A 144,179-nucleotide genomic window follows, 5' to 3' on the forward strand; every position below is an offset into this window, starting at 1 on the left:
TGGAAAAAGGTTGGAAAAGAGGGAAAGTAGTTTTTCTTTTCTTGTCTTTGTTGGGTTTTATACTAGTAAGATGCTGATCAACAGCTTTAGTTACTGATGTTGTTAACCTGTAATTGTTGATGTGTTGTTCTTCATTTGTTTTGCATATTCCTACAAAACATTTTATGGTCTAAACTAGTTTGGGATCAACATAATAAAAAATTTAAAATACAATTATTTTATTTTTTGGTCTTTCAAATTTGTGTCAAACACTTTTCTCAGTGTGGTCCATCATGTTCATGCATCATGCATGCTTATGATTAGGCAATTTGGAATATGATAGGTGTTAATTGATCTGAATTCTCAATGAGTTGATGATGCTGTTTCTCATTCTATCTTCTAAACCTTCTTACTTCAATCTCTTTGGGATCTGTGATGTGGATATTGGACCGTTATTAAATGCAGTTAAATGGCATATCTTTGATTTGTTTTATGTTCAGTCAGTCTTCAGAACTCTCACTGTCACAGTGTCTCTCTCTATCAGGGTAACTAAGCACCTCTCAGTTTCTGAACACTCTATGAAACATAAACAGTTGCTGGGTCATCGCTATGCCTAGGCCTTTCAGACTTAACCCTAGACTGCTCCTCTCTCTCTCTCTCATTGCATAATTTGGTCCAGGGAGGTGTGGTTTGGTGGTGTCTGAAAAAGTGGTGGTTTGAAAGTGTATTGAATGAAAGACTGTCTAAACATTTGAATGACTGAGAGGAGAGAGAGAAAGAGAGAGAGAAAAGGAGAGCGCATTGGCATCTATTGCTTAGCTTTCGTTCATTTGTATCACAAACATGTTCAGCTTAGCTTTTTTGGGTCTTGGATAGTGAGCCCTAATTGCCACTGGAGACTTTCATTGTGCTTTTGTTTGTGAGTTATGTTGGGTCAAATTTTTTTTAGCTTTCCTAGATACTTTTTACCATTTTCATTCTTTCCTATCACTTTTTAATTCAATGAAAAGAAAGAAAAATTCTATCATGCATATCCTTTTCTGTTTTTTTTTTTTTTTCTTTTTTTAATTTAAATTATGTTATGTGCACAATTACTTTTAATCATTGAGTTTAAGGAAATAAATTTAAATTATTAATTATAGTTACATTAGTCATAATTAAAACTTCCTTGTCATAATCAATCACCATTTTTATTGTAACCAAATTTATTACAATCATATCGTAACCAGTTTCACTTTCATTTTTTTTTTTTTTTTTAATCCGGGTAAAAAGAAAAGTTCACCTTCAAACATAACTTAATATTACAATGAGTTTTAATTAATTTTCATCTAACAATGAATTAGCCCCGGCAATCGCAATGATTAATAATCAAGCATCACCATTATCCGTTCCCCCCTCCCCCAGGCAAAAAAAAAGTATAAATAAAAATCTCTTCATAAAATCAAATTTTAGTTTTAATTATTGAATTCCTTTCTTCTTCATTTGCTACGGGTGGGCAGCAAACACTTCTTTGGATGGAAAACTTTAAATTAAAAAGATAAGATTCTCTATTTGAATTTTTCTTGTTTCTTAACTTGAACTTTTCTTTACTACATGATCACGTTAAAAATATCAATTATGGGATTAAGAAGTGACTTGAAGCAAAATAAAAGACAGAATTCCAATAAACAATCTGACCTTAATTAAATATCAAATATAAAGGAATGCAATGAATTTTGTCATCAATCAAGCAAAGTTTTTCTTATTATCCATTACCTCTGGTTCGACACGACAGACGAACCAGTAACCCCTCTAACTGATTCCTTTTTCCGATTTACTCACTATTCCAGTTTTTAAAACATTGGTGAGTATTGAAACACCAGCTAACAAATTTAGTGGCCAAAAGCATTAGTTGTTTTTCCAGACCAATCATTTGGTCTCGGATTTGTGAAATTTCAGAATAGTTTGAATTTTTTTCCCTACTACAAGTTTTGATCGCCACATAATACAATAGATTTGCTGACCATCAAAGTGATGCTGTTTTGATATCTGCGATCAAAATTCATTAGTCGTTAAAAGTTTTTTTGCTCCCGCTTTTTTTTTTTTCACAAGCCTTTAGTTTTCACGATCAACATTTCAAATTAGTCCTAGAACACAACATTTTTGTGATTAAATCACATTAGTTGTGGAAAATAAAAAATAAAAAAAATTGACTATTAATTTTTTTTAGTCAGTCAATATATGTTTTTCGCGACAAAAAAATTTGTAGTCAATAAAAGTGTAATTTCCTATAATGACCTTTACTGTCGGATAAGGCAAAGACTTTTGAAGTGACACAAATCAATTCAGTTAGAAGAAATTTGAGATGAGGCATTCTTTATAAACAATTATATTCTTAGTTTGAAAAAAGAAACTTAAGAAAGTGACAGGGTACTCCTAGCCTCGGTTTGTTTGATAAATTAGATTAGATGGAATTATGAGTACTGTAAAAATTGAGTGATAGATTATTAGTATGGTAGTATTAGATTACAGATATAAGATAAAATGTATTTATTTGTGTACTGGTGTGATGATATTAGTTAGTTGAGATTAAATCTATAAATTAGGGAAAAGTCATTATCACATTCAAGATAACTTTGTTGCTTTTCAAATGAAGGGCAAAATGATCTTTTAGCTATTAATCTATCACTACAACAGATTATATTTTTTGCGACTAAATTTTTAGTCGCCAAAACATTTTTGCGACTAAACTTTTTGATCGCCAGCTTTGTCGCTAGATGATTGTCAGGAAAGGTATTAGCAACTATTTTTTTTTAGTCACCGAAAGTCATCAATTGGCGACTAAAAATTTAGTCGCCCAAAGTTTTCAATAAATGTGCTTTTTGTTTTAGCGACTAAAATATTTAGTCGCTAATTTTTGGCTATCAATTATTTAGTTGCTAAAAACGTGGCACTCTTTTTTAGTTACCAATTTTTTAGTCACTAAAATCATGTGTTTCTTTTTAGCTATTAATTTTCTAGTCGCCAAAACTTTAATTTTTTTTGGCTACTAACTGTTTAGTCGCCAATAAGTTCTCTTTTTATTTTTTGGCTACTAAATGTTTAATCGCCAAAAGCTCTGTTTATTAATTTTTTAAAAATAGACAAATAGAATATTTTTCATTAATTTCTAAATTATATACATTTCATTATCAATGCAACCTGAATCTGTACAAATACAGAATAATACATCTATCAATTATAATCTAAATCCATGTCCTTCTTTTGTCTCTTTTTTCTTGTCATATTTGGGCTGCTATGTCAAAATGGTGGGGTTTTTTTGGGGCTTTGCTGGATTCAGTGGAAAGGTTGCTGCTCTGGTGGAAAGGTTGCTGCTCTGGTGGAATGGAGCCAAAGTCAGGAAATCAAATAAAGTGTTATGGAGAAGTATACCTCTAGCAACATTGAGGTCTATTTGGAAGCTTAGAAATGAGTGCAAATTCAATAACTCAAATCCTTGCCTTGATGAAGTCATTGGGTTGGTCAAGACTAGAGTTGCTTTATGGGCGAAGACATCTTCTAAACTAGCTAAGTTTTCAGTTGATGACTTCATATTTAACATGAAGCAAATCAGAGTTTGCATTGGTGGCAATGTGTAAGTGTGATTCCTACTGAGCATTGGTGACTTGGCTACTTCAGGGCTGTTGGAGTATTGGGTTGCTGATGTTGTTCTGTTTTGCTACTGGTATTTTGTTTTGTTGCTGCTGGTGTTTGCTTGCTGGTTGTTACTGGTTTTTCAGTTGCTGGTATCTTATTTATTTGCTTGTTTTAGTGTTTTTTTGTGCTTTGGGCTTGGTTTCTCACCAACCTTTTGGCTTGAGCTAGCATATGGTTGGGTGTTTCTCTTGGTACCAACCTAGTTGGGATGAAGGAAAGCTCTGTGATGCTTTCTGCTCTTTGCCTTTGCTTTATTAATGTTATCCATATGTATATGTTTGATGCTATCAATAAAGTTTTTTGTTGATCAAAAAAAAAAAAATACTCATTTCATTATCAACTATCTAAAAACTTTAACATGTAAAACTCTAAATCTAGAACAAAAATCAAAACCCATTTACTCAAAACACAAAAATCAAAACCCTACAACATAAAAAATAAAAATAAATAAAAAATTAAAAATCCTAGAGCTAGAGTGAAATGGGAAAATAAAGGAAGACAGCGAGAGAAACAGAGAAGGACAGAGAATAACCTGAATGTCAATGGAACGCGAGACAATGGTGAGCTGTGGTGGCGACGTTCGGCTTTGGAAAATTGACGAACACTGTGGTTATGTACGACGGTGAGATAAGGGCGATGGTGATTGATTCTCTAAGAGAGAGAGAGAGAGAGAGAGAACCGTGTGAAGACTAAGAGATTTGGGCAAAAACTTAGGCACCAATATGAAATATTTCCCACTAAAATTTTATATAGATTCGGCGACTAAATTTTACTAGGAAAATATTAACATATGACAACTAAAATTATTTTAGTAGCGAAAACATGAACTATCACTGACAAAATAAAAAAATTGGTCGCCAATAGTGTAATACCATTGCTGACTAAATGTTTTTGGTCACTAAAAATACATATTTAGTGACTAATTTTTTTGGTCGCAGAAGACTAAATTAAACTTGCACGAAATTATATTAATTATTTGGTCACTAAATTATTATTTGGTCGGAAAAAATTAATATATCTCAATTAAAAAAAATATTTAGTAGCCTAAACCCTAAACTAATGACAGCCAATAGTTTTTTTTGTCGCCTATTGTTCCACTTTTGGCTACTAAAGTTTTTTTAGTCGCTAAAAATTAATATACCACGACTAAAAAAATTTAGTAGCCTAAAACCTATGATAAAGCCGACCAATCATTTTTTTAGTCGCCTATTGTTACACTTTTGGCAACTAAATTTGTTTCAGTCACCAAATTTGGTCGCCAAAAGTGTAAATTGTTGTAATGTATGGGAGTGGACTACTAATTCCAACCCTCTCATAGAAATGTTAATCCCACTATGAGAGAGAATTAATAGTCCTATGAAATTAGCAATTCCAAACCATCTACAAACAAGTATGTATAATAGAGCCCACAGATTACTAATCCAATCCCCCATTTCCAATACCCCAATCAAACATGCCTTATATAAGGGTCACACCCTTAAAGGTTGAGGTATATATATATTTTAATATTCAAAAATTATAGCTTGAAGGATATGTTTAAGTATGGATTTAAGTAAAGATCTGGAGAGAAAATAAATAACTTATATATGAATGTATATGAAATGTAATAATATTTTATCTATATTTTTTCCTTTCCCTTTTCAACTCCCTATCTAAATTTATCATCTAAACACTAAGGCCTCGTTTGGGAACAGGCTAATTTAGTAACTTTTTGGCTAATTGGCTAAAAAGGTAGGTAAAAAAACTTGTATGTTTGGGATGGCTTTTTGAATAATTACGAAAAGCTGTGCAAAAAGTAGAGAGAAGCCGTAATTGTTGACTTTTTGGTATGACTAATTGGCTAATTTAGTAACTTTTTGACTAATTGGCTAATTTAGTAACATCCCAAACGAGGCCTAAGTAGTAATGTTATAGTGAGTTCCCGGACAAATTGTTAGGCTATGTTTGAAGTATAAATTTGAATAAGAATTTTGAAATGAAAAATGAATATGTATATGAAATGTAGGTACAATATTGAAAGTTTGCGCCGGGGGGAGGGGGAATTATTTGAAAACAAATTTTCAAAGAAACATAACATCACTTGATTACACAATTTAAAAAAACTTAATCCAAGCGTGTTGTTGCTAGTACCTCACCAAGCAATCCAAGCGTCTCGCCTCCAGAGTGATTCACCTTACACCCTCTTACTTATATTTTGTGTGTATTTTTCTATAGACCTAAAAATTTTGATGACTATTTTTTTTTTTTTTTTGGTATCAAATACGTCTAATATATACACAACACATAATAAATTTTGCATATAGGTGGGATACTAATGGATCTCTATCTTTTAGTTGTGGGGATAAAATAAAAGACGTATCTTTTATTTTTGAATTTGCAGGATACAACTTACCTAATTTTTCATTTAATTATCTTTTAAATAGATAATATAAAACTTTCACTAATTGCAATAATATCCATCAACACATTACAATTAAACCCCTAAAAGTATAGAATTACAAGTGAGACCCTTTCTTACAATTAGTCACAAACTTCCTTCCACCAAATTATATTCCACATGAACTACTACGTATAGACAAATTTATCACTATCAAAAAAATCCTAGCTCATGTAGGTGAATTCTAAATTTTTCCTTCTTCTAATTGGACCCCAAAAGCATTTTTCAAAAATAATACTTTTGTAATTATACATGTGCAAATAAAAATATTTTTATGAAAAAGTTGCCGGCCAGTTTTCTTTTGGTCCAATGCTAATAGAAAATATTGCTTAAATATATTTTCTCACTTTAAGAATGGCGGATCCAATGTTAAGCACCTATCTAAATCAATTATCACTCACATAACCCAACATGTCCGTATATAACCTTTGGTTCAGCGTCACCAATTGACAATATCAAAGTTAAATGAATAGTTAATTAATTTATACAAGCCTCTCAGGTCAAAAGAAAATAAGTGTATTGTAATAAAACTACATTTTAAACTGGCAGTGATCATTCCATAGGTATTCTCAAAACTAATCATGTTTAGTGCATGTACTTATTGCATAGCACTCACCTATTTGCCTAAAGTCACTACCTCAATGATGGAGTAAATCATTCTATCATACAGCAGCAAAACAGTTGTAGGCCATAGTAGTGCGACACCCAATCAACACCTATATCCGAGAACATTAATTGGGACTACAAAGTACCGAAAAATCATAACTACCAACTTTTGGTTAATTAACCATTACTATATTTTTCTACAATGTTACCCAAGAGACCTTATGTTCACATCATATGTAACATTAAATACAACATTACCTAGAATAATAATATACGAAAATGCAAAATAAAATGTCAAGAAATTTGTTTAATTAGTTAATAAAGTCAACAAATTGATTTTTGAAAACACAAATGCTAACATTAATTATATTTCATTAATATTTTGTCAGCCTTTTTCCTTTCTTTTTCAATTTTTTACTAAAATTCATACTCCAAACATAGTCTTTAATGATTTTTTTATGGAAGTATCCTAACACGACTTAACAAATATTAATCTTGTTTTTAATCGTATCATTTTCCAACCTCAAAAAATAAAATAAAAAAATTCCCTCAATATGCGCGTAGTACAGAATTTTAGCCATACCTTACTTTTTTACTATGATGTTGCTTTTGAATACCATCGTTCTGTCTCTGCCACGTACGTGTGTGAAATCGAATTCAATGAAGTCTAAAGTTATCCATAGAACAGACTTAAAAGATTGACAATCAATTATATATTTGATTTCTTAGAATTAATAAATATAAATAATTTCCTATATATATAGATATGGGTAACTTTTCAATGTGGTCTTGTTGCTTGTATGGTTTTTCTTCTCAGTAAATAATTAAAGATCTGAAGACATTCATTAGGACTAAGTTCTTTGTGATTAGTGTAGAGAGAGACACAGAGAGATGTGTGGCTCAGGAACTGAAGACCATGAAAGCAGCGTGATTAACGTGATAGACTCACTGGAAGACAATACTTTTTATTTTGTATTTTTTAAAATACAAATCAACTGTGTGTTTTTGGTCAACTGTCAATTACAAAAGGCAAGAAGTTCATGAGTCGTCAAAACGATGGGAAGCTATATTGTCTTTCATCCATTCCCATGTATCATGTAACCCCTATAAGCTGATGCCTCACGCTAATCTGAAGCTTTTATCTTGTTTTTTTTTTTTTTTTTTTTTTTTTTTTTTTTTTTTTTTTTTTTTCGAACTGAAAAATCTAAAATCTTGAGATATTGATTTGTGATTATATATCAATTTTAATCCCAAACAAACAATCAAAGATAAATTAGTACAACAATTTACTGTAGAAAAATCACAATTAGAGCGCCTCCAATTGTGATAAAAAAAAACTATAAACAAAAGCCACAAAACAATCCACTAAAAAGACAAAAAGAATTACACAAGTGTGCTTTCAATTACTTAGCGAATCTATGCTCAAATTAAACCGATCCCAATGTGCCTCTTCTACCACTGTCTTCACCTCGGAATTGTTTTGCTCAACATTAAATCCACAATGATGATGTTGAATCCACGACAATAAGTCATGACAGAATCCATCAATGCTTCAGGCCCAAATTCTACGGAATCCACCGAAAAACAACTCTCTCTTTTGTTTTATTGTGAATAAAACAAAAGAAACAAACCCTGTGATATAATCTACTAAATTCATGATATATACTCTTACAGATATCAAAGGAAACAAGCAAAGAAATTCCAGATAAAAACCCTAATACTCAATAAGAAGATCTGGAAATCGTACCCTAAAAACTAAATTAATCACAAATTTATACCAAACAGAATCGCAATCTCCGCTCGAGCTTAGGAATGGACGCTTGAGTAGTCGGACTAAAACACGTGTTTTAGAACAAGGAACTACGCTCGAGCACAAGAAATTTCGCTCGAGCGTAAAAAAACAACTCCCAGTACTTTTGCAAGCAAGTGAAACTTCTGAAGGGATTGCATCTTCACTCAAGCACAGAAAAGTTCGCTCGAGCAATCAAACAATTTTGACTGCAATTTTGCTTTTTGCTATGGGGACGCTGCCCCTCGACCCCGCTTGGGCACTGCCCCCTAGACCCCCGCAAGCTAGCCGGGCAGCTCGATCTCCGACAAAGTCAGCGAAGTGGCAAACATGATAGATTACGATCACAAGCTCCTCTGCATGGCATAATTCAAGTTAGTTTCGCATCTAAAAACTCATAACCTCACTGAAATGAAAGATCGAATAAAATTACAACTAAAAGAAGTTTTGTCAAACAAGATTACCAATTACAAAAACCTAACACAAACAATCACTTTAATGTTTGCCTCACATTCAAATTATACTTTTACTCATGGTTTCAAATAGGAGGCACCTCGCTATAGTTATTTTTTTAGAGTAATTTTTTGGATGGCTACGATTTAATTTTATCAAATTAGAGGCACAACAATTATATCACCTTCAAACTCTCAAAATCTAATCTCATCACTCCATAATCACTCTAGAAGATCCTGACTACCTCTATTGGATGGCTATTTGGATCTTTGGGCTTGACCACGGGTTCTGTTTTGATGATATGAACTATTTATTTATTAAGCACTTTATATATTTTATTCACACAAAAAATAGGTCGATCCGATAATCGTAACATATATAATTTGTTGCATTTGTTACCCAAAAAAAAAACTTTTTTTTTGAAAACATAATTGTCGTCCATTTTTTAGTAACAAATACGATAAATTGACTATGTTATATTATCGGATCGATCAAATTTTTTTACTGATGAACACACGAAATGCTCAATAAAATAAACAGTTCAAATTATCAAAACTGAACCTCTGGTAAGCCTCATGGGTCTAAAAATGCCATCCAATCCAAATTATAGACTAAAGGGAATCCTCCTCTTTTAAATGAGTGCATTTAGGCCAGATGTCCATTTTTAAAATCTTAAATCTTGTTGGGAAAAAAGGACACCCATCTGTCCAAAACTTACATATTTGTCTATTTGTCTATTTGTCCAAACGCCATCTATCTATCCAAAATATCACCTATTTGTACATGTCTCCTATCTATCTGATTATTTGTTCAAAAATCACCTATTTATACACCTATTCACCTATTTATTTAATGTCACCTATCTGTTCACCTTACTATCACCAGCCATCGTTGTCGGCCACTACCGATTGTCATTCGTCGGCAACTTTTATGGCGCCAACATTTTTTCATCTCTTGTCCTTATCACCAATACATGTTAAACTTTGGACCAAATAACATATCGCTCCATTGGTGTGAATTTTTCATCAATTAATCCTTTAAATAATTGTATCAAGAGATATATAATATCACTTAACAGTATTAGAAGTATCGATTGATATGAGTGTCACGCAGCCAAGAATTTTTAAATTTAATCAGCCACCAAAAAACCAAATATAGCGACCAAACCAACCTTATTGACTATGACCATATCGATTAATCAATTATAAACTAATGTGTATCAGGAATCAACCTATACATATATAATTTTCATTCAAGCTGATATATTGAATTGTATCCTTATCAAAAGACAAAAATCCAATACTTATTAGTCAAAAATCAAATATATCAATATTAATGAGTATTTTGATAACTGTGTGTCTGGATTAGTTTACACACACCTCGATTAATCTTGGGATCTACGCAAAGCACCCTCTCCATATGAATTGAGCAAATCCTAAACAAAACATGTGGATGCGATCCCAACGAGTTAATAGCATCTAATGAGAGTTGAACTTGAAACCTGAAAAGAACACACCCCAAACCCTAAGTTGCACACACTAGGCCTCCCCAAAAAAAAGAACGAATATTTTGATTTGAAATGAAATATCATAACAGATTACATCATTCTATACGGAAAACTTGTGATAAGCACAACATTAATAAAATAAATAGATAAAACACATTTATATTCTTTAAAGTACATTTATAATTTCTCCTTCACCCTTAAACATAGACCATTATTGTGTTCTTATGTGATTCTTCATTTTTATTTTCTCGTTTTCATTACTTTCGTTATAGCCCAATTTGAGAGTTTAGAGCATTTTTAATTCTTCACCAAATCTTTATCAAATTTTAATTTGATAAAAAAAATTAATAAAAATGACGTTCAATCATCTTATCAAACTTATATCAAATCAAGTTTTTACGAAATTTTTCATCAAATCAAGATAAAAAAAATAAAAAAAATAAAGTTTTTCACAAAATTTGGTGAAATAAATTTTTGGGGATATGCTTGAAATTTTCCAAAAGGATTTGATGAAATTTTTAAGTGAAGATTGGGACAATCAATTTTTTTTACCAAATCAAGATTTTAGTTAAATTTTACAAAAAGCTATTGGAACTCCCCATATTAAATCAAATTTGTAATTAATTTTTTATTTAAATCTGATAAAATAAAAAATAAAAGATTGAAGTGTCAAAAAATAATTGATGGAAATCTTTATCTCACTTTATTTGTGTCAAATTGCTATAATAATAAAACAAGTCATGATCATGTGTCACTCTCATCAATCAACTTTAAGCTATAATGGTATTTTTTTTGTTTTGTTTTGTTTCGTTTCGTATGTGATAACAAGTTTAACCAAGAGAGAGACAGAAGACAGAAGAGGCAGAGAGAGTCAAGTTTTAAACCACCCCTAGAAAAAAACAAAAATAAATAAATAAATAAAATAAAAAATAAAAAACGAGAAAAATGTTGTGAAGATCGTCACTCTCTTTGGCAGCTTCCTGGCCTTGTGCTGCAACAACACACAACACCCCACCCCCTCTAATACCTCCCACACTCTCCATCCCCACCACACCATCCACCCACTCATCTTCATCATTGCAATTTTAGACTCTAGTGCATTGCGTTTTTGTTTGATATCAATTTTTAAAAATTTTGTTTTTGATTTTCATTTTATTATTAGTGTTTTTAGCTAGATACAAAATTAATGAAATATTCAGCAAAATCTATTACTCTCAGAAAAATACTATGTGCACAGAAGGTTTGTCCACGGAATGTATAGGGTTCACACGGTCCCATATGTGTGGGCTCCATTACATGTATCATTTGTCTATTTTGTGCACAGAGGCTCTATGCATATAGGTTTCGTTTGGAGGGTGGGTTAACTTTTTAATTTTTTGATTTATTTGGTTATTTTAGCTTGAAATTAAAAAATCTAATTTGGAAAAGGTTTTTAATTTTTTTGACTTTTTTTTAAGTTTTTTGTGAGAAAAAGAATATAATAATTATAAGTTAGATGTGATATTTTATCTTATCGAACTAAAAAGTTTAATTTATTTTTTGTAACTATTTTAACAAAAAAAAAAAGTCCTCAAACCCAACTTCCCAAACATAGGCATGGTACTGTTTTTACTTTCGTAGTGTTTACATTTTGAATTGGGCTCCTTCTAGTCTAGATTGTGGGGCCTATTCATTTTATAATTTTGTTTATGTATATCATTCCCAAAAATAATAACAATAATAATAATAATAATAAATAAAATTATTTAACAATCATAACATATTCAATTTATAACGTTTTTCATCCTAAAAAAAAAATTGATAATTTATTTAAAAAATACAGTTGTCACCTATTTATTTGAAACAAATACGATAAAGTAAACAGATTACGATTATTAATCTATCTAATTTTTTTGTGTATTTACAAAATAAACTGTTCAAATTATCGAAATATGACTCGTAATGAGTTTCACGAGCCCAGATAACATCCTTGTACGGGAAGGAAATATTCGTCGCTATCCGTACTTCTCGTGCCCAAGCTTCACTTCACTCCAAACAAGCTCAAAATACAACAACGGTGAGCTACCCGGCGGGTGTGATACCGGAAAGCCCCTCCGGCGATCAAGTTAGCACCCTTTTAGAGAGAAAAAAAAAAAGAAAAGACCAAAGACCAATCGAGCTCTGGTTAGCCAGAAATTCAGACCTCTTGTATCGAGGCGCCACTTAGTCTATATAGCTTCTATGTACGCTACTCTACTTGTCCTTTCCTAGACACGTGGCTGTACCGCCCTCTCTATTCTTTACATGCGTACCCGTCAATATCGCCAAACCACATTGCCCAAACTGCCAAACAGTATTGACGCACACCATTGGCGGGTTTCTCTTCTCACACTCCAATTGGACCACCTGGCAATTTCCACCGAGCTAAGCATAACCCGGTCAGTTCCAACCTCAACTCCGGCCGACCTTTAGGGTGAAGCTTAATAACTTGCTCGGTTTGGCGAATTCTGTTTGTTCCCACTGACCTTGCTCAGCCTTAGACCATCGCTTCACCTAGCTCGGCTTAGCCTGGTCCAACTTCTGGACCTTGGGCAAACTCAGCCGCATGATCTAGAACCTCGGCCAAACTGCCCTTGGCTATGCCAACTCGGTCGCGTAATCCAACGTAAGGCCCAAGTCACAACTGGCTCGGTTCGTTTTCTTAGCACAAACTCCTCTCTCAATCACATACATAGCTCAGCCCATTCTGCTCATTAGATTTTCCCCTCTCAATTGCCTCTTAATCCCATCAGTTACAACCTGATTGGGATTACTTTATTCTTGTATAATCTTCATTTTAGCTCGGTTTGTCATTTAGCTTCATGATAGCTCGGTCAAGTTTTATCACTTGTTTTCGAGGTCAGCGCTGCACTGTTACACAAATCTTCAAAGCTCAAATTTTTCAAAATGTTCTTCGATTTTCGTGTTAACCACTAAACCAGCTTAACTAGGCGATTTACTTCTTGGCAAGCGAAATCAGCGCAACTCCTTGGTAAGCAAAATAAACTTAACTCGACGATTTACTTTTTGGCGAGTAAAATCGGCTTGGGAACTTCCTTGGCGAGCAAGGTCAGCTCGGCAATTTGCATTTTGGAGAACAAAATTAGCTCGGCAAAGAACTCCAAGGTTCCAAGCAAGGTCAGCTAGGCGACTTGCTTCTTGGTGAGCAAAATCAACTCGCCAAGGCACTCAAGGTTAGTGAGCAAGGCCAGCTCGGCCACTTGCTTCTTGACAAGCAAAATCAACTCACAATTTGCATTTGGCGAGCAAAATCAGCTCGGCAATTTGCATTTGGCGAGCAAAATTAGCTCAACAAAGAACTCCAAGGCTACGAGCAAGGTCAGCTAGGCGACTTGCTTCTTAGCGAACAAAATCAGCTCGGCAAGGCGCTCAAGGTTAGCGAGCAAGGCCAGCTCGACCACTTGCTTCTTGGCAAGCAAAATCAGCTCAGCAAGGAACTCCAAAGTTGGCGAGCAAGGTCAGCTTGGCAACTTACATCTTGGCGAACAAAATCAGCTCAGCAAGAAACTTCAAAGTCGACGAGCAAGGTCGACGAACAAGGTCAGCTCGGTAACTTGCTTTTTAGCAAGCAAAATCAGCTCGGCAAGGCGCTCTAAGATTGGCGAGCAAGGCCAGCTTGGCCACTTGCCTCTTAGCGAGCAAAAATCAGCTCGACAAAGAACTCTAAGGGTGGCGAGCAAGGTCAGCTCGGCACCTTACATCTTGGCAAGCAAAATCAGCTCGGTAAGAAACTCCAAGGTTACGAGCAAGATCGACGAGCAAAGTCGGCAAGCAAGGTCAGCTTGGCAACTTGCTTCTTGGAGAGAAAAATCAGCTCGGTACCTTACATCTTGGCGAGCAAAATCAGCTCGGCAAGGAACTCTAAGGTTGACAAGCAAGGTTAGCTCGGCACCTTGCATCTTGGAGAGCAAAATCAACTCGGCAAAGATATAACAACCCTGACCCATGATTAGCGCTAATTCATGTTTTTGTATACCTAATAAGTAATTAAGAAGAAATCCTGAGTTAATTACATGTGCATTGCATCTTTTTGTGGTTATATCTGTTTAACGTAGAAAGATCTGTTCATGTTTTAGTTTCAGTCTGCAAATTGAAGGCCTTATCAGCATTTGATTTTGAAACTGATTTGATTTATGTGTTATTTGGAATTTTTAGAATTTTCTGGTAAGGTCAATTAAAATTCGATTTGGAACGATTAAAGTAGATTAATTAGTGGTCATTAATTTAAATTAAGCCAAAACTAATTAAATTAATTCTATGAAGCCTATTTAAGGCTCACTTGACTTCACTAGTCCATTTTGCTCACTCACTACCTCAGATTGATGCTCTAAACGTAAGAGAGAGAAAGAGTAGGAAGATTTGGTTTTAGGCTTGGAAATTGAGCTCAAACCAAGGATTTGTTAGGAATTGTTCACATTTGAAGAAGATTTGAGAGTTTCAACTTCAACCCTTGTGAATTCAAGTCTCTAGGTAAGGAATCAAATTCTTAGTTGTGTAATTGAGTTAGATTTTTCAAGACCTCAAGTAAATTAGATGAATCCATGTGGGAATTAAGTTAAAGTTGAAAAGAATTGAGTCATACCATGGATGCATATCCATTTCTTCACAAATTGAGCATGATTTCAAAGAATTCCTTCATGCATGTGTTCATCTCACTTATGTTTTGAGAATTCATTATGTTTGACATCCTCTCATTTCATTTGATCATGATTTAGAAACTTGAAGCTCAATCATTTCATGCATGTCATGTTTTTGGAGAGTTCATCAAGTTTAAGTTGAATTTGTGAACAATTGGCATGCTTTTGGGCCTTGATTTCATGAAATGATCTTTAAATCATGATGTTTTGTGAATATCTAAATGTTTTTCAGAATATTGGCCCAAGAGGATGAGTTTTGAAGTGTTTAGTTTGAGTTTGAAGCTTGGAGACCAAATCTGGAAATTCCAGAATTTGAATCTACGCTCGAGTGTGGGAGTTCACGCTCGAGCGAAGCACTCTGAATGCGTGCACTTCCGCTCGAGCGACATGATACCCACTCGAGCGTGAAATGCAGGTATCCAAAAGTTCATATGTTTTGCAGCACGCTCGAGCGACAGAAGCCACGCTCGAGCGAGGGCCTGAGTCTCAAGCTCGAGTGAAAATCGAGCGTCCGTCGAGCGTGAAAAATAAGCAACCAGTACTTTTTCAGAGTTTACAGTCCGCTCGAGCTAAGGAAGTCACACTCGAGCGAACCCTTACTTTTTGCATGTCTGCTCGAGCGAGGAAAGCCACGCTCGAGCATGGACTCTATTTTCCGCAAGTTTTGGAAAAAGTGTTTCAAATACATTTTTGCATCGTCATTCCATCCTAGGTATTCCTAGGCCAAGATTAAGGCATAATAAGGAGAATCAATGAAGAGACACACTAAGAACAAGAACGTAATGGGTTAGATGTTTTCCAACGTGTGTTTTAGATGTGTATTTGTTATGTGTTAATGTAGGTCATGTGCTGTAGACCGTTTGATTAACCTACTTTGTATGTCTGCACCCGAAGTCAACTGTGAGTAATAGCTTAGTAAAGTTATCTTCAACTTTATTTATTTTCTGTATGATGAATTAAGATCTATTTTCTGAAATGATATATTCTGTATAATGAATGATTGTCCAATTTCTGACAATGTATTCGTGACATCCTTAGCATCATGTGATATCTGTTAGCTGTTACTCGGTATCGGAGGTTCCATTATGGAACTTATTATGTCTGCACTCTGTTACTCGCACCGGAGGCTCCATCATGGAGCTCAGCATATCTGTTATCTGTTACCCGGATATGGAGGTTCTTTTATGGAACTGGTTATTCATAGCCAGCATATGTTCTGCATCTGTTCTGTATCTGTATTTGTTCCTGTTATGTTAGCGCTAATGGATATACCACGTATGATTGAGCATAAACTCTGATTTCTATATATGATCTGAACAAGAATATGAATATGAATCTGTTATGCATCTGAATTATGATTTCTGAATCTGTTTAGACATCATTCATTAAAACCCTTTACTCTGTTATTATTCACTGGGCTCCAGGTCACTATTTATATTATGTATGTAGGTGTGCAGGCACGTGACCAGGCCCAAAGTTGGCGGCCTATGTTTCAGTTTTTTTCAGCCAAACTTTGTGCCTCCCGATGAGGTTCCGGATGGAAACAAGTTTAGTGGTTGTTTGTGTAATGTACTAGACTTTGCTGCTTTTAAGTGCAGACAAGATTTCTATTTATATGTTCATGAAGTGATGTGTAAATACTATATCTTTTGACTTCGCTCGCAAGTTTTTTTTTTAAAGTTTTAAATTATTTGTCTATCTGTCTCATGTATATCATCACAGCTCATTGGACCACGTATATTTTGCATATTTGCTTCTATAGGCCCTAACTATATGATATTCTGGTAAGAGGCCTTTGGTAATCCAAGGATTATTGGCCGGTTACGATGCTAAACCCATAAGGGCGGGTTTGGGTTGTGACAAAAGAACTCCAAGGTTAGCGAGCAAGAACAACTCGGCATCTTGCTTTTTGGGGAGCAAAATCAACTCGACAAGAAACTCCAAAGTTGGCGAGCAAGGTCAGCTTGGCAACTTGCATCTTGGCGAGCGAAATCAGCTCAGCAAGAAACTCCAAGGTTGGTGAGCAAGGTCCGCTCGGCACCTTGCATCTTAGCGAGCAAAATCAGCTCGACAAGGAACTCCAAGGTTGGCGAGCAAGGTTAGCTAGGCACCTTGTATCTTGGTGAGCAAAATCAGCTCAACAAAGAACTCCAAGGTTGGCGAGCAAGGTCAGCTCGGCACCTTAGTTATTGGCGAGCAAAATTCGCTCAGCAGGGGACTTCAAAACGAGCAAGGTCAGCTCGACCACTCGTTTCTTGGCGAGCAAAATTTGCTCAACAAGGAACTTCAATGTTGGCGAGCAAGGTCAGCTCGGCAACTTGCTTCTTAGCGAGCAAAATCCACTCAGCAACGAACTTCAAAGTTGGCGAGTAAGGTCAGCTCGGCAACTTCCTTCTTGGTGAGCAAAATCCACTCGGTAAGGAACTTCAAAGTTAGCGAGCAAGGTCAGCTCGACAACTTCCTTCTTAGCGAGCAAATTTGCTCGGCAAGGAACTTCAACGTTAGCGAGCAAGGTCAGCTCGGTAAGGAACTTCAAAGTTGCGAGCAAGGTCAGCTCGGCAACTTGCTTCTTGGCGAGCAAAATTTGCTTGGCAAGGAACTTTAAAGTTAGCGAGTAAGGTCAACTCAGCAGCTTCCTTCTTGGCGAGCAAAATCCGCTCGGCAAGGAACTTCAAAGTTGGTGAGCAAGGTCAGCTCGGCAACTTCTTTTTTTGGAGAGCAAAATTCGTTTGGCAAGGAACTTTAAAGTTACAAACAAGCTCAGCTCGGTAACTTGCTTCTTGGCGAGCAAAATCCACTCGCCAAGGAATTCTAAAGTTGATCAAAACCATGAACAAATCTCTTACCGAGCAAAATCCGCCCGGTAAGAAATTCCAAAGGTGAACAAAACACTAACTTTCGTCTCGCCATGCAAAATCAGCCCGATAAGGAATTCTCATCTTTCCATCAAAATGATTATCAATTGCCCTTTTTCCTCGGCCTTCTTACTGACGTCTTTTAAAATCGAACTCCCTAGATCTCTTCCATGGTTGTTTGCACGGCCATCCTCTACGCTTCCCGCCGACGAGCGTGTTCCTTCAACATATCTCTTAAGTCTTTCAAATGGTTAAAGCGTGAATATCCCAACGACGTCGTCAGACGTAAGGGGTAGTAACTGCTACCCCGCGTACAAGATGTCGCCGCCGGCGTGACGTAGTCTTCAGTTCTGAAGCTTCTCGTGACGGAGTGAAGGGGTGCGACGTCTATTCTGATAGTCGAAAGGGCGAGAATAAGCGTGCTTACTGTGGTTCCCCACTACAGCGACGCCCTTTCGCTTCATCTAGTGTTTCATGGCCTCCATCTCCGTTGTCATCTTCTTAATGATGGTATCTTGGTCTCTTAGTGTAACGATCTGGAATTTTTCCCTCCGCTCGAGCAGGGGAGTTGACACTCGAGCGAACTTGAGAGGTTCCCAGCATTTTTGCAGACGGTCCAAAATTCTGAGAGTTATGAATTCCCGCTCGAGCGTAGAAGTGGTCGACCAAGTGGACAGCTTTGTTGGTCTGCGCGCTCGAGCGTGGAAAGCGATGCTCGAGCGTGGAAAGTGAGATTGCCCTTGACATTTTTATTAGTGTATTTGGAACCTCCTTATTTTATCTTGGGGTATTGATCGAAGTGGTATCATAATGGTAAAGTAAGAGTGAACCAAAAATTTAATTTGGATAATTTTTCTTACGAGCAGCCATCACTCTTTTGTCCTTTTCTTTCTGCACACTTTGAATTTGGATGTGAGGCTAGAACCATTAGAAAGCTTATTTCCGGGGTTTCGATTTGGACACAAGAACGACCTAAAACGGTGTCCGGATGAGAGAGTTATACCTGTTTGAAGTTTTGGAATCTGTGCTGAAAACAGGTACGCTTGAGCGGTAAAAGAGACGCTCAAGTGGACCGCGCGAATCCAGCAAGTTTAAAGAGACTTTTCTAGATCATTCTTCACACTTTTCATCTCATCTCTTCATCCCTCTCACCTAGGTTCGAAAACCCTAGGTCTTTGACCTCAAATGCCTTTTATTTCCCTTTGGATTGATCAAGATCTTCTACCAAAAAGTGAAGAAGGCTTGAAGTACTCACTTTTCAACCGATTGGTGTGGACGCCCCCCGAACGTCCCGGGAGGGAAATCCCGATTTGTTCATTTGGGCTTTGTCACGACCCCAACCCACCCCTAGTAGGATGGTGCCGTGATGGCCAGTAATCCGAGATTACCGAAGGCCAACTTTCAAAAATTCACACACAATCAGAGTATTACATATGGGGCTAACAAGTGCGGAAGCAATAATTTACAATACAAGTGGTCCATAAGAGTAGTGCGTAGATCAAATGAAATGGCATACATCTTTACAAAGCTTTACAACTTAGTACAAATGAAGTAAAGTACACATTACATCTTAACAAAAGGCTTCTCAAGCCGACATGAACAAAATACATGAAATACAAGTCAAGAAACATAATCTTCCAGATTGCCGACATCCTCACTGCCGACATAACATACATACAAAACACACATCTCGGCGTAGCCGACTTCTTGCTTGTTACCTACATATATACATAGGGAGGGTGAGCTTGGATACTCAGTGAATGGTACAAGTAATAAAGGTTTTAAATGAATGATTCCCGAGGTCCTTGTCAAAACAATACATATATCATAGCTTGTTCAAAACATGGAATGAATCTAGTTTATCAACTTGATCTTACAAAACTTACTTACTTACTTACTTTGGATGTTAATAGCATCTACATAATACAAGGGATGACATTCCGGACTTACAAGACCCACGCGGTAAACCGTCAGTGGCAAAACAAGACAAAGCAAGGGAGATATCTCAAACAAGGGTGCTACAAAAGTTTAGAGTCCTCTAGCACAAAGGACCTATGTTACAAAGGCCCGTAGCCCCCTAACACGAGAGTACTGCGAAAGTTTAGAGTCCTCCAGCACAAGGGACTTTCAAAACAAGATATGCAGTTGCATTATAGTCCCCTGGCACTAAGGACTTTCAAAACAAGATGTGCTGTTGCATTATAGTCCCCTGGCACTAAGGACTTTCCGAGAATGTCATCAAAACAAAGCTTACTTGATACATAAAAAAATAGGGGTAATCATTCATGCTTGATCAAATACTTTTATCAAAACGAAACAAGGCTTTATCAAATCTTTATAACATAACTTTATTAAAAATACCACTCACATAGTTCTTCGGACGTCGGGATCAAGGCAAAGGTCCAAGTCCTACAAACACATGGCAAGGTCTACTGAACGTACTTCTCAAAACAAGTCTTACATGCGTGCAAATGATCTCGGGAAAACATGCTGGAAGTCAAAACACGGTTTTACATGTCAAGAAAACATGCTGGGTACCAACCAGGTCTGGGTACCAACCAGGTCTTTGTCGAGGTCCCACACCTCCTGGCCAAGGTGTGGTTACCTAGCCTTCGGCATGCGGCTGCATGCCGAGGTGCGCACAAGACAAACTAAAGGTGTAAGTGATCATGCAAGGTAGGCCAAGGTAAGATACGATGCTTGGCCTAAGTGTGAGGTCTAGGTAAGAGTGATCTCGGCGACTACACCTCGGGAAGTGAGGTTGGAGATCTGGGTTTCCACCCGTGAAGAACATGAAGAACATGAACATGAAGATCGTGAAGGATATGAATGCTAAAATCATAACTTCTTTATTACAAAAATTTGGGATTTCATGCTATGAGTTCGAAAACATGGACCTGGGTACCCATACTTGAAAATCATACGAAAACAAACACAAAAACATGGATCTTGGCGTGAGGTTTCGGATCAAAACATGACTTTTCTTGAAGAACACATGAATGCTATTTCCTCTTTCTAAAACCGAACTTCAAAGCAATGCATGGCTTACAAATCATATTCAATCATGCAATGCAATAACATGAACATAAAGAACAACATGAGCAGATCAAGAATCTAACCTTAGAACACGGATCTAACGGTTCGATCTCTAGGGATCAAGCTTGGAAATCTACCTCCTCTCAAGAACTCCTCTTCCTCACCTAGAGCTTCTCTCTCCTCTTCAAAACAAAGATATAGAAATGGTAGGTTTTCTCCCTCTGCCGGCTGACTTAACACTCAGCTCGGACACGTGGCAACGGCTGGTTGGCTCTCCTCAAAAAGGTGATAGATTGACAAGACAAGACTATGACAAAGTGTATCTAACAAGCTACCTGGTAAGGCACTCCGGCAAGTGATGACATCGGCTAAGGACAAAGCTTCGGCAACTAAGGTGACAATGACCTCGGCTAGGAAGGACAACACTTGACTAAGCTGTGCCACACCATGGCCTAGATGTGCCACACCTCGGTCTAGGTCATACCACTCCAGAACAAGATCACTTAGGTGTAAAGGTAACATCTCGGCCTAGATAATACACATCTCGGCCTTGGTGATGAACACCTCGGCCTAGATAATGACATCTCGGTCAATATGTCAGGGCGAAAGTGGAGGTCAAACAAAGTGGTTCCAAGATAAATTCTAGACTGAAAATGACCTCGGCTTGGAATGATCTAGGCATAACATGACCTAGGCTTGGCATGACCTAGGCTTAACATAGCAGGGAAGGAACAAAGGATGCATACAACACTTAAGCAAAACAAGACAAGATTCATGAATGCAAACTTAACAAGACAAAGTTATGTAAATGAACATGGACATGACTATGACATGAATATGGGTTGTTACCGCAACTTAACATGGCAAAACATATAAATGCATGCAAACATGACTAGGACATGAATGTGGGTTGTTACAGGCTTACTACAGTTCGGACTCAAATTATCACGGTTCTTAATCTGAACCAAAGAGTCCAAATCTAGCAAATCGTTTTGGAAAACAGATTTTTGTAAAGAAGTGTCAAATATGGACTGCTTTGCCAAATACAGAGTCGCCACCTAAATATTTTATTTTGGGGGAATTTAGGAAACCCTGACTCGTTTGCCTAAGGCCACGTGTCTGTCATCACCAGAGTTGTCTCAACTCGAGAACTTGGGTACGATTGGGGAAGGTCAGCTATGAGCACCCCCTCTCGCCCGATCCGAAGATCGGCCTCTACTAACCATGATATCTTGTTTTGAAAATATTATGAGTTCTTATTCCGGTTATTAGCCTAGATTTACTATGTGATGCACACAGCATAACAAGTATAAACTGAGTCGCCTGAATTGAGACAAAGCATTTCATGTTTGTTTTGGAAACGGTTTGCTACTCGCAAGTAGGCTAAAATGCAGGTTTTGCCACCCTCAAGTGGGCTTAAAAAAGATGGTTTTGCCACTGTCTAATGGGCTTAAAACTCATAGTCCATGCATTATTCCAATTCAGATAACCCAACCTTCACCCACAGGCATTCAGGTAAATATATCACATAAGCATATAGCCTCATGGTAAGCATGCTAATATGGCAACACTCACACGCATGCAAGATGCTAAAGCATAAGAGCTTACCTAGTACTCCAAGCCAAAACAGAAACTAGTTAGTAATCAAATGCATGATCCTAGTTCATGTTAAAATGGCTAATACAACACATACAGAATGCAACTAGAATAGGCTCGGCTAATCTAAGAATGGCATGTGAAATGCGAAAACTCAATACACGTATTCAAGTTGGAATGGAAATACTATGCAGTTAGTATGATGCGCCGAACCCGGTGCATGCAAGACTGATGAATGATGCACTCATGCATAGCATAAGGTATGCTAAATTAAACATGTCCTAAACTAACCATCGAAAGCTAGTAAATAAAAGGGAAGAAAGACGTGGGGTTGGAAGACATACACACACTCACGCACACTTAATGCACAATTGCCCTCACGCGGAGGGTCCGAATAAATAATACAGATTTAACTAATTAACTAGCTGACTAACTAATTAATTAATTACAAAACTTCTAATTAATCAACAAATTAATTACAAAAAGAAGATGGCCGCAGCGCCGCCTCGGAATGATGGGATGATGCATGCTCAATTTGCCGTGCCCGGAAACTCGGTACCATGCCACTGTTGCCTCTGTTTACACTGCCTTGCTCTGCTGAAAGATATGAAAGTTTCCAGAACTGCTTTGAACTTCCTCCTGAGTGTTTTGGATTTCCACCAGCCAGAACAAAATTCCACCGGCCATGGGAATGGGATTATCGGCCAAATCTTGTGTCATCGGCTGGACAATGATGGTCGGTCGGCACAAAAAGTGGTCGACCGGCCATTTCTATCTGTAGAGCCCTGTTTTGACAGCAATAGAGGATAGACAGTGCATGGTATGGAATTTTCAAAGCAATGTGTGCATGGCCACTCTCACAATCATGCTATAGACTCAAGAGAGCATGGCCCTCGGTACTCGAGCCACCAATCACGTACTTCAATACATGGTGGCCAAAGACACCAACTTTGCAACTCAATGTAAATGCATGCAATAAAACAAATGAGTGCTAACGCCCTATCGTGTTGAGATCAAGGGGATCGGCGACCGAAGAGTGAGACGTGTTTCGTCACTTTAAGTATGAACACGCCTCATTCCTCATGCTCGGTTTGACACCCCAAACCAAGAAAAAATGCAATGCATGTGTGAGATGTGAAGTATGCACATGAGGCTAAAGTACCAAAACATGCCAAATGTAATGTGACCTATAATGCAAGTATGCAATGTGCCAAACATGCGATGCAAACATGATGTGCAACTAGCTAAGCAACAATACAAACATGAAAAGATGATATAATGCAAACATGAGACCAAAGTAATGCAACATGTCAAAACTTGCAATGGTGGACTTAAACAAAAATGGGAGGCCTCAAGCATGCCCCAAAACAGTGGCCATAGATGATGCATAAGGACACAAATCATGCATGCAAGTATGCACATACCAAAGCCTATCACCTAAGCATGGAAGGGGCAACTTTCAAGGACACTTAAAGGTGATAAATATGGACATTAAACACTCATGTTAAACTCTGAAAAGCATGCGAAGGATGATGCCAAAACATGCTAGGAAATGGATGCAAGATGGAAGACATTCAAGGCCACAAAAGAGGGCATTACTCAACACCTACCCTAAGCAAACATGGCATGGATTTTTCAAGGAAAAAAAGAGTTTTAACATGCACAAATGAGCCCCAAAACCCACTAATATGGCAACCTAAAGCCTCAAACACATAGGCATGCACAATGCTTCATTTCAAGGCACAAAAGAACACCTCTTCAAGGCATGGAAGGAATGATGAATGCAAGCATACAAGCATGGATTATGGACTGAAATATGATCTCCAATGATGCCAAATCATGAGAATAAGCTAAGCTAAGCATGCGAGTGACCCATACACTCAAGGCTTACAAGCCAAAATGCAAAGAGGCTATACCAAACATGGAAAACATGATCAAATCAGTACCCAACAGACCTCAAGCATGATGAAATATGACCAAAAGCTTCATGAAGTCAAGCTAGAACATACAAGCATGGAGGCATAAATGCATGGTACCCTTCTAGGCAAAATGGAAGAATGCAAGGCAAGTACATTGTGCATGCAAGGGGCCATAAATCCGACCAAAGACAAAGATATAATATGACCATATAACACCCAAAAACCTCTGAAATAGAGCCAAAAACAACTAAGCATGCATGCTACCCTTGTGAGCCAAAAACATGAACAAATGAGACACAAAGGGAGAGGGGTGTCCCTCCCCTATGCAAGACCTCAAAACCTCTTCTTCACCACTGAAATGAGAAGGCCAATGCACAAAGGTATTCAAAGCTTAACAAAGAGAGCACAAAAAGGTCCAAACAAGGCCTAAGAGGGGGAGGTCGACCCCCAACACCAAAATAACCTTAATGAAATGTCTTAAACACAAAAAAAAAAAAAAAGAACTTTTATATGTTATACACAAAGCTCAAAACAGCATGCAAAGAGGGTTAAAAGCTAGTGCAAGATTGGGAAAAATAAAGCAATAGTGTTACCCTTGAAGAACACTTCAAGAACAGCAAGTCCAGCCGCCTTCTTCTGATCAAAACCAGCTCAAAACTTCAAAAACAAACCCTCAACACCTCCAAAGTCGAAGTATGGTGTAATGCTAAGTGACTTAGTGCAAAAATAAGAACAAAACACACTTTTTGGCTCTCTAACACACACAAATGAAGAGAGAGAAGGAGATACAGAGAGAGAAAGTGTATATATCAGATATATATGTATTAGGTCTGGTTTTTGTTCAACCCCCTCAAAGGAGAGGGAATGTCTCCTTATATAGAGCAAGATGGAGGCTTAAGCTTCCAAAAGAAGCTAACAAAAGGGGTCAAGGCTTCTAAAAGAAGCTAAGGCAAAGGGGCCAAGGCTTCCTTAGGAAGCTGAGATAGGTGTCTAAGCTTCTTGAGGAAGCTAAGACAAAGGTCCAAGCTTTCCCAAGAAGCTAGACCAAAAGGGTGCAAAGGGTGCAATTCCTCCATACACGTGTATGGAGAACAGGTCCGTGCACTCCAGCTGGCACAGCTAGCATGCACAATGCCTGAAAAAGGCAAAAAGGGGATACCGGCCAGAAAAGGAGTCCATCGGCCAAATAAATAGTCGGCCGACCTCACAAAGTGCCGACCGGCCATCACCAATGGCCGGTGGCAAGAAGACACGGCCGGTGGCCTCAAGACATGGCCGGTGAGGCGTGAGGATGGCCAACAAGCCATTCTCTACCTCCCAAAGCAAAAACCAACAAGTGTTTGGTCCAACCAAGCACAAGACAACCAAGTTGAGAGATCCTGAGGCAAAGCGCGTAGCCGAGACCTCCGGGAACTCAAAACGAACATGAACATGAATGATCACCGAGTGTTCAAACGGTGACATCCAAGTCTTGAGGACGGTCAAAAATGGGGTGTCTACAATTGGATTTCGGATTGGCGAAGGATTCTTCTTGGAGCTTCGTTCTTTTGTTTGATTCTTGAGGTAGGGGTCCTAGTTCCCTTTCAATACTTGCATTAATGGATGGATTTGCGGTATTTTAACTATATAAATACAAAATATTTTTGAGCATATAGTGTCCAACATGAGATTTAAGGGTGTCACGACCCAAACCCGCCCCCCTATGGGTTTAGCACCGTAACTGGCCAGTAATCCGTGGATTACCCAAGGCCTCTGAACAGATTAACAAATAATAAGGGGTTGCGAAAGCAATAATACAAAATAGACAAGGTCTAATGAGCTGTGATAACGTACATAGGACAGAACATTTCAAAACTTACTTGTATATATATAAACATGCCAGTCCAGATACACAGTATTTACAAAATATTTACAGAAATGAACTTCCCAAGATCTGAATATACAGAGCTTACACAAAGACTAGCATGAAAAGAAAAACAGCCTTGGCATTAGACTCGATCGGAACCTCCTCGGGAGGCACAGCGGTTGGCTGACAAAAACGGTACAGAGGGCCGTCAACTCTGGCCCTGGTCACATGCCGGCTCACCTACATATATAATATAAACTGTGAGTGAAAGCCCAGTGAATAATAACAGAGTAAAGGGGTTATATGAATGATGTCCATCATAAGTTAGAATCCAGTATTTAATTCAGAGCATAATCAGACTTCAAAACAGAAACAGATTCATATACATTTGCATATTCAGATTTTGCATAAGATCATACGTGGTACACCCATTAGCTATCAGAACAAATTGGTCCAGAGACCCACAAACATAGTTGGTACCAATGACCACAGAGGTCCATAACTTGCGCACAAGTAGCCATGGTATTGTTACCCCTAGGCAAGGGCCACGTGCAGATTGGCCGCGGTATTATTACCCCCGGGCGAGGGCCACATGCAGATTGGCCGCGGTATTGTTATCCCCGGGCGAGGGCCACGTGAACTAAGGGTGCCACAATTACTTTTTAGAAAATAGGGCATTCATTCATAATTCTTAAGATAGCATTTCAGAAAACAGATCATACAATACCAGTCAGAAAATACTTAAGTTGAACATAACTTTACAGAGTTATTACTCACAGTGAGCTTGGAGACAGACAGACAGAGCAGATCGATCAGACAGGGCGTGGCACGTGACCTACACGACACATAACAGATGCACACTTGAAACACAAGTTCTAATTGTAAAAAACTTATTTCGATGGCTCTTAGTGTGTTTCTAATCTCTTATCCTCATTATAGATACAAAAACATGGCCTAGGAATGCCTAGGATGGAATGAGGATGCAAAGATGCGCTTTAAAACACTTTTCAAAATTTTGCTAAAACAAGGGTCTCGCTCGAGCGTGGCCTTATACGCTTGAGCGGACATGCAGACAAAAGGAATCCGTTCGAGCGTGGATTACTCCGCTCGAACGGACTTCAAGCTATGGTAAAAGTGCTGGATGCAAGAAATTCACGCTCGATGGGCGCTCGATACTCGCTCGAGCGTGAGACACAAGTCCTCGCTCGAGCATGTATTACCCCGCTCGAGCAGACTGTAAACATAGGCAAAGTACTGGATACACGAAATTCCCGCTCGAGCGTCATCTTACCTGCTCGAGCGTACTTCATGAACCCAGTATGTACGCTCGAGCGTGGAGTTCCCCGCTCGAGCGTGAGTCCAAAATCTGGAATTTCCAGATTCGAACCTCAAGCTCAAAATTCAACTACAATGCATCAAATTCGATCATTTTAGGCTAATTTTCTGGAAAACACTTGTAAACTCATAATATGACATGTTTCAAAGATCAATTTGAGAAATCAAAGTCCAAAGGTAGTTCAATTAAACACAATTTTCAAATGAACTTCAAGAACATGAAGAACAATGCAAATTCAACACATTCATGGTTTCCTTGAAACTCCAAAGTTCTAAAACAAGATCAAATGCAAGATTTAACTTCAAAACATGGTGAGTTCATGGACTATAACAAAAATGTGGACATGCATGCAAGAATTTCTATGAAAACAACCTCAAACTTCATGATATACACATACATGCAAGAATTCCTACTCAATTCAACATTTAGAACCAAAACTTGACTCTAAACTCTAGTTCACCATGAACCATGCAAGAAGTAAATCAAAATCACAATGGAGAAGATGAATTCCCTACCTTATGTCTTGAATGTTAAGGTGTAGGAGTCTAATTATACAATTCTTTCTTCAATTCTTCAAATTTCCTAGCCAAATTCTTGATGAACTCAAATTCTCCTACTCTCCCTCTCCCTCTCTCTCGAATTGGTCTTGTGGATGGAGAAGAGCGATGAAAACAAACACCTAATTCAAGTCTAAACAATGGTTTAGATAGTGGCCCACCAAGTGGTATTTTGGTAATTTACTCAAACAAATATAAATTAACATGATTTAATCTAATTTAATTGCTCCGAACCAAATTCTAATTAAACCTATCATAAAATTCTATAAATCCTAACTAGCATATAATTCAAGTCGATTTTTTATTCGGACGCCGATAAGGTTTTCAATTCGCAATTTAAAGTCAAAGACATGAACAGATCATTTTATCGCAAACAGATAGAAACACATAAATAATGCAATACACATGCAAATAAATCCCAAATCCTTCCTAAATTACTAGTAAGCATAATTAATCATGAATTAGCATTAATCGGAGGTCGGGGTCATTACAGGGGGTTTAGGGTTTGAAATGTTGGGGGTGCAATGGTTGGGTTAAGATGATGGATTATGAACCTTAGATGTGTAATCAATGGAAAAATTGAAATAAAAAGTAATGGTTTGGGAAGTTGGGATTTTTCTTGAAATCCTTGATTTTCTTGAAAACCCTAGGTTGATTCATGATGATAATCAAAGATTTTGCCCAAATTAAAACTAGAATCATGAAATTGAGAGGTTGAATTATATATACACAAGTTTAATTGAATTTTGGAAATGTTTAAAAATTATGTTAAAAAATAGCGATTGAACCTTGTTATGGGTATTGTAAATCATGCTATAATATGAAATGTTTTGGGGGGAAATATGCGTTAATGATATGGACAACATAAACTTGGTTATGGAATGTTGAAATGGGATTCAAGAATTTATCTTGAACTATGTTGAATTGTAAATAGTATTGTTGAATTAAGATGAGTTGACTAATATTGAGTTGAATTGTATTGAGATATGTGTTGAGAAGTGTGTTGAGTTGAGGATGTTATTTGCGACTTGTGATGAATTTGCGAAATTACAAATTGATGTGTAATTTGGTATAAAGAGAATTAAACAAGTTAAGAACGGAATAAATTATATTGTGACCCGATTTCTATGTGTATTATGAATTGTGTAGAGTCAGCTATAAGGGCGGACCAAACATCTGAATACTATGAGTAATAACTCTGTAAAGTTATGTTTAACTTTAATTATTTTATGATGATATGAGATGATAAGTTTCTGAAATGCTATGTTTTGTATGAATGAATGATTGTCCAATTTTCTCTGAAATGTAATTATGGTATCCTTAGCAAAGGCCCTTGCACAATGGACATAATACTGTGGCTTATGGTCATGAAGCCCTAGCCCGGGGGTTAATACCGTGGCCCAGGCCCTCGCCTGGGGAAAAGAATACTGTGGCCCAGGCCCTCGCCTGGGAAAAATAATACCGTGGCCGATGTATGAGATATGTTACCCGGTACCGGAGGTTCCATTATGAAACTTGATATGCTTGACCAACATGATATGTTACGCTAAAGGAAGTACCACACATGATTTGAATATGAATATGAATATGAACATGTATTTGAATCTATTTCTGATTTGAAACCTGAATATGCATAAGACGTTGTTTTTGATAAGAATACATTTCTGATATAATAAGAATATGTTCCTTATATAAGCTCTAATTTCTGACCCTATGATGAACATCATTCATTAAAAACCCTTTACTTTGTTATTATTCACTAGGTTCCAGCTTACTGTATTATTTTATGTATGTAGGCAATCAGGCGTGTGACTAGTCCTAGAGCTACTGCCTGGATTCTTCTTCCTGTCAGCCAACCTATGTGCCTCCCATGGAGGTTCCGGACGTGTCTAGCGTTTATGGCTAAGTACATAAAGTTTAGGCTTTGTCTTCTTGTTTGGTTAAACAAGTTTTCGTTTATTTTGTAAATAAGGCTTAAGTCCCTTTTTGTTTTGTCTAGTCTATGTATATGATGTCGTAAGGATGATGTGTAGATATGTATATAAAAGTTTAAAATTTTTCTATCTCATATAAGTCTGCACAGCTCAACGGATGTTGTATATTTGTTATTTGCTTCCCCTAGCTCCTACTATTATATTAATCTGTCTCAGAGGCCTTCGGTAATCTCAGGATTACTAGCCAGTTACGATGCTGAACTCATAGGGGCGGGTTCGGGTCGTGACACTTAGCTTGTCTTTCAGGTGCTGAGTGTGTGAGTCTCGCCATCGACGATGCTCTTCTGAGCTGATAGAGCGCCCAGAACTCCTTGCGTGCTTGTCTCGCGCATCTCTGGGAAGTCCTCGTACAGAGGTCTCCAAACCAACCATCGTCGGAATGGCGAGCACGCCATCTCTGCGCCGAACGGACTCTGGAGTGATGTCGTCGATGGCGGATAGCGAAATGTCATCGTTGTTCGCTATAAAAGATGACCGGAAAGGCTTAGAGGACAAGATTTTGTCTGTCGAAATTTCCATAGACGGTGCCAATTGTACGGGGATGAAATATTCGTCGCTGTCCATACTTCTCATGCCCAAGCTTCACTTCACTCCAAGCAACCTGAAAATACAACGACGGTGAGCTACCCGACAGGTGTGATGCCAGATAACCCCTCCAACGATCAAGTTAGCACCCTTTTAGAGAGAGAAAAAGAGAAGAGACCAAAGACCAATCGAGCTCTGGTTAGCCAGAAATTCAGACCTCTTGTATCGAGGCGCCGCTCAGTCTATAGAGCCTCTCTGCGCACACTGCTCTACTTGTCATTTCCTAGACACGTGGCTGTACTGCCCTCTCTATTCTTTACACGCGTACCCGTCAATACCACCAAACCACATTGGCCAAACTGCCAAACGGCATTGACGCACACCATTGGCGGGTTTTTCTTCTCACACTCCAATTGGACCACCTGGCAATTTCCACCGAACTGGGCATAGCCTGGTCGGTTGTAACCTCAATTCTGGCCGACCTTCAGGGTGAAGTTCAATAACTAGCTCAGTTTGCCCAATTCCGTTTGTTCCCACTGACCTTGCTCGGCCTTGGACCATCTCTTCCCCTAGCTCGGCTTAACCCAGTCCAACTTTCGGACCTTGGGCAAACTCAGCCGCATGATCTAGAACCTCGACCAAACTGCCCTTGGCTATGCCAACTAGGTCGCATAATCTAACGGCAAGGCCCAAGTCACAACTAGCTCAGCCCGTTTGCTTGGCACAAACTCCCCTCTCAATTACATACATAGCTCGGCCCATTCTGCTCATTGGATTTTCCCTCTCAATCCTCTAATCTAAATTTTGGATAAGAAGGAAGCTAGACCCTTATATTTTTTGTATAAAAATAATTACAATGAATCAAAAAAATTATATTAAAATGTTTCCTAAAAAGTGTTTTTATAAAAATAAAAAATGAAAAATTCCAAATTGATTTTCCATAACAGTTTGCCAAGCGCTCTCCAATAATTGTCTACGTGTCCAAATAGTCATTCAATCTGTGGAGTATTTTTCATCATCCAACTTGTTTTATTTTTTTAATTGCAATCCTGCTCATGACCGACTTTGACCAATAATAATTTCTTAACAATCGTGTGTTTTTTTCTGATGAGTTTTTATGTAATTATGAGGTGGTTGGTAGCATCACCACTAAGACCTCGTTTGGGAACAGGCTAATTTAGTAACTTTTTGACTATTTGACTAAAAAGGTAGGTAAAAAAAACTTGTATGTTTGGGATGACTTTTTGGCTAATTACGAAAAGATGTGCAAAAAGTAGAAAGAAAAGAGAATCTTTGACTTTTTGGTATGGGTTGTTGGCTTTTTGACTAATTTAGTAACTTTTTGACTAATTGGCTAAAATAGCCTCTTGCCAAACGAGGCCTAAATATTGAAGATTTATGTTTGGTAGCATCACCACTAAATACGAAAACATGTATCCACTTTAATGAATAGCAGCACTTTAGTCCGATCAAAAAAATGTATCCACTTTAATGTTTTACACTATTGTTTGTTTTTTAACCTCTTACGATGAAGTGTGAGTGAGAGGCTAGAAATGAAATGTGAATATCATTTTCTTTTAAATGTGAAATTTTGGAGTTCACTTGTAATTGACAATTTTGATGTCAAAGTTTTCATGCAAGTGGTTTGACAAACTTGCTGGATGAGTATGAAATCAAAATTATAAAATAACCATCATTTACTGATTTTACATTCTTAAAGGTTAATCATTTTAACAAATGTGATTGGCCAGATAACAAATTTGTATCAATTTTAGTTCAATAGAATACGCAAACTACAATTTGAATTGTTTCAGAAATGGGAATAAGCATTCGTTTGGGATGTGAGTTAGTTTTTTTATTTTCTTAACTTTTTTATTATTTTAATCTGGGGTTAAAAAGTCTCTTTTGAAACAGACTTTTTGAATTTTTTGACTTTCGTAAGAAAAAAAATAAAATAATTATGATTTGATGTGACATCTTATCTTATTAACCTTTTAATCTATTTTATCTTTTTATGACAAAATAGCCTTTTATCCCCAAAAATTGCCATGCCAAACGAGTGCTAAGACTGCTTACATGTTACTTTCACTAAACCTTACTTTAATGGGAGTCTTTTATATTTATTGAGACTACTTTTTTTTACGTAAGATAAATAAACAATAATGTTAAGAATCATGAAAATGATCATAAAAGATTCTTCACCATTAAATTGCACATATAATAAAACTTACACATTTATCAAATGATGAAAAATCTCCTAAAATATTTCATGATCGCTAATATTATTCATAAATAAAACCATTTTAACATGTCATTCTTTCTTTCATTTAGCTCAATATTCTGTTTACAAGTAAACAATGTGTAGAATATGCATTTTCACAATAGCATTAATCAATTGTACATCTTAGCCTTGCCCAAATTAAAATTACAGTTCATTTTCCCTATAATTAAAATAAAAAAAAAAAATAGTGCAGATTGAGAAAATTTACACTTGTAGATGATTTGGGAGTAAGACAATACTTTTGTTTGATAAATATTGAGATATAAGTTTTCCATTACTCTACTAAAAGCAATTATAGATCCAAATTCAAAAGTGGGGAAATTACCCATAGGTCCCATGTGGAACATGTGGACACCATTTAATCCCATAACTTTTTGAGTACACCCAAAAGTCCTTTCCCCCCTCTCTCTGCTTTTTGCTTCTCTCTTTACGCCTCCTCCTCTAACCCTAATCTCAGTCCTAAAGTCAAACAAGAAGGCGATGAAGAACAAGAACAAGAAGACGATGAAGAACAAGAACAAGAAGACGCTCATCCTCAGATCTGTGCTTAGATTGAACAGATTTGTGTATATATCTTTGTCAATTTCTCTCTCTTTCTCTCTCTATTTACAGATTTTTTTTTTGGATAGTTGTTGATCTATGGTTGTTGTTGTTGATGATGAAATAGATCTACAATATCATTGAAATAGATCTGTAATGACTCAGATTTGTACAGATATCACACAGATTTGTAATGAGAAAATTTTCGAATTCTGAACAAGTAATTTTCGAGTTTTAGTTACAGGCGATAAAAACTGTAAAATTTTGTTGTTTCAATTTTTTTTTTTGGTGCTGGAATGAATCATGGTTTAAAATTGTAAAATTTTACAATTTTATAACATTTTTTAGAACTGTAAAATTTTACAGTTTCATAACATGTTTTAAACATTCCGACGAGTCTCCGGCGATGTTGAACATTCCGACGAGTCTCCGGCGACCGTTTGATGGAAGTCTGACGGTAGTAAGATGTGAACAATGTCTGTAAATTAAAAAAAAAAAAAAAGATTTTTTGGTAACAATTAAAAATGTATTGGACTAATTGGTGCAAGCATTTTATTTTGGGATTAGCTGGATTTTGAACTTAGTATATGAGACTTATCAGTAACTTCCCCTTGAAAAATAGAGATAGACATGTAAATCGGCCCGGCTGACCTTGGCCCAACCCATGGTCTCAAAGTGGGCTTCTAAGGAGTACTTGGGTGCTTTTTACTTTTTTTTTTTTTTCCTTCAATTTTTTTTTTCTCAAAAAAAGGGGGTTGCCCAAGGTCCTTTTTCCCCAGCCACCAAGAAGATGTTCAAGTATTATTTATTTTATTTTTTTCAAAAAATAGACACCAGTATAACAACAAAAAAATACCAAAAAGTTATTTTTAAATGTTTAAAAATTATTTTCTCCTAAAAAAGAAAAAATCATATGAAAAAAATGAGTGTTTTTTTTTTATATTTTTGCCAAACTAATTTTAAATTTGTTTGAAAAAAATATAAAAGAATTTTTAAAAATTTAACTAAAAATAGAGTTGTTTTTTAAATTGTCAAACAAAGGCAGGTGGAAACCTACGACCCAACTACAAAATAGAATCAAAGAACATAAAAAAAAACAAAAACACGACAAAATCGAGTCAATTTCAATTTTCCTATCATGAGCATTTATTAGATGAAAATAAATTGCAACTGTGGCCCAGGTTGGGGTTGCTTATGCCAGACTGGGGGCCTACTATGAATAAATAGGATACAAATTTGTGTCAAATCAGGTATAATAAAATAAAAACAATATTTATCTAAATAAAGTCTCCAAAAGTTAAAAGAAAAATATTTGACACCTCTAATAATATCTATAATTTCATCAATAATGATGTAAAATGATATGTGATAACTTTTGAATTGTCACATATTCAATTATATAAAACTCTACATCTTTATTACATCATTGAAAATGAATTTGAAAATCTCAAATGTGATTTCTAATATTACTCATAGTTAAAATACGGTTGACGTTACAACTTAGATCTCATTCTTGTGAAGGCCCTAATTTTTTCTTTTTTTGGGCATGTTTACAGATTTCTATAATTAAGGCACCAATGAAAGGCCCCTATTTTTTTTTTTTTTTACAGATTTCTATAATTAAGGCACCAGTAATGATTCATAGCACTAATTTTGGTATTCTAAGAAGAAAAAAAATCAAGACCAAAACATCACATCACAATGGGTGAGGTCTACTGTCAACTCATTAGAACTAACCTTAAAACTCAAGAATTAGAAATTCAAAACATTCTTCTTAAGGCGCTAATGAAAGGCCCTTTTTTTTCTTTTTTTTTAAACCCTCTTATTTTTTAGTTGACTAACCAAAACCAATCACATACTACAATCACATACTACAATATGACAGTTCATAAAAGATACTCTTTTTCTTCCAGTTATGGGTGCGATGTCCAGCTTTCGCCTTCTCTACTTGTCTCATATGCCTCTCCTTAAGGTCATCCCTCTTATATTGGGTTAAAATTCCCTCAAATTCTAATTGTAGCAACATCTCAGTTCCAGACAACAATTTTGGTTTGAGTCTGACTTCCCGACTACCATCAAATGATACTTTATCCTTCCAAAATTTATGGCCACTAGGTAAAAATCTGCAATGATCCAAGTATGATTGTTTCCTACTATGCTTCAACCAACACAGTGTAGTTTCCTTATTGCAACAAGGACATGCATATTCGCCTTTAGTGCTCCATCTTGACAAGTTTGCATATACAGGAAAATCACTAATTGTCCACAGTAAAGCTGCATGCATTTGAAACATCTGATTTGTTAATGCATCAAATGTTGACACACCCTCATTCCATAGTTCTTTCAACTCCTCAATCAACGGTTGCATATACACATCAATCTTGTCACCAGGTCCTTTCGGGCCGTCAATAAGCACAGATAAAATTAGAAATGGTTGTTTCATGCACATCCATGGCGGTAAGTTGTATGGAATGAGCACAACAGGCCAAGTGCTATGAACTATGTTCATCGTCCTGAATGGGTTAAAACCATCAGATGCTAAGCCAAGCCTTACACTTCGACAATCATTACTAAAGTTAATATTCCGACGGTTAAAATCTTTCCATGCAAGGGAGTCAGGAGGATGCCTAAAGACACCATTACCAGTTCGTTCCTTTGCATGCCATCTCATTAACTTAGCCGTCTTGGATGACATAAACAACCTCTGCAACCTTGGGTTTAAAGGAAAATACCTCATCTGTTTTGCAGCTATTCGTTTGCCACCTTTGCTAGGACCATTTGAACCACCATCACCATTTGATTTCCATCTAGAACTATTGCATATGACACATTTATCAACATTGGCGTCCTCGTTTCGAAACAACATGCAACTGTTGGGACATGTATCCCACATCTCATATGTGAAACCCAAATCTGTTGTGACCTTTTGAGCTTTATAATATGAGTCTGGGAGTTTCACACCCAACAGGAACGCCTCATTCAATAACTCAAGCAACATGTCAACAGACTTGTTTGTCCACTGATTAAGCACCTTCAAATGTAGAAGTCGAACAATGAATGACAAAGATGTGAACTTCTGACAACCCGGATACAATTCACTTTGTGCATCTTGAAAAAGTTTGAAATACTTTGTAGTCTCTGCATTTGGACCGAGCTCGGGTTCAGATGCATAAGGATCAGGCCCCTGTGGTTCATTACCTTCAACACTTGTACTGGCATGCGGATTTCCCATAGCCCCTTGTATCATTCTAATCATATCATCACCAATGTCTAAATTAGCTAATGTTTCATTCTCTCAATTACCATGCAGAGATACGTAAGATTCCCCATGATTAATCCAATGTTTGTACTTTTTAAAAAAACCATTCAAAATCAAATGCTCCCGTACACCCTTTCGTACAAGATGGTATCGATTCTCACACTTCCTACATGGACAACTGATCATCGAACCTTCAACCCTATTGGTGTAGGCAAACACAAGGAATTCATCAATCCCATGAATGTATTCCCTCGACATCCTATTTGACAAATCAATCCAACTCTTATCCATCATTTGTACTTCCCTCAAATATCGCTTCTGCACACATCCACAAAAATATCTCATCAAAGTAACTCTAAATATAATACCTACGTATTCATGCACCATGATACCTATCCGTCCAATTTCTCTCAAATAGGTAGGTGGTCTTATCCCAGTTAGGTATTTACCGATTTGATAGGAGAACATAAAAAATGAAATACTTATACAACAACACGTGGGACATAAAAATGCTGCAAAACACCAAGTACTCCATCACTAATTCAACATGTCTACAATATCAAGAGGTGCACAAAACATCATAGGCTTTAAGAGCCAGGAAAAAAAAAATGCAGACAAAAATAATTACACCCTCATCTCTCAAAACAAGTAGTACACTTCCATTCCATAGCAATGAATATAACTATTTATTAAATTTTAAGGATCTAAAATGAATTGATGTCATGTATCCAGTTTCCTAAGCCTGATAAAATTAATTTGTAATTTGCAGTAACAGGTTGGATCTAACACATTTATGGCTTTTATATATTCTTTAGAAAAATTCACTTTGCCTTCTTACATGCTTGTACCACTTTACCTGAACTATCAATTTTAATAATTATCCCTTTAAACTATTGCCATTAGTTCAATCTAGTTAAAATCAATTAGTCAATTAGACTTAGGTCGGTTTCTCTTGTCTTATCTCATCTATTTCTATTAAGTATTAGCTCTACATGCGACTAGGCTGCATACTGTAGACGCGCCCGTGGGCCTCATGCTACAGTTCGAACTCAATTTGTGTCACGGTTCTTAATCTGAACCAAAGAGTCCAAATCTGGCAAATCGTTTTGAGAAAATAGATTTTTTGAAAGAAGTGCCAAACATGGACTGCTTTGCCAGATACAGAGTCGCCACCTAAATATTTTATTTTGGGGGAATTTAGGAAACCCTGACTCGGTGCCAAAGGCCACGTGTCCGTCATCACCAAAGTTGCCTCGGCTCAGGAACTTGGGTACGATTGGGGAAGGTCAGCTATGAGCACCCCCTCTCGCCCGATTTGAAGATCGGCCTCTACTAACCGTGATATCCGCTTTTGAAAACGTTATGTGTTCTCAACCCGATTATTAGCCTAGAATTACTATGTTGCGCGCACAGCACAAAAGTATAGACTAAATTGCCTAATTTGGGAATAAGCATTGCATATCCGATTTTTTTGGAAAAATGTTTTGGAATTTGCTACTCGCAAGTATGCTAAAACACGGATTTCAATAAGCCATTTCAACTCAGACAATCCAACCTTCACCCACAGGCATTCAAGCAGTTATATCACATAAGCAGCTAGTCTCATGGTAATTATGCAATTATGGCAACACTCACACGCATGCAAGGATGCTAAAGCATAAATACTTACATCGTACTCCGTGCCAAAACAAAGAACTCGTTAGCAATCAATGCATGATCCAAGTCCATGTTTAAATGTCTAATGCAACGCATACGGGATGTCACTAGAGTAGGCTCGGCTATTCTATGAATGACATGTGAAGATGCACAAGTAGCATGTGTTCAAGTTAGATTTCAAATACTAATGCAGTTAGCATGATGCGCTGAGCCCGGTGCATGCAATACTGATGAATGATGCACGCATGCATAGCATAAGGTATGCTAAATTAAACATGACCTATTACTAACCATCAAAACAGGTAAGTAAAAGGGAGAAAGAGGTGGGGGTTGGAAGACATGCACACACTCACCCACACTTATTACAAATTCGCCCTCGCTCGGAGGGACCAAAAGAATAATACAATTCGAATAATGAATTAACTATCCTAGCTAATTAATTATTACAGACCAACTAAATTAATTAAACAAATTAATTAATTTAAGAAAGCAAGAAAAAGGGCCTCGGGAAGAGGGCCCAATGCACGCGCACTCGGGTTTTGCTCGGAAGTCTACTGCCATGTGCAGGCTGCCTCTGTTTTCCCTGCTCTGCCCCTCTAAATACTTCCAAAGTCTTAGAATTGCTTCCCTGGTCATTGGGAGACACCACCGGCTAAGGAGAATAGCCATCGGCAGTAAGATGTGATCATCGGCTGTTGATGAAGATATCGGCCACAGATGGATTGCCGGTCGGCACTCTGTGCAGTCGATCGGCAAAAAGTTCTTGCAGAATCTGTTTGACAGCAGCAGAGGACAGAGCTTTGCATGGCAATGCAATTCAAGCAATGTATGTATCAACCATATCCCTTATCATGTTTATGACTCAAAGGGACATGGTCCTTGGTTCTCGGACCATCCATCGCGCATCTCAATGCGTGATGGCCCAAGAGACCAAATTATGCATGTTGATTTCAAATGCAATGCAAACCAACAAACAAAGGGGCTTCTACCTCTATCATGACTCACTTCAAGAGGTGAGGCAATGCATGTACAATGCAATGCAATGTGTACATACAAGTATGCAAGCAACCATGCGAGGTGAGCATGCAAACAAGCAAAGAGATGGACTTAAACATGGTTTAGGCAGCCCTTACTACGCCTAAAGCAGTGGCCAAGGTGCTCGAAAATGAAGGGCTAATAGGCATACAAACACGCATGCAAATGATCTCCAACACTTCAAGCATTAAAGAGAAATTCTCAAGCACACTCAAGAGGATACAAACATGGACATATAGCATGCAAATTAAGCCTTGAAAATCATGCAAGAACATGGTGCCAAACCAACCCAAACAATGCAATCAAGGTATGCAAGCAAAGTCCAAGATTCAAAGCAAGCTAAAGGGGTATTGAACCACACTTAACAAGACCAAACATGGCATGAATTAAGCAACTAAAATCAGGGTTTTAGCATGTCAAAATGAACCCCCAAAACCACTTAGATGACATCTAAATGACTCACACATGGAAACATGCACAAATGCACTTTCAAGGAGCATGAAACACAAACTCTTGAAACATCAAAGATCCATGAAATGCAAGTATACAAGCATGCTAAGTGGACTGAAATGACATGGAAAATAGTCCCAAATCACTAAATCAAAGCAAGTAATGCATGCTATACACTCACATACTTGAAGCTTACAAGCTAAAATGCAAAGAGGCTATGCAATGCATGCTAAAGTCGACCCAAACAACTAAGGACAGACCTTAAACATGGCAAAATAAACATGAAAGCTTCACAAAGCTAGGCCTAAAGCATGCTAGAACAATGGTTTACAACCTAAGACATGTTAAGGCAACAAAATGTCATTACAAGGCATGTATGCTAAGCAAGCATGGTGTACCAAAACCAACTTAAAAAAATGCTATTTTATGGCAAAATAAGCATAAATAACAGCTAAGGCATGGTCAACAAGAGCCTAAGCTAGGTGCTCCCTCAAGAGGCAAAAAGTGCCCTTTTCAAGGACAACAAGGAGAGGGGGTGGCCCTCTCCTTCTTGGGACCTCAAGGCACCATCCTCACCTCTGAAATCCCTCAAGATTTCAGTAGTGAGGAGGCCCAAACACCAAGGTCTCGAAGCTCTCCCAAAATGGCACAAAATGGAGCCTTACAAGGCTTAAGAGGGGTCAAACAACCCTAAAGCTTGAAGCAACCTTAAACAACTATTTAGAGGGCCTAAAAACAGAACTTTTTTATGTTATACACAAAGCTCAAAAATAGTTTCAAGATAGGCTAAAAAGCTATGCAAAAATGGGGTAAAAAGGGACAAAAGTCTTACCCTTGTAGACCCTCTTCACAAATGGTGAACCAGCTGTCTCCTTAGGTCCAAACTAGCTTCAAAACTCTGAAAACAACCCTCAAGGGCCTCAACTCCAAGGAAAGGTGTGGTAGTGTGCGTTTGTGTACAAAACTAAGGCTTAAACACACACAATACAACAGAAGGAGAGGTATAAATATAGGATAGATACAAAACCCTAAACCTAGAACCAGAGCTTCCCTAACAATTTTTTCCAACCCTAATGCCAAGAGAGGAGCCCTCTTCTTATAGGCAACTCCCTCTTGTAAGGCTTCCAAAACAAGCCATCCAAGAGGGAAATCCCTCCATACACGTGTGTGGAGGGGAACAGAGTGGGTACCAGCTATCACAGCTGGCACAAAATATCTACTAAAAGTAGATGAACAGTGGTCGGCCATCCAAAATTGCCACTTTGACAAAATAAATGGCCGACCAGCAACAAAGAGTGCCGTCCGGCAATATACATTGCCGATGGCATAGAATCACTGGCCGGTGGCCTCAAGCCATAGCCGGTGATGTGTGAGGATGCCTCACAAGGCATTCCCTGCCCCTCCAAGGCAAAACACAAGTGTTCGGTACAAAACCAGACACAACACGGTCGAGTTGAGAGATCCTAAAGCAAGGCGCGCAGCCGAGACCTCCGGGAACTCAAGACGAACACAAACAAGGGTAATCACCAAGTGTTCCAATGGTGACGTCCAAGTCTTGAGGACGGTCAAAAATGGGGTGTCTACAGTTGCCCCTCTTTGACAGAACTCGGAAGTCATAACAATGATGGGAGTGAATGTCAAAGCCCAGAGACGACCCATTTTTGACAAGGCCGAAGACTCCGACAAACATGCAAGACAATCAAGATATGCGCAGAGCTAGACATAACTTATGATCATGCAAAGAAAGCAATAATGAAGCACACATGCGACAGTTTTAAGCTGGCATACACCAATGCAACTACATTACAAATGCAAAAAGGATGTAAGAGAATTATGCAATTCTCGATACGTCTCACTCGGAGGATACAATACCTGTGCGGTTCGTCTGGTTGCACCATCCTCAAATGAACCGTACATACAATATCGTGTCTGCAAAGAAAACAACTTAACAGGTATAATGTTATTAGCAACATGCATGTCAATGCAAAAATGAATGCAAAATGATATGCAATATATACAAAACAATGTATAAAAAATGCAAAAGAAAATGCAATGTAATTGAAACAATGCAAACTACATGCAAAGCAATTGAATCATGATCCAATCATGAGCGGTTCGAAACCACACCTATGTCAAATAGATTGATGGAGGTAACAAGTCCGTCTACCATAAAACGATCAATTGAACTATGAGTAATGTAGACGAACATAAGAACAAGTATTGGGGGGGGATGACATAAGTGGGGAAACGACTCGCTGGGGAAAGGACAACGATCCTAATGCTGGATGCAACAATTACACTACAATGTAATATACACAATGAAAATGCTGGGGAAAATGGCAATGGATATGGCACGCGGGACAAACCAAATCTTGCCTAGGCAAAGCATGTACGCATACAAGCCGCGTCTAACATAGAACGGTCCACTAAACTATGTTTCGACGTGAAAAGTATGGGCACACACCAGACCAAGCTCAACATGGAAAGGCGCAAGCCATAGGCGGAGGTGATGCAGTGAATGCATGCAAGTTACAATGCAATATCTACAAATATGCAATGGAAATGGATACAATGGATATGGCCTGCGGGCCAAACCAGATCTTGCCTAGGCAAAGCATGTACACGTGCAAGCCGCGTCTAACATAGAACGGTCCACTGAACTATGTTTCGACGTGAAAAGTATGGGCACATACCAGACCAAGCTCAACATGGAAAGGCACGAGCCATAGACGGAGGTGATGCAGTGAATGCATGCAAGTTACAATGCAATATCTACACTATATTACAATGATGCATGACAATGCAACTATTTACGATGGTGCATGACAATGCAACTATTTACGATGATGCATGACAATGCAATTATATTTTTTGTTTTGTTTTTGTTTTTGAAATGCAAGCGCATGATGATGCATGATGCATGAAAATGCATAAAGATGTATGATTTCGAAGTGCGCAACAACGCGCGGCTTTTAAGATGCACGTGAACTTGAATATGCGACGACGCGAGTCGCTTGAAATGCATGTATAATGCAACTTATCAAAAGTCGTTCGGGCACGACAAATACCGAAGGACTTGTACCTTCAGAGGATTTAGGGTCTCCTAGACCGTAAAAATTCTCTATATGTCTCACTCGGAGTATACCATACCTGTCCGGTTCGTCGGGTTGCACCAGTTTTAAATGAACCGTACATACAATATCGTGCCTGAAAAGAAAGCAAACTTAACAGGTACAATGTGATTAACAATATGCATGTTAATTGTACTTGAAAATGCGTGACAACGCGAAACAAGTGGAAAGCATAACAATGCTGTGAAGGCACAGACATGTAAGTGGAGCACGCGGTCTACGCAAGCAACGAAATTGATCATGAGCATGCGGTCTACGCAAGCAATGAAATTGGTTTCAAACGTGCGGTCTACGCAAGTAGAACATGCAGTCTACGCAAGTAATGAATTTGAACATAAGAATGCGGTCCACGCAAGCAGAACATGCGGTCTACGCAAGCAAAACATGAGGTCTACACAAGCAAAAACATGCGGTCTACGCAAGTAATGAAATTGATTACAAACATGCGGTCTACGCAAGCAAAACATACGGTCTACGCAAGTAGTGAAATTGACTACAAACATGCGGTCTACGCAAGCAAAACATGCGGTCTACGCAGGCAAAACATGCGGTCTACGCAAGCAAAACATGCGGTCTACGCAAGCAAAACATGCAGTCTACGCAAGTAATGAAATTGATTACAAACATGCGGTCCACGCAAGCAAAACATGCGGTCTACGCAAGTAGTGAAATTGATTACTAACATGTGGTCTACGCAAGCAAAACATGCGGTCTATGCAAGTAATGAAATTGATTACAAACATGCGGTCTACGCAAGTAATGTGTATGAGAAGAGTTGAATGTACACACGTAAGTAAAAACATGTTATTCACAATGCTGGAATGTAAAGTACTGTAACACAGCATAATTGAAACGATTTGTGGAATCCACAAGACATGAAAAGGATATGGGAAGGGACGTTCTTTGTACGTACCGAGCATCGCTCGTAGAAGACACGGCTTGAGGTCAACTCGAAGGCCGGTTGAGCGTCGGAGATGCACGTTTCTTGCACCGTCTTGAGCAATGAAGGCCCTGAACCACACATATAACCCAAAAAGGATGTAGGAGGCTCCCAAACCACTGTAAGAGACCACCGGATACCCACCGGCCATCAAAATGCATCACCGGCCATCCATCGGCCAGCATACAATTTCCATCGGCAAACTATTTTGCCGACCAGCAAAGAGTGGCCGACCGGTAAAAAGTCCCTGTATCGGGGCAGTTCAGTCATTTGGCCACGGGTCTTTTAAAATAGGGCTTCTAGCCCTATTTTCTTCACTTCCTCTTGCTCGAAATTTCTCTCCCACTCTCTCTAGATCACTTTCCTCCTTTGATTTCCTTGTTTTCTTGCGTTCTAGCCTCCATTTCGTCGTCCGATTCGTGAATACCTTCGCGTTTCGAACGTTTTGAACCGATTGAAATTTCATTTCGGTGTTATTTTTTTCGATTTTCGCCACTCGGGACTTGTTTTCCTCGAGTTTTTCTCGATATCTGTGCTTTTTCCGCACTTCGGCTTTTCCGGCCTTTTCAGGGTTGACTTTTTGTTGACTCTTCACATTCTCGCCCGGTTTTTCATCTACCGGCCATTTTCACATTCTCTTCGAGATAGCGGACGATCTTCCACAGGGCGGGACCCCTCCAGAGCACGAGATGGATCCCGAGGCCGAGGCCTTGCCACTTCACATCTGGCCATTTGATCCGAAGACCTACAGGCCTGCGGTTCATGTGATGCTCCCCGATGAACTGCTCCAGTTCCGGAGCTTCGAGAGGGGCGTGGCACCCGAGCTTCTCCTACGTGAGCCTACCTCCCATCTGTCCTTCGGCTCTTCTGAGGTAACATTCTTTCTTCTATTTTATTATTTTCCGCAATGTAGAACATAACTGCCATTAGTTGATTTTATTCTTTAACTGTTTAGCCCAGATGCACCGATACACTGTACACTGTAGTTGATTGCAAACAAACTTGCAACCGATATCTGTTTGAAACTTACACGTGCACACACACTGCACTGACCCTGAATCACCCAAACGCACGGCGCACACTGTATTTCACTGCATACATACTGGTACCCGATATCTGCTTGAATCTGAAAACATGCACACATGCTGTATTTGCCCTGAACCACTCAAACACGCTAACATATCACACGTTGTAGTTCACTGTAAGTACACCGGCACCCGATGTCTGTTCGAATTTGAAAACAGGCACACATGCTGTATGCTTCTTAAAACTGCGTTTTGAATATTGCCTCGCAATTGTTGTTTTTTTTTTTTATTATAGGGGGATTTCCATACCATCCGCGGGTATGGGAACGTTGTTGCTCGGGATTGGTACATAGAGCTGCCAGACGCGGTTCGTCATATCATTGACGAGGCCGGTTTCGGCATCTTTTGCAGGGGGCTCTCCCAGCTTACGACCTGCAGGCCCTTACTTGCCGCTTTAGTGGAGAGGTAGCGGGATACCACCAACTCCTTCCACTTCTCCGTCGCGGGGGACATGACGATGACCCCTTATGATTTCTCGATGCTCACCGACATCGGGGTAGGGGGTGATCCGATCCCCTTCGACACTGATATGGATGAGTGGGACGCCGCCCAGCTGTACCTGCTCGGCACTCAGCCACCCCTTGCCCGGGCAGGGTTCGTCAGGTACTCTTGGTTCAAGAGCCATTTCCGGATTCAGCCAGCCTTGGCGGAGGAGGCGCAGATGACCCCAGAGGAGGTGGATCAGTATGCGCGGGGCTTCATCATGTTTCTGCTCGGGACGACCCTTTTCGCCGACCGGGCGAACACCGTGCCTCTATGTCTGTTGAGCGCACTGGTGGATGTCAGGCGGATCTGTCGCTATGACTGGGGTGGCGCCGGCTTGGCCACTTTGTATGTTTACATGAGCTCTTCTTCCCGCCTCAGCGGACAGCTTCTTGACGGCTACTGGCGAGCTTGGGAGGTACACCTTCTTCCTCTTTTACATTTCTGCTTCACGTTTTCTGTATTTTGTACACTGCACACACCACGGTCTGCCCCTTACTGACTATATACTGCACACGCGGCACACATATACTCTGCTTTACTTTGACTGTATACTACACACACTGTATACTCTATACAATACACTGCACAACACACGGCTCTGCCATTCCTGCTTTATTCTGTATTTTGCTTTATCTGATAGTCATACTTATCTCTGTTCTGCAGTTGTGGGTGTATGCCTACTTTCCCAGGCTTGCCCCAGTACCTGATGTAGAGACCCCACTCGGCGTCCTCTTTTCTCATCGCTTTGATGTGCGATGCGTGCGGAGACCACGGGAGTCTTTTATTTTCTTCCGCCGCTACTTCGACACCATCACCGCCGCGGAGGTATGTTCAACTTTAGAATTTGCTTAGGCTTTGCTTAGCACTGTATGTTTGATAACAGATAGATAACAAACTGCATATTTACCTGCAGATCACCTGGCAGCCCTGGGCTCCGTTGCCGGCCGTGGTGAGGGATCACTACGAGGGCGCAGAGGAGACTGCCCGCTATCGGATTCTGTTGGAGGGCCCGATCTGTCGGGCTTGGTACCTGGGCGAGCGTTTCTTGCGTCAGACCCTGGGTTTACCGGAGCAGATAGTCCCGGGTCCGCCTCCTGCCCATATGAGAGATACTGAGAGGTTCACCGCCCAGGAGATGGCCGATTACACGATCGGCTGGGACACAGGGGACTTTAGGGGGGAGGGCGACTTCAGAGAGTACGTCTAGACCTACATTATGCGGCCTCTGAGCGGTGGTCACCGAGCTGAGAGAGGAGGACCTGCGACGCCAGTAACTGGAGCAGGAGCTGGGGCAGGGACGTCGAGGACGACTCGTGTCCGTGGCAGGAGCGGAGCTCGGAGGGGTCAGGGGGTTAGCTGGCCAGCTCTGCCCACTATACTGACATGCCGAGGGCAGGGTGGGGGGACGTACCAGATTCCCTTTGCTCCTCCTCCGACTGACCATGAGTTGGTCGGGTTCTATGGCTTACCTCCGGTATGTACTACTTCATCTTGCATCTTGCATTGTCATTTTGTTTTAGTTTATTTTGATATCCCGCAGAATACTGATGCCTTTGATACTTTTGCAGGTGTCCTCCAAGTACACCCGGCAGTCCCTGGAGTTGAATGCCTCCATGATGGGGATGCTACAGCGGACCTTCGACCTCCTGGCCCTCTACAATATTCCAGTATGTCCTCCTGACGACGGTCTCAAACCATTCATAAACTGATTCGCGTAATCTGATGCATGACACAACACCTGACACACTGATCTTACAGCGTCTGATACACTGCATACACTGCATTTATACACTGCACTCTGCACTGATAAACTGCTCACGCCATTTGCACACTGTACTCATACACTGCATTCTGCACTGATAGGCCGCTCACGGCATTCACATACTGTACTCATACACTACATTCTGCACTGATAGGCTGCTCACGGCATTCACATACTGTACTCATACACTGCATTCTGCACTGATAGGCTGCTCACGGCATTCACATACTGTACTCATACACTGCATTCTGCACTGATAGGCTGCTTACAGCATTCACATACTGTACTCATACACTGCATTCTGCACTGATACACTGCTCACGGCATTCACATACTGTACCCATACACTGCATTCTGTACTGATACACTGCTCACGGCATTCACATACTATACTAATACACTGCATTCTGCACTGATACACTGCTCACAGTATTCTGATGTATTTGCCTTTTGTGCTTTTCAGCCTCCTTTCCAGATTCCTCCGGCGGGTGGCGCTCCGACTGGGCCCTCTATTCCTGCTCGAAGAGGGCGTGGAGACGCTGTACGTCCCCGTACCAGGGCGGGGCGTGTTCATGTCGGGAGTAGCTCTCGGGCGCCGACCCCTGATGATGACGATGATGATGATGATGAGTCCGAGGCAGAGGCAGAGGCCGAGTTATCTGAGGAGGCTAGAGACAACTCAGAGTCAGGCTCAGATGGCGATGCTGATGACGATGCCCCTGGACCTTTGTCCAGGAAGAAGGTGAGGACAGATCCCCGGGCCCGAGACTACTGATGATGATCCAGATTGCTGCTTTTCTTCTTTTTTGTACTCTTTTTTTCTTTTTCTTCCTTCTTTTTGCTGGTAGTTAGATTACCTTGTACTGCTACAGGCAGATTTTTGTTTTCAAAGCTATGTACTTGAAAAAGATAATGAAATGAACAAACTTTTTGCTTAAAAAGTGTTACATTTACATATCTCATGTATTTCATCGTATCACATCATGTTACACCTCAATGTGAATGGAATTGACCTGTTGTCTGAAAAATTGAGCATTTGTACTGTAATGATCAGATAACCAAATGGCCTCATAGCAAAACAGCCCAAGCAACACACTGCTCAAACTGAACGTACAGCCCATACTCTGTTGGGGATTAGTCTGCGTACAGCCCCTAACACCACACTCGGTTCATTCTGCATATAGCAAATCCTGAACAAACGGCCCAATCTAACAAGACGGAACACAAAGATGGAACCAGTTGAAGTTGAAGCACGCTCAGATGCCCCGAATTTTTTTCTTTTTTTTTTTTTTTCTTCTTGTGCTTCGCACAGATGTAGAGAATGGCACAGCACCCTGAGCATAAACGATTTTCGAAATAAAAAGGATTTTCAACCGGGGTATCGAGCCTACAACTGAACACAGCGGGAAAGACTCAAACAAAAGGGTACACGACCTAAACACAACGAGACACGCTCGGAAAAGACCCAAAACAAAAATTGAGGTGAACAAAACGAAAGACACGACACACGGATATGTTCAACGAAAGACCTCAAATCTCGAAGAGCCAGTTCCTCCGGGTATGTTCCCCACCCTTTCTGATTTGTGATTCTCACATCACTCGGCCCTCAGGCTCGGTTTTTTTTTCTTCTCAAAACCCTTTTTCTTACTTTTCTCTCAACTTACACCTCTCTATTCTTTATTCTCTCATTTTTCGTCCCTCCCCAAGGTGATTGATGAATGAATAGGAAGTTGCGGGTTCATGCCCAACGCCGTTAGCTCACAGCTATTTCTTCTGGCGGGTAGAGTGCCTTCCTGGCAAGTATGTTGACGACGGGGGAAAGACAGAACGCCTGACTCAACTGTGCCCCTAGTTCATCATTTTGACCATTTTTTTTGTTTTCTACTAAAACAATTTTGACCAAAATAAGAGTCGGATTAACACACTTGTTCGATCTTTGATTTGAAATCATGCAAGTCATGCCATGAGCACTGAAAATTTTCCTTTCTTGGGCCCCAGAAAATGATCCAATTTTGAAAAAATAAAACAATTTTCGAGAAAATGGTCAACCTCAGTAAAAATTCTCAAAAACTATTTTTATAAACGGCCGCCGCCCAACGAGCGCGAAACTTACTCTCGAGATGCACAACCTCGGATCGGAGGCAATGGAAAATTGCCCCTTGTTTGAAGGACGCTGCATGGCAACGGAAAGTTGCCCCTGGTTTGAACGGCGACTCATGGCAACGGAAAGTTGCCCCTTGTCTGGATGACGCCGTAGCATTTGGTAAACAGTCTTCGTCAGTGATGATTGCAAACGAACTCTCTCGGATATAGAGAAGACGAAGATGGTCAAAACCAATATATGGACACAGTCACTTTGAAGGTGTTGAGGGCTGACTTCAGGACGAAGTTGCCTATGGTTGTCACAACCGAACTATCGGATTCAGAGAAGGCAAGGATGATCAAAATCATTACATGGACTGAGGCGTTATGAAAGCGTTGAGGGCTGGACTTCAAGATGAAGTTGCCTACGTATCCCAAACATGGGAATCAAGCCTTACGTAGTTCCGGTTAAGGTACACTCGGGTATTTTAACTTTCACTTTTTAGGCTCTAACTTTTGCCAAGGTGCCCGATGCAGGTTTTCGACCTTGCGAGCTTCTTTTCATTTTATTTTTTTTCTTTTTTTGTATCTTTTCATTCTCTTTTTTCTTTTTTTTGATTTTATTTCTTCTCTCTTTTTTGCATTTTTTGTATTTTTCTCTTGCTCTAACTTTTGCCTGGGTTGCCCTTCCGGGTTTTCGGCCTAGCGAGCCTCTCAAAGGGTAAAAGTGTAACAAGTCCATGCCAAATTGTTTTTGAAGTTGAAGCCTCTCTGTATCTAGGAGAACGGCTGTTGCAATGATTTGCAGAAGAATCCATCATGGCTGCTCCACGAGCTTCTTCTGGTGAGATCTAATCTTTTTTATTCGACTTTGGTGCCTCTTGTTCGAGGGCTGCTTCAAAACTGGCCACACGGACCTCACATGGCAGTTGGCCGTTGAACTTTCTGAACAGGTTCAAGGTTCGAAAACGGACAGGTTGAATCTTGAGGCTGAGAGCGATCCTAGGCTGCACAATCTCAAGAGCGATTCCACACAGGTCTTCACAGGGCTACGCAAAACATTTGTTTTTGAAAGTTTTTAAGAAAGCGACAAATCGCTCGCGCCGAAGATAGTGTGGAACCAATCTGGATCAGGCCAGGGTCCTTCTCAGTACTCACGCTAACAAGCATGGTTTCATTCATTAAAAGCTTAGCATGCCTCTCATTTTCTCAAATTGATCAAAGTTTTGCAAAACTCAAGGAATTCCTTCCTCTTTGTTTTCAACGCAGTGTTAAAGAGGTTTTGAAAAACATAGGTCAATGCAATGATTTTCAGGGCACAAGAGAACAGGTGAAATGCACGGCCGTTCGATTCAAATCCTTTTGACACAACTAGCTCAAAATTAGCAATAAGCATGGAAACATGGTAGCCGCAGCTGTTTCATTCAAATTCCCTGATTGTAACTGGCTCCACAACAGAGACAGACTCAAAACAAAAGGGGATTTACAAAACCAAAACGATGTTCAAGGCAACAACCCTAGAATCACCTGACATCCTATACAACGGGACTGACTTGATACCACAAGACAGACCCAAAAACAAAAAGACTGACTCAGAGCAAAGAGGCAGACTCAAAAACAAAACAGAGAACTGACTCAAAACCGAAGCCGGAAGCTACAAAATTGCATTTACAAATGCTCAAAAAGTGCTTGCCAGACGCCACATCTGAAATACACCGAGCGTCGCCCGCAGGTGGTCCAACTCCTGATCACATACTCGCAGTATCCTCAAAGTCCAACAGCTCGGCGGTAACGGACTTCGCTGAGGTAGGTGGAAGAATGACCTCATTATCGATCACATCCTGCACTTCATGGCGAAGGCGGAAACAGTTGTCGGTGGCGTGACCGGTTTGTTGATGGTACGCGCAGTACAAAGCAGCATCATGTGTGAGAAGGAGATTCTTCGGGAGAGGCCGAGGTTCAAGGGGTTTGAGGTGCCCCCTTTCGGCAAAAATCTGAAGTGCCTTAAATAGAGGCATGTAGAGAGCATGAAAGATCCTGCGCCCTCGGGGCAGGTACTTTGAAGTCTGAGTATTCTTACTAGGCGCACTAGCAAAAGGGTCCGCAGGTACTGCCTTGGTTTTCTGATCTTTCCCAGGTGCAGGGTTGGGAATAGGAGGAACTGTTCTGGCATGACGGGGCCTATCCCGATTTTCTGACTGACTTGAACTACCCTCAGGTGGAGTGGGGAAAGCATCCTCCACAGTTTTTGCCACAACCGTGGATATCTGTTGCTTGTTTATCCACCCGACTTTCAAAGCCTCGACTACCCGCGACAGTTGTTCAATGGGATCGGCATCTACCTTCATTTTGTTCTTGTCTCTAGCCTCAGCCTGATCGGGGGTTTGGGTTACTGCATCAGAGCGAAGCCCGGTTGTTGCTGACACGTCGTTGCTGTAGCTAGAAGCAACCTCTGGTTGGCTGAGCTCTATCACAATCCGCCCCAGTAGCGGGGGCTCCTGTGGTATGAAATTCCCGGCATACGGTGCCACTGGCGGCGAAGCCGACATTCCATAGGTCAGATCGGCCACGGATCTCTGGAGGTCACCAATCATTCCCATTAGCTCGAATGTGGTGGGCTCATGCGCCTGATACAACTGGGGGGTCCAGACTGGGTGCGCAACAGGCGACCTGGGCGGATGCGATACATCAACATTGGTTTCATCCCGCAGGGTGATCCCTTGATCTAGCATAGCTGTCATAACCACAATCTTTTCTGAATTCTACGTCATCATAAGTTCTGCCTTAGCAAGGGGGAACACTAGCTATTCTGTATCAATTCTCTGGACACTCTGAACTGAAAGGAAAAACAAACAGCATTTCAGCCCAAACAGATCAATCACAGGTGTAGCCGAACAACTGCACTCTACTACTGATTACTGTTCCCCAGAATCACTGTCCCCAAAACTGAACTTGATACCCGCAGATAACTGATTTCTCAACAACACTGATACTGGTGCCCTCGGGCCTAATACTCGATCTTGCAAACTGATATGTACGTTCCTGTAGAGATACACTCTAAAGCACATAGCAAGTAAAGAGAGCCAAAACACCCCTATGTTGGGGTAGGGTTTCCCTGTCCTATTTTGTCAGGAGCTAGGGTTTCACTATGCACACAGCGGTTTCAAACAACCTATAATCAGGTGGGCAACCTGTTCTAGCTTGGAATGGTCACTATGGATCCGAATATGCACTAAGTCGAATGGTCGAAAATGGTGCCCTGGTAAAAACCGGGGTTTGTGTTCCCATACTATTAGAACCCAAAACCGGTCAGCCTTATGGTCATGTCTTGACAAGACAAGCCTCCGGCAAACCGTTCAGGAATGGCAGATGGCAAACACGGTGTCCTAGGTGCACCAATGCACATGCAATGCAAAGAGACACATAAATGAAATCAAAACAGGATATCACGAGTTCGAGTCAAGGTCTCTAAACTCCCCAACGGAGTCGCCAGAAACTGTAGACGCGCCCGTGGGCCTCATGCTACAGTTCGGACTCAATTTGTGTCACAGTTCTTAATCTGAACCAAAGAGTCCAAATCTGGCAAATCGTTTTGAGAAAACAGATTTTTTGAAAGAAGTGCCAAACATGGACTGCTTTTCCAGATACAGAGTTGCCACCTAAATATTTTATTTTGGGGGAATTTAGGAAACCCTGACACGATGCCAAAGGCCACGTGTCCGTCATCACCAAAGTTGCCTCGGCTCGGGAACTTGGGTACGATTGGGGAAGGTCAGCTATGAGCACCCCCTCTCGCCCGATCCAAAGATCGGCCTCTACTAACCGTGATATCCGCTTTTGAAAACGTTATGTGTTCTTAACCCGATTATTAGCCTAGAATTACTATGTTGCGCGCACAGCACAAAAGTATAGACTAGATTGCCTAATTTGGGAATAAGCATTGCATATCCGATTGTTTTGGAAAAATGTTTTGGAATTTGCTACTCGCAAGTAGGCTAAAACACGGATTTCAATGAGCCATTCCAACTCAGACAATCCAACCTTCACCTACAGGCATTCAAGCAGTTATATCACATAAGCAGCTAGCCTCATGGTAATCATGCAATTATGGCAACACTCACACGCATGTAAGGATGTTAAAACATAAATACTTACATCGTACTCCGTGCCAAAACAAAGAACTCGTTAGCAATCAATGCATGATCCAAGTCCATGTTTAAATGTCTAATGCAACGCATATGGGATGTCACTAGAGTAGGCTCGGCTATTCTATGAATGACATGTGAAGATGCACAAGTAGCATGTATTCAAGTTAGATTTGAAATACTAATGCAGTTAGCATGATGCACCGAGCCCGGTGCATGCAATACTGATGAATGATGCATGCATGCATAGCATAAGGTATGCTAAATTAAACATGACCTATTACTAACCATCAAAGCAGGTAAGTAAAAAAGAGAAAGAGGTGGGGGTTGGAAGACATGCACACACTCACCCACACTTATTACAAATTCGCCCTCGCTCGGAGGGGCCAAAAGAATAATACAATTCGAATAATGAATTAACTATCCTAGCTAATTAATTATTACAGACCAACTAAATTAATAAAACAAATTGATTAATTTAAGAAAGCAAGAAAAAGGGCCTTGGGAAGAGGGCCCAATGCACGCGCGCTCGGGTCTTGCTCGGAAGTCAACTGCCATGTGCAGGCTGCCTCTATTTTCCCTGCTCTGCCCCTCTGAAGACTTCCAAAGTCTCAGAATTGCTTCCCTGGTCATTGGGAGACACCACCGACTGAGGAGAATAGCCACCGGCAGTAAGATGTGATCATCGGCTGTTGATGAAGATATCGGCCACGGATGGATTGCCGGTCGGCACTCTGTGCAGTCGATCGGCAAAAAGTTCCTGCAGAATCTGTTTGACAGCAGCAGAGGACAAAGCTTTGCATGGCAATGCAATTCAAGCAATGTATGCACCAACCATATCCCTTATCATGTTTATGACTCAAAGGGACATGGTCCTTGGTTCTCGGACCATCCATCGCGCATTTCAATGCGTGATGGCCCAAGAGACCAAATTATGCATGTTGATTTCAAATGCAATGCAAACCAACAAACAAAGGGGCTTCTACCTCTATCATGACTCACTTCAAGAGGTGAGGCAATGCATGCACAATGCAATGCAACCTAGGCATGCGAGCTAAGGATGCAACATGGCAATGCAATGTGTACATGCAAGTATGCAAGCAACCATGCGAGGTGAGCATGCAAACAAGCAAAGAGATGGACTTAAACATGGTTTAGGCAGCCCTTACTACGCCTAAAACAGTGGCCAAGGTGCTTGAAAATGAAGGGCTAATAGGCATACAAACACGCATGCAAATGATCTCCAACACTTCAAGCATTAAAGAGCAATTCTCAAGCACACTCAAGAGGATGCAAACATGGACATATAGCATGCAAATTAAGCCTTGAAAATCATGCAAGAACATAGTGCCAAACCAACCCAAACAATGCAATCAAGGTATGCAAGCAAAGTCCAAGATTCAAAGCAAGCTAAAGGGGTATTGAACCACACTTAACAAGACCAAACATGGCATGAATTAAGCAACTAAAATCAGGGTTTTAGCATGTCAAAATGAACCCCCAAAACCACTTAGATGACATCTAAATGACTCACACATGGAAACATACACAAATGCACTTTCAAGGAGCATGAAACACAAACTCTTGAAACATCAAAGATCCATGAAATGCAAGTATACAAGCATGCTAAGTGAACTGAAATGACATGGAAAATAGTCCCAAATCACTAAATCAAAGCAAGTAATGCATGCTATACACTCACATACTTGAAGCTTACAAGCTAAAATGCAAAGAGGCTATGCAATGCATGCTAAAGTCGACCCAAACAACTAAGGACAGACCTTAAACATGTCAAAATAAACATGAAAACTTCACAAAGCTAAGACTAAAGCATGCTAGAATAATGGTTTACAACCTAAGACATGTTAAGGCAACAAAATGGCATTACAAGGCATGTATGCTAAGCAAGCATGGTGTACAAAAACCAACTTAAAACAATGCTATTTCATGGAAAAATAAGCATAAATAACAGCTAAGGCATGGTCAACAAGAGCCTAAGCTAGGTGCTCCCTCAAGAAGCAAAAAGTGCCCTTTTCAAGGACAACAAGGAGAGGGGGTGGCCCTCTTCTTCTTGGGTCCTCAAGGCACCATCCTCACCTCTGAAATCCCTCAAGATTTCAGTGGTGAGGAGGCCCAAACACCAAGGTCTCGAAGCTCTCCCAAAATGGCACAAAATGGAGCCTTACAAGGCTTAAGAGGGGTCAAACAACCCCAAAGCTTGAAGCAACCTTAAACAACTATTTAGAGGGCCTAAAAATCGAACTTTTTTGTGTTATACACAAAGCTCAAAAACAATTTCAAGATAGGCTAAAAAGCTATGTAAAAATAGGGTAAAAAGGAACAAAAGTCTTACCCTTGTAGACCCTCCTCACAAATGGTGAACCAGCTGTCTCCTTAGGTCAAAACCAGCTTCAAAACTCTGAAAACAACCCTCAAGGGCCTCAGCTCCAAGGAAAGGTGTGGTAGTGTGTGTTTGTGTACAAAACTAAGGCTTAAACACACACAATACAACAGAAAGAGAGGTATAGATATAGGATAGATACAAAACCCTAAACCTAGAACCAGAGCTTCCCTAACAATTTTTTCAAACCCTAATGCCAAGAGAGGAGCCCTCTTCTTATAGGAAACTCTCTCTTGTAAGGCTTCCAAAACAAGCCATCAAAGAGGGAAATCCCTCCATACACGTATTGTGTGTGTTTAAGCCTTAGTTTTGTACACAAACACAAAACTGGAGTAACCCTGACGCTCCTAGCCGCGGTCTGGTGCCTGAACACCTACATATATATATGAGCAGTGAGCTAAAGCCCAGTGAATAACATAATGCGTAAAGGGGTTAAGAATGAATGTCCTTACAGTATGAAAACAGTTCATTTAATCAGTATTTCAGTCGTTCAGTCAGTACAGTCATATGTGGTACACCCATTAGCATAACAGTAGGTCTTAAAAGACCGAACAGTAATGATGGCCATCAGTCAGTAAACAGTAGTGGTTCCAACAAGGGAACCGACAGAGATCTCTGTAACAGTAACAGTAAACAGTAAACAGTAGGTGCTAAGGATGCCACAATACAGTTCAGAATATAGGACATACATTCATTCAATTAATAGTATTCAATCCAGAAACAGTACAGTTCAGTTGTTCAGAAAATAATCAATTTTGAACATATCTTTACACAATCGTTACTCACAGAGTTCTGGGCTATAGTATGCTAGAGCGTGCCTCCCCAGTCGCCAACCCTACACAGTTAACAGATTGAACACACTAAGCTACACAGCTGGGAAAGATTAATGCCTCGGTGTGTTCTACATCTATATCCTCAATAAGATGTCTTAAACTAGGCCTAAGAATGCCTAGGACGAGATGAGGATGCAAAGATGTGATCAGAAAACAGTTTCAGGATTTTCAGAAAAACAGAGTCCCGCTCGAGCTCGGGTTTCCCCGCTCGAGCGGACATGCAACAAAGGTACACGCTCGAGCGTCAACTTTCCCGCTCGAGCGTACTGTAAAAGTACTGGATGGGTGAAATCTCCGCTCGACGGACGCTCGACGCCCGCTCGATCGTGAGACACATGCCTCCGCTTGAGCGCCCAATCCTCCGCTCGAGCGGACTGTAAAACAGTGCAGAGAAAATACTGGATGCTCGGATTCCACGCTCGAGTGCCACTAGTCCCCGCTCGAGCGGAAGTGCAAAATCTGGAAAACCCAGATTGCACCTCCAAGCTCAAACCAAGTTCAAATGCATTAAAACCAATCCTCTTGGGCCCATTTTCTGGAAAACATTTGTAAACACATAGAATAACATGTTTCAAAGCTCAATTTGAGAAATCAAAGCCCAAGGGTGTTTAATTCAAACCCAATTTCAAACCATTTTTCAAGAACAGGATGAACATGCAAACATGCATGAATTCAAATCATTTCAAAGCTTCAATTTCATGCTCTAATGAGCCAAATCTTTCAAAAACATGATGAGTTCATGGTCTCTTGTAAAAATATGAGCATGCATGTATAATTTTTATGAAAGACAATTTCAAAACTTCAAAATGAAGGCATGCATGCATGAACTAGGCTCCAATTCAACATACATGGACCAATCAAGGCTCAAATCACTAGAGGCTCAAGAACTAAGCATGAGCAAGTTCAAATACATTACTAGAAGGTTAAATTCTCTTACCTAAGTCTTGAATTATAGGCAAGGAAGCTCAATTATGCAAATTTATACTTCAATCCTCTTAATTTCCAAGCAAGACCAAGCAAAGTGAAATGAAATCTAACTCTCTCCCTTATCTCTCTCTCTCTGGTCGGCAAAGGCAAGGAATGAGCTGAGCAAATGTTTTGTAATGCATAAGAATGAGTCCTCAAAGTATTAAGTAAGTGACCCACTAGGATGGCAATTTAGTAATTAAGCCTAACTCTTTAATTGGCTTATTTTAATCTAATTTAATCATACCAGATCAATTTCGGATAACTATACCATAAAATCACATAAATTACAATGATCATAAAACACTAATCGGCTTCCGGTTCGGCCACCGATAAGGCTTCAATTAGCAGTTTAAACATAAAATGTAAACAGATCAAGTAAACAATCAAACAGATAGAATACAGATTAACACACATACTCAGTCGATTCAGTTCCAGTTTTTAGTCAGTCAGTCCAGTACTTTATTCAGTTCACTTATTAGTCATAATCAGTTCAGTTATTAGTCATAATCAGTTCAGTTTAACGGTAATCAGTGGTTATTCGGCAAACAGTGACGAGGGTTATTACAGTCTCCCCTCCTTATAAAGAGTTTAGTCCTCTAAACTCGAGTTACCTTCATTCTGGAAGAAAACAGGATTCAGTGGAAATAGTTCAGGATATCTTTTAGCCATGTCCTCTTCCCTTTCCCAAGTGGCCTACACACCACCATGGTTCTGCCAGTCAACTTTTACCAGCGGGATTTCTTTGTTTCTCAGTTTCTTGATCCTTCTGTTCACAATCTGTATAGGCCGTTCCTCGTAGGTGTAGTCATCACTCAGCACTATACGAGTAGGCTCTTACGTGGAAAGGATCCCAGAGGTAGTCTCTCAACATAGAAATGTGGAAGACGTTATGCATATGCTCCATTTCAGGAGGAAGCGCAACCTGATACGCCACCGGATTGATTTTCTCAATGATCTCATATGGTCCGACGTACCTCGGTGCTAACTTGCCTTTGACTCCAAAACGAGTTTGGCCTTTTATCGGTGTCACTTTCACAAATACGTGATCACCCACTTCATACTCTCTGTCTCGTCTTCTGACATCAGCATAACTCTTCTGTCTGCTCTGTGCAGTTTTCAGTCTCTGTTGTATCAGTTTCACTTTTTCAGTCGTTTCATATACAATCTCGGGCCCAAGCAAAGGCCCGCCTCCAACTTCTGCCTAGCAAATCGGAGATTTACATTTTATGCCATACAATGCCTCGAAAGGCGCCATACCAATACTTGAATGATAGCTGTTGTTGTAAGCAAATTCAGCCAATGGCAAATGGCTTTCCCAGTTTCCCTGAAAATCAAGGACACACATTCTCAGTAAATCCTCTAGAGTCTGGATGGTCCTTTCTGACTGGCCATCTGTCTGAGGATAATAGGCACTACTCAGTCTTAGTTCAGTACCCAGTGCAGTCTGTAGGCTTTGCCAAAATCTCGATGTAAACTTCGAATCCCTGTCAGAAACAATGGACACGGGCACTCCATGCAGTCTAACAATTTCATCAATATAGAGTACATCCAATTTGTCCGCATCATAAGTTGTCTTAACAGGTAAGAAGTGAGCAGATTTAGTCAGTCTATCAACAATAACCCAAATCGAGTCCATACCTTTACTGGAGCGAGGCAATCCCACAATAAAATCCATAGTGATATGTTCCCATTTCCACTCCGGTATCGGTAAGAGCTGCAATAAACCTGCGGGTCGTTGATGTTCGGCTTTAACTTGTTGGCAATGAAGACATTTCGATACAAATTCTGCGATTTCTTTCTTCATTCCCGGCCACCAGAAATTCAATTTCAGGTCTTGGTACATCTTTGTGTTCCCTGGATGGATAGACAGTTTTGAATTGTGGCCCTCTTGCAGAACTCTTCTTCTCAGTTCAGTATCATTCGGTACACACAGTCTTTCTTGAAATTTCAGTACATTATTCTCAAATTTGAATCCCGATCTCGGTTTAGATTCTCTTTCTTCGATGATCTTCTTCAAGAAGTCATCCAGTTGCTGTTTCTCTTTAATTTCTTCGATCAGTGCCGGTCGAGCAGAAATAGCAGCTAAGGTTCCACCTTGTTCTCGCAAAACAATTTCAATTTCAAATTTTTCAAGGTCACAAAGCAGCTCTTTCTGTCCAGTGAGTAAACAGGCTAAGTTTCCAATCGATTTCCGGCTCAATGCATCGGCAACGGTATTGGCTTTCCCCGGGTGGTACAATATCTGTAGGTCATAGTCTTTTATCAGTTCTAGCCATCTCCGTTGTCCCATGTTCAGTTCTTTCTGTGTGAAGAAATAGTTTAAACTCTTATGGTCGGTATATACTTCACATGTCACCCCATACAAATAGTGACGCCAAATTTTCAAGGCAAATACCACTGCAGCGAGTTCCACATCATGGGTCGGGTAGTTCTTTTCATGCGGTCTCAGTTGTCGGGAAGCATAGGCAATTACTCTCCCATTCTGCATTAAAACACATCCCAAACCCTTATGAGAAGCATCACTAAACACAGTATAACCATCCGTACCTGAAGGTAAGGTCAGAACAGGTGCAGTCACTAATCGAGTTTTCAACTCCTGGAAAGTAGATTCTCTTGGGTCAGTCCAGTCAAATGATATCCCCTTCTGAGTCAGTTGAGTCAATGGTAAAGCAATTTTGGAGAAATCTCTGACAAATCTTCTGTAATATCCAGCCAAACCTAAAAAGCTTCGGACTTCAGTCACGTTTGTTGGTCTAGGCCAGTTCACTACAGCTTTAATTTTCTGCGGATCAACAGAAATTCCATCTTTGCTAACAACATGCCCCAAAAACATAACATGGTCAAGCCAAAATTCACATTTAGACAGTTTAGCATACAGTTTCTGTTCTCTTAAGGTTTGTAGGGCAAGTCTCAGATGATGTTCATGTTCTTCTATACTCTTGGAGTAAATCAATATGTCATCAATAAATACAACAATAAAATTGTCAAGGTACGGTTTAAAAATTCTGTTCATGAGGTCCATGAATGCAGCAGGTGCATTGGTAACTCCGAAAGGCATAACTAAAAATTCGTAATGTCCATACCTCATTCTAAAAGCAGTTTTATCAATGTCATCTGATTTAACTTTCAACTGGTGGTATCCGGATCTGAGATCAATCTTCGAAAATACTTTAGCACCCTGTAACTGATCAAACAGGTCATCAATACGTGGTAATGGGTATTTATTCTTCACAGTTACCTTGTTCAGTTCACGATAGTCAATGCACAATCTCAGTGAGCCGTCTTTCTTCTTTACAAACAAAATAGGTGCGCCCCACGGTGAGGTACTAGGTCTGATGAACTTCTTGTCCAATAGTTCTTGCAGTTGCACTTTCAGTTCTTTCAGTTCAGTTGGAGCCATTCGGTACGGAGCTTTAGAAACTGGCTGTGTTCCAGGAATCACATCAACAGTAAACTCAATCTCCCTGTCAATCAAATCCCCTGGCAAATTACAGATTAACACACATACTCAGTCGATTCAGTTCCAGTTTTCAGTCAGTCAGTTCAGTACTTTATTCAGTTCACTTATTAGTCATAATCAGTTCAGTTATTAGTCATAATCAGTTCAGTTTAACGGTAATCAGTGGTTATTCGGTAAACAGTGACGAGGGTTATTACAGTTTTATCACTTACTGGATTATACCCATTTTCTTGAATCATGTACTGAAAATAAGAAAAAGAAAAAAAGAAACCAACTTTAATGGTTTTACCAAAATTTATTTCTTTTTAGGAAGATCAAAATAATTATGGGATGTACTTTGTTTTCTAGCTATTGTTTTCTTCTATTATGTGTCAATTGTTGTTAGTTGAGGAATTAAACGACTTTCTCGTGAAACAGTAACGACAAATTGCAACAGCAATTTCCATAGAGTTGAGTTTTGTGTTTTTTGCAATATTTCCATTTGTTTAAGGGGAAAATGTTTTTTGCAGAAAATATTTTTTGGAAAGTTGACTTGCTTTCCTGTGTTTGGTTGGACCTGAAAATGTTTTCCCATTGTTTGGTTCACATGAAAAATAATTAATATTTCAATATTTTACCAATATTTTAACTCCACTCTAAATCTGTCACTTGCTTCATGAAATTGTTTACCATAAAATGTAACAGCCTTCTCTTTCTTATATGTTTCAATCATCAAAATGAACTCGTACTAATCATGAACCCAACATAGATATAAGCATAATAATCAAAATCAAAATCACGTCAAATAGTTAAAGATGCTTCTATATTCAAAATAATCAAATATAAGGCCCTCAACCCATCCTCCTCCCAATCTTGCATGTCTCTGCACACAATGTCCCACACACTCTGATTGTCATCTCTATGCTATGCACTGTTTTCCACGGCCGCCACCTTATTCCTTGAACAACTTCTTCTTTGGCTTAATTTTTCTACTTTTTAAACATTGAAGAGCCTAAAACCAGATTTGAATAACATTTCCTTACCCTTGAACTCCCATAGATCAAATATTCATGATTCATCCAATTATACAAAACTAACACATTTAAGGCCAAAAAACAGCAAGATTACTATTTTTGGGGTCCTGTTTACAGTGCCTTGAACAACTTCCAATCATCTCCTAAACTCTTGGTTTCTTACTTCCTAAACCCCAAGAAACACTACAGTTTTATTTACGTTTAATCTCCAAAATCCAATTAAAGCAAACCTCTAAACCTCCTATTTTTTCTGCCATACATCGAAGTTGGGTCACTACCAATGAGAGAGTGTTCCTAATGCAAAGAGAGAGAATAAAATCCCCCAGTTAGGGGGTAAAGCCCTAAAGGTTCGAGAGAAAACCAAGGCATTTGGAGCAATTATTTTCTATAATCTTTAATAAAAAGCTAAGGACAACCCACCCAGTGTTTTAAAAGGTGCACTTAGGCTCCAGGTGCAGCAGTGTGCCTTAAACGGCTTGAGGTGAGGCGCATTTGGTAAGGCACACACTTTACTTCTCTTTTTTTTTTTTTTTGGATCAGCAAAGGTCAGTTGTTAGTTAGATTAGTTCCTGGGAGGAGTTGAACCCCCAACCTCTGCCTTGCAAGCACCTAATTGTTGTCTCCATTCCACATGGGCATTAGATCCCATACTTGTTTTCAGTAAATGATAAAGAGTTAGATGTTTGCATATAAAATTCTACATCCTCTTTATTTGAAGGGATTTAGAGTTTTAGAAAAGAAAAAAAAAGTAATAAGATTTGGACTCCATATATGGAAGCTTAATAACTTTGACTTGTAAAATTGCAAATAAATGTAATGAAGTCTATACATAAAAATGTCCAATACCTGAACTTGGCAAAAAAGATGATCATAGTACATATGAAACTTACCAAACTACTATTTTAATTAGCAGATGATTATGGCACTTTAATTTATGTATATCATATATATATCACTACAAAAAAATTGCCGGAAACTTCCAGGCCAAAACAGCTCTGTTTCATCGTGTCCCACAAACATTGGCAACCCGAAATAGCTCTGTTCAAACCTCGCTCCACCAAATATGTATATATATAGAGAGAGAGAGCATACGTTGAGTGAGTGAGAGAGGAGCGCTTGAGATTGACTGAGCTCGTGCGAGAGAAAGATAAAGACGCCGCACCACCGCTAGCCGTAATACGCCGTCGTTGCACCACCGCAAGCCGTTGTCGACAACAATTGAGCTTGGTCGCCGTTCGTCGCTCGTTGCTTGTTTGGGGATTTTGGGGGAAAAAAATCTGTTTCAAAGATTTAGGAATTTAGGATCGAAATCATCGAGCACCAAAAACAATGGGGAAGCGGGAGAATTTTGTTTATTACTTTTTGCGACGGTACATTTACACCGTCGCAAATGATAAATAAAAATAGATAAAAACGACGCCGTTTTATTTTGCGACGGACATTTGCCGTCACAAATTGTCCAATATTTGAGACCGCAAACTTCTGCCGTCTCAAAAAATTTATTTTTGCGACGGTTTATAGTGCTGTCGCGAATACTTCCGTATTTATCACACTTTTCGTCTAGGTTTATTACCGACGGTACAACTGCCGTCGCAAAAACTATTTATTTGCAGCGGTTTAAACTGCCGTCGCAAAAGGTCATTTTTTGCTACGGGAACCGCGCCGTTGCAAAAAGGTTCCGTGTTTTATAATCCCTTTTCTTGTAGTGTATAGTGTGTTAGGTAAATTGACGGGCACCTCCCAAAACGGTGATAAATGAAAGGTTGAAGTTAATTTAGTAATTTTTAAACCGTCTAATAAAGTAAAATTTAAAATCATAAAATATTATAAATTTTTAAAAAAAGATTACTAAAGAAAAAAATTAATAAAAGAGAGAGAGGAAAAAAAAAAAAGTCAATCTTAGGCCCGTTTGGAAATCATGATTTTTAGTTAAAAAGTCATCATAAATTATTCTATCATTTTTAATTTTTTTTGTATATTTTTTTAGTAAAAAATTAAAAAAATAATTAAAATAGTCTATTCTCAAACGGATCTAAGTACTTTTTCTCTTTACCTTATACTAATTTATGTTTTTTTTTTTTTATAATTTTTTTAAGATTTGTTTCTGTCTAAATTAAAATTGGGCCAACACTCCTGTTGCAAATTATTATTATTAAAAAAAAGGACAAATTATAAATACACCCACTTAAAGTTTTTGTTTAAAATATAAGTTGACCCATATGGTTTGAAAAATAAAAAATACTTGTTTATCAGAATTTTTTATTTAGTAGAATTAATTGTTAAAATGAAATTTTTAATTGTGTTCTTATACAATGACAAAATTACTTAAATTATTTATTGAAATAAATTATTAAAGTCATTAAAAATTATTAATTGACTTAATAATTTATTAATAAAAATAATATTTGTTATAAAATTAAAAATTTCAAAAAATTAGGGGGTTGTTTAGAATGTCCTAAATAAGTGCATTTTTTGACTTTTTACGAAAAAATGTGTATTAAAAAATTGTATAAATTAGTGTATAGGAGAAGATAAGAATAGTAGGCAGTAGGCCATACCGTCTAGAGGAGTGAATTGATGATAAGAAATGGTTGCATACTTTTTGGGTATTGTACTAAACGGTGTTGTTTGGTTCGTGGGGTTCATCACGGGTCTCATTTTGATAATCTTAACTGTTGAATGTGTAGAACTCGTCGAGTGCTATATGTTTGTAAACAATCATGTTGATCGGATATCGATAGCTATCTGATCGGATTATTTTTTTTCGACCGTTAACTATAACACCATCCATTTTTTATACAAAACTGATTTAATCATGTAGTTAGCGATATCTGATCAACGTGATTTTTTATAAGTATATAGTACTCGACGAATTCTACATATTAAACGGTTCAGATTATCAAAACGGGACCCATGATGGGTCCCCACGGGTTGAGCAACACTGTGTTGTTTGTGCACCTTGCCTGTGTAATTTTTCTAAATCATTTCAGCAACTTAACAATCGTCTGTGGGACGGTTCAAACTGAATTGTAATTATTTGTGTGTAAAATTAATTTTTTTGGGTGAATAGTGATAATTTTTTGACTTTTTAAATAATATTTTGATTTTTTAAATTTTTTTGAGTGTCCCGAACTAGCCATAGATGTAACTTCTAAAACAATAAAAAAAACAAATCGTATTTTAGTGTATTTATAACTAGCCTATCATCCGTGCTATGCACGGAATAATTATAGATATTTATATTTATTTTAGATTTTTTTATTATATAAATTATGTTTTTAAAGATTTTTTATAAAAATAATTTAACATTTTTTTCCCTAATCATAATATATGAGAGAAGTTGAAAAGGGTACTACAGTAGCTATATACGGATTGTATCTATAATTATTTGTATAAGGGGATTTTAAATGCTGACCAGGGAATTTTGATCAAATCAATAAATACAGCTATGTAGAAAGACATGTGGAGTGGAAAGACATGTGGATTGAAAAAAAGTTAATAAATGATCAAGTGATTTTGACCAAATCAATAAATACTGAGTTTTTTTTTTTAAATAAAATTTTTTAAAAATTCAGATTTGAATAATGAAACTCTCACAAGCCTTGAGGATTAAAAACTCTTATTTACTTAGGCCAAGTTTGGCATCTTCCAAAAAATTCAAAAAGTCAAAAAGTCACTATCCTATTTAAGTCACATTATCTCATTTAAGTCGCATCTAACTCATATTTCATAAAAAGTCAAAAAGTGCACTTATTTAGGAGTTGTTTGGAATGATTTTTTTTGACTTTTTATGAAATATGAGTTGAGTTTGGGTTGGGTTTGAAATGATGTGTTAGAGAGGTGATAATAAGATGATGTGACTTAAATATGATAGTGACTTTTTGACTTTTTATCTTTTTCAAGACATGCCAAACTTAGCCTTAATCTTTTCAAACTTGGCCTTAATGTATAGTATAGATTTATCTTTAAAATAATAAAAATTATAAACAATTTCATAATTTTTGTCAACATTACACGTGAGTGTTCCTAGGCATTCGAGTTGCACGCGCTTTTGAAGAACGTGATCGAAGAGTTTTCTGAAAGTCTCGGAATCGGAGGCTGAGGGAAAGGGCGTCCCTGTTTATCAAACTTGGGGGCGGCCCGATCATTTCCAGCCATCACCAAAACTTCAAAATTTTCCCTCACTTTCTGTGCGTGTTCTCTCTTCTTTCTCTCTCAACCTACACACACACACACACACACACACACACACATATATCTTCTCTGTCTTCCTCACTCTCTTCACTGTCTCCTTTGAGCAATAAATAGACAGTAACAATGGCGGTGAAGCACCGATCGTGATCCAATTTGATTAATCTTTCTTGAAAAAAGGTTGGTTCTTTATTCTTCATAATTGTATGTGATATCTTATCATTTCTGATTGCTGCATGTTTGGTATGTGTGTATTTCTATGCAAGCAATGTTGATTTTGCTCATTAATTGGTGATATGTAATTTAATATCAGATTTTTTTTTGTGACTGAAATTTGATTCTGATTGATTGCATTGTGTTCCTTTTCATCTTTGTAAGCTGGGTTTATAATTTTTTTAGGTTTCTAGGTTTTGTATTTTGGGGACGTAAACTCAGGTTGTGCAAGTGCATTTTACACAATTCTCTGATCAGGTTAGTTTACATCTTTATATCATCTTTTTGATGCTTATTTATGAAGATGAACAATCTTTTTGGACCCCAGATGAGGGTAAAACCCCAAATTTTCGAACCCGGATTGATTCTTTTGAGGCATCCAAGTCACTGCCAAAGAACTATGGAGTTTGTTTTTTCTCATACCCAGATAATTATACCTTTCAATCTTCAAATGGGTAACTCTAATGTTCTGTTTGGTATTGGAGAAACCGCATTTGAACCCGAACCATTTGGAAAAATTTTGTCCTGTTTACTGGATTCTGGAAGGTCTGGGGTTTTTTGATTTGATCAAGTGCATTTCTCAGAAAATCGTTTCGTTTTTGCATTGGTTTTGTTTTTAGGGGTATTTACAGAGACATCCTAAACTATTGTTAAGTATCACTCTGACCTCTTGAACAAAAGAAAAGATACAGACTAGCCCCTAAACTATTAATATGGGAAAAATCCTTAAACGGTGTTAATGAAACACATTTGATTACTAAGATCTCCCACACCCCTTTATCATTTTAACCATGAACTATCATAAAGTATTTCTTCACTTCTTTAACTATCATTAAGGCCTCGTTTGGGAGTAGGCTATTTAAGTAATTTTTTGATTTTTTTGGCTAAAATATGAGAAAAAAAAACGAGAATGTTTGGAATGATTTTTTAGTTTTTTTTACAAAAAAATGTGCAAAAAGTAGAGAGAAAATAGAATCTTTGACTTTTTGATATAGGCTATTGGCTTTTTGATTTTTTTAATAATTTTTTAACTTTTAGGCTAAAATTGTTGCATGCCAAACGAAGCCTAAATATCACTTTACACCTGAACTATAAAAGTGTACAATTAATTCCTTCAACTATTAAAATGTCTGCTGTCGTTAACAGGAACAATTAAATGACCAAATTTCCCCTGATTTCTATATTCCCACACTTGTTCTCTCTTTGAAGTCCATTAGAAATCATTGCAAATTTTTTATCAGAAACCCTAGTTCTATCCCACCATCTCCCAACTCCATTTAAAAAAAAAAGAAAAAAAAAAGGTCCAATAATAAAAAAATTATAATGGTTTATAATGGACTTCAAAGAGAGAAAGGGTGTGTGAGATATAGAAAAAATGGGATAATTTGGTCATTTCAAAGGGTGTGTGAGATTTAGATAGTTGAAGGGCCTAATTGTATGTTTTCATAGTTCAGGAGGGTAAAGTGATACTCCATGATAGTTAAGGGGGGATAAAGTGATACTTTATGATAGTCTAGGGGTTCTTTGTATAATTAACCTGCTGCTAAAGGGTACTTTAGTCGTAAAATAACTAAAATCATGTTTGGTTACCTAAAATCTCACAATTTACTCCCGTTTGAAGGACGTAGGGGGTGTGTATGTATCCAAAAATTATGTATGGGAATCAGAATATGTGTTGAACACATGTATATTGCATAAAAAGAGTACATCCAGTTTAGTCCTTAGTTGATGGGGGCCTGGGAGGGATATAAATGTTGCATATTGTATAATATTCTTAGATATAATCATATAAATTATTTAGAAATGCACTTGAAATTAAATAGGATTTTGGAAAAATATGAAATATCTCCCTCCCATCTTAACAAATGAGTTTTTCTTCCCCAAACATCATATAAAAATAAAGTATCCAAGTGTCTAAATTAGGTACAGTTGTTGGACATATATCCTACATATCTAGGTGACACACATACTCTAAGAAGCACAAACACTGCTATGGAGGAGACGTTTCGTGTCAAACACCTGTATTGGATACGATGGTCTGTAAACACTCCTAAAATTGTGTTTGACACTTCTTCATTGTGTCTCAATTAAAATTTAATTTCAAAAGCACTTTATAGATACTTTTCAGGCACTGCAATGAAACTTCTTGAAGCCTTTAAACATGACCTATGTTGTGAATATCTTCTTGGTAACAATGTTTTGCATTCTATGGAATGCAACTTGTGCACTTTAAATATGTTTTGAAACAGTTATAAGATAAATACATCATATGTATTTTAATTTTTTACAATTTTTTTTTTGGAACCAGAAATGTTTTACAGTTCTTTTGCACTCTTTAAAATGCAATTGTTATGCGAATGATATCTTGATGTTTAAGTTATTGAGTATATATGGCTTTTTAATTTTGATTATTGTTATGTTGCTTTTATTTTCCTTACTTCTGGATAAACTATTCATGTATTTGATATGTAATAAATTTATTAGAACATAATTTTTCAACATGTTCCATGCTTATTTTGACCTACATATATTTAAAAAAAAAAAATATTGTGTCAATATGTTTGTGTTGTGTCGTCTGTCTTAGTAGGTACTATAGGAAAAATAGAAGATTCTGGCCTCGTTTGGGAACAGGCTATTTTAGTAACTTTTTGACTTTTTACGAAAAGATGTGCAGAAAAGTAGAGAGGTGATGTGACTAGTTTTAGTTGGCTTTTTGGCTTTTTGGCTAAAATAGCCACTCCCCAAACGAGAACATTGGGTCAGTTATAATGCTTAGATACCAACAGTTTATTGAGCAAGCTAGCATATTTGGAAGACAACTTCTTTCTTCGAAAGAAAAGATATTAAATAGACTCAATCATCAATGAAAGCTTATAGGAGAACTGTGGTTGATTAAGGAATGCTGTTAATCAATCAACTAGGGCTGGCCCGGTTGGCCATCCAACCCACTCCTCACTCTCCAAAATGCGAGATCAAAGGGTCAATCCTTGCTCAACAAAGATTGATGTCTCTGTTAGATAGCTTGATATACATTGTTGGGCCTATTTCTTAACAACTTAAGCTTTTGGGATAATTGGTGACTTAATATGGTATCAGAGCTCAACGTTGGTAGAGGTCTTGGGTCAAGTTTCCTCCTTGGCATTTTGTATTCTCTGTCCCCCTTTGGTTGTTCTCCTTTTATTTGGTTTTTTGTTTCTCTCCACTTGTAAGACAAGGTTGCACGTGATGGAGGGTGTTGTAATTTAAGAGAATACAAAGCATGAGTGATGATTATGATATCATCACCTTTTATATTAGTCAATCAACTGTTACAAAAGAAAGCCCTAAGGCACTGATTAAGGAATTACCTTATATATTGATTGATTGACTGACTGATCAAGGAATTAGTCAATCAATCAATCAATCACAATCTAATCTAAATAAGGAAATATTCTAACACTCTCTCTCAAGCTAGTACGAAGATGTCTCGCATGCCCAGCTTGCCTAGAATGTCATGAAATGCTTTACTCCCAACTCCCTTGGTGAGGATGTCTGCAAGTTGTTTGCCTGACTTCACAAAGGAGTACATATCATGCTGCTAGTGAGTTTCTTCTTGATGAAGTGGCGATTAATCTCAACATGCTTTGTCCTGTCATGTTGAACAAGATTGTGAGTTATGTTGATGGCAGCTTCATTATCACAATATAGCCACATAGAGTCTGTCTGGCCCATTCCCAGATCACTCAACAACAATCTGATCCACAAGAGTTTACACACACCTTGTGCTATAGCTCTAAACTTAGCTTTTGCACTCGATCTAGCCATCACATTTTGTTTCTAAGGTACAATATCCTGATGTAGATCTCCTATCAGTTATTGACCCTGCCCAATCAGCATTTGTATAGGCTTTCACTCTGAGGTGATCATGTTTGGAAAAGTAAAGGCCCTTTCCAGGAGAAGATTTTAAGTACTTCAGAATTCTTATAACAACCTCTAAGTGAATTTGATGAGGAGTATGCATAAACTGACTAACCATACTGACAGCAATATCAATATCAGGACGAGAGTGAGATAAGTAAATGAGCTTATCCACTAGTCGTTGCTAACGTCCCCCTATCAACAGCTACTCCTCCTTTATCATCACCAAGTTTCTGATTAGGTTCCAGTGGAGTATTACAGGACTTACATCAAAGCATCCTTGTTTCCTTCAAAAGATCAAGAACATATTTCCTTTGTGAGATGAAAATCCTATCTTTGGTGCGAGCAACTTCGATTTCCAGAAAATATTTCAAGTTCCTTAAGTCTTTGATTTCAAACTTACTAGCTAAATATTTATTCAATAGGGGTATTTCCTCACTATCATCATCTGTAAGCACTATGTCATCCACATAAACAATGAGAGCTGTAATCTTACCATATGAGGAATGTTTCACAAACAAAGTGTGATCTGACTGACCCTGTTTGAAACCATATTTAAGTATAGCCAGAATGAATCTCTCAAACCTAGCCCTTGGAGACTATTTGAGACCATATAACGACTTCCGAAGCCTGCATACTTTACCCTCTGTCTGATGATCCTCAAAACGAGGAAGAATATCCATATATACCTCTTCTTCTAGATCACCATGTAAGAAAGCATTCTTTACATCAAACTGATGAAGTGGCCAATCTAATTTAGCTGCTTTAGAGAGAAGTATTCTAATTGAATTCATCTTAGCCATTGGTGTAAAAGTCTCCTAATAGTCTACTCCATAAGCCTGAGTGAAGCCTTTTGCCACAAGTCAAGCCTTGTAACACTCAATGGAACCATCTGCTTCGTGCTTCACTGTATACACCCATTTGCACCACCGGTTGTTTGCTCTTAGGTAACTCAATTAATTCCCAAGTGTCATTCTTACAAAGTGCTTTCATTTCCTCAATCATGGCAAGTTTCTATTCAGAGGTAGCAAGAGCATCATGAAAATGGTTAGGAATACTAATAGAGGAAATGTTTGACACAAAGGCTCTATAAGATGAAGACAAATGAGAGTAGGACACAAAGTTCGAGATAAGATGTTTGAGTATAAGATCTCACACCCTTTCTTTTGGCAATAGGAATATTAAGATCAGTAGTGTCAGGAATAGCAATATCAGTAGACTCAAGAGAAACAAGTGGCTTAAAGTTACCTGGGCTCTTATCAAAAACAGGAGATGGCAGTGGGTGAGTAGAAATGGTCTCTTGTATCCAAGTAACTTTTGTTTGTCTTTGTCCCTGACATAAACTTGCCCTCCCCTGTCCTTGGTGGCATTGGATTCTATAGTCCCAGTAATAAGTGGTGCAAGAACAACTGGTTCCACCATAGGAGCAACAGGGACAACAGGAATCTCTTCACACCAAGGCTCCCCCTGAAGGGATGGTTGTGACACCGGAGAAGACAAAAAGTAGGACTGGAACTCCAATAAGGTGACATCCATGGACACAAACCACTTACGAGATGGAGGGTGATAACACTTATACCCTTTTTGAGTAGGCGAGTATCCGAGGAAAACACACTTGAGAGTGTAAGGGTCCAACTTTCCACGAGTAGGAGAATGATTGTGGACAAAACAGACAGCCAAATATTTTAGGGGGAATGGAAAACAAAGACTCTGAGCTGAAAAGGACTTGAAGTGGAGATTGTTTTTGCAAAACTTGGGTAGGAAGACGATTAATGAGATAGGCTCAGGTGAGAACGGCCTCACCCTAGTAGGACCGAGGCACACTTATAGAAAAACACAGCGAGCCATATCAAGAAGATGACAATTTTTGCGTTCTGCAACCTCATTTTGTTGAGGGGTATTAGTGCAAGATGTCTGATGTATAATGCCGTGAGTGGAAAAATAGCTCTGTAACCCCGAATCGATGTATTCACCCCTATTATCAAAACACAAGATTTTGACAATTACCCTAAACTGAGTACAAATCATTTTATGAAAATTTTAAAATACAGAGAAAACCTCACTTTTTTCTTTCATGAAATACACCCAAGTAGTACGAGAAAAATCATCGATAAAGGGAACAAACCATCTATGGCTTTTTAAAGACATAACACGAGATGGACCCCACATATCAGAATGTATTAAAGAAAAAGGAGCTAAACTTTTATTAAGACTTGGAGCAAAAGAAGCTCAGTGTTGTTTGCCAAGTTGACAAGACTCACAAAGAAACTTAGACATATTATTGTTTGTAAAAACAAACAGAAATAAATGCCTAAGTAAATGAAAAGAAGGATGTTCAAGATGCCGATACCATAGCCATGAATCCTCCTTGGTGGTTGGGATCTAAATGGAATGATTAGCAAGCTTGTTCGGCTGATCTAAGAAATAGAAACCATTTCCTGCAATACCACTGCCAATCGTCCTCTTCGTGACAAGGCCTTGAAAAAGACAATGGCCAGGAACAAATGTCACACTACAGTTCAAATCTTTAGTAATACGACTCAAGGATGGAAGATTAATAGAAAAATTGGGAACGTGAAGCACTAAAGACAGAGGTAAGAAAAGGGTGACATGAATTAAACCTTTCCCAAAGATAGAAGAAACAATACCATCTGCAATTCTAACTTTGTTTTGACCTGAAGAGGGTTTATATGCTGAGAAAAGGTTAGAAGACCCAGACATATGATCTGAGGCACCAGAATCAATAATCTATAGCAAAGACTTATGGGAAAGAAAAGCACTAGGAGAAAAGGCTAAGTTACCTGAGCGGGCAAACGACGAGAAAGATACACTGGGAGCAGTAGAAGATCGGCGGACCAACAAATGACGCAGAACATCCTCAAGCTCAGGAGAAGTCATGCTAGATAAATTATCAAAAGTCGGACCAATTGAAGCAAAAGTAGAATCAAGGGTGTCAACGGCACTAGACTGATGGGCCCATGGATTAGAGCCATGTCCTTTAGATCGGCCTGATCAACTGCCTCTAGTACCATACACCGATCACCCCGACTCCCTGATGGAGTCCCATGAAGCTTCCAGCATGTCTCACGAGTATAGCGGCTTGCGGTAGTAATCATAGAACACAGTATCCTTCCCTGAAGGATGGAAAAGAGGTAGTGACAAACCAGTCCCATCTCGAGAAGGAGCAAAAGGTAATGCTGAATGGTCTCCAGTAGCTGGTGGTAACATAGCAGAACGACGACTCTCCTCATTCTATACATATGCAAAGGCCTCTTGAAGTGATAGAAGAACATCCATGCTAAGGACACAACTCCGGACCGGTTCAAACTCCACATTGAGGCCTTCTAGAAACTTGAAGACCCTCTCCTGTGCAAGAAACTTTTGGTTACCAACTGAGTCAACTGTTTGTAATCCAGGATATGATTTAGGCGTTTCCAACCATTAGTCAGAAATGTGTAATACTGGAGAACTGTCTGCTTCCCCTGTACGAGCGCTCAATAAACCGGTGTAGATAGAGAAAAATTCCCTTTTTGAGAATATGTCGCAGCGACTGCTTCCCAAATATCCTGGGTAGTATCCATGGATAAGTAGCCTTCACCAATTTCAAGAACCATGTAATGAATGAGCCGCCCCGTGATTAAAGAGTTGGTAATCTCCCATTGGTCATAGCCAGGATCCGTAATACCTAGTGCTTGAACTCTCCTATTAACATATTCTATCTTCCCTTTACTCTTCAGAAAAAGTGTCAGACACTGAGACTATGAAAGGTAATTCTGACTATTAAACAGAACGGCGGTGATTTTGAGGTTAGGGTTCAGGTTTTCAGATATAGTAGTCATAATTGGACTGGAGTTCTCCCTTTTAGATGGGTCAGAAGTAGTGGGAGATTCACTAGTTAGGTCAGCTATAAGAACTCTACAATCTCAATCCAAAAAACCTTGCACGAATCACAAAAATGGAAAGAGGAATGGAATGGGCTGGAACAAGCAAAATTACATACAGACCACTATGCGAGCATAACAATCATATTAATGTGTCATCTGTGGACCCAAAAACTAAATCAAATATGGAAAAACGAACCTCCAATCAAAACTAGTGATGAATTGTGTTCAAGAAAGTAGAGGGAAAGAAACTTGGGTAGGACAGCCCTCACAAGGGTCGACTAGGCTAGAGGAGCCTTCGGCTAAAGTTGAAACAGCTCTATGGGACCTTGATTGGTTCCGACAGAGACTCAGGGACCAGTGGTGGAGGATGGGTAGTGATAGGTGATGGGTGGTTGGTGGCAGCGGCTGTGTGTGTGATGGTTTGCAGGATTTTGGCTCTGATACCATGTAATTTAAGAGAATGCAAAGCTTGAGTGATGATTATGATATCGTCACCTTTTATATCAACTGTTACAAAAGGAAGCCCTAAGGCACTGATTAAGGAATTACCTTTTATATTGATTGATTGATTAACTGATTAAGGAATCACAATCAATCAATCAATCAGAATCTAATCTAAATAAGGAAACAATGAAATATTCTAACAGGTGTTAGATAGCTTGATATACATTGTTGGGTTGATTTCATAACAACTTAAGTTTTTGGGAGAATTGGTGACTTAAACAGCCTAATGTCCCTCACTTTGGGGGCTCTTTCTTTTGTTGCATGGGGGTCTCTCTTGCCCATTTTGGCAGTTCATTGTACTTGTAATTTGTTGTATTTGACTCTTCATTGTAATTGATTCTAGTGGTGATTAGCCAATTTACATAATAAAATAAAATAAATTGAAAAAGAGGAGGAGTGCCCTCAACTGGTAGACCTTAGGGACCTGATTGTTGACTTGATTTTCATGATTGTATAAGTAGTCATGTATACACGTTAATTTTGTCATGAATATTTATATATGCTTTCCATTAGGAGACTGTGTTATGTCTTACGTTGCATGGGCATCTCTAGAGTTGGAGCACCTTAGTTGGATGCATGTAAACTTGTTTTGGAGGTTGACACTCTGAGAGAGTCCTCATGTACAGTAATTATTATGATGCAGAAATTGAGATGCTAGTTTTTTCTGTGGTGTCCAATATCTATCAAGCTCTTCGACCTTTTGAATTTAAGGCATGATGCTTGAAACAACTTGATTGAAGTAATGTTTGATGGAGTTGTTCTTTCCTAAGAAAACAAAACAATGAAATGCTTTTAGTTCTATGACTAGTTACTATTGATTCTTTAAACCGTTTCTTTTCCATTTGGGTCATTTTAAGTTCATATAAAATGATTTTAGAGGGGTGCTTACTCTCTCTTCTTCTTCTCCTTTTTATTTATTTATTTTTGTTGTTGTAGGTTCTTGCTGTCTGCCATTGATGATGGAAAGTCAAAGTCACTCAGAGGTTACTGGGGAAAAGATGCTTCCACCACCTCCTGGAACTTTTCAGGATCGTGAAGACCTTATCAGACATGTTCGTGATTTTGGGGCCAACCAAGGATATGTGGTGACTATTAAAAAGTCCAGGAAGGATAGAAGAGTTATACTCGGTTGTGACAGAGGAGGTGTTTATCGCAATAGGCGCAAGATTGAAGAAAACAAACGCAAAAGAAAAGCACATTCACGCCTCATTAATTGTCCTTTTGAAGCCATAGGTAAAAAGGAAGATGATGTGTGGGTACTTATCATAAAAAATAGTGAACACAACCATGAACCACTCAAAGACATGTCCGAGCATCCGTATAGTCGTCGTTTTAGTGAGGAAGAGGTGAGGCAAATCAAACAAATGATTGACGAAGGTATAAAGCCACGTCAAGTGCTCAAGTCTCTCAAACAAAGTAATCCGGAGCTTCAGTCGACACCAAGGCATTTGTACAACCTCAAAGCTAAGATCCGTCTGGGAAATTTAACAGGTCAAACCCTTACCCAAACTTTTTTAGATGAAAGAGATGATAGAGTTGCCTCAATGCTTTAATTTGTACCATCATAGCCTCTGGTTGGATGTTGCTGCTTCTGAAATGACTTGATGGCCAATAGATTTTTTTTCCTAATTGATGGTAATTGTTTAGTAATCAAGTAACATGAAGTTCATACTTTAGGAGATAGAATTTTCTTGCAATGAAATTAAGAAAATTAGTGCTTCATTAGGTTTGTTGGAATAACAATACTTCAGAGTTCAGACGCATTAATTATACAAGTGGGACTTGCTTGTGCACACATGTTCTCCCCCCCCCCCCCCCCCCCCCCCCCCCCCCCTCCATTGTGGCTTTGTGAGAAGAAATCTGAGATAGTAATGATGTTTAGTATGGTTTCTGGTCAAACAGAACTGGACAGTGATTACTGAAATTTGAACTCATCGTAGTGCTGTTAATGGCTGAGGAGTTTCATCAGCCTGTGATCCAATGTTCTTGTTGAGTTTTATTTTATCTTTTGTTATTCTTCCTGTCTTTTTTATGTGGGCTTGTAAAAATTGGGCATGAATGACTGTTGTCTTTAGCCTTCAAGAAATGTGCCTATAAAATGGGGTCATCATATGCATGAGAATTGAGTGGAATCTGTTTTAAGTGCCAGTGGTGAATTGTTTTGGTAGGCATCTTTAAGTTCAAGTTCTGTAAGACAAAATGAGAAATGGATTGACCAATGGCCATTCCTAATAATCTAAAAAATCAGTGAATCAGTTGGTTGTAGTCAAAATTTTCTGCATGATTTTAGAGAGAATCTTTTTGATTTTGCAGAGAAAAGTTTAAAATCATGGAGACCCAATAGATCTGTGCTTGTTAGCACGTCTACGGAAGCATCAACAAAACAAGACTGTCCAGTATGTTTTGATGTGAAAGGAGAAAGATATTACTGTGATTAAAATTTTTCCCCTCTTTCAATATCTCTTTTGTTTCTCTTCACTTAACTTAAAGGGCATTTTGACTTTTGTTTTGTTTTCCTCTCTCACTCGCTCTCGTCAATTCGAATATAGCTGAAGGTTCCTAATCTTATTGAAGGGAAATTTGTGGATTCACAAGCTTGTGCAATAATTGATGTCATAAATCCCGTAAGAAAACATGTTCCAGCAGATTCTATATTTATATTGTTTTTTCCGCTGAAGAGCTATTCACAGTGATGTAGTCTTATGCTTTATTGTTTAATTAGGCAACACAAGAGGTGGTTTCTCAAGTTCCTTTAACTACCTATGAAGAGTTCAAAGCTGCAGTTAGTGCAGCGAAACAAGCTTTTTCTTTGTGGAAGAACACACCTGTTACTGCTCGTCAACGCATCATGTTCAAGTTTCAAGAGCTCATTCGCAGAGATATTGTAACTATGCAAAAATGGTTTTTCTTTATTTATTTTATTTTTACTTTGGCGTCATGAATTTTGACTGCATCAAAGGCAATTACCTTGTTTTCAGGATAAGCTTGCCATGAACATCAGTACAGAGCAGGGGAAGACTTTGAATGGCGCCAAAAGCGACGTACTCTGTGGTTTAGGTTAGCATTTATGAATAAATAAATCCTGAACCCAGGTTATCATGATTCTGCTTTTTAATTTTTTGGCTGTGTTTGTAGAGGTGGTTGAACATGCTTGTGGAATGGCAAGTCTCCAAATGGGGGAGTTTGTTCCCAATGCATCTAATGGAATTGATACCTACTGCATTAGAGAACCACTGGGTGTTTGTGCTGGGATCTGTCCCTTCAACTTTCCAGCAATGATTTCCTTATGGGTATGTCTGTCATATTTGTCTAGTTCTCATATAAGGTTGTGTGCTTTTTTTTCCCTGTCAAATTTCAGATTAGGCTGGTGTTGACTAGTCTCGTTTACCACACAAACAATTTCTCTGCCCTTCAGAGTTTATATAGTTGCCATCTTGCTTCATGGAAAATTCATGCTAAAGTGGACAAACTTGATAATAGTTTATAGTTGTATTCTTTTTCAAGAATTGTGTATGTATTCTATAGAGAGGAAGACAAAAAACTTCAAATCTGAATGTGTTTTATGGTTTTTGCAGCTGTTTCCTATTGCAGTAACATGTGGCAATACATTTATTTTGAAACCTTCTGAGAAAAATCCTGGTGACTGTCCCCTCCTTTTAGCTTTGGTCGTTATGAATTTAATCTCAATTTGCTGCTTTCTAAGTCAATTTTTGAAAGTTAATGAGATATTGTAGAAGTGTATTCATCTTCCCCTTCGACCTGGTAACTGGGATCAGGTTCTTGATGATGTGGCATCTTAGGCTATGAATGACATCACAAAGAATAAACCTGAAACAGTATTTTTCGTGACTACGGAACTTGCATAGTTGTATCTTATGTGCTGCTGCTAATAAAAAAATTCTTGCGCTGAGCTCGAGAAGATCCACCATGTGGTATTTATGTGTTCCATAATTAAAGATGGAATACATTCTCTTTTCCTAACTCTAGTTTGCCATTCTATTTTACTATCACTATTTTAATTTTATTAATTTTCTTGGGATTTTGGTACCTATGTTCTGGCTGTGACTCAGAACTATTCCTGATATGTCTTGATGGTTTGATGAAGGATCAAAATAAATTTCTCTGCATTTCTTTCTTGCACTTTTGACACATTACCATGCTCATTCGTGTGAATAACTGGATGATGCTAATCAATTTTCGATCATGAACTCTAAAATAAAAATGTTTTTGAATTTTTTAATATGAAGTGGTAGTGTAGTAAATAGAGATATGAATCTCTTGAATTTGACTAACCAAATGAATGCCGATAGAGTCGAGTAGAGAAGAAGGATTCATGTAGCTAACCCCATTTGATGGGACTTAAGACTTGGTTTGGTTTACCGATTGTGAAACAGTTTAGAAAATTTCAGAATATTAATGCATATGGATTGTTCATGTTCATTTTTTGACATTATAGGGCATCCTATGAACTAGGGCTGTTGGAGTTGGATTGGTTTTACCGTCCCCTCATTACTCGACCCGACCAGATTGGGCTGAAAGAAAATCCATATGATTTTGACCGTTGTATTGCTCGAACCCCCACAAATTGGGTTGTACGGTTTGTTGGTCAGATCGAGTGAAACTGAATAATAAAGTATAGTGCATCTAACCAGCAAAAACAAAAAAAAAATTGCAGAGGTGCAGTAGTGACAAACCTATAACAAATATCCCAAAAAATCATCTCACTTCTCATAAAAAAAAAATCAAGGTTCGGAAAGAAAAATGCAGTGGTGAAGTTTAGGGGTAACTTGATGAGAAAGAAAGGGATGAGGGAGATCAGAGAGGGGAAAGCTTTCATTGTCATAAACGTCGTCAGAAATCTGTGAACCATCATCACATTCTTTTGGATTTGAGCAGTGCGCACCATGGTCATCATGTCATAGAGAACCATCATACATCGATTAGCACAATCGCCGCTAGAAGGAGATTAAAGGGGAAGGGGTTTCTGTAATCAGATGAAAGGGTGAGAGTATGAGAAGGTAAGAGACGAGAGGGGTGAGAATATGGGAGCTCTGAGAGACACAAGAGGGTGTGAGGGAAATGAAAGGGTGAAAGAGGCAAAGTGGAAGTCTGAGGGAGGAAGGTGGTAAGGCTGAAAGTCTTGGAAAGACAAGAGTCTTTGAAAAGATAAATGTAATCCTCAGATAAGGCTGAATCTTGGAAACATAAATGTCATCAAGTGAGCCAACATGTAGAAACCTCAGCACCATGTATAAATGTCAGTTCGGTTCAAGTTTGATGGATTATCCTTCGCCACACTCGTGACTCGACCATAAGTTGAATAAATTTGCTGAATCTGACCCGATTTCGACCAAAGGAGCTTTGAAACTGTCTGTGACACATTCAGATTGGTCAGGTTGGGTGGTTTTTTCGGGTGGTTCGGTTATATGAACAGCCCTATTATGAACATAGACAATTATATTTTCTTAAATTTCTTGTTGGTTTTCCAAAGATGCAGGATTTCTAGAATTAGTTGTAAGAGTTAACATCAACTATTTTTTGGGATTATGGTACGGATTTATTTAGTGGTCAAATGGGCAAGTGATGCCAAATCGGCACCCGGGTGAGGTGAAAATAGGCAAAGGTCCTTGTGCTTTCTTGGATGAATGCAGGTAAAGAAGTTTGCCAACATTGTAGGTTTAGATTAGTAACTTGGAATATAGGGACACTAACAGATAAAACTATGGAATTAGTAGACGCAATGTTTAGAAGGAAAGTTAATATAGTATGTTTACAAGAAATTAAGTAGGAATATGAAAAAGCAAAGAAAATATAAAATACCGGTGCATGTGATTCCGGTGTTAGTGGCGCATAGTTTGGAGAAGTTGTAGCAGGATTTTTTGTGGAGAGGAGGCAGGGATGTGTTTAGGTATCATTTAGTTATTTGGGAGTGTATTTGTCGGCCAATGGAGGTAGGGGGCTTGGGGGTGTGGGGTTGTGTATTGTTAATTTTGCTTTGTTGGGGAAGTGGTGTAGGTTTAGAGAAGAAAAAGAGTTAGGGAATGAGTCAGACTTCATTCCCTCTTATATTGATAATACTGAGTAATTACAGGAGTGACATAATGCCTAATATATGGTCCAGCCATTACACCAATCAAGGGAATAAATAAGGATAAAATACAATCAATTATTTTCTATTCTAACTTATTTCTTATTCTAACACTCCCCCTCAAGCTGGTGCAAAGATATCTCTCATGCCCAGTTTGTTGAGAATGCCATGAATTGGTTTGCTCCCTAGCCCCTTAGTGAGAGTATCGGCTAGTTGATCTCCAGTCTTCACAAATGGAATGCATATGATGCCACTAGTAAGTTTTTCCTTGATAAAGTGCCTATCAATCTCCACATACTTAGTTCTATCATGTTGAACTAGATTATGAGCTATGTTGATTGTGGCCTTCTTGTCACAGTATAGTCGCATGGAGTCAGTCTGATGGATTTCCAAATCTCCCAACAATAGTTTAATCCATAGTAACTCATATACACCCTGAGCCATAGCCCTGAATTCTACCTCAGCACTAGATCTGACAACCACATTCTGTTTTTTACTTCGCCATGTAACTAGGTTCCCACCAACAAATGTGCAACATCCGGAAGTTGATCGTCTGTCATTGACTGATTCAGCCCAATCTGCATCAGTAAATGCCTCCACACTGAGATGGCCATGTTTTGAAAAATAGAGACCCTTTTCCAGGAGAAGACTTCAGGTATCTCAGAATTCTCATAATTGCCTCTAAGTGGGAAGTTCTAGGAGTATGCATAAACTGGCTCACCATGCTCACGGCAATGACAATGTCTGGACGTGAGTGGGATAAGTATATGAGCTTACCCACTAGTCTCTAATATCTCTCCCTGTCCACTGGCTCTCCCTCTTGATCCTCACTGAGTTTCTGGCCTGGTTCTAGAGGTGTATCACATGCTCTACCTCCAAGTAATCCAGTTTCCTTTAGCAAGTCAAGTATATACTTTCTCTAACATATGAAGATGCCATCCTTGCTCCTAGTTACTTCAATACCTAGGAAATACTTCAAACTACCCAAGTCTTGGATTTCAAACTCCTTGGCTAAGTATTCCTTTAACCGAGGAATCTCCTCCACATCATCCCCGGTCAGAACAATATCATCAACATAAACAATTAGAATTGTGGTCTTATCATGTGAGGAGTGTTTCCCAAATAAGGTGTGATCAGCTTGACTTTGCTTGAACCCATATTTAAGCATAGCCTGAGCAAACCTTTCAAACCAAATCTTATGAGACTGCTTTAGTTCGTAAAGTGACATTCGAAGCCTACATACTTTACCTTTGGATTTAGCATCCGCAAAACTAGGGGGAATATCCATATAGACCTCTTTTGCTAGGTCTCCAAGAAGGAAGGCATTCTTTACATCAAATTGATGAAGTGGCCAATTTAAATTTTTAGCAAGAGAGAGTAAGGTAGTGTTTGATAGAGTTTTAGATTTATGATTTGAGTGTGGAAAATTTGTTTGGTTATATAAGTTTTGAAAAGAGTTTTGAATTGAGTTTGAAATGAATGATGTGACATATGATATTTGATTAAAAAACTTACAACTCATAACCAAACACATAACTCAAAATTCTATTCAAAGCTCATAAAAAATTTTAAAAAAAATTTTAATTTTTTTTATTTAAAATATAAAAATAATAGGTGCCAAAAAAAAAAAAAAAAAAAAAAAAAACTGAACATTGTTCCGGTCAACTAGCGAGACATCTGGCGGGATGACTGGATAGACGTATTTGTAAAAGTGGGTGTCAAATCAATTTTTGAAAACTTTAACCAAACACCTACCTCAAACCAAGCGGTAGAATTAACCTTGGAAAGCTCTACCAAATGGAGCCTAAGATTCTCACAGAGTTCATCTTAGCAATTGGTGCAAATGTTTCCTGATAATCTATCCCATAAGTCTGAGTGAGGCCCTTGGCAAATGATTCTGCACCCTCTCGCGATGGCGGCCGTGTGACTCAGGGTTCTCGTCCTTCCTCTGAGAAGGATAATCTTTACTGTAACTACTGTCGTCGACCTTGCCACACACGAAAGGCTTGTTGGAAGCTACATGGAACTCCCTCTGGTGGCTGAGGAGACCATCCTAGTATTCGAGGGGGTCGGTCTGGTACTAAAGGCCGAGGGGCCAATGCACAAGCCCATCTTTTAGACACTATTAAGCCACCATCTTCATCTCCAGTTGTATCCTCCGCTGCTGATGTTTCAAGGTTATTTGCCTCGAATTTTGAGATTGCTTTTCGCCACTTGTTAGACCGTCGAGCCTTCACTTCTGCTATAGGTGTATCCTCTTCTTCCTTTGCCAATTCAAGTAACTTGGCTTCCTCTCCATGTGCATTGCTCTCTCATACGACTGTATCATGGATTATTGATTTTGGTGCTTCCGACCATATGTCTAGCTCCTCTAATTTATTTTCAGAGTATAACCCCTCCTCAGGTAAGGAAAAAGTGCGTATTGCTGATGGTACCATTTCGTCTGTATCAAGGAAAGGTTTAATTCATGCCACTTCTTCCCTTCCTTTGTCTTCTATCCTCTATGTTCCCAATTTCAGTGTTAATCTTTTATCTTTGAGTCGTATTACCCGTGACTTAAATTGTAGCATGACTTTTTTTTCCTGATCATTGTCTTTTTCAAGATCTTATCACGAGGAAGAAGATTGACAGTGGTAGAGAGGACCATGGTCTCTACATTCTGGATCAGACAAGCAACTGCTGGCTCATTATCCTTTATCTGTTCAACCACGGGCAGGAGTGGAACAAGAATGTCTTCACACCAAGGCTCCCCCTGAAGAGGGCTCTGATACCATGTAGGTTTAGAGAAGAGAAAGAGTTAGGGAATGAGTTAGACTTCATTCCCTTTTATATTGATAATATTGAGTAATTAAAGGAGTGCCATAAGGCAAAATATATGGTCCAGCCTATAACACCAATCAAGGGAATAAATAAGGATAAAATACAATCAATTATTTCCTATTCTAACTTATTTCCTATTCTAACAAGTGGTTATGGCGGTTTGCTTGGAAGAGGGATAGGTTGTGGTGTCGGGGTGCTGGCTATGAAGCATGGGGTGAGTCGGGGGGAATAGATTATGGGAAGTGTGGGTGGGTCGCATGGTTGTGGGCTGTGGAAAGTTATTTGGCTAGGCAGGGGGGAGTTCTAGGAACATGTCCTGCTTCAAGTGGGTTCAAGAGAGGGTGCACTGTTGGCAGGATAGGTGGTGTGGTGAGGAGGTTTTGCGAGCTCGGTTTCTGTTGATTTGTCGTCTTGTGGTGGATTTGGAGGCTAGGGCTAGGGTGGTTTGGGGTCTTGTTCTCCGTCAGCAGGTTCAGGATTTGGAGGTTGGTCAGTTGTTGGACTTACTGACTTTTTTTTATGGGGTGCAAGTAAGGGGCAAGGAAGAAGATGCTTTGGTTTGGGGAGGGCCGAGTTTTGAAGGTATTTTCTCGGTTTCTTCTTTTTATCAGGGTTTGTGTGGAGGTGTGGTGGGGGAGTTCCCTTGGCGTCGAATTTGGGTTATAGGTGTCCCATCCAAGGTGGCTTTTTTTGTGTGGACAACGACTTATGATAGGATCCTTACTATTGATAATTTGGTTCGTTGTGGGCATGTTTTGGTTAATTAGTGTTGTGTGTTGTGGTGATATGGCGTCAGTGGATCATTTGCTTATTCAGTATTCGATGGCTTCTAGATTGTGGGCTTTTATTTTTACTACCTTTGGTGTGCAGTGGGTGCAGCCAAAGGGGTGTTGGAGATTCTTTGTAGATTTGGGGTGGGGGGGGGGGGGGTCGGGGGGAAGAGGCGTTGGAAGGCTTTGGCTTTGGCTCGTTTGTGTTTAATATGATTGCTTTGGCTGTAGTGGAATTGTCTTATTTTTCGGGGGTTGCTCAATCGGTGCCTTGGTTAGAGAGGAGGTTTCTCCAAGTTTTGGGTGTTTGGGCGAGTGGATCCAGATTTGTTTGCCTTTTTAGATTTCATAGATGATGATGGTTGAGGTGCTCCCTTTTGGGGGTTTTTGCTTTGTATTTCTTTATCATCTTCTGTTAGTTTTGAGAAGAGAAAAGTTTAAGGTATGAGTAGTCTCTCATCCTCTTTTATATTACCTCATAAACATAATTATAGGAGTGAGTTAAGGCCTAAATAAAGGGCCCATTACATCAAATAAAGATACTGAATAAGAATAAAATAGGAAATATCCTAACACATTCTAACACTCCCCCTTAAGTTGGTGTGAAGATATTTTTCATGCCCAGCTTGTTGAGAATGTTACGGAATGGTTTATTCCCTAATCCTTTGGTGAGAACATCAGCCAGTTGATCCCCAGACCGCATGAATGGCGTACATATAGTACCACTAGTAAGTTTTTCCTTGATAAAATGCTGATCAATCTCCATATGCTTGGTCCTGTCATGCTGAACCGGATTGTAAGCTATATTGATTGCAGCCTTATTGTCATAGTATAGCCTTATAGAATCTGTCTGATGAATCCCCAAATCTCTCAAGAATAATCTAATCTATAGTAGCTCATACACACCTTAAGCCATAGCTCTGAATTCGGCCTCTGCACTAGATCTCGCAACTACATTCTATTTCTTGCTTCTCCAAGTAACTAGATTTCCCCCAACAAAGGTACAATAGCCAGAGTTATTGATATAGCCCAATCAGCATCTGTATATGCCTTTACACTAAGATGACCATGTTTTGAGAAATAGAGACCCTTTTCCGGAGAAACTTTTAAGTACCTCAGAATCCTCATAATCGCCTCTAAGTGAGTTGCACGTGGAGCATGCATAAACTGACTAACCATACTCACTGCAATAGCAATATCAAGATGCAAATGGGATAAGTAAATAAGCTTACCCATTAGTCTCTGGTATCTCCCCCTGTCAATAGGCTTGCCTCCTTAATCTTCACCAACTTTCAGTCCAGGCTCTAGTGGTGTATCACAGGCTTTACTTCCAAGCATTCCAGTTTCTTTTAGCAAATCAAGCATATACTTTTGTTGACATATGAAGATGCCATCTTTGGATCGAGCAACCTCAATGCCTAGAAAGTACTTGAAGCTACTCAAGTCTTTGATTTCAAACTCATTAGCCAAATACTCCTTTAACCTAGGAACCTCCTCAACATTATCCCTTGTGAGTACAATATCATCCACATAGACAATAAGAGCTGTCGTCTTACCAAGTGAGGAGTGTTTCACAAACAAAGTATGATCAGCTTGACTCTATTTGAAACCGTATCTTAGCATGGCCTGAGTAAACCTCTCAAACCAAGCCCTAGGAGACTGCTTAAGGCCATAAAGTAACTTGCGTAATCGGCATATCTTTCCTTTGGTTTTAACATCCTCAAAGCCTGGGGGAATGTCCATGTACACTTCTTCTTCCAAATCTCCATTTAAGAAATCAATGTATAAAGAGAAATAGAGAATTGTATATATATGGATTGTATTATTGATTGATTTATGTTATATATTACAAATGGTGAGGGGCTCCTTATATAGGAGATGTAGTGGAGTAGGTGGTAGTAGGTGGTAGTGGTAGGTGTGTAGTAGGTGGTAGTAGGTGTAGTAGGTGGAGTAGGTGATGGTAGGTTTTAACAGCCCCCCGCAAACTCAAGGGGGATAGGAACTAACCAACTTGAGTTTGGAGAGAGTAACAAAACAAGAAAATAATCTGAAAAATAAAAAATGGATAGGAGACATTGTATGGTCGTGTCAGACCGTTGTAGAAGACTGTATGGTTATGGCAGACCGATGTAGAAGACAGTTTATGGGGTCATGTCGGACCGTTGTAGCAGACAATGTTGTGACAGTTGTTGTGACAGTTTACGAAGTCTTGCTGGACCCTTGTAGAAACTAACCGGAATCAATGTCGGGACAGTTTACAGAGTCTTGTCGGACCCATGAAGGAGCTAACCGGAATCAATGTCGGGACAGTTTACAGAGTCTTGTCGGGACAGTTTACAGAGTCTTGTCGGACCCATGAAGGAGCTAACCGGAATCAATGTCGGGACAGTTTCCAGCGTCTTGTCGGACCCCTAAAAAGTCGCACCCTCAAAAGGTGTGCCCAATCTGTCAAAAAAGGCGTGTCATAAAAAGGCGTGCCCAATCCATAAAAAGGCGTGCCATCAAAAAGCGAGCCCAAGTCATAAAAAGATGTGCCGGACATGATGGCGAGGCGCGTCACCACATTGGCTTGCGCACCCGTTTTGTCGTCTGGCGTCAAGTGGGGCGCGATGCGCGTGGCTGCCTTGGCTATTTAACCAAGACGGATGCTGAGGCGGAGGCAGAGGCTAAGACAAAAAACTGGCTAAAAACCTCTGAGAAACTCTTCGTTGTCTTGAGAGAGATACTCTGTAACACTCTGTAACCAACCCTTCTCTGAAACACTCAGCAACCCATAACATGGCCTCTTCGTCCCGTAGTCTGCTCACTCTCTTTCCCGATCTCAACGAGTCCACAAGAGAGGTAACTGGTGCGGTTGCCCGTGAACCTCAACCAAGCGCCCCTGAGTTTGCTCCGTTGACCTTTCCTATGCGGTCTGTGGAGCAAAGAATGGCAGCGCAATCAGATATTGAGGCGAATCAGTATACATTGAAGTCATGTGTTGAAACCATGACTGCGGTCACAAACTTGTCGCACCGGCTGCAGAGTAGGACAAATGAGGTGCAGCAGTTAAACGCCCAACTGTCTCTGCTCCAGCGCATCTATAAGGATGCGCGAGCAGAGATAAGTGTGCTAAAGGCGGAAAATAAGGAGCTGAAGCGGAAGGCCACCGTGATGTTCCGATTTGGAGGTCCGCCATATGCTGCAGTGGAGGAGCACGGAGTAGTGATCGTGCCCAGTGGAGTGGGAAACACGGAGGCAACACCGTCAAGGGCCTCCCAGGACGGAGGCAAGAAGAAGAGACCGGCGGAATAGGCGAAGAAGTGATGTCGGTGGGTGGCCGTCTGCAGAAAAGAAAACAAAGCTTTTGGTGTTGTGTTTGGGTTTGTGGTTTTTTTTTTTTTTTTTTTTTTTGGTGTAAAATTGGGATCGGGATGGATCCCTGAGATGAATAAAATATGGGTTGTTGTGCAAAGTTGTAAATGTTTTTTTTTTTTTTTTTTTTTTTTTTTGTGAAAAGAAGGGAATCGAAAAAAAATAAAAATAAATAAATAAATAAATAAATATGGGGATGGTGCTGAAATGATGAGCATGGAGATGATGAATATATAATGAGGAATAAAAATAATAAAGGTGGGAGTGGGGAACAGACTCTTAATGGGTTCTGAAACGGTGGGATGAAAAAAGAGAAAAAAAAAATATATATATATATAATAATAATAATAATAATAATAATAAAAAGAATGGGTCAAATTGTGAGTGCGTGGAGAATTATTATTTTAGAGGATGGTGTATGGTCAGCATGATGATTATGTCTTTGGTGGAGGTTAGATGATGAGTCTATTTTGTTTTTGGGGGAGTCGGTGAGAACCCTTCCTGAGGCCAATCTTGACCACAATGTCTGATTTTGCTTCTGCAAGAGAATCCCTCAGATTCTGAGCTTGAGCAGGGCCCTGTGAACCCCAACCAATAACACCAATTTGCTTAATGCCCTTGAAGGCATCAGGTAGCAGAGGAAACAGATCCCTCCCTCCTCTCACAATATACTCGTCGTGACCAGCGAGAGTAATTTTCTCCGTGTTGAAAACTGAACTGTCGAAATCAAGCGAAGTCAAGGGCTTCATCGCGGGCGTAGAGACCATGCGAGCTCCGAGAGCTGAGCCCGAACCAACCTTATTTCCAGGCAAAAATCGAGATGCTTTGAGAGATTTCAAAGCTGTCTTCGAAGACGAAGACGAGAGAAACCCAAGATTGAGAGGTAGGGTTTTGGAAACTGGCTTTAGGGTTTTGGATGACGAAGATGCAGAACGACCGGCAGCAGCCACTGAGGCAGAGAAGGAAGTAGCAACCGCCGACATTGATGACTCTGGAGAAGAAATCTGCAAAGAGTACTTTGAAGATCTTTTGATGCAACCAATGACTCCGCTGGTGGCTCCGCTGACTTCAATGGCGGCGGCACCGGAAGCAACGTCCTCAGGAGGAGATTCAAAGGACTTGGAATTGAACCACGGTTCAGTGGTTCCTGCAACAGAACCAAGAGAAGAAAGCATTGGATGTGGTGCCGTAACAGGGATCCCACCAAGTAATTGTTGCTTCATAGTTGCACCTGCAAAGTGCTTTGGCTTCATTTCATCTTGAGCAACCTTAAAGGACATGAAATGAGGAAGGGCCGAAACCTTGGTTGACAAGGGCCACTGAACTTGAGTGCTTTGACTTGGATTTAGAGTTGGGTTTGGTTCTAATGTTGCTGGTGGAAATCTGAAATGGAGAGAGACTTCTTGGGTTTGAATGAAGATGAGCAGAGCAACCCAGAGCAACCCTCTGTTTCTCCAAACAATCATCAGGGAGTGGAAGTGAATCTGATTATTACAGATTACTGTATGCCTGGAATGACAGGCTATGATTTGCTCAAGAAAATTAAGGAATCTTCATCTCTGAGAAATATACCAGTAGTGATTATGTCATCTGAGAATGTTCCTCATATGATGAAAACCAAACATTTGAATCAGCAACAAGAAGAAGATCAAGATCAAGAAGAATAATTGGTGGCAGCGGAGTGAAGGTATGTGTAGAGGTCCGGCGGGCGGCCAAGGCGAGATTGTCGCCCGCCGGTGAAGCAGAATGACTAGGTTGTTAACCTGGCTCTGATACCATTTAAGAAATCAATGTATAAAGAGAAATAGAGAATTGTATATATATGGATTGTATTATTGATTGATTTATGTTATATATTACAAATGGTGAGGGGCTCCTTATATAGGAGATGTAGTGGAGTAGGTGGTAGTAGGTGGTAGTGGTAGGTGTGTAGTAGGTGGTAGTAGGTGGTGGTAGGTGTAGTAGGTGGAGTAGGTGATGGTAGGTTTTAACAGGAAAGCATTCTTCACATCAAATGGATGAAGAGGCCAGTTGAGATTAGAGGCAAGGGAGAGGACTCTGACAGAGTTCATCTTAGCAACAGGTGCAAATGTCTCCTGGTGGTCAACTCCATAAGTCTGAGTAAAGCTCTTGGCCACCAATCTTGCTTTGTAACGTTCAATTGAACCATCGGCTTTTTGCTTCACGATGTACACCCACTTACATCTAACAGGTCGTTTGCCCTTAGGTAACACAACCAGTTCCCAAGTGCTATTTTTAGTAAGAGCTCTCATCTCCTCCATCATGGCATGCTTCCACTCAGGAGTAGAAAAACCATCCTGAAAATTAGAAGGAAGACTCATAAAAGAAACTTTAGACAGAAAAGCTTTATAGGAAGAAGATATATTAGTGTAGGAGACAAAATGAGAAATAGGGTGCTGAGTACAAGACCTAACCCCTTTTCTTTTAGCAATGGGAACATCTAGATTAAAAAGAATAGAGTTACCTGGAGGTTCATCAGTAGAAGAGGATTCTGGACACTCATTAGAAGGAGAAGGTAGCAGTGGAGAATCCGAATTGGTCTCTTGTACCCAAGTAACTTGTTTTCTTTCCTTGTCCCTGACATAAACTTTTTCATCTTTCACTATGGATTCAGATTTAGACTCAACAGTCTCAGTAGCTAATTCACCCTTAACATCCTGTTCAATCACTGATGGTAGTGATACAGGAAGCGCTTCACACCAAGGTTCCTCCTGAAGGGATGACTAAGACACCGGTGAGGACAGGAAGTAGGACCGAGACTCAAAGAACAACACATCCATAGAGACGAACCATTTTCGAGAGGGTGGATGATAACACTTGTAGCCTTTTTGGGTGGCAGAGTAACCTAGGAAGACACACCGAAGAGACCTAGGATCCAATTTACCACGGGTAGGAGAATGGTTATGAACAAAGCACACACACCCAAGGGTTTTGGGAGGAATGGAGAAACTAGAAGAGGAGGACCCTAACAAAACCTAAAGAGGAGTGTGTTTGTGGAGAACTTGGGTAGGCAGACGATTGATGAGGAAGGCTGCAGTGAGAACACCTTCCCCTCCAATAGGATCAAGGAACACGCATTTCAAAGGACAAACAACGTGCAATATCAAGAAGATGGCGGTTTTTACGCTTGACAACATCATTCTATTGAGGGGTATTGGTACAAGAAATTTGGTGAATAATACCATGAATGGCAAAATAGTTGGCAAGGCCAGAGTCAATGTATTTCCCCCTTATTAGCAGAACACAGAATTTTATTTATTTATTTATTTTTGGATAAATTATCAGAACACAGAATTTTGACAACTGCCCCAAATTGACTGCAAATCATTTTATGAATATTTTGAAGCACAAAAAAAACCTTACATTTGTCCTTCAGAAGATATACCCAAGTGGTCCTAGAACAATCATCAATAAAGGTGACAAACCATCTTTGACCCTTTAAAGACATAAAATGAGAGGGACCTCATACATCGGAATGAATCAATGAACAAAGGACTAAACTTTTATTAATAGGAGCAAAAGAAGCTCTGTGTCGTTTTCCAAGTTGACACGACTCACAGTGAAACTCAGAAATATTATTTTGCAAAACAACTGAAGGAAAAAAATGCTTAAGTAACAAAAAAGATGGGTGCCTAAGACGACAGTGCCACAGTCAGAGGTCTTTCTTGGTAGATGATAACTAAATGAAGGAATGAGCCAACTTATTTGCTTGATCCAGGATATAGAGACCATTCGCATTTCTACCACTGCCAATCATCTTCCTTGTGATAAGGTTTTGAAACAGACAATGATCAGGGAAAAAGGTCGCACTACAAAAGACAAAGGTAAAAGATTAACACTAAAATTGGGATCATATAGTATAGATGACAAAGGAAGGGAAGCAGTGGCATGGATTAAACCTTTTCCAGACACAAAAAAAATGGTACCATCAGCAATTCGAACTTTATCCTGTCCTGAAGAAGGGGAATATGCTGAGAACAAATCAGACGACCCAGACATATGGTTGGAAGCACCAGAATCAATAATCCAAAGCAATGTTTGATGAGAGTGGAAAGCACTTGTTGAAGAAACTAAGTTACCTGAATGGGCAAAGTTACCTGTAGATAAATTAGATGCCCGACGGTCTAGCAAGTGGTGAACAGCAACCTCCAGCTCAGAAGTAGAAAAACCAGAGATATTAGTAGAAGAAACAACTGGAGCTGGGGACTGTGGCTCAACTGTATCAGAATGATGGGCTCGGGCATTGGGCTCGCGGCGTCTAGACTAACCGGAGCAACCCCCACGAGAACCAGAACGATCTCCACGACTACCAGATAGCGGCCCATGCAACTTCCAATAAGTCTCACAGGTGTGGCAAGGGTGACGACAATAGTCACAAAAGAGGGTATCCTTCTCAGAAGGAGGACGGGAACCACGATCCCTATCTCTAGAGGGTGCAGAAACTAGGGCAGAGCGGTCAGAAGAGGTAGATGGAAACATAGTAGAGCGACAATTTTTCTCATTCTGCACATAAGCAAACACTTCTTGGAGAGAAGGAAGCACATCCATACTAAGCACACAACTCCGAACAAGATCAAACTCCACATTCAGACCTTTCAAAAACTTGAAAACCCGCACTTGTTCAACAAATTTCCGGTAACCAACAGAATCATTGGGACAGACAGGCTTGTAGTCCTGAAGATGATCAAGTCTCTTCCATCCATTGCTAAGGAAAGTAAAATACTGGAGGATAGTCATCTCACCCTGGACGGATCGGTCAATGGAGCGTCATAACTCAAAAGTTTGTGAGAAATTGCCTTTGCGGGAATACGTAGCGGCCACAGCCTCCCAAATATCCTATGCTGTGTCCATAGACAAGTATCCCACTGATCTCTGGAACCATTGAATGTATTAACGAGCCCATGATAAGAGAATTGGTAATCTCCCACTGATCATAACTCGTATCCGTGATATTGAGAGCCTGAATGCGCCCATCAACATATCCCATCTTCCCTTTACTCTTAAAAAATATAGTCAAACTCTGCAACCACGCTAGATAGTTCTGACCAATAAAGAGAGAGGTAGTTATTCTTTGGCCAAGGTTGAGGGAATCAGTCATAGTAGTTGTCAAAATTGGACTTGCGCCCTGAGTAGCAAGCTGCGAAGTAGTAGACTCACTAGTTAATTCGGCCATGGAGACTCTACTAAGGAATCCTCACAAACAAACACTGGGCTAATTTACAAACTCGGAAGATAGGAGAACATAACAATAAGAACAAATAGAATTTAAGAGAATTTTTTTTTTTTTTTTTTAACAAAAAAATTGATTACGAAGGAGGGTGAGATACAGAGTACATAACATAGAGAGACAGATCACATCAAGAGAGAGAGAACAAGGAAGAGGTGAAGCTATCCAGATAACGTTGCACCCGACTAGACCTCGAGGTTCCTTAGAGGCTATCGACAGCCAGAGAAGGGAAGAAAAAACTTCCTTGACTGAACATCAAAGCCAGCCGACAGGCCTGGGTTGGGAAAAAGGGAGGCTCCGAGAGACAGAGTACATAACATAGACAGATTACATGAAAAGAGAGAGAATAAGGAAGAGGCGAAGCTACCCAGATGTTAGAATTTACCTACACCTACCACCACCTACTACCACACCTACTACACCTACCACCAATTTACCCTCACCTACTCCTCACCTACTACCCAAATCCTCTTCTATATAATAGGAATCCTTGTAATATCAATATATCAATCAATAATATACATCAATTTTTCTTACATGGTATCAGAGCAGAGATAAGATTTAGACCTATATTTCTCTCACCGGCGGGCAGTCGGTCGGCAACCTTGCCTTCACTGCCCGCTGGAGATTGGTACACATACCTTCACTCCGCTGCCACAAAGTCTTCTCTTCCTCCGCTTTTCTTTCCTCTCTCAAAAATTCCCCATCATCACTGACGTTCCGACTCTACCATTTTCAAACCTTCATCCTCAACTTCGACAGAACTAGCATCGCCACCACCGTCACCTCCACTCCCCCCGTCGTCCGTTCAATGGCTCCCAGGCTACCGAACCAATTCCGCAGCCACTCTCCAACTCTGCGTCGGACGCCGTTGCCTCATCTTCCAGCTCCTTCACTCCAAGACTCCACCCACCTTCGCCGAGATCTGCAGTTCGGAGACATTGTGGGTCCGTTCGGCGACACGACGATGACGAACGTGTTCGTCGGAGGATTGGCTTGGGAGACTCCCAAGGAAGCCCTCAGAGACCACTTCGATGTCTACGGCGAGTTCTTGGACGCCGTCATCATCTCCGACAAGATCACCGGCCGATCCAAGGGCTACGGCTTCGTGACGTTAAAGGAAGCCGAGGCGGCTAAGAAGGCTTGCGAGGAGGCCACGCCGATCATCAACGGCCGCCGATCCAACTGCAATACTGGCTTCGCTCGGAGCCCGACGCCCCCGGTCCGCCTTGTCCTACATGGTGCCCAACTTTGGAAATAAACTATCACAGAACCTAACAATGAGTGAAGATGAGTAATAATTGAAGTACCAGTACGTTTTTATGTTTTTATAAATATTTGCAAAGCTTTACCTGAAACCCTTTTTCTTTTATTTATTTAACCACACACACACTCACCCCACTTCTTCTCTCTCTCCTCTTTTTCAAACCCACAAATTCTTTTTGACAAAAGTGGGGCGGTGGCCAGACAACAACAAAAAAAAAAAAGAGAGGGTTTGTGTCTGTGGATTAAATAAAAAAAAAAAAAAAAAAAAAAAAAAAAAGGGTTTTAACAAACAGTGGGCTCTTAGATGCTTTGCTTCACGAGGCGCACACACATTTCATCATTACATTTCAAACTTTACACACCACCCTTCTCCACTCATGCTGCTTCACGCTACCTCCACTTTACCTTTATTTATTTTATTTTATCTTTTTCGTTTTTACAAAAAAATAAAAAATAAAAAAAATAAAATAAAATAAAATAAAATAAAATAAAATAAAATAAAAAAAAAAACCACATAATTTACAAATTTGCACAACACCCATTTTTATTCATCTTCGGGATCAATCCCGATCACCATTTTGCACCAAAAAAAAAAAAAAAAAAAAAAAAAAAAACAAAACAAACAAACAACCTCATTCACAGGCGGGATTTTTTCTTCTCTACTCTGCCGCCGGTCTTTTCTTCTTGCCTCCGTCCTGGGCGGCCCTTGCCGGTGTTGCCTCCGTGTTTCCCACTCCACTGGGCATGATCACTACTCCCTGCTCCTCCACTGCAGCATATGGCAGCCCTCCATATCGGAACATCACGGTGGCCTTCCGCTTCAGCTCCTTGTTTTCTGCCTTTAGCACACTGATCTCTGCTCGCGCATCCTTATACATGCGTTGGAGCAGAGCCAGCTGGGCATTTAAATGCTGCACCTCATTTGTCCTACTCTGCAGCCGGTTCGACAAATTTGTGACCGCCGTCATGCTTTCCACACATGCCTTCAAAGTATACTGATTGGCCTCCACATCCGACTGCACTGCCATTCTTTGCTCCACAGACCGCATCGGAAAGTTCAACGGAGCAAACTCCGGGGCGCTTGGTTGAGGTTCCAGTGCCACCGCACCCGTTATCTCTCTTGTTGACTCATTGAGGTCGGGAAAGAGAGTGAGTAGACCTCGGGATGAGGATGCCGTATTCTGGGTAGCTGAACGGGAAGAAGAGGCCATTGTTCAGATGTTTCAGAGAAGGGTTGGATACAAAGTCTTTACCGAGTGTTTCAGAATGACAATGTTCAGAGGTTTCTCTCAGTTTTTCTGTCTCAGCTTCTGCCTCAGCCTCAGCCTCCGTCTTATAGCCGAGGCAGCCACGCGCATCGCGCGCCTCTTACCACCAGCCGACAAACGGGCGCGCCAACCAAGGCACACACGTGCCTCGCCATCATGTCCGGCACATCTTTTTATGACTTGGGCACGCCTTTTGATGGCACGCCTTTTGAAAGATTGGGCACACCTTTTGAGGGTGCGACTTTTTAAGGGTCCGACAAGACTTTGTAAACTGTCCCGACATTGATTCCGGTTAGCTCCTTTATGGGTCCGACAAGACTCTGTAAACTGTCCCGACATTAATTTCGGTTAGCTCCTTTATGGGTCCGACAAGACTCTGTAAACTGTCCCGACATTGATTCCGGTTAGTTTCTACAAGGGTCCAGCAAGACTCCGTAAACTGTCACAACATTATCTGCTACAACGGTCCGACATGACCCCATAAACTGTCTTCTACAACGGTCCGACATGACCCCATAAACTGTCTTCTACATCGGTCTGACACCGCCATCCAGTGTCCTCTACACCGTTATGACACCCCCATACAGTGTCCTCTACAACGTTATGACACCACTATACAGTGTCCTCTACAACGTTATGACACCACCATCCAGTGTCTTCACCAATGGTCTGACACGACCATACAGTGTCTCCTATCATTTTTTTTATTTTTATGTATTTTCTTGTTTTGTTCCTCTCTTCAAAGTCAAGTTGGTTAGTTTCTATCCTCCTTGAGTTTGCGGGGGGCTGTTAGAATTTACCTACACCTACCACCACCTACTACCACACCTACTACACCTACCACCAATTTACCCTCACCTACTCCTCACCTACTACCCAAATCCTCTTCTATATAATAGGAATCCTTGTAATATCAATATATCAATCAATAATATACATCAATTTTTCTTACACCAGATGACGTCGCACCCGACTGGACCTCGAGGTTCCTTAGAGGCTATCGACAGCCAGAGAAGGGAAGAAAAAACTTCCACGACTAAACCTCAAAGCTAGCCGACAGGCCTGGGCTGGGAAAAAGAGAGGCTCCGACGAGCCCCTCCCCGACTGAACCTCAAAGCCAGCTGACAGGCCTGGGCTGGGAAAAAGAGAGGCTCCGACGAGCCCTAGGGTGCTGTCGGAGCCCTAGGTAGCTGTGATGGGGACTGGCGAAACCCTAGGGGTCGGCGACTGGGGTGGAGGAACCCTAGGGGTGCTGCGACTAGGGTGGTGGTGTGGTAGTGATTGGGGCTCGTGGTTTCTAGGGTTTGGAGTGGCTCTGATACCATATCATTTTTTAGAAGAGAAAAGTGAAGGTATGATAGTCTCTCATCCTCTTTTATATTACATCATAAACATAATTATAGGAGTGAGTTAAGGCCTAAATAAAGGGCCCATTACATCAAATAAAGATACTGAATAAGAATAGAATAGGAAATATCCTAACACATTCTAACATCTTCTTGATGCTTTTTGGTCTATAAATCTATTTTATTTATCCAAAAAAAGGGGGGGTAAATTACTTTGACCTATCCTAAGGTTTATGACAGTTACTGATACAGGTTTATAAAATGATATTGTTGTCTCCTCTGTTTTGGAACAATGTTTCAGTTTCCTTCTGTTACTTTTCTGTCAATAAGGATTGGAACTAATGTGGTAAGAAGATTTTTTTCAAAAAAATCCCCAGTGAAGCCTTCATCCATTCCAATCCAATAAATGGAGACCAACCCTACAACACTATACAAGTCCTCCAACAGTACTCCAAAATTAATTATACTAGAAAATTTAGAGTTTATTTTTTTTAAAGAAAAGGAAGGTAAACATGTTTTTATTTTTTTTATTATTATAAAATTTTTATAAACACAACAAAAATTGATTTTTTGTTTTGAACATGAAAAACTAATTTCTTTAAAAAATGAAACAATAACGAAAAAAATTTCTTCATAAAACTATTTTCCAAAATCTGTTTTTTAAATAAGTGAATCACATAGTAAACCAACTAAGAGTAGCCTTTGCAAATTTTGATGCAATTATTTTTTGAGTTAAGTTGCTCCTTTGTACAATAAAATGTTAGTTTAGTCATTTCACAAATCAACTAAGGGTAAAATGGCAAAACCAACTAAAAAACTAACATCATCTTAATGGAGGACAACTCAGGGGAAGAAACTGTCATTTCAGAAAACCTGGGGGACGTGTCTACAATTGTCATAAACCTCAGGGGAGGTCAATGTAATTTACCTTAAAATTTACTATATTGGAAAAGATAGACATAGAAATGGTATAGGAATTATTGTAGCTAAATATCTTAAAGACAAGGTAGTATCAGTTACAAGAATAAATAAAATAATGCTAATTAAATTTGTAATTGGAGAAAGTATAATTAATGTGACCAGCATCTATGCACCCCAAATAGGATTGAAAGAACATATTAAAAGACAACGTTGGGATCAACTGGATGAGTAATGCAACAAATACCTATAGAAGAGAAGACATGTGGTGATTTAACCAGTCATCTAAGAAAAGATAAGCAAGGGTATGAGAAGGTACATGGCAAATATGATTTGGGATTGGTGTCTGAAATGAGGCCAGAGAGTGTATTTTAGATTTCATAGTAGCATTTGATTTTATAGTAATAAATCCACACTCCTTAAAAAGAGAGAAGAATACTCAAAGTGAAGTTTATGTGGTTATGAGTGGTTATTTTCAAATGACAGTGGGGCAATCTGTGCATGGGCCAAACCACAAAGGGTTACAGTGAAGTTTTTGCAGTAGCATTTGATCTTATAGTAATCAATCAACACTATCTTTACAAAGAGAGAAGAATACTCAAAGTGAGGGTTATGTGGTTATTTTCAAATGATAGCGGGGCAATCTGCGCATGGGCCAAACCACAAAGGGGTAAAGTGAAGTTTACCAAATATTATATATGTATATATATGTATAGATAATAGTGGGGTTAGGGTTGCCCAATCATTCTGCTCAGGACTAAACCAAATTTAATTTCGACTGAACAAATTTAGCCCAAGTCTAAAAATGAAAAATAAATAATTAAGGTTGGGCTCGGGTTGCTCAGGTTGGGCATGCCTGAGTTGCAGTGCTACCAAAAATTTGTCAAATTATCAAGATACCCTAGAACTAAGTAAAAAGTGTAAAATATGTCAAGCAACCTTCTAACCTATAAAATACATAAAATGATAAAAATAAAATGTCATCTTGACTATAAACAAGTTAATGAAACATAAAGTGTGATCTATGTGAAATTCCAGATTTGCCCCTATTTTTCTTTTCATGCTTTGCATTGCTAATGTTTCTCTTTCTCTTACCGATGCATTTGTTAGGAATTTTTTTCACTACAATTGGTTATGGGTAATAGGGTTAATGACTGTATCTGTTATTATAGGGGCTTCAATGATACTTGCAGCATTAGCAGTGGAGGCTGGTTTGCCCGATGGTGTGTTAAATATTGTTCATGGGACCAATGTAAGCTTCATTCCCTGGAGCCTTATTTACCCGATGCTTTTCTTGCTTTTTTGTGTGAAATTTATCGTAGGACTTCAGGACTTCTGTGTTTCATTTTTTATCTACTTGTTACTAGTGAATCCTATCCGGGGGGGGTGGGGAAAGAAAAGAAAAGGTGATTGTTAACATTGAGGCTACCTTCTTTTTCTTCTTCTTTTGAAGAATTTAGCTTCGTGTAACCCATAAACCTTATGTTGCGTTTCCTGGCCTTTCCTCTTAAAACCTCTTCTTTATCTTTTTACTTTGATACAAATTGACTAATCTTTGTTGGAGTTTTTTTTTATTGATTGAATTTGCTTGAATCACTGTTTGATATCTGCATTTGTTGTCCGAGCAGGAGATTGTCAACTATATCTGTGATGATGATGATATTAAAGCTGTATCATTTGTTGGTCCTAGTACAGTAAGTTCTCTTACTAATATGGGAAAATCATGCTTAGAGTTGTGAGCAGTCATGTGAAGATGTATTCATACAGACATGCATAAAGCACGTAGAGATTGACTTTGTCTCAACTTAAAGAAAAGCCCTCTTGCACTATTTGTAACTCTTTTAAGTGTCTTACATGCATTTCTCTTCTGTTCTAAAGAATATTAATAAATTTATATAGTGCTTTTAGAGCATTGGGCTGAGAGTAATATCATTGAATGGGTATTTAAGACAAGGGCATTGGTAATTAGGTGATAATGATGAGACTTCTGATGTTCTGTGCTGTGTGCCAAAATACTACGACAATTCTTCTACTAAGAGATACAATTGCATGTTCTGTTTCTTTCATTGCCGACTTTTTACTGCATTTCTCTTCTTCCCTGTGGGCAATCCAGGGCTGGCCCAACCATCAATGAGGCCTAAAGAAAATCTCAATTAGAGGCTCCTTTTACATTTAAATAATATTTATATACCTTGAATGAATTTTTTTCTTTATAATTTATTTTTTAATTTTTATTTTAGTACATCAGCATGTAAAATAAAAAATATATAAACAGTGATTGTATTTATTTTTGTAATCATTTCATTTAATTTTTAATTGTAAATATTTTTTATTTTGTTATTGTAATGTGTTGTCTAAAAAATGTTTTTTAAAAAATAAAATAAAATTAGTAGCTCAAAAATAATTTTTGTTTATGGCACAATTTTTATTTTTATAATCATTTAATTGAATACTTAATTGTAAATAATTTAATTTAGTTAGCTGTAAAGTGTTGTCTTTAAAAAAAACAAGTCTTAAAAAAAAAAATCAATAGCTCAAAATAATTTTTGTTTATGGCACAATTTTTATTTTTATAATCATTTCATTTAATAATTATAAATATTTTTTATTTAGTTGGTTATTGGTCAAAAATAATTTTGTAGACATTTAAAATCAATTATTCTTAAAGTCATTAACTACTGTAATAAAATGTAAAAAACTCATTTTATAGTGATTTAAAATATGAAATATATTGGATCATATTAACAAAAATTGATCAAAATCTATTTTAAATCCAAATAAATGTATCGGTAAGTTTTTTTTCAAATTGTGCAAAAAATAAAAAAATTACGGTTCTGGTTACTGCAACCATTATGCTACAGCCTTTACACTCTGCAACCGCAACTGCTCACCACAACCATTGACCACAACCGCTTTTCGAAACCTTGCCTACATCATTTAGTATTGGGGCCTTTAATCAAATGAAGATTTTTTTTTTTAAATACTGGGCGTTTGTATGAGTATATGTATTTGAACTTTTAGATAATTGAAAGAATATTTTTAGCCTTTAGATAAGAAAAAATCTTAATGGGCTCTTGGACAGTTTTATGAGCCTTTGAACAAGAAATATGTTTTTAGTTTTTATGATTTTTTGGATCTTTAGACAGAATTTTTTTCTGATAATTTAGATGAAGAGTACATTTTTTATGGGACCTTCCAAAATTGGGGGCCTAAAACCACCAGCATGAGCTGGCCCTGCTGGAATTTTTGGAATAGCCACTGCTTGGCTTTAAATTGGCTTAACCATCAAATGAAATATGAACTAACCATCCTCCATTCCTACCAGGCTGATAATAGGACTGTCGGCATTGAGTAATTAGTGTTTCTTGTATGATTTTTTTCAAGGCTCTTGTATGATTTTTTTCTATGTCAATTTTGTTTTTATTTTATTTTATTTTATTTTTAAGGTTGCAATGCACTCACTTGCCAGGGCAGCAGCTACAGGAAAACGTGTTCAGGTGAGTACTCTCTCTATCTCTCTCAGGAATGGTTTTATTGCCCCTAAACTTAATCCACCACTTGAATTTTACATCTGTTGGCTTGGTAACTATTAATATGATCACTCCTTAGTCCAACATGGGAGCCAAAAACCATGCAATTATTATGCCTGATGCGAGTGCCGATGCTACCTTGGATGCTTTGGTTGTTGCTGGTTTTGGTGCTGCAGGACAAAGGTGCATGGCTCTCAGCACAGCTGTTTTTGTTGGAGGCTCAATGCCATGGTATAATGCTCTCTTTTTTCTTCTTGTTTTTTTCTCTATTTATTTATTTATTAATTGGATGCCTTTTATTATCATGTTGGAATGTTCAGATGTAAAGAGTTAGCATCCTAAGAAGGATGGACACTTCTAAGAAAGTAACATGTTGTGTCTAACACCGACCAACACGACACTTGTCGGACACTTCCCAATACTTAGACACACATGAAATACATTATAAGTTTAAATAAAATAATTTAAAATCCAGTAATAAAACAAAAACAACGTAAATTTCTACTAAAGCTATAAAAATTATTGGGTATTTTTGGTTTGGCTTTGTAGAGTGATTTTGGGACAAATTTTCTAAAAAACTTGTTTAGTTTGTAATTTTTCCAAAACAATTTCCAAAATCACTCTCTCTTACACATCAATCAATCAATCACTTTTCCTCTCTCCTCTCTCCTTCTCAATCACTTTTTCTCTCACACACATCACTCAATTACAACAAAATATCAAATCATTCCAAACTCCAAAACTACTTTCAAAATACACAACCAAACAAACCAAAAAAATTTCTAAACTCTCTCCCAAAACAATTTTTCAAAACTACTCTCTCAAAACCAAACCAAACATACCCATTATCTTTGACTTAAATATACATATATATGATGTATAATAATTAGGATAAATTACAAATACACCTCCTGAGATTTGCTTAAAGTACAGATTGCCCCTTGTAGTTTGAAAAATTACAAGTAGCCCCTTGTTAGAATTTTTTATTTAACAAGATTAACTAAAAAAATGAAATTCATAATTGCTCTCTTATATAATAATAAAATTACCTGAATTATTAATTGAAACATATTTCTAACATCATTAAAAATTGTTAATTAACTTGATGATTTATTAATAGAAGGGGCGATTTGTTATGAAATTAGAAACCTCAGGGGGTGGAATGTAATTTTCAGAACCACAAGGGGAGATTCGTATTTTAATCAAACCTCAGGGGGTGTATTTGTAATTTATCCTAATAATTATTTGTCCTTATATATGACAGAATAAATATAAAAAATTATATGTTTTGCACATGTGCCCTATATGTCGTGTTTTACATTTTTTCAAAAATTTATGTGTCATTGTCATGTCACGTGTCCATATTCGTGCTTCTTAGGGTGCATCCTTTGAAATTGAGGTCGAACTTGAATCTTGTAGTCCCTTTTAAATACTAATTGCTTAGATTGTGTTTACATGAGTGTTAGATTTGCATGAGAGAAAGAAAAGAATGAGAAGAAGAAAAGAGAGAGAGAACGACTGTGCTTATTAACATACTCAAATCATATTAGGGTTCTCCTTTACACATTATAATAAAAGACTCAAGGAACAAAGGACATAACTACCCTTAGACACTAATACTTAACATTCCCTCTCAAGTTAGTGCAAAGATATCTCTCATGCCCAACTTGCAGCAAATGAGTTGGAAAACCTTACTACTAAGACCCTTAGTAAATTCATTAATCAATTAATCTTTAGACTTCACAAAAGGCATACATATTAAACCCTATGAAACACGCATACTTCAAATAGGAAGACGTATCCGTATCGGATACCGATACTCCTTGGATACTTACGGATACGTATCAAATACTTATTAAAAGTATCGGATACTTCTTCATTAATTTTTCATTAATTTTGAAATATCGGATACTTAGTTTTGAAGTATTGGATACTTCAAGTCACATATTATCGGATACTTCTTAATTAATTTGGAAGTATCAAATGCTCCAAGTCACATATTACTCCTGTTACGAAATTAGAATTGTATCATTTCTTGCATAACATCATAATATAATATAATTGCGAGGATAAATAGAATATTTTTACAATACTTTGCGTAGTTTTTTTAATAAAAATAACATAGTAAGCAAAAGTAATAGAATTCATCAAATTGACATATCTTCATTGTATCATGCATGTCCCCTATAACTACATAGAAATAAGGATTAATAAGATAATATAACAATAGTAAAATTAAATATCAATAAATAAATAAGCAAATAAACTTGCATAGAATATTTTTGACTAGTGCAAAAGGAAAAAGCATAGGGTCAAATTATGGATTGTTTTGATATTATAATATCAACGTATTAGACTTGATATTGAAATGAAATATTTGCAAGACCTATTGAAAATTTAAAAACTAAACTAGCTATTGCCTTAAATTAGTACCTAATTCTTAAAGATTAGTATTTTGCATCATAAAGTTACTGTGGTTTCTCAACATTCTTGAGCTTATATGTAACTCACTACTAATAATTTATTTATTTTTTATTTTTTACAAACGTATCCTAACCGTACCTATATCCTACTTTTTAAGATTTTGCTGTATCGCCGTATCCGTATCCGTATCCGTATCCGTGCTTTCTAGATTAAACCCTCATTTAATTTCTCTTTGATGAAATGTTTGTCGATCTCAATATGCTCTGTTCTGTCATGCTGAACAGGATTGTGAGCAATACTAATGGCAACTTTGTTGTCACAGTACAGTGTTAATGGTTCACTACAAACAAATCCAATATCATTCAACAAGGACTTGAGCCACATCAGTTCATATCAACTATGTGCCATAGCCTTGTATTCTGCCTCTGCACTAGATCTGGACACCACTGCTTGTTTCTTACTACACCATGTGACTAAATTCCCCCCACAAATGCACAGTTACCGGAGGTAGATCGCCTGTCATCTATAGAACCAGCTCAATCAGCATCTGTGAATGCCTTCAACCTTAAGTGACCTTGATTGGAAAATAAAATTCTTTTTCCTGGAGCAGATTTAAGATACCTCAAAATGCGATACACTGCATCCAAATGAGGTGCACAAGGCTTATGCTTAAATTGACTTACTATCCCAACTGCATAGGCAATATCTGGACGAGTGTGGGATAGATATATAAGCCTTCCCACAAGTCGCTGGTATTATCCCTTTTCCATAAGATCACCAACACCACTACAAAGATGGTGATTAGTCTCAGTTGGCGAATCAGTAGCTCGGCAACCTAACATGCTAGTTTCCTCAAGAAGAACTAGGATCTACTTTCGTATAAAGATGTCTTTCTTAGATTTGGCAATTTCAATCCCAAGAAAGTACCTCAACGGACCAAGGTCTTTGAACTCAAATTTCTTGGCCAACAGCATCTTAAGAACTATGTCATCCACATATACTATAAGCACAGTTACCTTATTTGCATGGTGTTTGACGACATTTTGTGATCTGCATTGCTTTGTTTATACCTGAATCTCAACATAGCCTTCAGGAATCTATCAAACCAAGCTCGATGAGACTATTTCAAACCATTAAAGCCTTTTTCAACCTACAAACTTTCCCAATTGTAGACTGAGATGAGAATCCTGGTGGTACATCCATATGTACCTCCTCCTCCAAATCACTATGGAGAAATGCATTCTTCACATCTAATTGCTATAAAAGCCAGCCCGAATTAGCTACACATGAGAGAATAGCTCGAATGGAATTCATCTTTGCTACAGGAGCAAAGGTTTCTTGATAATCAATTCCATATGTCTGAGTAAATCCCTTGGCCACTAGTCGAGGTTTTTACCATTCCATTACTCCATCTACTGTCTGCTTAATGGTGAACACCCACTTACACCCTACAGGCTTTTTTCCACTAGGAAGAGGAACCAACTCCCAAGTGTTATTCTTGTTTAGAGTTTGCATCTTTTTTACCATAGCTACTTTCCACTTAGGATCATTGATAGCTTCTTTCCAACCCTTGGGAATACACACAGAAGACAGACGAAACAAAAGCACGATAAAGACAATGAATCATATGACACAAATTTAGAAATGGGGTGTTGAGTACAAGTCCTAACCTCTTTTCTAAGAGCAGTAAAAAGACATGAATCATCAGCAACAAGACTATCAACTACAGGTGGAGGAATAGACTGAGATGTATTACTTGGAACTAACATGAGGAATGATGATTGGTCGGGTGGCACAAGGGAAACCTACTCTTTTGGATGCCGTGAATAAGTCTTAAGATCAACCCTGTCCAAACGACCACCAATGTCAGGCTCCACATCAAGAGAACTATTAGGCTCCCCCTCATCACAAATAACAGTCCACTGACTAGGAAGGAAAAAAGATAACTCATGTTGATAAGTCATCTCCTCATCTGCAATCTCATCCATAACACTCCCCCCTTGAGGAGATGGTGGAGAAGGGAAGAAGGATGCAGATTCACGGAAAGTGACATTCATACTAGCATACACAACGCACAATCTTAAAGTTTCCCACGAGTACGAAGTTGCAAATGAACAAAATAGACACACCCAAACACCCGAGGAGGAGGAGGAAGAGAAAGAGGTGGGATATGTTACAGGAAACAGTTGAAGAGGAATTTGGAATTAGAGGACACTGCAAGGCATACGGTTGATAAGGTAAGCAACAGGAAGAACAACATCACCCCAAAAAGACTTAGGGACATTTAGCAACTTCAAGAAGATGGCCATTCTTGCGTTCAGCAACTCCATTCTGCTGAGGAGTACTAACATAACTAGTTTGATAAAGAATGCCATGCTCCTCTAGGTACGCTCAAAAAACTCCATCAACATACTCAGTCCCATTATCACTTTGAAGAATTTTGATTTGAACATTAAAAAGATTGGTCACCATTTTGTGAAAAGTTTGGAAAAAAAAAAAACTTCACTCTTAGTTTGAAGCAAGTAAATCCAAGTCACACGGGAATAACAATCAATAAATGCAACAAACCATCAATACGCAGAAACAGAAACCACAAGGGAAGGGCCCCACACATCGGTATGAATAAACATAAAAGGAAAAGTACTTTTTTTATTAATTGAATGATAACAAGTACGTTTATGCTTTGCGAGTTCACAAGCATCACAACCAAAACTACTCCTAGGACAATCATGAACTAAAGAAGGAAATTTTTTCTCTAGAACACTAAAGAAAGGATGACCCAAACGACGATGCCATTGATGAAGGAGATGAAGAGGAGAGCTAGTAGTGCACTTGAGAGCTTGAGATGGGACATCAGAAGGAACGACATCAATAAAGTACAGTTCACCTTGTGCTCTACCACTGCCAATCATTTTTTCCGTAGCCAGTTCCTAAAAGACACAATGAGTAGGAAAAAAGGTCACCGAGCAATTTAAAGTAGTAAGACTACTAATAGAAAGTAGGTTAGTGGAAAAATTAGGAACATGAAACACAGATGAAAGACAAAGTAAAGATGAATAATGAATCGAACCCTTGCCAGAGACAGAGGATAAAGTGTCATTAGCCACTCTAACCTTGTGTTGGCTAGAACAAGGAGAATAAGAACAGAAAAGGCTAGAGGCACCTGTCATGTAGTTGGTGGCACCAGAATCAATAATCCAAGAAAGCGACGAGGATGTATTAAGAGCACCAGCAGGAATACTTGTGTGGACAAAATTGGAAGAAGCTGGAGTGGAAGAAGTTGTGGAAGATGGAGAATCAAGTCGAGCCATCAAACACCCGAGAGTGTGTAACTCATCCTGAGAAAAAGTGCTAGGTTCAGAAGAAGTACTAGCAGCAATCTCAGACACGTGCACTTGGGGATGAGCTGTACTACCACGGCCCTGACCACGAGTAGGGTGACCATTCAGTTTCCAACAATGCTCTCGATCATGTCTTTCTTTCCTACAATAATCACACTTCAATCGATCTCGATTAACCAATGTACCCTGAATACCAGACTGAACTGAACTAGGCCGAGGAGCTCGAGTAGGAGGAGCAACAACCAAAGCAGAACGATCCTGAATAGAGGAATGAACCATAGCGTTACGTTGACTCTCCTCTTGCTGGACAAGAGCACAAGCCTCGCGTAGGGTGGGAAAAAGGGAATGACCTAATATCTGGATGCAAATCTAATCATACTCCAAATTCAAGCCAGTAGGAAAGTCATCCCTAGAACAAATAGCCTGGAAGGTCTGGTAAATAGTCTAGTTCCTGCCACAAACTATTCAACTCAGTATAGTATATTGCGAGTGATCTATCCTTTTGATCTAAGCCCCAAAGCTTCTTTCTCAACTCATACACTTGTGCATCATTACCCTGTTGGGAGTATATCTAGGCTATAGCGGTCCAAATCTTATGAGCAGTGTGCAATAAGAGGAAACTCCGACTAATGGTGGGCTAGATAGAGTTGATGAGCCAAGTCATAACAAGAGCATTTTCAAAAATCCATTGAGTACGTATTGAGTCATCACCATCCGGTAAGGGAAGAGAACCAGTAATGTAGCCAGTCAAATGGCAAGTAGCAATAGCAAGATTACAGGAGCGTGACCAAATCAAATAGTTGGAACCATCCAGTTTAACGGAACTAATTTGAAGAGAGGGATTGTCGTTAAGAGTAATAACACGACGCATCCCACCTTCATCACTAATTGTATCCTTAGTCTCACCCTCAGCCATTGAAAATTATATCCCCAGAATATGAAAAACAAATACCAGCTCAAAAACCAGCAAAAAACAAACAGAGGCAAATCCACTAACTCAACTTAGGGACAAAAGTTACCTCTAGAGACAAAAATAGAGCCGAAACATGGGCTAGAGAGGCCAAAACAGTCAAAAACTGAGAGAAACTATGCTGAGGAAAATCGACAAAAACAAAGTGGAACCTTGCCAAATCATCAAAACCAGGTCTCCCAACCCTATTGTAGTGCCAGTCGGCTTCCAAGGTAGAGGGAGGAAGGAAAAAGTTAGCAAAAAAACAGCCTCATCAACGACTGTCGAAAAATCAATCAGTTTTTCTAAAAAATCAACAAAAATTGGAAAAACACTCAAACACTCACCAAAAAATTAAAATAAAAATCTAGGGTGAAAACCCATCAAATTTCGACCATGAAGGATTTTTTTATATTATTATTTTATTTTATATTTTATTTTTTTGGCTGTGTGCAGGAAAAAACGAATGAAACAAGGAACAAGGAACAAGGAGAAGAATTTTGAAGGAGGAAGATGAAGCTTTGATACCATGTTAGATTTGCATGAGAGAAAGAAAAGAATGAGGAGAAGAAGAGAGAGAGAGAGAGAGAGAGAGAGAGAGAGAGAGAGAGAATGACTGTGTTTATTAACATACTCGAATCATATTAGGGTTCTCCCTTACACATATTTATAATAAAAGACTAAAGGAACAAAGGATATAACTACCTTTAGACACTAATACTTAGCCATGAGTTATGCCCTCGGCACCTTTTGCTGGTTGACTCTTTATGTTTCTATCCATTCATTCTGTAGACTTTGGATCTCATTATGTATGATTTTTTGCAATTGCAAAGGAAACTTTGTGTATGCTTATCCATGAAGTACTTCATATGAGATATTGTGGTAGTTTGGTTTCATTTTTGACTCCTTCGGTTAGAATCCTCTTCTTTTGGCCACCAAACCAATGCACACTTGCACAAAGAACTCAATTTCCTTCTCAGTTGCTTGTGGAGTTTTTTTAGTCTCTAGTCACTATTAGGTTTTATTCCAGGTAACCGTATTGTTATATTTCGGTTTATGCAAGTCCAATGCTATTGGAATTTGAGCAAATTATGCATGTAATATGCCTTACATTGGCAATGATATTATATAATCATTTCCAGGGAGGAAGAACTTGTGGATCGTGCCAAAGCACTTAAAGTAAATGTGGGAACAGAACCTGGTGCAGACCTTGGACCAGTTATTACTAAAGAGGTGCTAGTATACCTTGGAAACTCTTGACATGCATTATTGGAAAATGACATTTGTAGTTAATTGTTATGCTTTAACTTTTTCTTGTTAAATGGAAAAGTTTTATTTGCTTAGTATGATAGAATTATAAAGCGCCTGCAGTCTATGGGTGTTTGACGAGCTGGAGTCTGATTGCTTAACATACTGCATGTGTTGTGTGTTCATTTTATTTGCGTTGTTATTTGGTCTTTGACTTGCTTTCTGAATTCACAGGCAAAGGATCAAATATGCAGATTAGTTGAGAGTGGAGTCAAAAGTGGTGCTAGACTAATTCTTGATGGAAGAGACATTGTGGTATGCATGTGTTTCCTGAATCTTTTAATGTATGCATTTATTGATGATACCAAACTCTGCTTGACTTGATCTCTCTAAGGTTAGGTAATAGGAGATTGCTAAATCCATTGCATTAATGCTGTATCCACAGACTGCTCTCTCACATAAGCAGGCCCCATGTTTTGAGAGAGGGGTTGTTGTGTATACCCCTATAGGGATTTAGCAATCTCCTATTGAACATTCACTAACAAAACCAACTTTTTGTGTTAGTACTGCTCTTTGCATTAATGTCAGTATGTTGTCAAAACTAGCTGTGATGGATTTGTTTGTGGTTAGGATCAGAATGGATTTAAGAGTACAAGGTGTTCCTGTGTCCTTGGAATATTGGACAGTTTGATTCAAATGTAGGCTGGAATTGGAAGTAATATGTGTCACATGGTGACTCATTATCTTAATCTAGACGCTGGAAAAAAAATTGATGGATTCATTCTGTGCATACAAACTGTTTCATGATGCAATCAGCCTCTTATGGTTCATGTATGCAAGAGTAAATTTGTTAATTTTAAAGCTTACACTTGACTATGTGATGTGTTGTCTGTTTTGAGTGCATCATCTTTTACGCCCTCTTTTATTGAGACATTATAAAGATTTTCTGAAGGACTGTTGAGGAAGAGGTGGAATATCTGTTTGTAAAAGGATTATCACGGATGACCTTATTCTACATTGATGTTTGTTATAACTTTCCAAAAGTTTATGGAGGTGTTTAACTTCACATGGAAGGCCATGTGCTTGTCTTTTGTGATGCTCGAATACCCTATTTCATCCTTGAAGTTGATTCAATGTATAATCATAATGGGGTCACTTAAAAGTATAAAACCATACTTAAAGTTGATCCAATAATTCAACTTTACCAGTAAAATTTTTCTCCAGCCCTGGGACTGGTCAAGTTTAAAAGAACTATTTTGAATATGTACTGCTGCTTGTATCAAATATACCCAGTTCAGATGTTATGGGCATCATAGTGTCCTTATACCTCCCTGTTTGAGCATTGTTCATTATTTGACTATATGTTTGCAATTACTATTTTGGTGCAAATCTATTTATCATTGTATGCTTAGGAATTATATTTCTAATTTTCTGATATATGAGGATACATGAACAAACAATTGGACGCATAATTTTGTTAGAACAAAACTTAAATGACTAATGGTTGGGTTGGTTCCATAATCATTGATGTCATGAATTTAGGGATAACTGAGGGAAGGGGTGGCACGGGACAGTTTTCTGCAAACTGGAGTGGATCAGTTGAACTGGTTTTTTGCCATTTTAACGAAGTGTACAATTTAGAGCTTCTGAAAACTTGAACCTAAATATTTTCTTTGGTAGTCTTGTACCTAAATTAATATTTATTTATGCTTATCTTTATACAAGAATAATTACATAACAGAACTTATAAATAACTTGAAAGTCATAATCAAACGGTTCAACTGATTAACAGTTAATCAGTTGAACCTCTCATCCAGTGAACTGCTTCCCTTGCTGGGTTGATGTAAAGGTGTGATTCTAATAACATGAGCCTCATCTTGTCCCTTGCACACCTTCTCTGAATCAGAACTTTCTGTGTAGGTTCCGCAGTATGAGCATGGAAACTTTGTGGGTCCGACCATCCTATGTGATGTTACAACCAGCATGGAGTGCTACAAGGTATCTCCTTATGTTTCCAATACTTCTGTTAATGTGTTTAGGGATTGTTTGATTAGGTGGACTATAGCATAGGATGATTGAGATTATTAATTCATGGGACTCACATTCCATTGTTTGGTTGTAAATTTTATTATTCGGATTAGATTCCAATGGCCATTCTATCCAACAAAATTAACAAATTTTTTAATCCTACAACTAATAGCACAAAACATACATATAATTGGGATTATATATTTCCATATTTATTGAAAAACGAACTTGGACAAGAGGAAATTATTTATCTCACCAAGCCAACTGAAAAACCAATCCTACACTAACCTTATGGATTGTTAATCTGCTCACTATTTATCCCACTAATCAAACATGTCCTTAGGTTATGATTCATATTTTTGAGCCCTCTATATACTTGTGTTTGGCAGGAAGAAATTTTTGGACCAGTTCTCCTTTGTATGCAGGTATTCTTAAGTTGGTGATTGTTCCATTTCTTTTATGAATGACTTTATTTCATTGTTAATATATGGTGATTAGCTAACATATATTCTCTTTTTTTGATCACTAAAGTCTGACAGCTTAGAAGATGCCATAACTATTGTCAATAGAAACAAGTAATTGCCTTAAACTCTTATTTCTGTTATTGATATCATATGTTTAGTTTGGGTTTCTATCCACTGCATATTAGTGTTATCAGCACTGGGTAATGGCCCTTATTATTTATTTACTTGTTTAAATTAAGTTGAAATTCAGTATGATTAATGTGATTTGGTTGTCCTTTTGTAAACCATGTCTCTCTGTCTCTTTGTCTCTCTGTCTGGTATAATTAAAGAAATGCACTATGATTACTATGATTTAATTCTGTCCTTTTATAAACCATGTCTCTATGTCTCTCTCTGGAATGATCAAATATTTGAAATTTTGAATTTTTTTTCTTTTATTAATTTGTTATAGTGGAAACCCAATGACCCCCAATGCAAATCTGATTTCTTTGAAATACTTCACGGCTTTAATGGTATTGATCTCCTGTTATTTAAGGTATGGAAATGGTGCTTCTATATTCACCACATCTGGTATTGCTGCAAGGAATTTCCAGAATGAAATTGAGGCTGGGCTGGTAAGCCATACTTCTCTGTCTGACATCTAGAAACCAAGAATTGTTTGAGGATGTTCATCTCAATTTTAAAATTTTGAATCTTAGCTGAGAAGATGTGGGATTAATTTAGGTGGGGATAAATGTTCCTGTTCCAATTCCATTGCCATTTTCTTGTTTTAATGGATCTGAGACGTCTTGCGCTGGTGATCTCAATTTCTGCGGTCTCTCTCTCTCTCTCTCTCTCTCTGTGTTTATGCATCTGCACCAACTATTTTTCTTCCAATACCCACCAAGCATCTTTATTTTCTTCCTGAATTGCAGGGAAGGCTGGTGTGCAATTCTACACACAAATAAAAACAGTTGCACAAAAATGGAAGGATTTACCAAGTAGAAGAGTTTCATTACATCCACCTTCAACATCAGAAACTGAAATTACTAGTCGACGAGTGTCTCTATTGCAACCTCCAAATTCTGAGAGTGATTTACCTTACCGAGAAATGTCGCCAGCAATGCCTTCAGCATGGGAGAGGGATTTACCAAGCCATAAAGGATCACTGTCCCTAACTCCAACATCTGAAAGGGATATACCAAATCCGGTAGTATCACTGACCAGCCCAGCTACCTCTGAGAGGGATTCAACAAACCAAGAAATGCCGCTACATTTGCCTCTAGCAACGGAAAGACAATTGCCGGGCCCAGAAGTGTCAGTATCCATGCCTCGAACGTCTGAGAGGGTGTATATGCCCACATCTAACATAAATGACATTATGGTTTCAGTGTCTCACAGGAATGACAGTGCTGGTCCTATATCTAGGACGGACCCTAATATGTATCCGACTGTGGAGAGGGTATACATGCCTACAATATCTCATAGGAATGAAAACGTTGGTCCATCTCTTAGGACAGATACTACTATTCATCGGAATTCTGAGAGGGTGTACATGCCTACATCTCACAGGAGTGACAGCATGGGTCTAATGTCTTTGAGGAATGACACAATGATGCATCCAACTTCTGAGAGAATGTTTATGAACACAAGCATGATTTCTTCTCAAAGGAGTGATGCTATTATGCCTTTGAGTTCGGAGAAGGTGTATATGCCGGCGTCAGCAATCCAGACAAATGATGATGGTATGCCATCAACATCTGACAGTTTATTCGTTCCTGCAAAACATCAGAGGATCTATACTTCACACCAACTGTTATCAGTGGATGAATACGCTGACCAAGGAGTGTCACTGACTATGCCGACGTCTCAGAGGATATAGTATTCGACCTTCATGCCATCATTTATTTATTTTTATTTTTTTTAAATTTTTTTGTTCAAGGAAATTGACAGTAGACCATAAAATGCAGAAAAAGGTTTTACAGGATCCTTTCATAAATGTGAATTTTGTAATCTTTTTCCTTAATTCCTTATGCCCGCTTCATTTCATCACTGAAAATTGGCATTGCCACAAGATGCCTTTTAATTTGCATTTCTTGTTGGAACAGTTTTGAAATGCCTCCGGTTCAAAAAAAAAAGGTTTTGAAATGCCTCATACATGGCAGCAGCAAGATAAGTGTACAGGTGACAATTGTTTTGAGTTATGATATTCCCAAGCTTGAGAGTCTAAATTAACTGTGAGATGCTTTAAGGTGTAGTCTAATAAATATTGTTACTCGTCACTTTTTTACTAATGTTATCCAGCGGTGACTATTAGATCTAGGCTCTCTTTTATATATATATATATATATATGTATATATATATATATTTTTTATTTGAAGAGAGAGAAAGGTTGTTGGTTTTAGGTAAATTCCATTAATTTGAAATCATCATCAAATCAAACAAACAAATAAATAAATAAAGTTCTTGGTTAAATTACATTTTTCACCATTTAGTTTAATTCAAATCTTATTTTAATCTCTATTATTTTAATTTAAACAATATTAATTTTTAGATTTTAAGATCAATTTCAAATTGGTTATTTTGTTATAATTAAGATAGAAGAATTAAATTGAAACTACTCGTAAAATTTATTATTAGTATTGTTTGAATTAAAGCAATGAAGATTAAAATAAAATTTGTGTCAAATTATAAGGATGGAAAGTGTGATTTATCCTTAATTCTTAGATTTTATTCTAACTTAAATTTTCTTGAGTTGAATACAGGAGAGAAGTTTGGTGGACCATTGCAGAGTTTACTTTTAATGATTTAAATTATTCAATTTTTAAGATTTATTAAATAAAATATTTATATAAAAATTCACGATGATCAAATCATATTTTTTAAAAAAAGTAAATGCTCTATTTTTGTAATTTCATTTGCCATTAATTTCTTAAGACCAATATGATTTTGGATGAATATATTTATATACGACCTTATACCACAATGATATGCTCACAAACTCCACAATGAAAATTAGTTTGATATGCTTTCTATTTCTCTCTTCAATTAGGCTAGTGTAACTTTGTAAAGTTTAAAATAAAAAATAAAAAAAATAAAAAATACACATTCGATTTAACTAGGGAAAATTATATTTATATACCACGTTTTTTTTCAATATATATTATAATAACAGTAGATTTTTATTATAGTGGTGTGTGTTCTACCAATTCAAATAATATAATCTCAAAATATAAATTTTATTTGCATATCATTACTTGTAAATATATATCTTACATCGTCATCATCTTCCAACACCTATCATCTTCTTTATTATAATTTAGAGTAGTACTAGAGAGTTCAAATATTCTACAAAAATTTTTATTAAATGTCTCACATGGAAGTGAGACCAACACAATATGGGTCTCATGTGGGTCCTACATCCATGTGAGACATTTGGTAAAACTCTTGGTAGAATTTTTGAGGTCTCTATTATTTTTATATAATTTAACACATTACACTTATAATATCTTTCATAATCAACAAGTTCAGCTCGTTCTATTCTCTGTTATTAAAAGCATTGTTGACTATGAAATTTTTGAATTTAGGAACATTCAAATAAATCATTTTTGAAAATTTGACACCATAAAATGGTATTCAAATTATTGATTTGAAACAATGCAACAACGAAAAACTGAGTTTATTGCTTATGATATTTTGTATTTGTTTTTCGCATTCGTTTAGTCTCTAGGATGTTTTTGTTCAATATGTGTTCGAATAAAAAGTTAAACATTTTTACAATGTTCAGATGTTTACATCTGAACAAAAATATTTTGTTCAAATTATTAACGTTGAACTGTATTTTGTTTTTTGTTTTTCTATATTTTTTTTAAACAAGTTTGTATTTTGTTCATACATAAAAAATTAAACATAACGAGTCCAAGCTAATTGATTTTGTTCAACATAAAGCATCTAAACTTATTAATTTTATTCCAAATAAATAGTTTATACGCATTTAATTTGTACAATTTTATTTGGTTGTATAATAATAGACAACTAGTGTTGAACCAAATTTGAAATTGAAACTGCTAATTAAATCAAAATCAAATGTGAAAAACTAAGTGAGATTTAGAGGTGAGAATCACATATCTTTAGAGGTAAGAATAAAGGCCCCGTTTGTTTTGGGTTATAGCAAGGGGACTAGGATTACTAGTACCTTGGGATTAGTATATGGGGTGTTTGTTTTGAGAGATAGCCTTGGGACTATTAATACCTTGGGACTAACTAATACCTTGGTATTACTAATACCTTGTTTGTTTTGAGAGATAGGGAAGGTACTACTAATACCTTGGTATTACTAATACCCTTGGGGAGGGGATTCATAGTGAGGAGGTAGAAATGGTATTAGAAAAATAGTGAGGGGATTAGAAATTTTTTTATTTTTTTTATTTTTTATATATTGGAAATTTTTTTAAAAATATAATTTTTAATTTTTTATATTTTTTTATTTGTTTTATTATTTTATATAAAAATAATTTAACAATTCCTCATTACTAATCCCCTCACTATCAATCCCCTCACTACTAATCCCCTCACTATCAATCCCCTCACTAACAATCCTCTCATTATTAATCCCCTCACTATCAATCCCCCCCATTTTATCTCTGAAAACAAACGACCCTCACTAACAATCCCCTCACTATTAATCCCCTTACTATCAATCCCCCCAATTCCATCTCTGGAAACAAACGGGGCCTAGGATTACTAGTACCTTGGGATTAGTATTGGGGTGTTTGTTTTGAGAGATAGCCTTGGGACTATTAATACCTTGGGACTAACTAATACCTTGGTATTACTAATACCTTGTTTGTTTTGAGAGATAGGGAAGGTACTACTAATACCTTTATTACTAATACCCTTGGGGAGGGGATTCATAGTGAGGAGGTAGAGATGGTATTAGAAAAATAGTGAGGGAATTAGAAATTTTTTTATTTTTTTTATTTTTTATATATTGGAAATTTTTTTAAAAATATAATTTTTAATTTTTTATATTTTTTTATTTGTTTTATTATTTTATATAAAAATAATTTAACAATTCCTCATTACTAATCCCCTCACTATCAATCCCCTCACTACTAATCCCCTCACTATCAATCCCCTCACTAACAATCCCCTCATTATTAATCCCCTCACTATCAATCCCCTCCATTTTATCTCTGAAAACAAACGACCCTCACTAACAATCCCCTCACTATTAATCCCCTCACTATCAATCCCCTCAATTCCATCTCTGGAAACAAACGGGGCCCAAGGGTATTAGTAATACCAAGGTATTAGTAGTACCTTCCTTATCTCTCAAAACAAACAAGGTATTAGTAATACCAAGGTATTAGTTAGTCCCAAGGTATTAATAGTCTCAAGGCTATCTCTCAAAACAAACACCCCATATACTAATCCCAAGGTACTAGGGAGGGGATTCATAGTGAGGAGGTAGAGATGGTATTAGAAAAATAGTGAGGGGATTAGAAATTTTTTTATTTTTTTTATTTTTTATATATTGGAAATTTTTTTAAAAATATAATTTTTAATTTTTTATATTTTTTTATTTGTTTTATTATTTTATATAAAAATAATTTAACAATTCCTCATTACTAATCCCCTTACTATCAATCCCCTCACTACTAATCCCCTCACTATCAATCCCCTCACTAACAATCCCCTCATTATTAATCCCCTCACTATCAATCCCCTCCATTATATCTCTGAAAACAAACGACCCTCACTAACAATCCCCTCACTATTAATCCCCTCACTATCAATCCCCTCAATTCCATCTCTGGAAACAAACGGGGCCTAAAAAGTCTTTGCTCAATAGTGATGGTGATGACAATCCAACGGTGTCCTCCGGTAAACCAATTCGGTGGTGCCATCTAATCGTTTAATATTGGCAATGTATAGTTTGGGGGTGTTTGTTTGGAGAGCTTGAAAGGAGAGATTAGACTTCATGTCTACCATATTGAGTAATTTGTTGTTTGGTTAAAAAATTGTAGGTTGGATAAATAGTTTAATCGGACTTTTAATTCCCCGTATTTGGGATTATCTTGTCGTGGGGAGGTGTAGGACACAGTCCTTAGACAAGCCCTCCTTTGAATTAGATATTAAAAAACTAATTTTTTCTTTCAAATATTTAGGACATGTGTGGATTAGTTTTTAGAAACTAATTTTAAAGTTTTTTTTTTTTTTTAAGAAAAAAAATAAAAAATTAGTTTTGTGAAAAAAATAAAAAATAAAAATCAATTTTAAAAATAATTAATTTAATCTCATAATTAAATAAACATAGAATACATATCATTTATAACTAAATAATCAACCTATATATTCTAAAATTAACAATCTAATAAATTGCAATCTCTTTTTTATTTAAACATGCCCAGTGTTGACAAATGTACCGCGCGGAGTGATGGCTATTTAAGGTGAATGTGGTTTGTGTTTGGTGTAGGAAAAAACCAAAAATGGTATCACAAAAATTTGACGATGTGCATTTTTTATGGTGCACATCGTATCATAAAAAATAAAAAAAATAAAAAAATAAAAATAAAGAAAAAGAGAAATTTTTTGGTGTATATTTTTTAAGGGATGCATATTATATGTACTTTATATGTAATTTTATCACAAAAATTTATAATATTGATAAAAAAATATGTAATCTTATCACAAATTGATATAATAAAAAATATTATAACCAAATTATTATGTTAATTTGTGACAATATTATACATTTTGTAATTGATGTTACGAAATTTTATGATAAAATTATTTTAATTTATAGTAGGGTGCATATGATATGCTGGGATACACACCATAGGCTTTTCCAAAAAGTAAAAATAAAATAAAATTTGAGTAGTGTTACATCCCTTAATTTTGTCCTTTTAACTCTACTTCTAATGATGGAACCCACTCTTGTGTGAGGTGGTCCGACACTCCTCTCTATCTTATAATTGAAAAATTATTAATTGATCTTGGGCCACAGCGTGGTGGTACTCCTCACCAATTACAAACATTATAGATTTGACCTCTTTCACTAACCATAACATCCTTAAAGCACCACTTAAAAGTCTCCAAAACCAACCAATAGGTAGGGATGTGCAAAATACCGTCAAATCTATTAAAAAGCACCAATTTGCATAAATCCATACCGCTCTAATTATTAACTGCGGTTTAAACTTTAAAATTTATAATCCATCAACCGAAACACTCCGCTCTGCTATAGTTAATACATATATATATTTTAACTTCTAATAAAATATTAATGTAAAAATAAGTGTGTGAGAGAGATTTAAGATATTAAATTTATTACAAATTAATAGTTATATATAAAATATATTTATGTAAAATTACTTTGTGTTATATATCTAAAAAATATTATACAAATTGGTGTTATATATTATACAAATGTATGATAATTAGTTAGAATATTCTTCAATCCACCAATTCGCCAAAAATTGCTTAAATTGCAATTTGTTAATCCTTTAATCCACTAACCCGTCATTCGATTTGTAATTTTACTCTCATACTGCCTGAACCGTACTGCACCGTACACACCCCTACCAATAAGTCCGCCTAATAACCTCTAATTGAAGGAATAAAATAAGGGAATAAATTATTATTCTTAAAATTTATGTTTTAACCATATATTTTTACCTTAGCCTTTGTTTGGGATGTGGGTTGACTTTTTACCTATTTTAGTCCGAGGGTAAAAAATCTCATTTGGTATAGACTTTTTGACTTTTTTGATTTTTGTGAGAGATAAAATGAAATGATTATAATTTGAATGTAACATTTTTATTTTATTGACCTTTTAATTTATTTTGTTTTAATCCAAAACCAACATGCCAAACATGGGTATGAGGTTAATGCTGTGCCCTTGGCACGATAATGACTGTTGTGTCTCAATTTGAGATTTATTATGAATTTATTTTTATGATCGGAGCCGTTATTTTGTAGGATTCATTGAGTATTTCATGTCTACCAAAAATCATATTCATCGGATATCACTAACTATGCGATCGGATTGCATATTTTTTATGCTATTTCTCAAAAGAAAAACTTACTAATTTTTTTTTTTATGATAAATGTATTTCGATCATATAGTTATTAATATCCAATTAATATGATTTTTGGTAGACATGAAGTACTCAACAAATTCTACAAAATAAATAGTTCAAATCATAAAAATAAACTCATAATAAATCTCAAATTGAGACACAACAGTTATTACTGTGCCTATCAGCCAAACATAGCCTTAATAATTGGTGGAAAAGAAGCCATCTAATAAATCAAGTATGTAACTAAACCAAACCAATCGTTAAAGGCTTTCCCATCGGGGCTTTTCCCAATATAAGCCATTTTTCCATTGTATTTCCAAAACTAGGCCAACTTCTGACGGAATTCCAAAACTAAGTTAAAGCGCCATTATTATTCGCGCTTTTACTGTTAGGACCGTAAAAGTAGATGAACAGGAAAGTCGCTATTACAAATAGCGACTTTGATTAAGAAGTCGCTATTGCAAATAGCGCTTCTAGCTTTACTTTTTGTCCGGATAAAAACGCTTTTCTCAACAGCGATTTTCACACAAAATTTTCTTGCAAAAAAACGCTATTCATAATAGCGATTTTAAGAAAAATTTTTTGCAAAAAAACGCTATTTAAAATAGCGATTTTACTGTGCATATAATAATTTTTTTTTTTTTTTTTTTTTTTAAAAACGCCATTTGAAATGGCGTTTCTACTTCATTCACCCAAAGCCAACCCACACACTCACACACACACACACACCAATGGGCACACCCATCAAGCATTGAAATAATATAATTTATATATATAATAATAATTTATAATAATTAATTATATAATTTTTATAATTTTCGTAAATATAAATCATTTTTAGGTTATGAATGGTTTGATTTATAATACGTATGTAAGGATAAAATTTTTTATAATCAAAAATAATTTTTATAATTTTTATAATCGAAAACAATTATAATACGTATGTATTATAAAAAATTTTATAATAATTTATAATACGTATGTATTATTTGAATCTTTATATTTTTTATTTAAAATTTTTCACAGTAAACCCATCTTCACATTTTATAATACGTATGTATTATTCAAAAATAATTTATAAAAATTTATAATTAATACGTATGTAAATAATTTAATACGTATCTTCACATTTACATTTACAGTAAACCCATCTTCACATTTACATATGTATGGTTTAAGGGTAAATTTTTTGATAAATGACTTAAATGATAAATCAAACCATCCATAACCTAAATTTTTTTACCCTTACATACGTATGGTTTAAATAATTTATAAAAATTATTGTCATACGTATGTAAAAATCGATTATAAAAATTGCAAAAATTATTCAAAAATTATTACAGTAAATCCATCTTCACATTTAGATTATTTATAATTTTTAAAATTGCAAAATATAATTTTCGTAAATATAAATCATTTTTTTACCCTTTATTTATAAAATAAAGTGTAAAAAAATTGTAAAAATTGTAAAAATTAAAAAAATTGTAAAAATTATAAAAATTATATAATTGATTATTATAAATTATTATTATATATAAAAAAATTTATAATCAATTTTTGCAATTTTTATAATCAATTTTTACATACGTATGGCAATAATTTTTATAAATTATTTAAACCATACGTATGTAAGGGTAAAAAATTTTAAGTTATGAATGGTTTGATTTATCATTTAAGTCATTTATAAAAAAATTTACCCTTAAACCATACGTATGTAAATGTGAAGATGGGTTTACTGTAAATGTAAATGTGAAGATACGTATTAAATTATTTACATACGTATTAATTATAAATTTTTATAAATTATTTTTGAATAATACATACGTATTATAAAATGTGAAGATGGGTTTACTGTGAAAAATTTTAAATAAAAAATGTAAAGATTCAAATAATACATACGTATTATAAATTATTATAAATTTTTTTATAATACATACGTATTATAAATTGTTTTTGATTATAAAAATTATAAAAATTATTTTTGATTATAAAATTTTTTATCCTTACATACGTATTATAAATCAAACCATTCATAACCTAAAAATGATTTATATTTACGAAAATTATAAAAATTATATAATTAATTATTATAAATTATTATTATATATATAAATTATATTATTTTAATGCTTGATGGGTGTGCCCATTGGTGTGTGTGTGTGTGTGAGTGTGTGGGTTGGCTTTGGGTGAATGAAGTAGAAACGCCATTTCAAATGGCGTTTTTAAAAAAAAAAAAAAAAAAAAAATTATTATATGCACAGTAAAATCGCTATTTTAAATAGCGTTTTTTTGCAAAAAAATTTTCTTAAAATCGCTATTATGAATAGCGTTTTCTTGCAAGAAAATTTTGTGTGAAAATCGCTGTTGAGAAAAGCGTTTTTATCCGGACAAAAAATAAAGCTAGAAGCGCTATTTGCAATAGCGACTTCTTAATCAAAGTCGCTATTTGTAATAGCGACTTTCCTGTTCATCTACTTTTACGGTCCTAACAGTAAAAGCGCGAATAGTAATGGCGCTTTAACTTAGTTTTGGAATTCCGTCAGAAGTTGGCCTAGTTTTGGAAATACAATAAAAAAATGGCTTATATTGGGAAAAGCCCCCTTTCCCATCTCCTCTATATAAATCCATCGATCTGTTTTCCGCGTTTGAAATCCAATTTGATTCACAGTGTTTGTGTTTGTGTTTGTGTTTGTCAGAATTGAATTGTAGTACCTCACATCACATTCCACTCACTCAACCCTCTACTTTACTAGTAACAAAGCAAGACTCTGTAGCAAAAAGTAGATCCACAGCTTTCTTTCCGGCGAAGGTTTTCCACCAATGATGGCGGCGAAGGCTGCCCTACCGCCACCTGCCTCCGCCGTCTTCTCTATTCGCGGATCACTAGTCACTCTCGCAATTCTAACCCTAATCTCCTTCACTTACCTCTCTCTGAAATCCATCCACTTCCCTCCCCAACCCAACTCCTCAACTCCTCCAAACCCTATCCTCGCTTCTCCTTCCAAGGTACTCTCTTTCACTTTCCCACTCTTTTCCCGCTTAATTCTTTCTCACTGATTTCATTCTCCATTAGGTGCTCGCAGATCATGATTTTGAGGATTATTCGGATGTGTATCATTCGCCCCAGATTTTCAGGCTAAACTATGCGGAGATGGAGAACAAATTCAAGGTTTTTATATATCCTGATGGAGACCCCAATACTTTCTACCAGACTCCGAGGAAGCTCACCGGCAAGTACGCTAGCGAGGGTTACTTCTTTCAGAATGTTAGAGACTCTCCATTCCGTACGGACGATCCAGATCAGGCTCACCTGTTCTTCATCCCCATCTCATGCCACAAGATGAGAGGGAAGGTACGTTGTTTCCGACTCTATTTGACGGTTTTTTTGCATTTTAGAGATTCAATTTGATCTTTTTGTGTCATGAATTGCATGCTTAACAGTGTTTTGTAGGATCAGGACAGTGGTACTGTTAATTTTTGACAAAAGAAAAATGATTTATTGTGGTGAGAGATACAAACTTGAAGCAATCAAGCATTTGCTGCTAAATAGCGAGTGTGTATACATCTAATAATGACTAAATTGTCTGGGAAAATGGTTAATTCAATCATCTGAATTTGACAGGATTCTACACATCCAACTTGGTTTGCTAGGAAGATTTTTGGCTCAATCTGAAGTTTGATATTCTTTATGTTGATTATAAGTACGAGTGCTACTGCATTATACAATATATATAACCATTGAAAAGGAGATTCGGGCTTCGGTTGTACATTTCATTGCGAGCCCTGCTTATTAGTGCTGTTTTACGACTGCATGCAGACGGGTATGATGACTATATGTTGTATGAATTATTATTTGCCTAATTTTGGCAACAGTCTAATAGAGTGTTTAGAAGTCATACTGTTGTGGGAAATATTTACCCAGGAAGATTGACGTGAGTATTAATGTGTATGCCATAATTTTTGTATTTTTATTTTGTTACATGATTGAGTTTTCTTTTCGCTGTGCATGTGGGGCCATCCCATGGTTGACAAGAATCAGTATGCTTACTGCATTTGGTGAATTAATTTTTTACCGCAAATGCTCATATCATATATATTGTCATGCAAATCTTTAACGAAGTGTATGTACGTGTGTGATATCATTGAGTGAGAGATGCTTGAATATCAGTCGATTCATAAACATTATAGCCAACCCTGCAATATGCATTTTATCATGTTTCTGGGAAACGTAGACATCTCAAAATGGGCTGTTTTCGTGTCCATGTAATACACATGTCGGACAGACACGGTGTGGGCATGCATGTCCATGTGTCGGACATGCCACATGGGGTGTAAATTTTTTTTAATTATTATTTTTTGGACGACACATTCAGATATTTTATGGACATTTGTGTCCCGTGTCTAAACATGCTTTAGGTCACAAAAATATATGAAAACAAAAGGGGGAGAAAGTGAAAGCATAACAACAAAGATACACCCACATGTAATTGATGCCTTTTATAAATGTGGCCCAAGTTTATTGTATTCATATACATAGCAAATAAAAATATGTAAAAAAATTTATTTTCTTATTTCTGTTGTATCTATATCGCAATTTTTGAAAATCATTGTGTCTTGTGTCCATCTCCATGCTTCCTAGGTCTATTTAGTTTGCTACTTCTCCTTTGCTGTTTCATGTAAAGTTTGCATTTCAGGTAATAGTTGTTCCCAATCTTGAGATCTAGCTCACAATTTTTCAGAGTTGTTTCTTCACTCCTCATGTGACCATGTTTGGCAAGTATTGGCATCTATGTCCAAATTCACTAACCATATTTTTCTTCTATAGTGGAATGATTTTGTGAAGGATGTAAATAATTACTACTACATTGGGTTGTTAATTTTTTTTTGTCAATGATTCTTCTCCCAGATAGGATTTTGGTCTCTTACCTAGGTATATGATACTTGCATGATGGTATGCAGGGAACGTCCTATGAAAACATGACCATAATTGTTCAAAATTACGTGGAGAGCTTAATATCCAAGTATCCTTACTGGAATAGAACACTGGGTGCAGATCATTTTTTCGTTACTTGTCATGATGTTGGTGTAAGGGCAACTGAAGGACTTCCACTTCTGGTAAAGAATTCAATTCGAGTTGTGTGCTCCCCAAGTTATGATGTGGGATTTATTCCACACAAAGACATTGCTCTCCCTCAAGTGCTGCAACCATTTGCTCTTCCAGCTGGAGGAAATGATGTGGAAAACAGGTAAAACTGTGGAATGTTTACTTAATCATGCTGATCTAAGCTAATGAATTGTTAATACAGTCTGCTCTCAAGATTCAATTTCCTTCTTTCTTCCTTCCTTCTTTTATTTATTTATTTAATTGATACTTTCCTACTCTTAATATAGGTTCTTTCTTGACTTCATTTTCAATAACTCAATATTCCTGAAAATAAATTTTTGTTTCATCTAGAGATTTGCTAGTCTACTTGAAAAATCCTACCAGCCAGTTTTTATTCCTTTCTTCACCTTGAGAAAGGAACCTATTAACTCTGAAGCATTGGATTCATACTACTTCAAAGCATAGCGTCATGATGCACTTGAAGAAGAAAAAAAATGATGAGAAAGTTCTTTGATTAGTTTTAATTACCCTCTTTATCATGCCATTAACATGGGCTTTTGTGTTTGCAGAAATGGTTCGCAATGTATTGTGTATTATCGTCTTCCATAAGAAGTTCACATAAGTTATTTGACATTTAGAGTGATTCGTGTTGAAAATGTGGCAAACGTAATTTTGATCAATACAAGATATTCACAATACATTTTGTGAATTTAAATTTCCATGTATTTTAAACAAATTTATGGTCGCTTATTGGCAAATTGTGAGGTTTTTTATTTTTATTTTTATAATTATTTATCTATTTATTTATGTGCAAGTTGTGAAGACGTGTATTAAGGTAAACCATGGATGAACAATTTGAATACATATATAACAATGAGGCTAATTTTCTATGAAGATGTTATTGAACTAGCCATGATATGGCTGGGATCTCATTTAGACCCTTATGGACTCGACATGTTAATGATTGTACACAAGGATTTAAACCATTGTTACCCAAAAATGCTAATATCTCAGCAATTTATGTTTTGGAACACACGATTCAAAATATGGTACATATTTCGTACCAAAACGGAAAATTTAGCGATCCCAAAATTTTTCGTATATAGTTTCTGAAATTTTTTTTTGTAGGGAAAAGAAAACCCAAATATAATGAACTAAAATCTAGAGAGAATGGAATATGCATGACCAAATGTAAAACAAAAGGGCCATAATGTTTCTAGAATTGTGTTTCTCATAATTAATTTATAACTATATTTTGTTGGATGTTTTATCTATTAAAATATAATTGCTATCATATTTAGTTGTCTCTAAAATTCTAGTAGTGTGATCTTTAAAACCCTAGCTTACCATATTTTAGAGTAGGTGGCGTATCACATTCTCGTTCCCATTCCTCATACTGGAACTATCTTGTGCTCTATGTAACATAGATTTAAACTCTGATTATGATAGTATTCAATCACTCCAAAAGTGAAACATTTCATGGAAGTGTATGACATTGTGCAATCAACATCCCTGAGTTAACACGTGGAAATCATTTTTTCAATCTAGATCTAGATACTTCTAAAGATCTATCAATATTCAAATTCATTTTTTATAAAAAGAGCTGTTCTTATCTGGGCATCAAGTCATTATGGTAGAGCTCAGTTTACTTAAAACCATTCTATGTCAACTAAACAATCTGGGAGCTGTGAATTAATTTTACATGCTACTCTTAACTATTATATATATATATATATATATTTGCATGCTACTTGGATTTCTGGAACAGCTGGAAAGTATTATCAAACAATTTTTTCTACCTTTGGAACACCATAGTTATTTATCACCATTTTGTTGTCACTCTTTTAATTTTTGACATGATCAAGCATCTAATGTTGGCTTTTGAAACTCTAGAATGCTTTGGTTATAAACTTGTTATCTTATGCTCTTGTTGATATTTTGGTGTAGACCTCAAGTGCAAATGTGCTTTGCTTTTTATCGCTTGCTTTTGTAGTATAAACAATTATCAAGTATGTGTATATACATATTATTTTTTTGATAAGCAAAGTGTAATGTAGACTAAATGAAAAATAACTTAAACTGGAAAACCCTGTACAACTAAAAAGCTAAACCCTAGAAATTGTACATCTACTGGTACGTAAAAATTCCTTATGAACTGCAGAAAAGACAAAATCAAGAAGGAACAATCCTCTCAACCCAAAAAATAGAGAAAGGAGCACCAATCCTTTCAAACTACAAAAGGTTAACTCAATATACTTGAAAGATCTCTGGTTGTGTTCCCTCCAAGCTGTCTACAAAACACACAAAGCAACCACCTACCAATTCTTCTTGATAAGTCACCAATTTTCCCAAAAGCTTGAGCTATTAGGAAATGGGCCCAACAATGTATAAAACTATTTAACACCCGCTCTCATGTGCAACTCTGTCTTACATATGGAGAGACAACTAAAGAATCAAACAGAAGAAGAAGCAAACAACCAAGCAAAGAAGAAGAAACTAAGTGGAGACAAAATACCAAATGCCAACGGAGAACCTTGAACCCAATGCCTCTTTCAATCTGAGCTCTAATACTAAGTTAAGTCACCAATTTTCCCAAAAGCTTAAACTATTAGGAAATAGGCCCAACAATGTGTATCAAGCTATTCAACACTACCTTCCCAACTTCTTTGGGCAACAAGAATTTGAGGAAGCAAGCAGCTCTCACTTAGTAGCAGGAAACTCTTATTTAGGTGACGTTTCTCACTCAGAAACATGATTCCGTGTTTCCAAGTAAGAAACCTATAAGAAACTCGCTCCCGTCGAGGAAGGAACTCTCTCCCAATTGAGATGGAGCTTCTCAGTCAGACAAATCCTCAAAGAAATAAGAGAAAAATGATTCAAACTTATTATTGTACTTTCTATTTACATAATATTTATTTATATTTAACAAAGACAATATAGTCTTTAATAATAATTCATATTTTAACATATATTACAATTTACAACTAAGAAGAAAAGAAATAATTGTTAGAATATATTTATATATTTAATATATAAAATATGTACATAGGTGCTTCCAACCTAAGAACTTTTGCGCCCGCTTCATGCAACTGAGCTCTGTTATTGAGGATGACATCATTCAAGAAAATACCAAAATTGAGTAGATCAGGTTTGATAATTTTGTATTCACTAAACAATGAAGTAGAAAATGATTGACATTTTCACCCAGCTAGCATGAACATATTAACACTAATCAAACTACCACATGTGTTTCTTTCTAATGTTGTTGGTGGCAGTGTTTTAAAAGGCTCTAGGCGCACCGAGGAGATAAGGTCTCCTATAGCCTAAGCACGAGGTGTGTGCCTCACCAAAGCGAGGTGCACGTAGTAAAAGCAAAGCAAAGTAAAATTATAAAATATGCAAACTTTTTAACATAACAAATATATGTAGTATATTAAAAATATAATATCCAATAAAAGGTATAAATTATCACATTCGCATCCACTAAAAGCCTTATGTACTAAGATTATCCACATGAACTTCAAAACAACTAAGCTTCTAACTTGTGGTTCAAAAAGGAAATTAAAAAATATAAGCCCTATAGTTGCATAATTGTACTCAAAACTCATAGACATCATTATCATTGTAAAGAACTTCATCTCCTCCATCATCATCATTGGATTTGTATCCATCCACATAAGAGAGAGAAGAAGAACCAAAGAGGAGAAGAAGAGAAAAGAGAGAAGAGAAGAAGAGTTGAACTAGAGAAGAGAAGAGAAGAATAAAGCAAAAAAAAAAAAAAATACAGAGTAGAACAGAAGCAGAGAAGAACCAGAGAAGAAAACCAGAGTAGAACCAGAGAAGAGAGAGAAGGGAGAGAAGAGAAGAGTAGAACCAGAGAAGAGAAGAAGAGGAAAAGAGTAGAGAAGAACCTGCGTGGCGTGGTGTGGCGTGTACTCTTCCTATTGCGTCGACGCGTCATCTTCTTCTTCTTCTTCTCCACTAGAGTTTTTTTTTTAATCTTTGTGCTTTTGTGACACATGTTTTGGTCATTTTATACTGTAAATGAGATTTTATTCCATGTGGGTATCCACATAGAAAACCAGATGGGCTGTTGGAGTGGAAGAACGCGAAGCGCATAAGGCACTCGCCCCATCACCTCAGCATAAAGCGCTTGCCTCATCGCCTCGACTGCGCCTCCTCTACGTCACCTCGCCTCACCATGCATGAGGCTCATCTATGAAGCACGGACACGTCTCTGGAGGCAGCGTATGGGTGTCAGACACACGGTAGACACGTGTCCGACACTCGACCTAACGTGTCCCTATTTTTTTTTTAAATTTTTGCAGGCGGACACTCTTTCAGACACGCTTGACACGTCGTGGACACGTTGGAAACAGAAATAAACCCTAACCAGGAGACAGAGAAACCCTAACCCATTGAAGAGAGAGAGAGAGAGAGAGAGAGAGAGAGAGAACGAGGAAGAACCTGTTGTAGCCTAGATCGAGGCCTCTTCGTCTCTGATCGAGGTATTTCTTTCGCGTCTCTGTTCGTCTCCTCTCTCTCTGTGTTCGTCTCTCATCGTCTTCATCTCCTCTCTCTCTATTCTCGCCTCTCGCTCTCTGATCGTCGTCTCTGATCGAGTCCTCTTCCTCTCGTCTCCCATCTCCTCGCTCTCTGTTCTCGCCTCTTCCTCTCTCCCATTTTTTTTTGTTTGACTCTCTTCACTTTTTCTCCCCTCTTCCTTTATTACCGTCACTCCCTCTTTTATTCTTTTTTTCTTTTTTCTTTTTTCTTTTTTATACCTTTTTTTTTGTAAATAAATAATATAAATAAATACAAATAATGTATTTATTTTTTAATTTTACATATAATAAATGAATAAAAATAGTATATATTTTTTAATTTTACATATAATAAATAAATAAAAATAAATATAGTATATATTTTTTAATTTTACATTTAATATATATAAAAAATTATATATATTAAACGCGTCCTCAGCGTGTCGTGTCCCCTATTTTTTTAAAAATTTGCGTTTTTACGTGTCCGTGTCGTGTCCCGTGTCCGTGTCCGTGTCCGTGCTACATAGAGGCTCATAGTTGTGCCTCACCTCGCCTCACCTTAAGCTTAGGCGCGCTTTTCAAAACACTGGTCAGTGGTTAGGATAGTCTCACAAGTAACTATCCAAGTGAAGAAAACAACCTTGGGAGGGGCCCTATTCTTCCCAATTCCTCTCCATGCATGAAATGATCCCACCCCTCTCACAATTCCCAGTCAAGAGAGCAACTGAGAAAACTATTTCCTTAGAGTCACTCCAAACCAAAATATCCAAATCTGTGAACTGTACAGTAGCCAAAAAAATGGGTGATATGACCTGTAGAAGGGTTTGATGTAGTCTTGTTTGGGTTGTGTACTTTCTTCCTTTTGTTTTCTTCTCTGTAGAGGATGCCTTATCCTCGTTTCTTTTTGTTCATTAATAAAATTCTTTGTTGATCAAAAAAAAAAAAAAGGCTCCACGGATTGAATTTCCCTATCCTTCAAAACGCTCTTCGAAATTGGAGATTCCATTCCATATACTACTGTCATGCAGCATAATATAATCCCTCATGGTGACATTAGGATCAGTAGCCACTAAAAGAGGTTTGGAAGTACCTCCCTTAAAGGTCTATGAGCACACTAAGGATCTGGCCAAAACCTCAACCACCTATCAACTGTACTTATGGACCAATTTTTCCTAATCTCTCCCATACTTTCCTTTAACCACTTTCCGTAAAAATTTCTTAGTTTCTCTATGCCTTCCTTTTTGATGGGCAAGCAGACAATGTCTCAATCTACTAAATGGTACTTGAAATTCTCCCTAAAGACTCTCAAAGGAAGTTCCTTCGTAATTTCTTCAACCTCCTTGCTATGAAACAAGTTATAATAAAAACATATATCAAGTGGGAAAACTAGAGAGAGTGCCCTTTATAAGGGTCAATTTTTTAACTTTGGATACCTATAAAAAAATCTCTACCACCTTTGGATAAGTATTGTCTATTTAAGGTAACAAGCCTTCACTCAAATCTCTCCACCACTCCATCCCACACAACTTTAGTTTTGAAAGATGACCCAAGAGGTATACCCAAATAGGGCGTTGGCAACATTTTAATCTGACATCCTAAAATCCCATCAACATTATCTAGGTTGTAAATTTTTATTTTTATTTTTATTGTGGCTTGATTTTACTTGGAAGTTATTTTATCCATTTTCAGGAGCAATTTTTATTTTATTTATTTTTTATTAGAAAAATTACTTGTGTATAATTTCAGAGGAGGCAATCTAGTTTAACTCTTCTGTCTTCCCCACTTTGAAAAAATTTTATATTTAGTTTCAAGATGTGCAATTTGGACGTTTAACTTTGAATTCTTAATGATGGGGAAGAAATATTTATTAAGCTGAGGGCCTCTCATTCTCAATGCAAGCTAGCTCGTGTTTAGTGAGGCTACCTAAGATAGAAGTGAATATAGCCTTGGTTGTGGACTAAATGCAACACTAACTCCGTAACATTAGTGATAGAAGGATGGTTATACCCTTCTATCTTCTTCCTCTACTTCTTATTCTCTTGCAAAGAAAAAAATGAAAAATGAAAAATGAAAAATGAAAAATGAAAAATGAAAAATGAAAATTGTTTGAAAAATGAAAAATGAAAAATCCTAAATCAAATATCAAATTTAAAAATCTGAATTTCCATATTAAATCATATATTAAGTTATTCCTATATATAAATATATATGAACAGTTAAAGTGTTCATCCCCCAAGCAAAAAAAGAAAAAGAAAAAAACGAGTTCATTCCAAAATCACATAAGAAATGGGGGCTTGATTGGTCTAGCAGATTCAAGTGGAGAACTCCATCGTGGGGTTAGTTCTTAATGGTTTGAATTTTATTAATTTTTCTACTTCAATTGAAAACTCCATTATAAAACTCGAATAAGCCTGTTCCTTGATTCTCATAGCATTCAAATCGGCTTCCCTAACTGAATAATTTGCTGCCGTAGCCTCTTGAATGCGGGTTGAATGGAGCTGACTATCTTCAGCATGGCCTTTACTTGTTGAGGGATTTGCTCTGCCGCTGCAAGTTCATCAAATCTGGAAGTAGCAAGGAGGTGGGGGAGGAGGGATGGGTGGTGGGGAGGTGGGAAGATGACAGGGAGACAGCAGGTGGTGAGTGGTGCAGGAAGGAGGAAGGTGGCAGGTGGTGGTGAGAGGGGGTGAGTAGGTTAGGGTTAGGGTTTTCAATTAGTTAGAGGTTGAAGATATAAGCGGAATCTTATATTTTCACAATAGAATTTGACTTCAACTAAAAAAAATTCTTCCCAACTCTCTTGACATGTTCATGTCACAATTTATGTCAGTTTGGACAGAAAATGTGACGGTTGCAATTGGTTTTATACCAAACACGGTGGTAAAATGGATTTTTTTATTATCTATTATTATTTGATAGAATTTCTTTGGTAAATCTATCACTTGTAGAAGTGGTCTCCTACATTTATTTGCTCCAGTTGCTTTATCCAGCAAAGTATGGCACTACCTTCTTTTCATTTTGTCTTTTTGATTTTTATGCCTTTGTTTGCATCTATTTCCTTATGTCAATAATGTTCATTCTGCTCTTCTACATTTCTTCTTTGGATTCTGGTCTACCTTTGTTCTATGGTTCATAGCTTCTACTTATGTTTTCAAGAATATCAAACTAAAGTTGGTCATCCCACATCAATGTTCCTGCATGGATACCAATCGCCAGATTTATTGCACTTGAGACAAAGACTTGCATGGAGTCCCTTATGTCCTTCTATAACATTGCACTCCGGGCCCTGTTTGTTTAGGTGGGGAGTCTTGGAAAGTAAAAGATAAGAGAATATAATCTATAGTTTTTTACGAGTTTGGTTTACGAGAAAGGGAACCATGTAAGGGCTTAATTTTCTAGAAAAATATGGCTTATCTTTTCTTGCAAAAAACAGAATTTAAAAAAAAATAAAAAAAATTCCCATAAATGTTGTTATCAATTGTTAGGATTCCCATTTTATTTATTGTCTTCAAATCAACTTCTTTTATATGGACATCGTTTTGGGTAATTTAGACGCAAGTAAACGAAATATTATTTTAGACTTTCATGCGATTCAAATGATGAAATCGTTCTTTACCAAATTCATGTTGAAAAGTTACTTTTCTTTTCACTTTCCTTGCATTCACTTCACTGTCTTATATTTTTACTTCTTAATAGTCTTTTCATTTTAACCAAACTGAGACTTATGGTCCTTGATTTGGATTTGGTATTTTCTTAAAATTCCCTATTCTGAACAGACTGGAATTCATTTTGTTTTTGGAGAGGGTTGATTAGATTCTAGTTTAGCATATGAAAAATGATTGTGACTTTTGTGGTATGGATGGAACCATACGTTTCAGGTCATTGCTTAAACTAACAATAATCATATTTTGCAGGACAACTCTGGGTTTTTGGGCAGGTCATAGGAACTCGAAAATTAGAGTTATACTAGCACGGGTATGGGAGAATGATACGGAGCTTGATATTTCGAACAATAGAATAAACAGGGCTACTGGGCATCTGTTATATCAAAAGAAATTTTACAGGACTAAGTTCTGCATATGTCCTGGTGGTTCTCAGGTCAACAGTGCTCGAATAACTGATTCAATTCACTATGGATGTATTCCCGGTAAGACCTTTCTTGGCAGTTGGAATAAGGCATGAAGTTGTTTGTGTAACCATTTTCTTTCCTCTTTCCTTATAGTTATGATACAGATGGGGTGCTAAACACACACCAGGCTAAGTATGTACATAGAGATAGAACAGACAAGCACGACACGATTACTGTCTTCAACATTTTCCTAGATCACCAATATAGTTTTCCTAGGTCACCGAGATAGTGAGAAGATTTCCTGTTCTTGGCAATAAGGTTGTTACTATCTTCTCATCTCATGTCCTTCGCAACAATTGACTAGATCATGTGGAGATTATTAAGTGCAGGCGAGAGGTACTTGTAGATTAATTCTTGGAACATATTAGTGCCTTCATCTGCCAGGGCATCTGTCCCTGAACACTAGGGGATTCCGTCCTGCATATTTGCAGGGTGCACTTATTTGTCAATGCCTCTGTTACACAATGTAAACGCAATGCACTAATGATTGCATTACATTTGTTTTTCCGCATTATTTAAATAGTAATTATGTTTGAGGGAGATTCTAAAATTTGCATCTTCTTTTGCATCTAAACTTGGCGTACCTCCTTATAGTTTCAGTTTGGAATAAATGAGATGCCCTGTGGTTTTGTGGAAATAGTTGGAATACCGTTAAGTTCTGCCATTTCTTGTTTGCTACTCTTTAACAAAAACAAACTGCTATGTTTATGTTACAAAGTAGTCAACTAGACAACTATAGGAATGCATACTAAACCGCGATGATTTAAGTGATATCACAAGCCTGTTGAGTTTCTAAAGTATTATGCAAAATAAGATAGGGTATTTGTGAAATTTCCAGAGCAATTGCCTCCCCTTCTAGGATTACATCTTTTATTTATTTATTTTTCCCTAGTGGTTTTATCTTTCCTAGTAATGCTTTCTGGATTGTTTGTCTAATTAATTTTTTGGGTACTTTTTCTGCAGTTATACTGTCCAATTATTATGATCTGCCATTCAATGACATTCTTGATTGGCGAAAATTTTCGGTTGTACTCAAGGAGATTGATGTGTATCGGCTGAAGCAAATACTAAAGGACATATCTGATGCTGAATTTGTTGCTTTGCACAAAAATCTAGTTAAGGTAGAAACCTTTGCATTACTGCTTGGAAAGTTCATATGAAGTATTAGCTATATTTCTTTTGCACGTTGTACACTCCGGTCTTCGATCATGTGGCAATGGATTATGTTGATCAGACTTGCCATTAAAATATTTGGATGTGAAAAAAAGGACTACTTTCCATTTTTAAAAACCTTTCGCCTATCTAAAATGGTGTTTATTTTATATTTTGCGAGTCAAAAGGATAAAGTGAAAAGACATAATGATGTTTTTACAAGAAGTGCCTTTGTTTTTTGTTTTGTAATCCACCACTTGATTAAGACATGGATAGATCAAGGAATTTATAGTACTTGCAGAGAATTTCTTCTCATGCCATTTTTTATTTTTATTTTTATTTTTTCAGGTCCAAAAGCACTTCCAGTGGAATTCACCTCCCATCAAATATGATGCTTTCCATATGGTTATGTATGACCTCTGGTTACGCCACCACGTGATCAAATACTGATTGCAAATGCATAAACTTCTAATTGACCAATCAACAGTAATGGTGGCTTGCTGCTGGCAACCCGGAAAAGCTTGTAAATTATTACATTTGGTTGTTTTCTTCTTCCTCAATATGACCCCTTTTGAGGATAGGGGATATCTAAGTCAGTTTCTGATGATTTGTTGTTTATGCAGTTTTGATTCTTTTGTTTTTTTGGCTGTGTTTCATACATGAACAGAAGGAAAGAAGAAAAAACGAACAAACTTACTATTACATGGTTCCTCTTGTTTGCTATTTACTGGAATTTTTATGTGACAAAAAATGGATGACTTTTAAATGGATTTGAAGGTGTATCCATCGTGTAGATGTAAGATTGTGGAGCCAATTTGTCAGAAATGATACCGGCAACCTTTATATCTGACGGGCTCTCTAGATGCCGTCTGATCCCCTCTCGAATTCACATTTTCAGAGGTCGTCCTAGTGGAGGGGGAGCATGGGATAGGGTTCTGTGCTTTAATTGTCACAAAACAAAATAGAGGTTCATAAATTTTTGATAAATGAGAACTCCTGCAACTTTGGATATCTGGTAATACTAGTTCTCTCTCACCCATCAGGGTAGGTGAAATCTCAAAGACCAAAACAAAAAACGGGTAAAGCATTCTCTAAATTATTAGGGCATGTAATAACAATTAAAATTAACAGTGGATATTGGATGAATTTTGAATTGTTACAACTAAAAATACAGAAACTAAAATAAAAATGTTGGTCATAGTACAAAGTACATAGTGGATTGCAATAAAATAAAGAGTCCATTTGTGGAGTCCATAAAAATTGCAATAAAACAAGTCCAAAATAAACGTCTCTACCTTTTTCTGAACTAAAATAAACACCTCTACCTGCTTATGCCATGTCCACCCAACTGATGCTCACCTCGAAAAAAGGCAGTTGGCCCATACATGGTAGTTAGGCCTGGGTCATGAAAACACAGGGATTTGGAAAAAAAAAAAGCCAACCCAAAGTCTGAACTCAGCGTAAGAGTTATTTACACAAAAACTCTCTAAATTATTATGAAATATTATTTAAATTTTTTTGAAGTATAAAATTATACAGACAAATTGTTTAAATTATAGCCTAAGTAGCACTAAGTCAAGATCAATCGTCTCCCACAAAAATTAGTAACCCACTGCACGCTTGCATTTGATGTTCACTTTTTTCAATGAACCATTTGATAGGTTTGGGGTGGCTGCTGCGCATCATGCTCATTAGTCACTGTTGTGTAGTCAATGGGGCTTTTTTCAGATCTTATTTCGACGATTCGAACCGTTCACTTTTTAGAAGATATCGAGTAGAATATATCTGAAAAAATTCAAGTTCATCGAATATTGATATCCCTTTCATCAAGACAAATTTATATCTAAAAAATTGAATGATAAATTTAATTTTCAATATAAATCTGAATACAAACATGACTTGATGAAAAGGATACCAATACCCAATTAACTTGAGTTTTTACAAGTACATTTTATGCGATGTCTTCTAAAAAAATGAACAATTCAAATCGTCAAAATAAAACTTGAAAAAGGTTTCATTGACCGCGTAACAGTGACTACTGTGCATGATGGTGCGCAGCAGCCTCTTCAAATTGCAATTGGACATAAGCCCCAAAAAATAGTCAGATACCTTTAGGGTACATGATTGTTGATACTTCATACATAAGACCAAAAATTATTATTATTATACATATATATAATGATTACGACGATGATCGATGAGCACTTGCCAAATGGAAGGTTTATAATTCCAATCCATATAACAATATGAACATAGAATTTTTGATAGAAAATATGCATAAAAAGTGATTTTTTTTGAAATAAATTACAACACATTTATATTTAAATAAAAATAAATACAAATCAAGAAAAAGAAAAATAATAAGACCTCAAAGGGCCAACCAAGAAAGTATACACAAATTACAAAAACCGTCAAAACATAATTGTGGTTCTAAGAAAATTACCAATCTTCTCATAGAATGTGAATTGTGTGCTAAAGTAAAGCACATTGTGTTGTGTGGTGTTTGACACCAATCAATTTTAATTAAAAAAAAAAAAAAAAACGTAGAATTTTATCTGAAATATTTTATGTTTTACAAAGAGAAAAATACCATTTAAAAAATAATTACACATATTAAAAAAGTTATGATTTTAATAATTAATATTAAGAACGTTTATCATTAATATGTAATTAATTTTATAGAAATCCATTGGTATGTACTTTTTCCTTTCACAAATTGCCCTAATGAAATTACAAGTAAAAAAATATTTTTGGGAGCCTTACCAACTGAACCTAGTTAATACAGTTTCAAATTTGTGTTTAATATCTAAAATTACACAAGACACGATTCTTAATACACAATGTATTATGCGAAAGTTAATTTTGATATGTTATGTAGAACTAAATTTTACAAAATGACATTGATAATAATCATTGAATTGACTCCGTTGAATTTGTTAGGCAATCTTCACTGTATTAAAATTAATTAAATTCTGTTGTGTACTAAACAACAACCAGAATATAAAGAAATAAAGAAAAGGAGAGAATATGTTTGGTTACAAAAATCAAACTTGAAATAAAAATATATAAATAAAAAACAGATTTTATTTTGTTACAAAAACAAAATTAAAATCTGAATAAATAAACAAATAAAAACAACACTGAAAGTAAATTAAATACTTACTTGATTTAATTTCTTCGAATTATTTTTCTGATCAAGTCCAGTGTTTGACACTGTGTCCTTAAGACAGATTCGTCCTCTCCACGGTGCTTTCAGAATTTGGACGTCTATCTCTCAGGATGAAATGATCTACCACAAACAATAGCAGCACTACTAATTGTTTGCCTTACGAACACACTAAGTGTTTACACTCTTTCTTTCGAAAATAAAATGCAGCAAGATGAAGAATAGAATTAGCAGAGGTGAAATACGAAATTTCTGAATTGAAAACATCAAATGAGGGTGGTCCTATTTATAGATGTGAAGGTGACTCTTGGTTTTGAATTAAACAGGTATGTAGCTCTTGGTTTTGAATTGAACAGGTATCATACCTGTTGGGTTTTGAATTCAAACAGATTTGAATCAATTCAAACAGATAGTAAAACGGGAAGGGCCCTGTTTGGGTGTGCACTAATTCCAAAACAGTTTATTTCTGTTTGAAACCGGGAAGGGCCCTGTTTGGATGAACAAAAAATCCAAATCAATTTAATTTGAATTATGGATTTTATTTTAATAAAAAATAAAATTAAATTCAAATGTTTTTAGCCCAAAAAAGATTAGAAGCCCAACCCAACCATGCACCCGCGCCCAAGCCCAGCCCGCCCGACCGACCGGACGGACGGCGGCGGCGCGCGCGCGTGTGGTGATTTTTGGGTCCAATGGGTCTAGCCCATTTTGCCCATAACCTCTCCCTCTAAAACACTTGGGTACCCCTTGGGGCACACCCCAAGTATCTCACCCTAAGCCTTATAAACCCTTTCAAAACTTCCCACCAAATCAATGTGGGACAAGCCAATTTACAACCTTATGGAATTTCCACCAAAACTCCATTTCCATAGAGCACACTTTGGCTTCAATTTCCCATTCACTCGGTAATGGTTTTGAGCAACCAAATATACCACGTGAATCACAACGCGGCATAGAACGCGTTACCACTTTGACCCGAGTAAATCGACACTCGGGGCCCACCTAAAAAATAGACCGAACTTAGGAAAAAATTCTGATTTTATCCAGAATTTTATAACCATTTCCAACAATCCCCCACATGAATGGAATTTGATGACAACGGAAATGCAACAATATGCAGACTTTAACGAAAGAGTATAAGTCGAAAATATCTTGCATCAGGATAGGTAGTTTTCTGCTTTGAACCTTCCCTAGTGATAACCTATCGGACTTACTGGCTAACCAATGGACGCAATGCCTTGAATTGTTCAGCCGTTTGTATAAGCCAAGACAATAGATTTCACACAAAATATCTTCTAACACATCGTGGTTCTCACTGTTGTGTTCATTTTGGCCTTGAACGCACCTGGTTTTCATAAGTGTTTCTAGAGAATTTAGCCTCTTCATTCTCATAGAACCGGCCCCAGTTCAACACTCATATAGGTGATTCTTATTGTGAGTATCTCTTTATACTCGTCTTGATTTTATGCCTTAATCAAGATATAAGTAATCATTAAAAACAAAGCTTATCCTTATACCCCTGCAGACAACATATGTTGCAGATATCGCTCTCACCATAGGAATGGGTAGGAATTTTAATCCCTTGGTGATTTCTGGCGAGCCATACATAACTTAGTTGTCCCTTTGAACTTAGTTCTTGGGATCTCCAGTCATATAAGTAGGGTTACCATTATGACGACTCTTTATGTAATAGGCTTTAATCCCATCCCCTTCGATGAACTATACACTAGCTCTTTTGTCAAACCTTTTGTTAACGGATCCGCAATATTCTCTTTAGATTTTATATAATCTATTGAGATTATTCCGTTTGACAACAATTGCCTTACGGTATTATGTCGACGACGTATATGTCGTGACTTACCGTTATACATGTGATTCTGTGCCCTGCCTATTGCAGATTGACTATCACAATGAATGCAAATAGCTGGCACAGGTTTTGGCCACATTGGAATGTCTTCTAAGAAGTGACGAAGCCATTCTACTTCTTCACCTGCTTTGTCTAAAGCAATGAACTCGGATTCCATTGTGGATCGTGCGATGCAAGTTTGTTTCGTGGACTTCCAAGAAACAGCAGCGCCTCCTAGAGTAAAGACATATCCACTAGTGGATTTTGAATCTTTAGTATCCAATATCCAATTGGCATCACAATAACCTTCGAGTACTGCTGGATATCGAGTAAAGTTCAAACCATGATCACGAGTAAATCTTAGATATCTAAGAACTCGAATGATCGCTTTCCAATGGTCTTCTCCAGGGTTACTAGTGTACCTACTCAATTTACTGATAGCATAAGCTATATCAGGACGAGTACAATTCATTAGGTACATTAGGCTTCCAATGATTTGGGAGTATTTTAACTGAGACACTGCATCACCTTTATTTTTCGATAAATAAAGACTGATGTCTACAGGTGTTCTAGCTAAATTCAAATCATCCTTGATAAATTTATCAAGAATTTTCTCAATATAATGAGATTGAGATAATGCATATCCTTCAGATGTTTTAGTAATTTTCATTCCTAAAATAACATCTGCGACCCCCATATCTTTCATATCAAATCTTTTGTTAAGCATCTGCTTAGTTGTTTTGATCATGTTTTGACTGCTTCCAATGATAAGCATGTCATCCACATAAAGACAAACTATGACATATCCTTGGTCAGTGTTTTTAACATAGACGCATTTGTCACATTTGTTTATCTTAAACCCATTAGTAAGCATTGCATGATCAAATTTTTCATGCCATTGCTTAGGTGCTTGTTTTAATCCATAAAGGGATTTTACAAGTCGACAAACTTTCTTTTCTTGCCCTGATACTACAAACCCTTCGGGTTGTTCCATATAGATCTCTTGATTTAGATCACCGTTTAAGAAAGCTGTCTTAACATCCATTTGATGTATTTCTAAATTAAACAACGCTGCTATAGCAATAAGCATGCGAATGGATGTTATTCTTGTCACAGGGGAATATGTGTCAAAATAATCCAGACCTTCCTTTTGTCTGTAACCTTTAACAACAAGTCTTGCTTTATACTTGTCAATTGAACCATCTGCTTTCATTTTTCTCTTGAATATCCATTTATATCCAAGAGGTTTAGAACCTGGTGGAAGATCCACCAATTCCCAAGTATGATTCTGCATAATGGATTCAATTTCATTATTAACAGCCTCTTTCCACAAAGGTGCTTCAGGTCCTGTCATTGCTGCCTTAAAGCTTTGAGGTTCATTTTCTAACAAGTATGTCAGAAAATCTGGACCAAAGGATTTTGATGTTCTTGCTCTCTTACTTCGTCTTGGTTCATCATTAGTTAAATCATGTTGGTCAAGACTATTACTAGTCTCTTGTGTTTGATTGTCATTAGTCTCTTGACTTTGTGTACAATCATAAGTTCTTTTCTGTGAACTTAATTCATGTCCTTTCTTGTAAGGAAAGACATGTTCAAAAAACACAGCATTCCTTGACTCTATAATAGTGTTCACATTTATATCAGGTATATCTGATTTATAAGTCAGAAACCGATATGCACTACTATTCTGAGCATAACCAATAAACACACAATCTACTGTTTTTGGTCCAATCTTAGTTTTTTTAGGAACAGGTACTTCAACTTTTGCCAAACACCCCCACACTTTTAAGTATTTGTAGGAAGGTGGTCGACCTTTCCACAATTCATAAGGAATGCTTTTGGTTTTCTTGTGGGGTATTCTATTAAGAACATAATTAGCAGACAATATTGCTTCCCCCCACAAGTTCTGTGGTAAACCTGAACTTAGTAACATGGCATTCATCATTTCTTTTAGGGTTCTATTCTTCCTTTTAGCAATTCCATTTTGCTGTGGAGAATAAGGGGCTGTAGTTTGGTGAATAATGCCATGTTGTGCACAAAATTCATTTAATGGTGCATCATATTCACCACCCCTATCACTTCTAACCATTTTAATGGTTTTACCAAGTTGATTTTCAACTTCTGTTTTGTAGAGTTTAAACATTTCTAAGGCTTCATCTTTACTTCGAAGTAAATAAACATAACAATATCTTGTGCAATCATCGATAAATGTTATGAAATACTTTTTGCCTCCTCTAGTTTGAATAAATTTTAAATCACATATATCAGTATGAATTAATTCTAGAGGTTCGGTTTTTCTTTCAACCGATTTAAATGGAGCCTTAGTTAGTTTCGCTTCTACACAAATTTCACATTTATGATTAGGATTAATTTCAAACTTTGGTATATGATCTAAACCAATTAATCTACGCAAAGCATCAAAATTCACATGTCCTAATCTACCATGCCATAAATTTGACTCAAGAATATAAACAAAAGATGCGTTATTCTTATTCATAGCAACTTTCGGTACAACTGTCATTACATTTAACTTAAAGAGACCATCACTCATGTATCCCTTACCAACATACATACCACTCTTTGTTAATACAAATTTATCAGACTCAAATACAAGCCTAAAACCATTTTTACTTAACAAAGACCCAGAAACTAAATTCTTCCGGATGTCAGGTACATGCAGTACGTTGTTGAGGGTCAGTTCTTTCCCTGATGTCATCTTCAAGATTACTTTCCCTTGTCCAGCCACTGTAGAAGTAGAAGAATTTCCCATGAAAAGTTGTTCACCATTTGCAGCCTCATTGTAGGTAGTGAACATCTTCTTGTCCGCACAAATGTGACGAGTTGCTCCAGTGTCAACCCACCACTCTTTGGGATTTCCAACCAAGTTAGCCTCAGACACCACAGCAGAAAGGTTGATGTCATTCACTCCGTCAGAGATGTAATCTAATTCTGTTACATTGGCCTGATTGGTGGTCTTCTTACTTGTACTTCCATGATTCTTCTTAGGGCGGCGGCAGTCAGAAGCTCGATGACCAGTTTTGCCACAGTTATAGCATTTTCCTTTGAACTTCTTGCTACTATCGCCTTGTTTAGGACCATCTCCAGTAAACTTCCTCTTTTTGTTATGTGGTTTATGAACTTGTTCAACCACATTAGCCTTGGACTCAATGGGATTTTTCCCATTCCTTTTTTCAGCCTTTCGGTTATCTTCTTCAATTCTTAATCTTACAATCAATTCATCCATAGTCATCTCTTTGCGTTTATGTTTTAAATAATTTTTGAAATCTTTCCATGCCGGTGGTAACTTTTCCACTAAAGCAGCGACTTGGAATGACTCGCTAAGAGACATACCTTCTGAATGAATATCATGCAAAATTATTTGAAAACTTTGAACTTGAGATATTACCGATTGGGAGTCTACCATTACAAAGTCCAGAAATTTACCGACGACAAATTTCTTCGTGCCGGCGTCTTCTGTCTTGTATTTCTTCTCCAAAGAATCCCACAATTCTTTTGCTGTTTTCAGAGGACTGTATACATTATACAGCATATTGTCAAGGCCATTGAGGATGTAGTTTCTGCACAGGAAATCTGAATGTTTCCAAGCATCTACAGCGGCAACAACTTGCCGATCACTTTCACCCTCTTTAAGTGCTGGAGCCTCTTCATGGAGAAACCGGGCCAAATTAAGAGTTGTAAGATAGAACAGCATCTTCTGCTGCCATCTCTTAAACTCGGTACCATTAAATTTTTTCGGTTTTTCTCCATGATTGATTGGTACATGAACATGGTTCTGGATAGGGACCGATGTAGGTGTAACAATAGGAGTACCACTGCCAGATGCAGTTTCAGTTGTAGTAGCCATAATCTCTGATTACAAAAATCAGAAAATATTAAAACACAAATTAATTTTCTAGTTACTAAAACCAGAAAATAATTATAACAACAAAATAATTTTATTTTCCTTGTTACTAAAACTAAAAAAATAAAATATCACAAGAATTTTCTGTAATACCAAATAATATTCTGAATTGTTAATGACACCAGTGTCGTACTACTAGTTGTTGTCAAAGAAAAGAGACAGTATATTACTACTATCTGTCAAATAG

The 144,179-nt window shown here is 37.6% G+C and overlaps 4 protein-coding genes across 13 annotated transcripts in view; 3 read left to right on the top strand and 1 right to left on the bottom strand.

Moving 5' to 3' along the window:
* Positions 1-93, top strand: part of LOC114266336 (Dof-type zinc finger DNA-binding family protein) — a 1,749-nt gene extending 1,656 nt beyond the window's left edge. The window contains exon 1 of the mRNA XM_028207216.2: positions 1-93. This exon is cut by the window's left edge and continues 1,656 nt beyond it. The gene's annotated coding sequence lies outside the window, so the exon portion shown is untranslated.
* A 66,215-nt stretch (positions 94-66,308) lies between these two features.
* On the top strand, positions 66,309-114,103 carry LOC114260587 (methylmalonate-semialdehyde dehydrogenase [acylating], mitochondrial). 9 transcript variants are annotated; one of them, XM_082888020.1, is made up of 22 exons: positions 66,365-66,504; positions 66,623-66,685; positions 66,905-66,976; positions 75,940-76,494; positions 77,317-77,433; positions 77,578-77,627; positions 77,726-77,887; positions 77,982-78,060; positions 78,139-78,293; positions 78,579-78,642; positions 99,254-99,333; positions 99,710-99,775; positions 101,528-101,578; positions 101,691-101,842; positions 109,468-109,558; positions 109,808-109,888; positions 111,494-111,571; positions 111,991-112,026; positions 112,133-112,176; positions 112,601-112,679; positions 112,789-112,879; positions 112,980-114,103. In XM_082888020.1, the coding sequence occupies exons 4-22, from the start codon at positions 75,960-75,962 to the stop codon at positions 113,924-113,926; spliced, it is 2,958 nt and encodes a 985-aa protein (XP_082744146.1). In that variant the 5' UTR covers positions 66,365-66,504; positions 66,623-66,685; positions 66,905-66,976; positions 75,940-75,959; the 3' UTR covers positions 113,927-114,103. The 9 variants fall into 9 exon arrangements, with proteins under 9 accessions (XP_082744132.1, XP_082744166.1, XP_082744130.1 ...); XM_082888057.1 differs by having other exon boundaries at positions 77,317-77,399; positions 77,553-77,627; XM_082888006.1 differs by having other exon boundaries at positions 66,309-66,685.
* Positions 88,464-90,354, bottom strand: LOC145798854 (uncharacterized). Its single transcript, XM_082888072.1, has 2 exons — positions 89,267-90,354; positions 88,464-89,182 (listed from the first exon to the last, which is right to left on the bottom strand). The coding sequence occupies exons 1-2, from the start codon at positions 89,499-89,501 to the stop codon at positions 88,488-88,490; spliced, it is 930 nt and encodes a 309-aa protein (XP_082744198.1). The 5' UTR covers positions 89,502-90,354; the 3' UTR covers positions 88,464-88,487.
* Positions 114,104-122,725: 8,622 nt separating the features above from the next.
* LOC114260586 (putative glycosyltransferase At5g03795) lies at positions 122,726-135,760 on the top strand. Of its 2 annotated transcripts, none has more exons than XM_082888081.1 (6): positions 122,726-123,135; positions 123,203-123,481; positions 125,089-125,375; positions 133,692-133,924; positions 134,870-135,027; positions 135,407-135,760. In XM_082888081.1, exons 1-6 carry the CDS (start codon positions 122,950-122,952, stop codon positions 135,506-135,508), a joined length of 1,245 nt encoding a protein of 414 aa, XP_082744207.1. In that variant the 5' UTR covers positions 122,726-122,949; the 3' UTR covers positions 135,509-135,760. The 2 variants fall into 2 exon arrangements, with proteins under 2 accessions (XP_082744207.1, XP_082744210.1); XM_082888084.1 differs by having other exon boundaries at positions 122,733-123,135; positions 123,213-123,481.
* The last annotated feature ends 8,419 nt before the right edge of the window (positions 135,761-144,179 follow it).

The sequence above is a fragment of the Camellia sinensis genome, chromosome 1 (assembly GCF_055761805.1).
Source record: "Camellia sinensis isolate YWXY chromosome 1, ASM5576180v1, whole genome shotgun sequence".
Lineage (NCBI taxonomy): Eukaryota > Viridiplantae > Streptophyta > Magnoliopsida > Ericales > Theaceae > Camellia > Camellia sinensis.

Coding starts and splice junctions, on each gene's coding strand:
- LOC114260587 (XM_082888006.1), top strand. CDS start 75,960: ATGATGGAAAGTCAAAGTCACTCAGAGGTTACTGGGGAAAAGATGCTT. Junction 101,579..101,690: donor CTACAGGAAAACGTGTTCAG/GTGAGTACTCTC, acceptor ATCACTCCTTAG/TCCAACATGGGAGCCAAAAA. Junction 111,572..111,990: donor CCAGCATGGAGTGCTACAAG/GTATCTCCTTAT, acceptor TGTGTTTGGCAG/GAAGAAATTTTTGGACCAGT.
- LOC145798854 (XM_082888072.1), bottom strand. CDS start 89,501: ATGATTGTTTGGAGAAACAGAGGGTTGCTCTGGGTTGCTCTGCTCATC. Junction 89,183..89,266: donor GAAGCCAAAGCACTTTGCAG/GTGCAACTATGA, acceptor GTTCTGTTGCAG/GAACCACTGAACCGTGGTTC.
- LOC114260586 (XM_082888081.1), top strand. CDS start 122,950: ATGATGGCGGCGAAGGCTGCCCTACCGCCACCTGCCTCCGCCGTCTTC. Junction 123,482..125,088: donor GCCACAAGATGAGAGGGAAG/GTACGTTGTTTC, acceptor GATGGTATGCAG/GGAACGTCCTATGAAAACAT. Junction 135,028..135,406: donor TGCACAAAAATCTAGTTAAG/GTAGAAACCTTT, acceptor TTATTTTTTCAG/GTCCAAAAGCACTTCCAGTG.